The 144179-nt window shown below is 37.7% G+C and overlaps 4 protein-coding genes and 1 pseudogene across 4 annotated transcripts; 1 reads left to right on the plus strand and 4 right to left on the minus strand.

Moving 5' to 3' along the window:
- Positions 1–9717: 9717 nt before the first annotated feature.
- Positions 9718–11925, minus strand: LOC142857031 (disintegrin and metalloproteinase domain-containing protein 26A-like). The gene has a single exon (XM_075984649.1). The coding sequence runs from the start codon at positions 11890–11892 to the stop codon at positions 9718–9720; it is 2175 nt and encodes a 724-aa protein (XP_075840764.1). The 5' UTR covers positions 11893–11925.
- Positions 11926–36848: 24923 nt separating this feature from the next.
- On the minus strand, positions 36849–39056 carry LOC142857032 (disintegrin and metalloproteinase domain-containing protein 26A-like). The gene has a single exon (XM_075984650.1). It carries the CDS (start codon positions 39021–39023, stop codon positions 36849–36851), a length of 2175 nt encoding a protein of 724 aa, XP_075840765.1. The 5' UTR covers positions 39024–39056.
- A 58-nt stretch (positions 39057–39114) lies between these two features.
- Positions 39115–65378, minus strand: LOC142857034 (disintegrin and metalloproteinase domain-containing protein 26A-like). Its single transcript, XM_075984651.1, is given in 5 exon segments — positions 39115–39192; positions 60858–61731; positions 61733–62805; positions 62807–62961; positions 65357–65378. Coding segments are annotated over 5 exon segments (2202 nt in total).
- Positions 65379–69254: 3876 nt separating this feature from the next.
- LOC142856905 (S phase cyclin A-associated protein in the endoplasmic reticulum pseudogene) lies at positions 69255–70151 on the plus strand (annotated as a pseudogene).
- Positions 70152–120561: 50410 nt separating this feature from the next.
- On the minus strand, positions 120562–122640 carry LOC142857035 (disintegrin and metalloproteinase domain-containing protein 25-like). Its single transcript, XM_075984652.1, has one exon. It carries the CDS (start codon positions 122638–122640, stop codon positions 120562–120564), a length of 2079 nt encoding a protein of 692 aa, XP_075840767.1.
- Positions 122641–144179: the final 21539 nt, after the last annotated feature.

The raw sequence follows: 144179 nt of genomic DNA on the forward strand, positions 1-144179 counted from the left end.
TCAGGGCTCTTTCACTCCAAGGTTCATTCAAGCAGGTCCTAGGAGTTCTATATCTGTTTGTTGTCCCCTTGCATGGCCCCAGACAGCAAGTGACTAGGAACCATTTTTGAGATTTCTTTCATAGGCATACACTTTCTTTTGTTGAGAACTGCGTTTCATTCTCAGTCTCCCCATTTTAATTTTATTTATTCATTTTTTAAATTTCAATACATCCTGACCATGATTTCCCCTTCCTCCACTCCTCCTCTCAGTTCCTGCCTTCCTGACCCAGTTTTTGGTTCTTCATTTCTTGAGTTTGCTATATATTCTGGATATTAATGCTCTATCAGTTATATAGCTGGAAAATATTCTCTCCCTATCTGTAGGCTTTCTCTTCTTCAAGTTAATTGTTCTCTAAGCTGTGCAAAAAAAGTTTCTTAGTTTTATGAAGTCCCACTTGTTAATGATTGTCTTTATTTCTTGGGTGAATGGAGAACTATTCATGAGTTTCGTTTGTACAGCTAGATCATTTAGGTTCTGCCTATTTATTTTTCTCAGAAGCTTCAGTCTTCTGTAATTGCATCACACAAAATATAACTAGGACAAGCTCTCCTATGCTTTGGATACATTTATAGTTATATTTTGTGTGATGCAATTACATTACTCTAATTTTATTTTTCTGCATGTGGATTCTACTTTTTCCAGCACCATTTGTGGAAGATTTATTTTTCCAGCTTATGTTTTGGCATCTTTGTTAAATATTAAATGGCTGAAGTTACCTGTGCTCTTGTTCGTGTCTTGGGCTTTGTCTCACTGTTCTCCATGTCTGTTTTTATGCCAGTACCGTATTGTTTTTATTGCTATGTCTCTGTAATATACTTTAAGGTCTGAATTGCAATCCTTCCAGCATTACTCTTTTGCTCAGGATTGTTAGGGTTATCCAGGTCTCTTGTGGTTCCATATGAGGTTTAGTAGAACTTTCTCTACTTCTCTGAAGCATGATATGGGGATTTTGATTGAGATTCCACCAAATCTGTAAATAGCTTTTGGTAAAATGGTTATTATTGCAGTATTAACTTTACTAACGCCTGAACATGGAATGTATTTCCATATCCCATTTTCCTTCAGCACCCGCCTTCGGAAGTTTATAGTTTTCATTGTGGAGGCCTTTTTCTTCCTTGACTAGGTATCAATGGCCCAGCATTGACGAAATTCTTACCTTCCAGGGTAGGAATGTGAGGATTAGAATGAAGTCAAAGGATCAGAGATATGAGAAATAAGAGGTAGAAAGAGAAAGCAGCATCGAGAGGGAAATTCAGTGAGTACTGAATTCCCAATCCGCGCTCATTTATTCTCCTCATGATCATATAATTCACTCCAAAAGGGAGGGGAGAGACAATGGACTTCATTAACATGATATAATGAATAGATTGAATTCTCCGACATTTGGACCAGGTAGAGTGTGTCTGTATCGAAAATATTAATTAACCACACCCTAGGTCAGAATCTCTTGTTTGTAGACACACCTGTTGTCATCAACTTTGGGAGAGCAATAATAATCAAAATCTCTACCTCCAGTCAATGTGAAACAGGCTCATATCTGTGGGCCCTCACGATTCCTCCTTTTTTATTCTATTTAACAAAGCCTGTGCTTCTGCTACAGGACAGATGACTGTGCCTACCTTGGGGGGTCTTTCCCCATTTTCCATCATTGGTACATACACATTCTGTCATGTACATCCTGTCTGATGTTGCCTGGGAAGAAAAAGATCTTACCCATCTCTGACTATCAACCTCTGCTAAGAAAGGGTTAAGTGAGCATGCATCTTTAGGTGCTATGCATCTTTGAGTCAATTTTCTTTCAAGAGAGTTTACCACCAACTAGATAATCATCTGCAAGCAGATGATGCTTTGTAATATATATATACTCCTAAGGCTACAATATCTTCTATATTGTAATAAAGGAGTGGAGGATGACCAGAAGTGGGATTACCCTTTTAAATTGGTCTAACAGTTTTCAGCTACAACCAAAATCCAAATTTGTCTTATTACACATATCAAATCTAAGGACTTATCATGTCAATTTTTTTCTCAGACAAGCTGTAATTGTTTTCTAATCAGTAACATCTTCATAGTGAACTAAATCAATTAAAAATATTAACAGCTCAATACCATAATTCTAACATAGAAATTAACAATAAACACAATTTGTCAAGTGACAATTCTTTTAAATCCATTCTAATCAAAAGATTTCCGTGATGGGTGAGCTAAGATTCTTTTTTCTCACCTATTGTCCTGAGGCAGCAAGTGGCTATGCTGCCAGTGTGGGGTAGAGCGCATAATATTTACAAACTCTAAAATATTTCTGCCTTTGTTTCTGCTCCACCCCAGCTTCTCTGGCTATCAAAATACATCCAAGCAAGTGTACAAACAGTGGAATCCCATTTCCTAGTCCCATGTTTGCAATTATATACAATTTTACTTCCATATTTTATCCCTTACCTTTCTTCCTTTATTAATTTCTTATTGTATATTTTTGAGCACTCAATTGTCACCTCTGCACCTGCAGTGCAATATTCATTTCATGCAGTTCCTCACGTTATCCCTCTGTACCACTGACCCAGAGTCCATGCATTATCTGGCCTGCATCCTAAGCCTCACAGTGCAGGGCTATCTGCTGAAGAACAGCCTCTATGAAATTTCTACACTCCAGGGTAGGAGAAGGAGGATTAGACTTATTAAGCTAAAGGAACAGAGACATGAGAGAAATAAGAGGCAGAAAAACAAAAGAGCATCAGGAGGGAATTTAGTGAATACTGAGTTCTGAATCTGTCTCTGTTTATTTCCACATGCTTTTGTACTTCACTGCAAAAGGGGAGGGTGGATGCAACACACTTCAGTAACATGATACAAGGAGCAGACTTGAATTCTCTGACCTTTGGTTGAGGTAGAGCGTATCCACCTCTATAGTGAAAATACTAATTAACCACACCCTAGGTTAAAAAACATACCTGTTTTTAACAACTTTAAAAGAACTAAAATAAGCTTGACCTCTCTGACCTTCAGTCAAGGTGGAATAGGCGAATATCTACAGGCCCTCATAATTAGGTTTATTCCTAGATGTTATATTTTCTTTAAGGCTAATGTGAAAGAAAGTGTCTGTTCCAGGAGCCATGGAGCATAGTCTCAGATCAGCATCTGACTACCTGTCCAGTGGGTTTCCTTGAGCAAGGAATCTGTGGAAACAGACTCTCACTTGGTAAGGAGGACTAGTCCATACAACAGTGTAGGAATTTTCAAAACTGATGCAACTTGCTGGCTCTCTTCTGTCTCATTGTGTTGGTGATTCTTTGGGCAGTTTTTAGTGTTGCTTTGTTAGTCACACAAGCAACAGCTGTAATTTCCCCTGGAAATTCGGTTCCTTTTCAAATACTTTCCCCTAAAATTCAGCAGCAGAGGGTTAAGGCTTCTCAAATCTTTTATTTGGAATTACTAACTTCAACATCCAATCCAGGTAATTTTTCTGACCCAAAGGAGGTAGTTAGGTACCTGTGAGAAAGCAACACTTGGAGCACTAACCACATCTCACAGTTCTATAGGGGAGAGTAGGGCATGCATGCACAGAAGAGGGAAAAGGCTTAGGGAATACACATAGTGCCAACTGTTGAGCGTTGAGTTCCTTAGACACCAAGCATAGAATCATTGGTAGGATCTGGTATGTTCCAATAGGAAAAAAATATAATGCAAAATATAGGATGGATAGCTCCATCTTTACCGTACATAAGAGCTTATATTGGTGGAAGAAGGAATAGCTATGATTTAGTGAAATGGGAAAAGAGTGCTTCACCAAAATCTGTTTTTTTTTTCCAGAGAGTTTCAAACAAGGGACCATCTTGAAGGAAAAGAGAACTGTATAAAAACATATCTTGCCGACATGAAAGAATTTTCTTGGTTTGAGTATTGTTATCCTTAAAGCACTGAGCCCGTGTGTTTTCCTTCTTTTTTTTTTTTTTGGAACTGCAAGTAGCTGCCAGCTGACAAATCCCCAGGAAAGCAGAATATCCGACTTGATATCGAGTTAAGCCAGTGAAAACTCTATGTCTAGAAAATGGTTATGTAAGGTGAGGGAAGGAGTATTTGGGGAAGCATAAAGGGCTGCAATGTAGACTTTCAGAATAATCATGATGTATTTCTTAAATTAGGATGTATTTCTTAAAGTGAAAGATAGAAGGCAGTTCCTTGCCCAAAGGCCAGTTGTGCCAAGAAGAAAACAAACTCAAAGTGGAGTGTCCTCAGTGCTCAACACTTCTTGGGAATAAATCGGTGCTGACAGTAGCAGTCATGTCTCACATCAACAAAATCCTAAGTTATTTAAAGCCATGTTCTACAGCTCTTTGAAGTGTCCTATCTATGCAAAATACAGTCTTTATGTACCCAAAGAACCTAAGTAGTATGACTAAAAGCATAACAAATATAAATGATTATTGACCTATAATACTTAATACCTGTATAACTTAATAATTAAGACTTCATATCAGATTATTAAACAATCTGTAAACAACTGTGCAGTAAAGGAGGACAATGACCTCAAAATGTAAACAATATATAAGTATCTTGATCAGAGGTAGAAATGTATAATTAATACGATAAACATATCCTAAAATCATATCAATATACAAAATGTCTTAAACAGAGGTAGAAACAAGCATGTAGGGGACTGGAGAGATGGCTCAGCAGTTAAGAGCACTGCCTGCTCTTCCAGAGGTCCTGAGTTCAATTCCCAGCAACCACATGGTGGCTCACAACCACTATAATGAGATCTGGTGCCCTTATAGGCAGGATACTGTATAAATAAATAAACAAATCTAAAAAAAGAAACATGCATGTATATAATTTGACAAAAAACTTTGCATAGGTGTGCAAATACTGTAGACAGAAACAGGAGCATATTCAATATAACAATTATAATTTGAACTTGTGTCAATATACAAAAATCTATACCTGTGTAAATTATCCATAAATAATAGCTCGCATATATTCACTTTATTGTTCACTATTATTATTAGTGTGAGTAAGTTCACACTAATCTATCTATTATTCCATTCAGTTTTCCCCCTTTTTGACTTTTTTAAAAATGAGATCTCTGGGCCTATATAGTTTCCACACACTAACATGGTCTGAAATGTTTGGGGTTCATGTTTGCCATCCACTTTTGGTCCAGATACTTACGTGCCCACACGGGGATAGCAGGAAAATAGCTGAGACCGTGCACATGGCTCAGTGTCCCTCCCCACCCCCAGGCAAGTAGCAGGATTGGATCTGCTAGGCATGCATAGGTAGAAAACTATGACAGATTCCCACTACTGTTTATAAAGATACTTCCAGGTTACACAGTGTGGTGCATGATAGATTTAGCTATTACACAGATAAAAAGGATTTATGTGCTGCATGCTCCTTGTCAGAATTAAAGTGGTGAGCATGGCTTCTACTTGGTGGTCCCAGAATTGGTGGTAATGGTACCTCTACCATATTGAAAGGTGGAGAGAGGCAGAGCCAGTATCCAGGGCTGCTGCAACCACAGTGCTTACCTTTTTAAAGTGCTTCTGGTCAGACAATAATTACAGATACACAATGAAGACAGATTCAGACACATATAGACCTCTAAATGGGTCACAGTGTCGGATAAATGTACATAGGCTTGGGAGAGAGAAGAAAAAGAGTATAGAGAGTTATAAAAAGAAGTAAATCATTTTTTTAAAAAAGCAAAGTCTTTAAAGAAACAGACTACAGTCATTGATTAAAAAGGGTAGAGTCTCTTTCCACAGGTTCTTTGCCTTGAAGAAACCCATTGTACAGGCAGTCAAATGCTGATCCAAGACTAGGCTGCCCAACACCCAAAAGTTTGTGATCTCTTTCTCTGTAAGTTTGACTTTAGTTCATAGGAATGCTGTTGATTTGTACAAAGTGACTCTCTGTCCTACCACAGGGTTGTATTTGTTTATATTCCTAGAAGTATTAAGGTAGAGTTGTTGGTATTTCTAATTATAGTTTATGACATCAGCAAATACTGCTTGATTTCATATTTCCTCTTTTGTATCCCCTTTAGTTTTCTTCTCTTGCCTTATTGCCCCAGTTTGTACTTTTGTCTATCTTTTTACTCTAAGGCAATGTCAATCATTAAAGCTAAGACTCATTTCTGGTAGACACAAGATAAGTTGATTTGCTTCCTGATCTCTCCAGGAATCCTGTGCTGTATGTGTTAACTGTGGTTATTGTGCTGTTTATTTTGGATGTTAATTGTGTTCTCAATGATACTTTGTGTTATATTTATATCCATAGTCCCAATGCTATGATCATTCCCTTCTTTTGTCCAAAATATTATTGCCTATATTTTCTTTAAGTTTGGTTTGAAAACTATACCTTTCTTTGTTTGTGTCATGGAAAAATTTTCTTTCTCTTTCAATCACAGAATATCACTTCCTAGATATATTATTTAAGATTGTCAGTCATAATATTTTAGGAATTTGAATGCATTGTTCTTAGCACTTCTGATTTTCAGAGTTTCTATTTAGAAATCACCTGTTATTGTTGGATTTTTCTTCATATATGACTTGTTTTTCTTCTCTTGCAGCTTTCACTACACTTTATTCTTTATAATGTCAGTATTTTAACTAGATATGTCATGGGGATTTTCTTTTCTGCTCTTTTCTATGTTATGTTCAGTATACTTCCTGTAACTGGGTGTGCATTTTCTGACTTGGGGGAAGTTCCCTTCTAAGATTTTCTTAAAGCTCTGGACCACGACATTGACTAGGATTCTACTCCCTCATCTATTACTGCACTTCAAAGGTTTGGTGTTGTTTTTACGGTCTCTCATATTTAAAGGCTTTGCGTGGCATTTCTCATTTCTTGTGTGTTCCTTTCTTGTATTATGAAATTATGTTTCTTGCTTATTTGGCCTACATCCTCTGCTTTATTCTCAAACTCTGATTATCTCTCCTCTACTTGATTCATTCTCACATTTCTTTGAGTTTTGTTGTTGAGTTATAGGGTTTTTCAAGGATACCTTCTTTTCTGCGAATGTCCTCTTTAATGTTTCTATTTCTCAATTGAATTCTCTTCTCAAGTCCTGAATTGTCTTCTTTGTATCTGTTAATCTTATGGTTGTGTTTTCTTGGGCATCACTTAAGGGTTTAGTCTCCTTGTGTTCTTTCTCTGTAATTTGATTGAGCTGTTTATTCTTGTCTTTTTAAAAAAAATTCCTCATGTTTTTTAAATGAATTTTATGACTTTTCATTTATATTCTTTATCACAGAGTTTATCTAGCCATTTCACATTTACAAAGACTTCTTCAGGGCCTCTAGGATTTGGAGAGACAACAGTGACTTGATCTTGAATGCTGTTGATTCTGTGCCAGTATCATCTGGGCATGTGGACTTCTTTTGTTAGTGTTGAGTTTGTTGTGGCATACTGGTTGAATCTAGATATTGGAAATGGCTTGTAAGGAATGAAATGAGGTAGACAGTGGGTAATGGGCTAGTTTCCAGGATGTGCTTTCTCTTCCAAGCTTTGAGTTTGAGATTATTTCTGGCTTCGGGGCAAGTTTAAAAATGTCATGGGAGAGTCGTAAAGATTGTAGGATAGGCAGGGAGGTTCCAGGCCAAACTCTAGAGGTTCTTTGCATTTACTGTGGAACCTGGGCAAATCTGATGTGTTGCCGAAAAGGCTCTGATGGGAAATTAGGTGAACTAGCCTCGGCTACAGTTTGGAAGAGGAGTCTCGGTAACTTTTGTGGTATTGAGAATTGGCTCAGATGGGACCAAAGGTTGATTGCGGTAGAGGAGGAGGTCTTTTAAGAAGCCTCAACCTTAAACATAGGGCAGGCTTGTTTGGTCAGATTATGTTGGGCACACAACACGAGATGTTGTACTCGGCAGAAATCTAGACGCCATCTATTGCAAAAGCAGAGGTGTCCAGACTGGGTTTGGCAACTGCTAATGGCACCAGGGCTAGATAAAGCATACTGAAGACAAATACAAATAGCACAGTCTGAAAGAGTAATTAGGCTAGACTCTTGCTATGGAGTCGTGTTTTGGAGGCAGCCTAGAAAGGTACCTATGGGTAGATGCACATAGGATGGTATTTGGAGAAGCCTAGAGCATGGTTATAGTGCAGGAGGAGTAGTTAGATTAGTCTGCAAACCAGAAACTGGTTTGAGGGCATGCTTTTCTCTGCATGTCATTTTAGAAAAACATTTAACAAGGAATTTTAATTTTATCTCCAAAGAACACAAGATTTGCTTCAATTTATTCAACTGAACACAAATTTGTCAATATCTTCATGACTTTATTTTGTAATGAAGGTGATTAATTGTTAAGCATCAGGATTTACTATTTTTGGGTTATAGATTTAAAAGAAATAATAGCCAAGTTTAAATTATCTTTCCATATTAGAAAAGGGAAATGACAAGAGTCAGATCTCAACATAGGAATAAAGTGTGGTACCTTTCCATCATTAGAAATACTCATCCTTGTGTTGACCAGCACTCTAACTGGATTGTGTGGCTCTCTACACAAGGACTAATGATCAAATGGAAGTAGATGTGATAGTCATTCATAGTTTTGAATGCTTTCCTTGGCAGTAATTGGCTCAGAGACCAGAATTCTAGGTGTGTGTTTCATAGTTGTGCTGACTCTCTAAAGCTGACAATGGCTTGGAGCTGGCTAGATTTATACTAATCTGACACAAAGTATAGTCATCTGAGCAGGAAACCTTGACCGAGAAAATGCCCCCCATAAGATCAAGCTGTAGACAGGTCTGCAGAATATTTTCTCATTTACTGATGAATGGAAATGTCCCTGCCCTTTTTTGGGTGGTGCCAATTCTGGGCTGTTGGTACTTGTTTGTATAAGAAAGCAGGCATCCAAAGCCACAAAGAAACCCTATCTCGAAAAACCAAAAAAAAAAAAAAAAAGCAGGCAGTACAAGACCGGAGGACTAAGCCAGTAAACAACACCCCTCCATGGCTTCTGCCTCAATTCCTGCCTCCAGGTTCCTGCCCCTTTAGAGTTCCTGTCCTGACCTCTTCAGATGATGGATAATGATAAGGAAATAAGAGTCAAATGAATCCTTTTTAAACCTGACTTGCTTTGGTAATGGTGTTTCATAATAGCAATAGTAACCTTAACTAGAACAGGACTGTTGGTGAGTTTTCAAACCCATGTTAACAATCATCTGCCGAATGAGGGCTAATGATACCATCCAGGTGAGAGCTGAGACACCAGCAACCATGCTGAGAACCTCAAACCACTTTCTCAACTTTCAGAACTCACTCTGGTTTTCCTAAGGGTAGATTCTAGCAGATAGGAATTGCCATGAAAAAACTGTATTTGGAGATTAGTTCTCTCTAAATGACAGAGCAGAATGAAAAGGGGAAGGGGTTTAGACCTGACAGAAAGCAAATGCAAAGAAATATATACAGAGGACCTTGGTTGAACCTATAATAATCACCAACAGATATTAATTCTATTAAAAATAAGGCAAATATTGATTATAATAAAGAAAAGTATAAGTGTGGTAGATTCTCCTTTTATTTGATGGTGAATTCTTTTGATATTCAAACAAGGAGGTCTCCAGGATTTCTGGTCTGGGAATTTTTACACACACAGTGATATTTCTATGTTCAGAAGTCAACAAACTAATACATGGTAGATTTTCGATAGAGTAAATATTTTGTTATTATTTCATTTGCTTGGTATTTTTGCTTTTGTCATCATTGCCAGGTTCAGTATTTGAGTATAACATTTCCTTGAAGTTATGGCGATATTTCTTTGTTATAATTAGGAAAATCAATGAAAATAAAACCAAAAAGAAAATCATTAAACCTAGTATGAGCATACCTATGTTGGACTTACGTTTCCTTGGAGGTGGTCCACTGTCTATACTACCTCCAAAGCCACTTAGTTGACAGTGTGGTGGTTCCCAGTTGACGTCACAATGGCAGTGATGTTTATTGTTACAGACTCCTTTCATATTGCATCGGGATGCTGAACAGTTACTTAACAAATAAGACTTATGGATGCACTTCCTGTTAACACATATAAGATCTTTACCACAACCTGTGCCATCTGTCACTGCTCCACTGTCTGCTAATGTCATTCCAAAATGATAGTCTATACTCCAGCAGTTGAAGTTATTGAAGTGAGTCCAATGCACTGTTTCATGGATTCTCCTACGTGGAATCTGTCTTACATTTTCACACTGAATTCGTCCACAGAGTACATCAGCATTATCGCATCTTCTGTAGTTAGAGCTATCGTTACCACAGTTACCAAAACGGTCACCCTGTTTGTTCATTTTCACGTAGCAATTCTTATTTGCACTCCTGGCTGTTTTGCCAAACAGCCTCTGACAGTGTTCTTCACGTTTAGGACATTTCATTTTATAGCAATAACCATCACCTTTGCAAGGACTCCCATCTTTCTTGTATACGTCTTCTGGACACTCAGCGGAATTCCCATTGCACCACTCTGGAAGGTCACATTCATTTTTCGATCTTCTACACACTGTTCCTGGTGGTTTGAACTTGCAGTCTTTGCAGCAAAGCCCTTGAGCACATTCAGCATTTGGTTTGAACACACAGTCTTCACTACAGCATGGATCATGTAGACAGGATGCCAAGGACCCACAGTCACACTGCTCTCCTTCCTCAACCACATTATTCCCACACAAGGTGAGGTTGATGGTCACGACTATATCTGGATCATTATTCAAACAATTTCTCCTGGTAATCGTGGAATACATCTGATTATAACTGCAGTTGCTGAACCTAGGGGAATTAGATTTTGCTGGGGCCATTATACATTTTGATAACCCACATGTACAGTATTTCTCATCATGATTCATACCCAAATTATGACCCATCTCATGTGCTATAATAAATGACAGGTCTGATAATCTATCAGTCCAGAAACTGTTAACTGCACAATTAGTTCTTGTGCAAACTGTACCTACATAAGCTCGCCCTAAAGTTCCACCATAACCTTGCCTGGGTAAAAGATGTGCAAGATCATGCCTAATACGATTGTGAAAGTGTCTATTCTTCCAATTGCAGAAATCACTTAGGACTTGGCCTATACCTCGTGTTACATTGACTTCGTTTATTTGGGTCCAAACTTGCAGTGTAGTTATAATCACACTAATATCTATTTGAAGATAATAAGCATTTAGTCCGTTGACGATTTCAAACGTTTCTAGCATGCAGGTTGTGACATTATTTGCTCTATAAACATATTGTTGATTATCTATCACCACAAAATATTCAAGATACTTGTGATGGGTCCACCAATTCTCATATTGGCTTTGCATAAGTATGGAGTCTTTGCTTTCTTGAATCTTCATTTGTAGCGCTATGTCTTCATCCGTTAACCCGCATCTCATAGAATGTAATTCTGAGTCCTCCCTGTCTATTTTGTATATGAGATGTTCAAATGTGGAAGTCAGATTCTTTGGCATGATTTCATATGCTGTGCCATTTATCTCTAGTATGCCTTGCAAACTCCCTAAACAGGTGTTAATAATGACGGTGGAATCTGGGTCTCCATCTACATGGCCGTGGTAGTAGCAGTCAGTCCGCACAAAAGGCTGCTCTCCACGGAGATCACCTTGGTCAGTGTAAGTGAGCAGTAAGAAGTTTCTGGATATAAAGTATTTCGTGCGTTTCATGGTGATAACGTGTCTCTCTCCTCCAAAGCGCAGGCCATATGACAGCCACCCTAGAGAACTCTTATGTCTCCCAGTATCAGTGACCCTCACGGGTATCACTACTTCAGGAGGTCTACTGTACTTAGCATGTACAGTTGGTGACCATGCAGGAAGAAATTGCAGCATCCACAGGCAGAACTGAAGGACCATAATCTTATCATGGACTAGGACTTCATCCACAGTCACTATGTTCTATTGGAGAACAAAGGAGGAACAGGAGAAAACCCTGCTCTCCTAGTCCTCAGTTGGTCTGGTTGTGTGCAGCATTGGCCCTTTGTGGTATGTCTTCTGGCAGAGTTGATCCATCAGACCAGCAGGACTAAAAGAAACAGAAAAGAAGGGCAGCCACAGCTGTATGTAAATCAGGATAAAGTCAATAGAGAACAATGGAGTAGAGAACTTGCTAAAATCAATTAGTCTTTGTTCTAAGGTCTTTCAACATTTGCTTGGATTTTTTTCTTTAATTGTGGTAGAATACACTTTGCCCTTGTACAAATATGTTTCTAATACTCTCCTAGCGCTTAGTAATATACTCACAATTTTGAATAACTTGCTCTCATTTTCACATTGTTTCTGAATGTTCTAATTTTTAACCTTTCCTCAACAACAACTGTGGATTTCCTTAGCTGAACAAATAAGATTGTCTTTGCTTTCATATATATATATATATATATATATATATATATATATATATATATATATATATATACATGCCTTCTTTCAACACTGTCCTGCTCATTAAGTACATTTGTAAGCTCCTTTCCTTCCGTGCTTTGTCATTCCTGTGGGTGGCAGACACTTCTCTCAGGTTAAAGTTACTCTCATTTGTATTTTCCATTTTTAAAAATATTTTTTACACATGAGTGTGTACAAAAGTGTGAATAAGAATCCCGTGTGCATGCCAAAAATGTTTGTACAGCACAGTTCATCCTGGCTAGTGAGACCTCAGAAAATATTTATCTTCTTTGTGCAGTTCATTCTAATGTTTAGTATTTTTTTTATTGGCTCATTATTTGCTTGCTTGTATTTATTTAACCATGTGTGTATATATGAATATGTGTTGTGTGTTTGTGTGTGCATGTGTGTCTGTGCTTATAGAAGCTGAGAACTGGCCCTGGATATTATTCCTAGGGCCTTATCCATCTTGACTTTTGACACAGTGTTGATCACAGATATGGTACTCATTACAGAGGGAAGAATGACTGGCCAGAGAGCCTTAGCAGCTTGCATGTTTCTGCCTCCTCATTGTTGGCACTGCAAGCAGAGATCACTGACCTGCCTTTTTATATAGGCTTCAGGGCTTCATTCTCATGCCTATATGCTCTTGGGTCATTGATTTTGCCAAATATGCAATCTCTCTTCTCAAGGACCATCATCTTTAGTATATGGTTATTTTGAAAATTTAGTTAAGAAACAATATGTATGAACATAGAGTGCTAAGAGCCTATGTAAGTAAAAGCATCCATAAAAGACATTTAAGGACAGTATCATGAAACCATGATTAAAACACTGACATGTTGGTCACTACCCAAAAATGCTTTGATTTTTATTTGATAATTATTATAGAAAATGTATTTCTCGTGTAGAGAAAAGAGTTATATATTAAAAATGCACAATTGTTGTGGTTGTACCAAGAAAAATACATCAGAATTAATGACTAAAACTATAATTGTAGGCAGGTCAAGAAACAAAACTTATAGAAAAAGTGAGCAAGCTGAATCTTGCATTTATTAAATTACTGTTTTAAATATTCTAATATCCAGAACTCTAAAAAATGATACAATTTTTCCTTCAAAATTTGGTACAGCAATAACAATCTAGATTTTATGTTATCTTCTTTTTCTTCCCTGAGCCTCAAATCGTCACTAGCTAAGCAATTTATTACCATAGCTCTATAATTTAAGATGTATTAATCACACTAAAAACTCTAGAATCTTTATAATGAAGTAGAAGAAAGTTGAAAATATCTAAAGGACATTCCATATCCAATTATGAATAGTTGCCTAGAAATTATGGGAGGTATGCATTCACCTCTTAAATATTTGTGCTTCTGTCCCTTGAAAAATCTTCTGAAGTCTCACCATCCAGTGAAGTGATGCCCGTGTTCCTTCCCGGTTATGGTCTTTTTCACAAAACATTTAAAAAACCCATCTTAGGAACAAAGGTTTTTGTTTGAGAATGAACAAGGGAACATACATCCATTATTTGTTAGAGTAAGTTCTAGATTCACGAACCTAGCAACAGCAGTCTCTCATTTAACAGAACCTGGCAACTGATGAGATTCTTCCCAACAGTTCCTCATCCACTTCAACCAAGGTTATTTGGATTTTCTCTTCCACATCAGTTTCACTTCCTTAACATCATTTGTTATGGTCCAGTATCTCCAGGGTGAGTAAACTCCCTTTCCTAACTTACAGGTTTTCCCACACTCTGTAAAATCAGCTGAACACTCCTATTTTTGTTCATATTGTGATCATGTTTCCATTTATTTACTCTAACAAGGAATATTCAAAGCACAACAAATTCTAGAAAATAATTCCACTCCTTTGAAAAACGCTCCTAGGAAAAGAGTGTCTGCTATAAGTTGTTCTATGGTCAATGAGTATTTAAGATACATAAACCACCTCACATGTGGATTTATTATCTATTTTATACAACAGTTATTAAACTAACACCTGAAATTAATTTAGGAGGAATGAAGAACAGTGTACAGTAAATTTCTATAGCAGTGAACCAGCTGTTAATTGATAAAACATCAATCTGAGAGCCATGCACTTCATATTAAATGAGGGAAAATGGGGAACATGTTTATTTGCTAATTAAGGTTAATATTTGGTGGACAATTTTTCTGATGTGTTCTTGTATTTGAGTTACACTATCTACACTGTGCACCTCTTTGGATTTTTACATCTTTTTAATCTAGACATCCTAATAACTTGTTTCTCAGCAGCACAAATTTGATCTGCTGTTTTCTGCTCTTGGATATATTTCTATGATATTCATAATTAGTAATACAAACTAACTGCATTAAATAACATAAATGTATTGCCTGGCATATTTGGAGTACAGAAACTCGATAACATGATGTCTTCATAACCACCCTTCCTTGCTGCTAAGGAATGATAACTTCAGCAGGCTTCTTCCTTCTGGTGGTTCTCTGAGGAGAGAATCATTGTGCTCTTTGTTACCTTCCATGGTATATGTGCCAATTTGACTTCAGTTAATGCACTGTGAGTTATAGCATAAAATATGGTTACAATGTTAAAATAACTTTTACAGCAAAAGTTGTACATGATAAAATGTCATTTTTATCATTATTGATTCAGCAACTGTTGCACGTTTAGGCTGTATCTAATTGCTGGCTACTATGAATAGAGTAACAGAAACTTGTATGAGCAGGTATCTCTGTAGGAAGATGTAGAGCCCTTTGGCTATCTGTCCAGGAGTGGCATAGAGAGATATTGTACTAATTGATCCTCAGATGATGAGAAACATCAGCTTATTTAGTGCTTAGACTGTTTTCTTAGATTGCTCCTGCTGGGAAAACATGCCGTGACCAAGGCAACTTGATGAGAAAAGGTTTATTTCTGCTTACAGACTTAAATCACAGTCCATCACGGAGGGAAGTCGGGAAAAGAACTGCCATGGGGTAAGAAGCTGGAGGCAGGAATTGAAGCAGCAACCATGGAAGAGTGCTATTTAGAGGCTTGCATCTCATTGCTGGTTCACCCTAAGTTCTTTCTTACAGCATGAAGGACCACCACCTGTCAGGTCGGAGTGCCCAGGTGAATTGTGCCTCTCTACATCAATTGTCAATCATCCCCATGATTTAAAAATTATCTGCACAACAAAGGAAGGCATCATTTAAGCAAGAGACATCGACAGATAGGCCAAAACTCTTTTCCCATTGTATAGCTGGCAAATCAATAAAAACACTGAGCATCCAGAAAATGAATCTGCCAAGTAAAAATGGGGTAGAGGACTAAAAACAGAATTCTCAAAAGATGAAACAAAACTGGTTGTGAAACTTAAGCCCTATGACGACCCCATGCAAATGAGGTCTACTTTGACAATTTGTCTTACTAATATCAGTATGGCCAAGTTCAATAAAGCAGCAGCAGAACGTGCTAGGGAGGGTTATGGGTAAATTGTAGCTCTTATTCACTACTGGTTGGGGCACAAACTGATGCATTATGGAAATCAGTATGAAGGGTTCTCAAACCCAAGAATGATGAACTGTAAGATCCAGCTATATCATGTTTATCAAATGTCAGCATCTACCCAAAGCACAAGGCAAGGCATCTTTCTACAGAGATATCTGATCATCCATGTCTGTTTATGATCTATTCATAATAGCCAGAAAGTATGAAAAACCTACATGTCCTCCCAGTGACGAGTAGATGATGAAAATATGATATATTTCTGTATATAATACTTTTCAGCTACTAAGAAATTGAAAATTTGAAATTTTCAAATAAATATTTGGATCTAGAGACAATAATCCTTATTGAAGTAACACAGATTCAGCAAAACAAACATTGTATGTTTCTTCTTACTTGTAGATGGTAGTATTAAGCTTCACAGTGTTAGTTTTATTTAGACTATTCACATAGGTCAGATAGTAAGGGCTCAGTCAGGAGGATGAGGGGATCTTCCAAGGATTGGGGAATAGAACATATTCTTATAAAAGGATAAAGATGAATTCTCAAGGGACAGAATAATTAGGGTGAGTGATGGGAGGCCAGGGTATGGGAGGAATATGGGAAGGGATAACTAATAATAAAGGCCTTTGAAAAATTCACCTAGAAACCAGCTATAGACATGTCCTAAATTTGTACAAACAGAAATGGAATTTAAGTGGAGTTTCCATATAATTAGGAATGGAATGGCTGAAATACACATCTTATTTTTCCAAATTACACTCCCAGCACCAAGAAAGGCTTATGTCTTTGTGAATTATTGTCTATAAACCTCTCCCTCATCCTGTATTATAGGCTATTGTTTGTTATTGTCAGATATTAAAATGCCTATACTAGCTTGATTCTTAGATCCACTGGGTTGGAGTAGTTTTTTTTTCCATCCTTTTACCCTAAGGTGATTTCTATCCTCGATGTGAAGGTGTGTTTCTTGGAAGTAATAGAAGGAAGAATCTTGTTTTCACATCTATTGTTTCAGTGTGTGTCATTTTACTGGGGGAATTGGGACCTTTGCCAGTGAGACCTGTCTAAGGAGCACCGCTTGTTGATTCCTATTATTTTGCGGTTGTCGTGTATGTGTGTATTTCTCTCTTCTGACTTAACGAACTGGGGCTATTTATTTCCTATTGGATGTGGTTTACCTCTTTAAGAAGGAGTTTTCTCTCCAGTTCGGTTTATACATAGATATTGTTTAAATTTGTTTGGTTTTATCATAGAATCCTTTATTTTCTCCATCTACTGTGATTGGAAGTTTTTGTGGGAATAGCAATCTGGACTAGTGTCTGTAATCCCTTAGAGTTTGTAGAAGAGATTTTAAGTCAAAGAGAAATTGTAGTACTAGACTGGGTAGGTACAATGTGTAAAGCCTAATTCTCCATAATAGGAAAGCCCAGAAGATATGCCCTCCACTACTCCTATAAGATAAAAATGTGAAAAGGGGAAACATGCACATTTGAAGAGTCTTGTGGTCAATCCTCACCCCCATGCCAGACCTTAGGATTTGAGACTCTGCACAGGTGAATGAATTGAATGCAATGGGTTTACTTGGGCCCCAGGTAGCAGGGAGAAGGCAGAAGCACTGAGTTGCCAAAGGCAAGGTGATAGTAGTTATTTTAATTGGTAGTATTGACACAGCAACACTCATAATAACTTAACCATAATGGTCATCACAGGCAAAGTAAATTTTATGGTGGCATGATTTGTATGGACCTTTGGTACTGGCTAATCAAGCATGGTGTTCCTAGGCCTGAGATAGATAGGAAGGCTGCTGAATTTTTGTTTGAACTATATAAGCAGAAAAATTTTAAACAAATAGAGAAAGTGTACATTGGATCGTAGCAAAAGGGAATCTTGGCTCAGGAACACATCTCTACCCTTGAGCCAGTTTGTAGACTCAGAACCTCTTGAATAAAGGACTGGCCAGATTCTCCCAAGGAAGGACCTGGAAAAGATACCTAAAAGTTTTACTGTTAGCCTTTCTCTAGTCCTTCCCTAGAGGAAGCTATGACCTTTCACAAAGGTTACTGTAAACTATTGACATGCACAAAACTCAAGTTGCAAAGGATAAAAGACTTCAACATAAAGTCACCCACACTGAACCTCATAGAGAAGCAAGTGGGAAGTACACATGAATGCATTGGCACAGGAGACCACTTCCTTAATATAACCCCAGTAGCACAGACACTGAGAGAAACAATTAATAAATGGAACCTCCTGAAACTGAAAACCTTTTGTAAAGCAAAGGAAATAGTCAACAAGACAAAACAACAACATACAGAATGGGAAAAGTTCTTTACCAAACCTACATTGCACAGAGGGCTGATCTCCAAAATATACAAAGAACTCAAGAAATTGAGCTAATAATCCAATTTAAAAAATGGGTACAGATTTAAACAGAGAACTCTCACAGAAGAATCTAAAATGACTGAAAGACACTTAAGGAAATGCTCAACACCCTTAGCCATCAGAGAAAGGCAAATCAAAACAACTCTGAGATTCCATCTTACACCTATAAGACTGGCCATAATCAAAAACACTGATGACAACTTATCCTGTTGAGGATGTGGGGTAAAGGGAACACTCTTCAATTGCTAGTGAGAGTTTAAACTGGTATAGCCATTTTGGAAATCAGTATGGCAATTTCTCAGAAAATTACGAAACAACCTTCCTCAAGACCCAGCAATACCACTTTTGGATATATACCCAATGGATGCTCAATTTTACCATAAGAACATGTGCTCATCTATGTTCATATCAACATTATTTGTCATAGCCAGAACCTGGAAACAACCTAAATGCCCTTCAACTGAAGAATGGATAAAGAAGCCGGGCGGTGGTGGCGCACGCCTTTAATCCCAGCACTCGGGAGGCAGAGGCAGGCGGATCTCTGTGAGTTCGAGACCAGCCTGGTCTACAAGAGTTAGTTTCAGGACAGGCTCCAAAACCACAGAGAAACCCTGTCTCGAAAAACCACAAAAAAAAAAAAGAATGGATAAAGATGTTGTACAATGGAGTACTACACAGTGGAAAAAATAATGACATCTTGAAATTTGCAGGCAAATGGCTAGAATTAGAAAACATCACATTGTGTGGTAACTCAAACCCAGAAAGACAATTAAAATATGTGCTCACTCATAAGTTGCTTATAGACATAAAACAAAGAAAACCAGCCTACAAATCACAATCCTAGAGAACCTCGATAACAATGAATATCCTAAGAGAGACACACATGGATCTAATCTACATGGGAAGTAGAAAAAGACAAGATCTCTTGAGTAAATAGTGAGTGTGAGGACCATGGGAGAGGGTAGAAGGGGAGGGAGTAGAAAGGGAGGAGAGTGGAAAAAAAGATATAGCTCAATAAAAACAAAACACAAAAGTAAAAAATAAAACAAAAACCAAAAAAGTATGCCTTTCTTTACTTGAAATTATTCCCCAAGATTTCTACTGCAGTCATTAACAAAAACATCTTAATTCAACTGTACTAATCTTTCTGTCTAAATTCTTGCTACAGGTGGTGGTTGCATCATTAATCAGCTCCAGCAGCCATGTCTGTGAAAAGTCAATCACTATTACTGTAAGTACCAGCAACACTGTCCAGTGAGGGGCTAGAAATCCCCTGAGAGTTTTTATAAACTCCTAGATTATGAGTGATATGGTGCCTATGAGGTCAATATGCAGAACTATGCTTAATAACAACATGAGGTTCTCAGCACACATAGTTCTCAGGGCTCTTTCACTCCAAGGTTCATTCAAGCAGGTCCTAGGAGTTCTAAATCTGTTTGTTGTCCCCTTGCATGGCCCCAGACAGCAAGTGACTAGGAACCATTTTTGAGATTTCTTTCATAGGCATACACTTTCTTTTGTTGAGAACTGCGTTTCAGTCTCAGTCTCCCCATTTTAATTTTATTTATTCATTTTTTAAATTTCAATACATCCTGACCATGATTTCCCCTTCCTCCACTCCTCCTCTCAGTTCCTGCCTTCCTGACCCAGTTTTTGGTTCTTCATTTCTTGAGTTTGCTATATATTCTGGATATTAATGCTCTATCAGATATATAGCTGGAAAATATTCTCTCCCTATCTGTAGGCTTTCTCTTCTTCAAGTTAATTGTTCTCTAAGCTGTGCAAAAAAAGTTTCTTAGTTTTATGAAGTCCCACTTGTTAATGATTGGCCTTATTTCTTGGGTGAATGGAGAACTATTCATGAGGTTCGTTTGTACAGCTAGATCATTTAGGTTCTGCCTATTCTTTTTTCTCAGAAGCTTCAGTCTTCTGTAATTGCATCACACAAAATATAACTAGGACAAGCTCTCCTAGGCTTTGGATACATTTATAGTTATATTTTGTGTGATGCAATTACATTACTCTAATTTTATTTTTCTACATGTGGATTCTACTTTTTCCAGCACCATTTGTGGAAGATTTATTTTTCCAGCTTATGTTTTGGCATCTTTGTCAAATATTAAATGGCTGAAGTTACCTGTGCTCATGTTCGTGTCTTGGAATTTGTCTCACTGTTCTCCATGTCTGTTTTTATGCCAATACCGTATTGTTTTTATTGCTATGTCTCTGTAATATACTTTAAGGTCTGAATTGCAATCCTTCCAGCATTACTCTTTTGCTCAGGATTGTTAGGGTTATCCACGTCTCTTGTGGTTCCATATGAGGTTTAGTAGAACTTTCTCTACTTCTCTGAAGCATGATATGGGGATTTTGATTGAGATTCCACCAAATCTGTAAATAGCTTTTGGTAAAATGGTTATTATTGCAGTATTAACTTTACTAACGCCTGAACATGGAATGTATTTCCATATCCCATTTTCCTTCAGCACCCGCCTTCAGAAGTTTATAGTTTTCATTGTGGAGGCCTTTTTCTTCCTTGACTAGGTGTCAATGACCCAGCATTGACGAAATTCTTACCTTCCAGGGTAGGAATGTGAGGATTAGAATGAAGTCAAAGGATCAGAGATATGAGAAAGAAGAGGTAGAAAGAGAAAGCAGCATCGAGAGGGAAATTCAGTGAGTACTGAATTCCCAATCTGCGCTCATTTATTCTCCTCATGCTCATATAATTCACTCCAAAGGGGAGGGGAGAGACAATGGACTTCAGTAACATGATATAATGAATAGATTGAATTCTCCAACATTTGGACCAGGTAGAGTGTGTCTGTATCGAAAACATTAATTAACCACACCCTAGGTCAGAATCTCTTGTTTGTAGACACACCTGTTGTCATCAACTTTGGGAGAGCAATAATAATCAAAATCTCTACCTCCAGTCAATGTGAAACAGGCTCATATCTGTGGGCCCTCACGATTCCTCCTTTTTTATTCTATTTAACAAAGCCTGTGCTTCTGCTACAGGACAGATGACTGTGCCTACCTTGGGGGGTCTTTCCCCATTTTCCATCATTGGTACATACACATTCTGTCATGTACATCCTGTCTGATATTGCCTGGGAAGAAAAAGATCTTACCCATCTCTGACTATCAACCTCTGCTAAGAAAGGGTTAAGTGAGCATGCATCTTTAGGTGCTATGCATCTTTGAGTCAATTTTCTTTCAAGAGTGTTTACCACCAACTAGATAATCATCTGCAAGCAGATGATGCTTTGTAATATATATATACTCCTAAGGCTACAATATCTTCTATATTGTAATAAAGGAGTGGAGGATGACCAGAAGTGGGATTACCCTTTTAAATTGGTCTAACAGTTTTCAGCTACAACCAAAATCCAAATTTGTCTTATTACACATATCAAATCTAAGGACTTATCATGTCAATTTTTTTCTCAGACAAGCTGTAATTGTTTTCTAATCAGTAACATCTTCATAGTGAACTAAATCAATTAAAAATATTAACAGCTCAATACCATAATTCTAACATAGAAATTAACAATAAACACAATTTGTCAAGTGACAATTCTTTTAAATCCATTCTAATCAAAAGATTTCCGTGATGGGTGAGCTAAGATTCTTTTTTCTCACCTATTGTCCTGAGGCAGCAAGTGGCTATGCTGCCAGTGTGGGGTAGAGCGCATAATATTTACAAACTCTAAAATATTTCTGCCTTTGTTTCTGCTCCACCCCAGCTTCTCTGGCTATCAAAATACATCCAAGCAAGTGTACAAACAGTGGAATCCCATTTCCTAGTCCCATGTTTGCAATTATATACAATTTTACTCCCATATTTTATCCCTTACCTTTCTTCCTTTATTAATTTCTTATTGTATATTTTTGAGCACTCAATTGTCACCTCTGCACCTGCAGTGCAATATTCATTTCATGCAGTTCCTCACGTTATCCCTCTGTACCACTGACCCAGAGTCCATGCATTATCTGGCCTGCATCCTAAGCCTCACAGTGCAGGGCTATCTGCTGAAGAACAGCCTCTATGAAATTTCTACACTCCAGGGTAGGAGTAGGAGGATTAGACTTATTAAGCTAAAGGAACAGAGACATGAGAGAAATAAGAGGCAGAAAAACAAAAGAGCATCAGGAGGGAATTTAGTGAATACTGAGTTCTAAATCTGTCTCTGTTTATTTCCACATGCTTTTGTACTTCACTGCAAAAGGGGAGGGTGGATGCAACACACTTCAGTAGCATGATACAAGGAGCAGACTTGAATTCTCTGACCTTTGGTTGAGGTAGAGCGTATCCACCTCTATAGTGAAAATACTAATTAACCACACCCTAGGTTAAAAAACATACCTGTTTTTAACAACTTTAAAAGAACTAAAATAAGCTTGACCTCTCTGACCTTCAGTCAAGGTGGAATAGGCGAATATCTACAGGCCCTCATAATTAGGTTTATTCCTAGATGTTATATTTTCTTTAAGGCTAATGTGAAAGAAAGTGTCTGTTCCAGGAGCCATGGAGCATAGTCTCAGATCAGCATCTGACTACCTGTCCAGTGGGTTTCCTTGAGCAAGGAATCTGTGGAAACAGACTCTCACTTGGTAAGGAGGACTAGTCCATACAACAGTGTAGGAATTTTCAAAACTGATGCAACTTGCTGGCTCTCTTCTGTCTCATTGTGTTGGTGATTCTTTGGGCAGTTTTTAGTGTTGCTTTGTTAGTCACACAAGCAACAGCTGTAATTTCCCCTGGAAATTCGGTTCCTTTTCAAATACTTTCCCCTAAAATTCAGCAGCAGAGGGTTAAGGCTTCTCAAATCTTTTATTTGGAATTACTAACTTCAACATCCAATCCAGGTAATTTTTCTGACCCAAAGGAGGTAGTTAGGTACCTGTGAGAAAGCAACACTTGGAGCACTAACCACATCTCACAGTTCTATAGGGGAGAGTAGGGCATGCATGCACAGAAGAGGGAAAAGGCTTAGGGAATACACATAGTGCCAACTGTTGAGCGTTGAGTTCCTTGGACACCAAGCATAGAATCATTGGTAGGATCTGGTATGTTCCAATAGGAAAAAAATATAATGCAAAATATAGGATGGATAGCTCCATCTTTACCGTACATAAGAGCTTATATTGGTGGAAGAAGGAATAGCTATGATTTAGTGAAATGGGAAAAGAGTGCTTCACCAAAATCTGTTTTTTTTTTCCAGAGAGTTTCAAACAAGGAACCCTCTTGAAGGAAAAGAGAACTGTATAAAAACATATCTTGCCGACATGAAAGAATTTTCTTGGTTTGAGTATTGTTATCCTTAAAGCACTGAGCCCGTGTGTTTTCCTTCTTTTTTTTTTTTTTTTGGAACTGCAAGTAGCTGCCAGCTGACAAATCCCCAGGAAAGCAGAATATCCGACTTGATATCGAGTTAAGCCAGTGAAAACTCTATGTCTAGAAAATGGTTATGTAAGGTGAGGGAAGGAGTATTTGGGGAAGCATAAAGGGCTGCAATGTAGACTTTCAGAATAATCATGATGTATTTCTTAAATTAGGATGTATTTCTTAAAGTGAAAGATAGAAGGCAGTTCCTTGCCCAAAGGCCAGTTGTGCCAAGAAGAAAACAAACTCAAAGTGGAGTGTCCTCAGTGCTCAACACTTCTTGGGAATAAATCGGTGCTGACAGTAGCAGTCATGTCTCACATCAACAAAATCCTAAGTTATTTAAAGCCATGTTCTACAGCTCTTTGAAGTGTCCTATCTATGCAAAATACAGTCTTTATGTACCCAAAGAACCTAAGTAGTATGACTAAAAGCATAACAAATATAATGATTATTGACCTATAATACTTAATACCTGTATAACTTAATAATTAAGACTTCATATCAGATTATTAAACAATCTGTAAACAACTGTGCAGTAAAGGAGGACAATGACCTCAAAATGTAAACAATATATAAGTATCTTGATCAGAGGTAGAAATGTATAATTCAATATGATAAACATATCCTAAAATCATATCAATATACAAAATGTCTTAAACAGAGGTAGAAACAAGCATGTAGGGGACTGGAGAGATGGCTCAGCAGTTAAGAGCACTGCCTGCTCTTCCAGAGGTCCTGAGTTCAATTCCCAGCAACCACATGGTGGCTCACAACCACTATAATGAGATCTGGTGCCCTTATAGGCAGGATACTGTATAAATAAATAAACAAATCTAAAAAAAGAAACATGCATGTATATAATTTGACAAAAAACTTTGCATAGGTGTGCAAATACTGTAGACAGAAACAGGAGCATATTCAATATAACAATTATAATTTGAACTTGTGTCAATATACAAAAATCTATACCTGTGTAAATTATCCATAAATAATAGCTCGCATATATTCACTTTATTGTTCACTATTATTATTAGTGTGAGTAAGTTCACACTAATCTATCTATTATTCCATTCAGTTTTCCCCCTTTTTGACTTTTTTAAAAATGAGATCTCTGGGCCTATATAGTTTCCACACACTAACATGGTCTGAAATGTTTGGGGTTCATGTTTGCCATCCACTTTTGGTCCAGATACTTACGTGCCCACACGGGGATAGCAGGAAAATAGCTGAGACCGTGCACATGGCTCAGTGTCCCTCCCCACCCCCAGGCAAGTAGCAGGATTGGATCTGCTAGGCATGCATAGGTAGAAAACTATGACAGATTCCCACTACTGTTTATAAAGATACTTCCAGGTTACACAGTGTGGTGCATGATAGATTTAGCTATTACACAGATAAAAAGGATTTATGTGCTGCATGCTCCTTGTCAGAATTAAAGTGGTGAGTATGGCTTCTACTTGGTGGTCCCAGAATTGGTGGTAATGGTACCTCTACCATATTGAAAGGTGGAGAGAGGCAGAGCCAGTATCCAGGGCTGCTGCAACCACAGTGCTTACCTTTTTAAAGTGCTTCTGGTCAGACAATAATTACAGATACACAATGAAGACAGATTCAGACACATATAGACCTCTAAATGGGTCACAGTGTCGGATAAATGTACATAGGCTTGGGAGAGAGAAGAAAAAGAGTATAGAGAGTTATAAAAAGAAGTAAATCATTTTTTTAAAAAAGCAAAGTCTTTAAAGAAACAGACTACAGTCATTGATTAAAAAGGGTAGAGTCTCTTTCCACAGGTTCTTTGCCTTGAAGAAACCCATTGTACAGGCAGTCAAATGCTGATCCAAGACTAGGCTGCCCAACACCCAAAAGTTTGTGATCTCTTTCTCTGTAAGTTTGACTTTAGTTCATAGGAATGCTGTTGATTTGTACAAAGTGACTCTCTGTCCTACCACAGGGTTGTATTTGTTTATATTCCTAGAAGTATTAAGGTAGAGTTGTTGGTATTTCTAATTATAGTTTATGACATCAGCAAATACTGCTTGATTTCATATTTCCTCTTTTGTATCCCCTTTAGTTTTCTTCTCTTGCCTTATTGCCCCAGTTTGTACTTTTGTCTATCTTTTTACTCTAAGGCAATGTCAATCATTAAAGCTAAGACTCATTTCTGGTAGACACAAGATAAGTTGATTTGCTTCCTGATCTCTCCAGGAATCCTGTGCTGTATGTGTTAACTGTGGTTATTGTGCTGTTTATTTTGGATGTTAATTGTGTTCTCAATGATACTTTGTGTTATATTTATATCCATAGTCCCAATGCTATGATCATTCCCTTCTTTTTTTTTTAATTTAAGTTTATTTTCTTTTATTGAGCTACACATTTTCCTCTAAACCCCTCCTTGCCTCTCCCCTCCCCTTCAACCCTCTCCCAAGGTCCCCATGCTCCAAATTTACTCAGGAGATCTTGTCCTTTTCTACTTCCCATGTAGATTATATGCATGTAGATTATATACTCTTAGGGTCTTTATTGTTGTCTAGGTTCTCTGGGATTGTGATTTGTAGGCTGGTTTTTTTTATGTTTAAAAACACTTATGAGTGTGTACATGTGATAATTGTCTTTCTGGGTCTGGGTTACCTCACTCAATATGATGTTTTCTAACTCCATCCATTTGCCTTCAAATTTCAATATGTCATTGTCTTTTCTTTTTTTTTAAATTTATTTATTTATTAAAGATTTCTGTCTCTTCCCCGCCACCGCCTCCCATTTCCCTCCCCCTCCCCCAATTAAGTCTCCCCCCAGCCCGAAAAGCAATCAGGGTTCCCTGACCTGTGGGAAGTCCAAGGAACCCCCACCTCCATCCAGGTCTAGTAAGTTGAGCATCCAACCTGCCTAGGCTCCCACAAAGCCAGTGCGTGCAGTAGGATCAGAAACCCATTGCCATTGTTCTTGAGTTCTCAGTAGTCCTCATTGTCCGCTATGTTCAGAGAGTCCGGTTTTATCCCAGGCTTTTCCAGACCCAGGCCAGCTGGCCTTGGTGAGTTCCCAATAGAACATCCCCATTGTCTGAATGTGTGGGTGCACCCCTCGCGGTCCTGAGTTCCATGCTCGTGCTCTCTCTCTTTCTGCTCCTGATTTGGACCTTGAGATTTCAGTCCTGTGCTCCAATTTGGGTCTCTGTCTCTGTCTCCTTTCATCGCTTGCTGAAGGTTAATATTCAGGAGGATGCCTGTATGTTTTTCTTTGGGTTCTCCTTATTTAGCTTCTCTAGGATCACTAATTATAAGCTCAATGTCCTTGGTTTATGGCTAGAAACCAAATATGAGTGAGTACATCCCATGTTCCTCTTTTTGGGTCTGGCTTACCTCACTCAGGATAGTGTTTTCTATTTCCATCCATTTGTATGCAAAATTCATGAAGTCCTTGTTTTTTATTGCTGAGTAGTACTCTAATATGTATAAATTCCATACTTTCTTCATCCATTCTTCCATTGAAGGGCATCTAGGTTGTTTCCAGGTTCTGGCTATCACAAACAATGCTGCTATGAACATTGTAGAGCATATACTTTTGTTGTATGATAAGGCCTCTCTTGGGTATATTCCCAAGAGTGGTATTGCTGGGTCCAGGGGTAAGTTGATCCCGAATTTCCTGAGAAACCGCCATACTGCCTTCCAAAGTGGTTGCACAAGTTTGCATTCCCACCAGCAATGGATGAGTGTACCCCTTTCTCCACAACCTCTCCAACAAAGGCTATCATTGGTATTTTTGATTTTAGCCATTCTGACAGGTGTAAGATGGTATCTTAAAGTTGTCTTGATTTGCATTTCCCTGATCGCTAAGGAAGTTGAGCATGACCTTAAGTGTCTTTTGGCCATTTGAAGTTCTTCTGTTGAGAATTCTCTGTTCAGCTCAATGCCCCATTTTATAATTGGGTTGATTAGCCTTTTACGGTCTAGTTTCTTGAGTTCTTTATATATTTTGGAGATCAGACCTTTGTCAGTTGCGGGGTTGGTGAAGATCTTCTCCCAGTTGGTGGGTTGCCTTTGTGTCTTAGTGACAGTGTCCTTTGCTTTACAGAAGCTTCTCAATCTCAGGAGGTCCCATTTATTCAATGAGGTCCTTAATGTCTGTGCTGCTGGGGTTATACGTAAGAAGTGGTCTCCTGTGCCCATGTGTTGTAGAGTACTTCCCACTTTCTCTTCTATCAGGTTCACTGTGTTCAAACTGATATTGAGGTCTTTAATCCATTTGGACTTGAGTTTTGTGCATGGTGATAGATATGGATCTATTTTCATTCTTCTACAGGTTGACATCCAGTTTTGCCAGCACAATTTGTTGAAGATGCTCTCTTTTTTCCATTGTATACTTTTAGCTCCTTTATCGAAAATCAGGTGTTCATAGGTTTGTGGGTTAATGTCAGGGTCTTCTATTCGATTCCATTGGTCGACTTCTCTGTTTTTATGCCAATACCAAGCTGTTTTCAATACTGTAGCTCTGTAGTAGAGTTTGAAGTCAGGGATGGTAATGCCTCCAGACGATCCTTTGTTGTATAAGATTGTTTTGGCTATCCTGGGTTTTTTGTTTTTCCATATAAAGTTGATTATTGTCTTCTCCAGATCTGTGAAGAATTTTGATGGGATTTTGATGGGGATTGCATTGAATCTATAGATTGCTTTTGGTAGAATTGCCATTTTTACTATGTTGATCCTCCCAATCCAGGAGCAAGGAAGATCTTTCCATTTTCTGGTGTCCTCTTCAATTTCTTTCTTCAAAGACTTAAAGTTCTTGTCAAATAGATCTTTCACATCCTTGGTCAGAGTTACCCCAAGATATTTTATGCTATTTGTGGCTATCGTGAAAGGTGATGCTTCTCTAATTTCCCTCTCTGTTTCCTTATCCTTAGTGTATAGGAAGGCCACTGATTTTTTGGAGTTGATCTTGTATCCTGCCACATTACTAAAGGTGTTTATCAGCTGTAGGAGTTCTTTGGTAGAGTTTTTGGGGTCGCTTATGTATACTATCATATCATCTGCAAATAACGAGAGCTTAACTTCTTCTTTTCCGATACGAATCCCCTTGATCCCTTTATGTTGTCTTATTGCTATTGCTAGAACTTCAAGCACTATATTGAAGAGGTATGGAGAGAGTGGACAGCCTTGTCGTGTTCCTGATTTTAGTGGGATGGCTTTGAGTTTTTCTCCATTTAATTTAATGTTAGCTGACGGCTTGCTGTAAATAGCTTTTATTATATTTAGGTATGACCCTTGTATCCCTAATCTCTCCAAGACTTTTATCATAAAGGGGTGTTGAATTTTGTCAAATGCTTTTTCGGCATCTAATGAAATGATCATATGGTTTTTTTCTTTCAGTTTATTTATATGCTGGATTACATTGATAGATTTGCGTATGTTGAACCAGCCCTGCATCTCTGGGATGAAGCCTACTTGATCATAATGGATAATTTTTCTAATGTGTTCTTGGATTCGGTTTGCCAGTATTTTATTGAGAATTTTTGCATCGATATTCATGAGTGAGATCGGCCTGTAATTTTCTTTCTTGGTTGGGTCTTTGTGTGGTTTTTGTATCAGGGTAACTGTAGCTTCATAAAAGGAATTTGGCAATGACTCTTCTGTTTCTATATTGTGAAATACATTAAGGAGTATAGGTATTAGCTCTTCTTGGAAGTTCTGGTAGAATTCTGCATTGAAACCATCTGGTCCTGGGCTTTTTTTGGAAGGTAGATTTTTGATAACGGTTTCTAGCTCTTCGCGACTAACAGGTCTATTTTTTTTTTTTTTTTTTTATTTATTTCTTTTTTTTTTATTTATTTATTTATTAAGGATTTCTGCCTCCTCCCCGCAACCGCCTCCCATTTCCCTCCCCCTCCCCCGATCAAGTCACCCTCCCTAATCTGCTCGAAGAGCAATCAGGGTTCCCTGACCTGTGGGAAGCCCAAGGACTGCCCACCTCTATCCAGGTCTCCTAAGGTGAGCATCCAAACTGCCTAGGCTCCCCCAAAGCCAGTACGTGCAGTAGGATCAAAAACCCTCTGCGATTGTTCTTGAGTTCTCAGTATTCCTCATTGTCCTCTATATTCAGCCAGTCCGGATTTATCCCATGCTTTTTCAGACCCAGGCCAGCTGGCCTTGGTGAGTTCCCGATAGAACATCCCCATTGTCTCAGTGTGTGGGTGCACCCCTCGCGGTCCTGAGTTCCTTGCTCGTGCTCCGTCTCCTTCTGCTCCTGATTTGGACCTTGAGATTTCTGTCCCGTGCTCCTCTGTCTCTGTCTCCTTTCATCGCCTGATGAAGGTTAATATTTATGAGGATGCCTATGTGTTTGTCTTTGGGTTCACCTTCTTATTTCGCTTCTCTAGGAACATGCATTATAAGCCCAATGTCCTTTAGTTATGGCTAGAAACCAAATATGAGTGAGTACATCCCATGTTCCTCTTTTTGGGTCTGGCTTACCTCACTCAGGATAGTGTTTTCTATTTCCATCCATTTGTATGCAAAATTCAAGAAGTCCTTGTTTTTTACTGCTGAGTAATACTCTAATATGTATATATTCCATACTTTCTTCATCCATTCTTCCGTTGAAGGGCATCTAGGTTGTTTCCAGGTTCTGGCTATTACAAACAATGCTGCCATGAACATAGTTGAGCATATACTTTTGTTGTATGATAGGGCCTCTCTTGGGTATATTCCCAAGAGTGGTATTGCTGGATCCAGGTCTATTTAGATCGTTCACCTGGTCTTGGTTTAGCTTTGGTATGTGGTACTTATCTAAAAAAATGTCCATTTCTTTTGCATTTTCTAGTTTTGTGGCATACAGGCTTTTGTAGTAAGATCTAATGAGTCTCTGAATTTCCTCTGTGTCTGTGGTTATGTTCTCCTTTTCATTTCTGATCTTATTTATTTGCGTGTTCTCTCTCTGTCGTTTAATTAGTTTGGATAGGGGTTTGTCGATCTTGTTGATTTTCTCCAAAAACCAACTTTTTGTTTTATTGATTCTTTGGACTCTTTTCTGCGTTTCTATTTTGTTGATTTCCGCCCTCAGTTTGATTATTTCCAGTCTTCTACTCCTCCTGGGCGCATCTGCTTCTTTTTTTTTCTAAAGCTTTCAGGTGTGCTGTTAAGTCTCCAATGTATGCTTTCCCTGTTTTCTTTAAGTGGGCACTTAGTGCTATGAACTTTCCTCTTAGCACTGCTTTCATAGTGTCCCATAGGTTTGAGTATGTTGTCCCTTTATTTTCATTAAATTCAAGGAAGACTTTAATTTCTTTCTTGATTTCTTCTTTGATCCAGGTGTGGTTCAGTAGTTGACTGTTCAGTTTCCATGAGTTTGTCGGCTTTCTGGAGGTAGGATTGTTGTTGAATTCTAACTTTAATCCGTGGTGGTCTGATAAGACACAGGTGGTTAGTAATATTTTTTTGTATCTGTGGAGGTTTCCTTTGTTTCCGAGTATGTGGTCAATTTTCGAGAAGGTTCCATGGGCTGCAGAGAAGAAGGTATATTCTTTCCTATTTGGGTGGAATGTTCTATAGATGTCTGTTAAGTCCATTTGCTTCATTACCTCCAGTAGTTCTCTTACTTCTCTATTAGGTTTCTGTCTGATTGACCTGTCCATTGCTGAGAGAGGTGTATTGATGTCTCCTACTACTAGTGTGTGTGGTTTGATGTCTGCCTTGAGTTTTAGTAATATTTCTTTTACATACGTGGGTGCTTTTATATTAGGGGCGTAAATATTCAGGATTGAGACTTCATCCTGACAAATTGTTCCTGTTATGAGTATAAAGTGTCCATCTCGATCTCTTCGGATTGATTTTAGTTTGAAGTCAGTTTTGTTAGAAATTAATATGGCCACACCTGCTTTTTTCTTAGGACCATTTGCTTGAAAGATCTTTTCCCAGCCCTTTACTCTGAGTAGATGCCTGTCTTTGTGGTTGAGATGTGTTTCTTGCAAACAGCAGAATGTTGGATCCTGTTTTCGTATCCAATCTCTTAGCCTGTGCCTTTTTATAGGTGAATTGAGACCATTGATATTAAGTGATATTAATGACCAGTGGTTGTTTACGCCAGATATTCTTATTGTTTTTGGAAGAAGAATTTGTGTGTCTCCCTTCTTTGAGTTGTGCTAGTGAAGGGTCGCTAGATGCCTGAGTTATTGTAAGCAGTGTTGGCAATGTTGGATTCCTTGGGTTGCGATTTTCCTTCTATTACTTTCTGTAGGGCTGGATTCGTGGCTACGTATTGTTTAAATTTGTTTTTATCCTGGAATGTCTTGATTTCTCCATTTATAGTGAACGAAAGCTTGGCTGGGTATAGTAGTCTGGGCTTGCATCCATGCTCTCTTAGCTTCTGCAGTACTTCTATCCAGGACCTTCTGGCTTTCATTGTTTCCATAGAGAAATCAGGTGTAAGTCTCATCGGTTTACCTTTATAAGTTACTTGGCCTTTTTCCTTTGCAGCTCTTAGTATTCTTTCTTTAACCTGTATATTTTGTGTTTTGATTATTATATGGCGAGGGGATGTTTTCCTTTGATCCAGTCTGTTTGGTGTTCTATATGCTTCTTGAATATTCAAAGGAATATCTTTCTTTATGTTGGGAAAGTTTTCTTCCATAATTTTGTTCAAAATATTTTCTGGGCCTTTGAGCTGTGACTCTTCTCCTTCTTCTATTCCTATTATTCTTAGATTTGGTCTTTTTATTGTGTCCCATATTTCCTCAATGTTTTGTGATGAGAATTTGTTGGCTTTGCAGTTTTCTTTGATTAGAGCGTTTATTTTCTCTATGTTGTCCTCAGAATCTGAGATTCTTTCTTCTATTTCTTGTATTCTATTGATTATGCTTGTTTCTGTAGGCTCTGCTCATTGACCTAGATTTTCCATATCCAGCTGGTCCTCAGTTTGTGTTTTCTTCCTTGCTTCCATTTCAGTTTTCAATTCTTGAACTGTTTCCATTACCTGTTTGATCGTTCTTTCTTGGTTTCCCAGGGTATTATGTACGTATTTACTCATTTCTTCAAATTTTTGGTTATACTTCTCATCCATTTCTATAAGGGCATTTTTCACATGTTGTTTAAGGGACTCTACAGCTTTCATAAAGTCAATTTTTTCCACTTCTTCTGTGTTATGGTGTTGGAGACCTTCTGTTGTAAGATCGTTGGGTTCTGGTGTTTTCATGTTGTTTTTCAGATTATTGGGTGAATTCTTACCTTGGCGCCTGCCCATCTCCTCCTATCAATGCTATCTAAGGGGTCTTTTAAAACTGGTTCAGGTTCCCCTGCTGGCCAGGGGCTCCTCTTACAAAATGCCCTTGCTCTGTTTCCTGCTTCCTGCCGGGGGGCCAAGATCCCTCTCACCCCTCAGAAGGGTCTTCAGGAATAGGACCCGGCTCCTCCTTTGCCAGGGACCTCCCCACCCGAAGGCCTACCTCTTTGGTTTAATTGTAGTGGGGCGATCTGTTCTTGGTGTTGCGCGCGGTCCCTGCAGCCTGCTTCTCCTGCTGGGACGGTTCCCGCCGCCAGCAGCCTGTGTCCTCTGCTGCTGCTCTGGTCCCAGTGGGTCGCCGCCGGCTGCGCTGGGCGTCCTCTGGCCGCGTTGTGTTCCGCCGCCCGGTGTTCCGGCCGCGTTGCGTTCCGCCGCCCGGTGTTCCGGCCGCGTTGCGTTCCGCCGCCCGGTGTTCCGGCCGCGTTGCGTTCCGCCGCCCGGTGTTCCGGCCGCGTTGCGATCCGCCGCCCGGTGTTCCGGCCGCGTTGCGTTCCGCCGCCCGGTGTTCCGGCCGCGTTCTGATCATTCCCTTCTTTTGTCCAAAATATTATTGCCTATATTTTCCTTAAGTTTGGTTTGAAAACTAAACCTTTTTGTTTGTGTCATGGAAAAGTTTTCTTTCTCTTTCAGTCACAGAATATCACTTCCTAGATATATTATTCAAGATTGTCAGTCATAATATATTAGGAATTTGAATGCATTGTTCTTAGCACTTCTGATTTTCAGAGTTTCTATTTAGAAATCACCTGTTATTGTTGGATTTTTCTTCATATATGACTTGTTTTTCTTCTCTTGCAGCTTTCACTACACTTTATTCTTTATAATGTCAGTATTTTAACTAGATATGTCATGGGGATTTTCTTTTCTGCTCTTTTCTATGTTATGTTCAGTATACTTCCTGTAACTGGGTGTGCATTTTCTGACTTGGGGGAAGTTCCCTTCTAAGATTTTCTTAAAGCTCTGGACCACGACATTGACTAGGATTCTACTCCCTCATCTATTACTGCACTTCAAAGGTTTGGTGTTGTTTTTACGGTCTCTCATATTTAAAGGCTTTGCGTGGCATTTCTCATTTCTTGTGTGTTCCTTTCTTGTATTATGAAATTATGTTTCTTGCTTATTTGGCCTACATCCTCTGCTTTATTCTCAAACTCTGATTATCTCTCCTCTACTTGATTCATTCTCACATTTCTTTGAGTTTTGTTGTTGAGTTATAGGGTTTTTCAAGGATACCTTCTTTTCTGCGAATGTCCTCTTTAATGTTTCTATTTCTCAATTGAATTCTCTTCTCAAGTCCTGAATTGTCTTCTTTGTATCTGTTAATCTTATGGTTGTGTTTTCTTGGGCATCACTTAAGGGTTTAGTCTCCTTGTGTTCTTTCTCTGTAATTTGATTGAGCTGTTTATTCTTGTCTTTTTAAAAAAAATTCCTCATGTTTTTTAAATGAATTTTATGACTTTTCATTTATATTCTTTATCACAGAGTTTATCTAGCCATTTCACATTTACAAAGACTTCTTCAGGGCCTCTAGGATTTGGAGAGACAACAGTGACTTGATCTTGAATGCTGTTGATTCTGTGCCAGTATCATCTGGGCATGTGGACTTCTTTTGTTAGTGTTGAGTTTGTTGTGGCATACTGGTTGAATCTAGATATTGGAAATGGCTTGTAAGGAATGAAATGAGGTAGACAGTGGGTAATGGGCTAGTTTCCAGGATGTGCTTTCTCTTCCAAGCTTTGAGTTTGAGATTATTTCTGGCTTTGGGGCAAGTTTAAAAATGTCATGGGAGAGTCGTAAAGATTGTAGGATAGGCAGGGAGGTTCCAGGCCAAACTCTAGAGGTTCTTTGCATTTACTGTGGAACCTGGGCAAATCTGATGTGTTGCCAAAAAGGCTCTGATGGGAAATTAGGTGAACTAGCCTCATCTACAGTTTGGAAGAGGAGTCTCGGTAACTTGTGTGGTATTGAGAATTGGCTCAGATGGGACCAAAGGTTGATTGCGGTAGAGGAGGAGGTCTTTTAAGAAGCCTCAACCTTAAACATAGGGCAGGCTTGTTTGGTCAGATTATGTTGGGCACACAACACGAGATGTTGTACTCGGCAGAAATCTAGACGCCATCTATTGCATAAGCAGAGGTGTCCAGACTGGGTTTGGCAACTGCTAATGGCACCAGGGCTAGATAAAGCATACTGAAGACAAATACAAATAGCACAGTCTGAAAGAGTAATTAGGCTAGACTCTTGCTATGGAGTCGTGTTTTGGAGGCAGCCTAGAAAGGTACCTATGGGTAGATGCACATAGGATGGTATTTGGAGAAGCCTAGAGCATGGTTATAGTGCAGGAGGAGTAGTTAGATTAGTCTGCAAACCAGAAACTGGTTTGAGGGCATGCTTTTCTCTGCATGTCATTTTAGAAAAACATTTAACAAGGAATTTTAATTTTATCTCCAAAGAACACAAGATTTGCTTCAATTTATTCAACTGAACACAAATTTGTCAATATCTTCATGACTTTATTTTGTAATGAAGGTGATTAATTGTTAAGCATCAGGATTTACTATTTTTGGGTTATAGATTTAAAAGAAATAATAGCCAAGTTTAAATTATCTTTCCATATTAGAAAAGGGAAATGACAAGAGTCAGATCTCAACATAGGAATAAAGTGTGGTACCTTTCCATCATTAGAAATACTCATCCTTGTGTTGACCAGCACTCTAACTGGATTGTGTGGCTCTCTACACAAGGACTAATGATCAAATGGAAGTAGATGTGATAGTCATTCATAGTTTTGAATGCTTTCCTTGGCAGTAATTGGCTCAGAGACCAGAATTCTAGGTGTGTGTTTCATAGTTGTGCTGACTCTCTAAAGCTGACAATGGCTTGGAGCTGGCTAGATTTATACTAATCTGACACAAAGTATAGTCATCTGAGCAGGAAACCTTGACCGAGAAAATGCCCCCCATAAGATCAAGCTGTAGACAGGTCTGCAGAATATTTTCTCATTTACTGATGAATGGAAATGTCCCTGCCCTTTTTTGGGTGGTGCCAATTCTGGGCTGTTGGTACTTGTTTGTATAAGAAAGCAGGCATCCAAAGCCACAAAGAAACCCTATCTCGAAAAACCAAAAAAAAAAAAAAAAAGCAGGCAGTACAAGACCGGAGGACTAAGCCAGTAAACAACACCCCTCCATGGCTTCTGCCTCAATTCCTGCCTCCAGGTTCCTGCCCCTTTAGAGTTCCTGTCCTGACCTCTTCAGATGATGGATAATGATAAGGAAATAAGAGTCAAATGAATCCTTTTTAAACCTGACTTGCTTTGGTAATGGTGTTTCATAATAGCAATAGTAACCTTAACTAGAACAGGACTGTTGGTGAGTTTTCAAACCCATGTTAACAATCATCTGCCGAATGAGGGCTAATGATACCATCCAGGTGAGAGCTGAGACACCAGCAACCATGCTGAGAACCTCAAACCACTTTCTCAACTTTCAGAACTCACTCTGGTTTTCCTAAGGGTAGATTCTAGCAGATAGGAATTGCCATGAAAAAACTGTATTTGGAGATTAGTTCTCTCTAAATGACAGAGCAGAATGAAAAGGGGAAGGGGTTTAGACCTGACAGAAAGCAAATGCAAAGAAATATATACAGAGGACCTTGGTTGAACCTATAATAATCACCAACAGATATTAATTCTATTAAAAATAAGGCAAATATTGATTATAATAAAGAAAAGTATAAGTGTGGTAGATTCTCCTTTTATTTGATGGTGAATTCTTTTGATATTCAAACAAGGAGGTCTCCAGGATTTCTGGTCTGGGAATTTTTACACACACAGTGATATTTCTATGTTCAGAAGTCAACAAACTAATACATGGTAGATTTTCGATAGAGTAAATATTTTGTTATTATTTCATTTGCTTGGTATTTTTGCTTTTGTCATCATTGCCAGGTTCAGTATTTGAGTATAACATTTCCTTGAAGTTATGGCGATATTTCTTTGTTATAATTAGGAAAATCAATGAAAATAAAACCAAAAAGAAAATCATTAAACCTAGTATGAGCATACCTATGTTGGACTTACGTTTCCTTGGAGGTGGTCCACTGTCTATACTACCTCCAAAGCCACTTAGTTGACAGTGTGGTGGTTCCCAGTTGACGTCACAATGGCAGTGATGTTTATTGTTACAGACTCCTTTCATATTGCATCGGGATGCTGAACAGTTACTTAACAAATAAGACTTATGGATGCACTTCCTGTTAACACATATAAGATCTTTACCACAACCTGTGCCATCTGTCACTGCTCCACTGTCTGCTAATGTCATTCCAAAATGATAGTCTATACTCCAGCAGTTGAAGTTATTGAAGTGAGTCCAATGCACTGTTTCATGGATTCTCCTACGTGGAATCTGTCTTACATTTTCACACTGAATTCGTCCACAGAGTACATCAGCATTATCGCATCTTCTGTAGTTAGAGCTATCGTTACCACAGTTACCAAAACGGTCACCCTGTTTGTTCATTTTCACGTAGCAATTCTTATTTGCACTCCTGGCTGTTTTGCCAAACAGCCTCTGACAGTGTTCTTCACGTTTAGGACATTTCATTTTATAGCAATAACCATCACCTTTGCAAGGACTCCCATCTTTCTTGTATACGTCTTCTGGACACTCAGCGGAATTCCCATTGCACCACTCTGGAAGGTCACATTCATTTTTCGATCTTCTACACACTGTTCCTGGTGGTTTGAACTTGCAGTCTTTGCAGCAAAGCCCTTGAGCACATTCAGCATTGGGTTTGAACACACAGTCTTCACTACAGCATGGATCATGTAGACAGGCTGCCAAGGACCCACAGTCACACTGCTCTCCTTCCTCAACCACATTATTCCCACACAAGGTGAGGTTGATGGTCACGACTATATCTGGATCATTATTCAAACAATTTCTCCTGGTAATCGTGGAATACATCTGATTATAACTGCAGTTGCTGAACCTAGGGGAATTAGATTTTGCTGGGGCCATTATACAATTTGATAACCCACATGTACAGTATTTCTCATCATGATTCATACCCAAATTATGACCCATCTCATGTGCTATAATAAATGACAGGTCTGATAATCTATCAGTCCAAAAACTGTTAACTGCACAATTAATTCTTGTGCAAACTGTACCTACATAAGCTAGCCCTAAAGTTCCACCATAACCTTGCCTGGGTAAAAGATGTGCAAGATCATGCCTAATACGATTGTGAAAGTGTCTATTCTTCCAATTGCAGAAATCACTTAGGACTTGGCCTATACCTTGTGTTACATTGACTTCGTTTATTTGGGTCCAAACTTGCAGTGTAGTTATAATCACACTAATATCTATTTGAAGATAATAAGCATTTAGTCCGTTGACGATTTCAAACGTTTCTAGCATGCAGGTTGTGACATTATTTGCTCTATAAACATATCGTTGATTATCTATCACCACAAAATATTCAAGATACTTGTGATGGGTCCACCAATTCTCATATTGGCTTTGCATAAGTATGGAGTCTTTGCTTTCTTGAATCTTCATTTGTAGCGCTATGTCTTCATCCGTTAACCCGCATCTCATAGAATGTAATTCTGAGTCCTCCCTGTCTATTTTGTATATGAGATGTTCAAATGTGGAAGTCAGATTCTTTGGCATGATTTCATATGCTGTGCCATTTATCTCTAGTATGCCTTGCAAACTCCCTAAACAGGTGTTAATAATGACGGTAGAATCTGGGTCTCCATCTACATGGCCGTGGTAGTAGCAGTCAGTCCGCACAAAAGGCTGCTCTCCACGGAGATCACCTTGGTCAGTGTAAGTGAGCAGTAAGAAGTTTCTGGATATAAAGTATTTCGTGCGTTTCATGGTGATAACGTGTCTCTCTCCTCCAAAGCGCAGGCCATAGGACAGCCACCCTAGAGAACTCTTATGTCTCCCAGTATCAGTGACCCTCACGGGTATCACTACTTCAGGAGGTCTACTGTACTTAGCATGTACAGTTGGTGACCATGCAGGAAGAAATTGCAGCATCCACAGGCAGAACTGAAGGACCATAATCTTATCATGGACTAGGACTTCATCCACAGTCACTATGTTCTATTGGAGAACAAAGGAGGAACAGGAGAAAACCCTGCTCTCCTAGTCCTCAGTTGGTCTGGTTGTGTGCAGCATTGGCCCTTTGTGGTATGTCTTCTGGCAGAGTTGATCCAACAGACCAGCAGGACTAAAAGAAACAGAAAAGAAGGGCAGCCACAGCTGTATGTAAATCAGGATAAAGTCAATAGAGAACAATGGAGTAGAGAACTTGCTAAAATCAATTAGTCTTTGTTCTAAGGTCTTTCAACATTTGCTTGGATTTTTTTTCTTTAATTGTGGTAGAATACACTTTGCCCTTGTACAAATATGTTTCTAATACTCTCCTAGCGCTTAGTAATATACTCACAATTTTGAATAACTTGCTCTCATTTTCACATTGTTTCTGAATGTTCTAATTTTTAACCTTTCCTCAACAACAACTGTGGATTTCCTTAGCTGAACAAATAAGATTGTCTTTGCTTTCATATATATATATATATATATATATATATATATATATATATATATATACATGCCTTCTTTCAACACTGTCCTGCTCATTAAGTACATTTGTAAGCTCCTTTCCTTCCGTGCTTTGTCATTCCTGTGGGTGGCAGACACTTCTCTCAGGTTAAAGTTACTCTCATTTGTATTTTCCATTTTTAAAAATATTTTTTACACATGAGTGTGTACAAAAGTGTGAATAAGAATCCCGTGTGCATGCCAATATATGTTTGTACAGCACAGTTCATCCTGGCTAGTGAGACCTCAGAAAATATTTATCTTCTTTGTGCAGTTCATTCTAATGTTTAGTATTTTTTTTATTGGCTCATTATTTGGTTGCTTGTATTTATTTAAGCATGTGTGTATATATGAATATGTGTTGTGTGTTTGTGTGTGCATGTGTGTCTGTGCTTATAGAAGCTGAGAACTGGCCCTGGATATTATTCCTAGGGCCTTATCCATCTTGACTTTTGATACAGAGTTGATCACAGATATGGTACTCATTACAGAGGGAAGAATGACTGGCCAGAGAGCCTTAGCAGCTTGCATGTTTCTGCCTCCTCATTGTTGGCACTGCAAGCAGAGATCACTGACCTGCCTTTTTATATAGGCTTCAGGGCTTCATTCTCATGCCTATATGCTCTTGGGTCATTGATTTTGCCAAATGTGCAATCTCTCTTCTCAAGGACCATCATCTTTAGTATATGGTTATTTTGAAAATTTAGTTAAGAAATAATATGTATGAACATAGAGTGCTAAGAGCCTATGTAAGTAAAAGCATCCATAAAAGACATTTAAGGACAGTATCATGAAACCATGATTAAAACACTGACATGTTGGTCACTACCCAAAAATGCTTTGATTTTTATTTGATAATTATTATAGAAAATGTATTTCTCGTGTAGAGAAAAGAGTTATATATTAAAAATGCACAATTGTTGTGGTTGTACCAAGAAAAATACATCAGAATTAATGACTAAAACTATAATTGTAGGCAGGTCAAGAAACAAAACTTATAGAAAAAGTGAGCAAGCTGAATCTTGCATTTATTAAATTACTGTTTTAAATATTCTAATATCCAGAACTCTAAAAAATGATACAATTTTTCCTTCAAAATTTGGTACAGCAATAACAATCTAGATTTTATGTTATCTTCTTTTTCTTCCCTGAGCCTCAAATCGTCACTAGCTAAGCAATTTATTACCATAGCTCTATAATTTAAGATGTATTAATCACACTAAAAACTCTAGAATCTTTATAATGAAGTAGAAGAAAGTTGAAAATATCTAAAGGACATTCCATATCCAATTATGAATAGTTGCCTAGAAATTATGGGAGGTATGCATTCACCTCTTAAATATTTGTGCTTCTGTCCCTTGAAAAATCTTCTGAAGTCTCACCATCCAGTGAAGTGATGCCCGTGTTCCTTCCCGGTTATGGTCTTTTTCACAAAACATTTAAAAAACCCATCTTAGGAACAAAGGTTTTTGTTTGAGAATGAACAAGGGAACATACATCCATTATTTGTTAGAGTAAGTTCTAGATTCATGAACCTAGCAACAGCAGTCTCTCATTTAACAGAACCTGGCAACTGATGAGATTCTTCCCAACAGTTCCTCATCCACTTCAACCAAGGTTATTTGGATTTTCTCTTCCACATCAGTTTCACTTCCTTAACATCATTTGTTATGGTCCAGTATCTCCAGGGTGAGTAAACTCCCTTTCCTAACTTACAGGTTTTCCCACACTCTGTAAAATCAGCTGAACACTCCTATTTTTGTTCATATTGTGATCATGTTTCCATTTATTTACTCTAACAAGGAATACTCAAAGCACAACAAATTCTAGAAAATAATTCCACTCCTTTGAAAAACGCTCCTAGGAAAAGAGTGTCTGCTATAAGTTGTTCTATGGTCAATGAGTATTTAAGATACATAAACCACCTCACATGTGGATTTATTATCTATTTTATACAACAGTTATTAAACTAACACCTGAAATTAATTTAGGAGGAATGAAGAACAGTGTACAGTAAATTTCTATAGCAGTGAACCAGCTGTTAATTGATAAAACATCAATCTGAGAGCCATGCACTTCATATTAAATGAGGGAAAATGGGGAACATGTTTATTTGCTAATTAAGGTTAATATTTGGTGGACAATTTTTCTGATGTGTTCTTGTATTTGAGTTACACTATCTACACTGTGCACCTCTTTGGATTTTTACATCTTTTTAATCTAGACATCCTAATAACTTGTTTCTCAGCAGCACAAATTTGATCTGCTGTTTTCTGCTCTTGGATATTTTTCTATGATATTCATAATTAGTAATACAAAGTGACTGCATTAAATAACATAAATGTATTGCCTGGCATATTTGGAGTACAGAAACTCGATAACATATTGTCTTCATAACCACCCTTCCTTGCTGCTAAGGAATGATTAACTTCAGCAGGCTTTTTCCTTCTGGTGGTTCTCTGAGCCGAGAATCACTGTGTTATTTGTTACCTACCATTGTATTTGTGCAAATTTTACTTCAATTAACGCACTGTGAATTATAGTGTAAAATGTGGTTACCATTCAAAAATATCTATTTTTAGAGCAAAAGTTGTGCATGTCAGTTCCATCATTATTGATTGAGCAGTTGTTGCTGTACGTAGTTGCTGTGTCTAATTGCTGGCTACTATGAATAGAGTAGCAAAAGACATGGGTTAGCAAGTATCTCTGCAGGATAAAGTAGAGTCCTTTGGGTATCTTCCCAAGAGTGGTATAGAGAGATATTGCTATTAATTGATTCTCAGATGTTTAGAAACATTGGCTTCTTTAGTGATGTATACTCTGTCTTTCTTAGATTGCCCTGCTGGGAAAACACACCTTGATCAATGCAATTTCATGATAGAAGGCTTATTTCTGCTTATAGACTTAAGTCCCAGACCATCACAGAGGGAAGTCGGGAAAAGAACTGCCATGGGGTAAAAATCTGGAGGCAGGAACTGAAGCAGGAACCATGGAAAGCGTTGTTTAGAGGCTTGCACCTCATGGCTTGTTCATCCTAAATTCTTACAGCATGCAGGACCACCACCTGTCAGGTAGGACTGTCCAAGTGAGCTGTGTCTTTCCCCATCAATCTTTAATCATCCCCATGAAGCAAAAATCATCTGTACAACAAAGAAAGCCATCATTTTTAAGCAAAAGAGGCATCAACAGAAAAGGCAAAAACTCTTTTTCAATTGTATATCTGTCAAAAAAAAATACTGACTATCCAGAAAACTCATCTCCCAAGTAAAAATGGGATACAGGACTAAAAAGAGAATTCTCAAAAGATGAAACAAAACTGGTTGTGAAATCTAAGCCACATAGCCAACAGGGAAATGCAAATGAGGTCTACTTAGACAATTCGGCTTACTAATATCAGTATGGTCAAGTTTAATAAAGCAGCAACATGTGCTACGGAGGGTTATGGGTAAATTATAGCTCTTATTCACTACTAGTTGGAGCACAAACTGATAGATGCACTATGGAAATCAGTATGAAGGTTTCTCAAACCCAAGAATGATTAACTATAAGATCCAGATCTACCAAATGTCAACATCTACCCGAAAGCACAAGGCATCTTTCTACAGAATTACATGATTTTTCCATATCCATTGACATTCTATTTATAATAGCCAGAAAGTATAAAAAGTCAAGATGTCCTCTGACTGAGGAATAGATGATGAAAACGTGGTATATTTCTGTGTGTAATATTGTTCAACTCCAAAAAATGAAAGTTTGAAATTTTCAAGTAGTTCTAGGTAGAGACAACCATCCTGACTGAAGAGTCACCAAAGCAAACATTGTTTCTTCTTCCTTGTGGTTGGTGTCTTTTAAACTTTAGCAGTGTTTGTTTTATTTGGACTATCCATGTAAGTTAGGTGGTTAGTAATGGCTTAGTAAGGAGGAGGAAGGGATCTTCCATGAAGCAAGGAATGGAACACATTGTTATGAAAGGATGAAGATGAATTCTGAATGGATGGAATAATTGGAGTGAGTATGGGAGAATCTTGGAAGGGATAACTAATAATAAAGGCCTTTTAAAAACGTATGCAGAAACTAACTATAGACATGTCCTAAATTTGTACATACACAAATGGAATTTAAGTAGAGTTACTATATAAATCGGAATTTAGTGCCTGAAATAAACATTATATTTTTCTAAATTACACTCCCAGCATCAAGGAAGGATTACACCCTTTTGAACTAATGTCTAAAAGCCTCTCCTCCCTCCTCCCCGTATTATCAGCTATTGGGTTTGAAGTCTGTTTTGTCAGATATTAAAATGCCTACACTAGCTTGATTCTTAGATCCACTGGGTTGGAGTAATGTTTTTTTTCTCATCCTTTTACCCTAAGGTGATTTCTATCCTTGATGTGAAGGTGTGTTTCTTGGAGGTAGTAGAAGGAAGAATCGTGTTCACATCTATTGTTTCAGTCTGTGTGTTTTTCCTGGAGAGTCGAAAGCCTTGATCCTGAGACGTGTCTAAAGAGTAGCGCTTGTTGATTTGTGTTATTTTGCTGTTGTCATGTATGTGTGCATTTCTTTCTTCTGATTTGATGGTCTGGGGTTATTTATTTCCTGGGTCTTCTTGGGTGTGGTTTACCTCTTTAAGTGGGAGGTTTTCTTCTAATTCCTTCTGTAGGGCTTGGTTTATACATAAATGTTGCTTAAACTTGGTTTTGCTTTGAATCTTTTATTTTCTCCATCTACTGTGTTTGAAAGTCTTTCTGGGAATAGCAGTCTGGACTAATGTCTGTAATTTCTTAAAGTCTATAGAAGGGATTTTTAAGTCAAAGAGAAATTGCAGTACTATAGTCTCCACAACAGGCCTGTGTCAATGAAAGACTGATATAATTAATCCAATAAGGAGTCTTGAAAATACAGTTTACTGAAATAAAACAGTACTTGAAGGAAACAAATAAGCAAGCAAGCAAACAAACAACAAACAAAAACAAAACAAAACAAAACTGTAACTGAGAAGGTCATAGGCCATAGGGAAACATCTACTTCTGGTTTTTTGCTAATTGTAAGTGTAAACAAGCTACATGTTTATCTTTCTACACGCAAATTCGTGCTGTTCATTATCTTCTTCAATAAATTCCCTTTGCAGTGGGTGGCAGTTAACACAGGCTCACAACTGGTCAAAGTGAGAATAAGGAACATTTTTAGTGTTTATACACAATGAGACATATCTATCCTCTCCTCCCAGTCTTAGGGAACATAAAGAATATCCTAATAAAGTGAATGTGAAAAATAAGAACCTAAGAATGGGAGTGAACACTCTTTTGTAGACTACTTGGCATGTAATCATCCCACACTATGTCTGTAGTTTGTAAGCAACACTTACAAATAGTTCAGGCCATCATCATTTGATTGTGGATGGTGTGTGTGTGGGGGGGGGTGGTTTCAGTAATCCATGCTCTTTCCTAAGGAGATACTGTCAACGGATGTTGGTAGAGGAGGAGTCCTTTTCTTCATTAGCGTAGACATCAGTAAGTTTCCTGTCATTTAGCAACTAACACTCAACTCTTGCTCATGTATTCAACATGAATGAAACTCAGAGGGCCACAGAAACACAGAAACACATGAATGCAAGATGGGTATTCATGCCTTAGAAGAACTGAGTCTGTGCGAGAGGATAAAGGAGAGGGTATTTAGAGAGGAAATATGATCAAATTACTTTGTATATATGAATTAAATTATCTTCGCATACCTAATCTACAAACCTAGTCTCGTGTGGGATGTAGAGAACTAATTTTCTCCCCAAAGTAGAGGTCCACTTTGATTGACGGAACGCTCATCCTCAGCTCTCATGCAGTGCTCAGCTAGTGCTACAGAGGAAAGAATGCAGGGTACTTCATTTTATTTCTTTATTTGAAATATTTGTTATTTCATAATTGCTTTGCTCATTGGTTCTCCGTTGCCTTTTAAATCTTATTTTTAAAGTTTAATTGAAGTTTGTTTTTATTTTCAAAGAAAACATGATTAGCTAAAGTGTATTCTATCTGACATAAAATTTCATAATATATCATGCCATCATTTTATGTATGTTTACATGTGTATGTATGTATTAAATTATGTCTTTGTGCATTTATTCATTTATACTTTCAGAGAGCCACGCATATAGCTCTCCCTGATTCCTGTGGGGAGCTCAAAGACATTCAGGGGTCAGTTCTCTTCTTCTGCTATGTGAGCTCGAGAGATTAAATTCAGTTCATTAGGCATGTGTGAAAATGGCCTACTAGATTTCTAGCCAGCCCCATGAATCCATTTTACAAGTAAAGTTGATAAAGGCCTGATTTGGAAGGCCTATTATTTTCTGTTGACAGATTTAATGAAATCCTTCTTAAGCTTATATCATGTCCACATAACTTTAAAAGGCCTTGATAAAACTCTGACACCATCCTAAGTCATCAGCTGAGACATAGGAAAGCCTGCGTCATCCAGTTCACTTCCAGAATGAGATAAACACATCCCTGAGATAACCAAGAGTGCCAAACTAGATTGAGTAGCTTTGTCCACTGGGATGACAGATAAAAGGGGATAGTCAACCATGGCTCTGGAATTTGTCTTATAGATCTAGAACATAAGAACCTAGAAGTCCCTTAGGCAAGGGTATTGTAAGCCCCTGTCTCTGGCCTCCATCTTTGGAGGCCCTGTCCTTGTGCCCGCCAAGCTTTGACCCCTCCCTGGAGGAGGGTCAAGACAGCCCACCAAAATCTTGACCACTCCCCAGTCTATATAAACTGCTCCCCTGCTAAGTCTCTTTGTAGTCTTTTTCTTCTCCCCTCAGTGGTTGTGTTTGTGGCTTCCTGGTTCACCCTCAGGGCCACCTGATAGTACAGAAATCCCATTAAACCTGGATTTTTTTTTTAATTTGGCTTGTTGTGATTTGGCTTTTTGGGATTTCTGCATCGTCAGAGAACTTGCATTAGGAAAATTCCTAATATTTTAGAGGTCCCACCGGGTAGTGTGGCCATTCTGCGTGGACATAGGCAACATGTTGAAAACCCCCTAGTCCACAATCTGAGCTCTCCATGCCATGCTAAAACAGGATCCCAGGCTCTCTCTTTATATATATAATATGTATATATATATATATATATATATATATATATATATATATATATATAATTTTCAAACTTAACATCATGTTAGTTAGATTTTCTAGATATATAGAGATACATTTTAGATGGCTAGGCAATCTTCAAATACTTCAAAGACCTCCAGAATATAGATGGCATTTTAAATGTTTTAAGAATTTACATATTTTTCAACAGTGAGTCATGTCTGCTTCTGGTGGCTCCAATCTATTACAAGATGACAATGGGCATCGAAGAGGCTCTTTATGGAGTTTGCTAACCATTTGAACAAGAAACTTCTCTTGCTTTCTCTTGCCTAGTTTGCTTGAGAGTATTCTGTATAAACTAGACATTCAGGACCCATGGGAAAATGACTGCTGAACTTGCCAAAAGAAAGTGGGATAATCCTTTAAGTTTCCTGGTTCATGAGCCTGTTAGGCATTGTACAGGACACAACGAAAGTGACTGACAAACTGCCAATATAGATGAGACTGTCTTTCAAATATCTTGCTTCAAGAAAAGTTTGCTAAATAATATTGTCCTAAAGGTTGAAGAAGCATGCCCCAATGTTAGAAAAGAACTTTGGGTGACTTTCCAGGCAGTAAGATATCTCTGTCAATTCTAGAGTTTTGGAAGTTGTTTGCAATGCAGTTCCTGTTTATTTAGGTAGTATTATATCCTTCTGGGGTTTTTCATGGAGTTGAAGATAGATAGTTCTAGTTTTCCTTAGTTATAATAAAATATAATATAATAAAAGATAAATAAGATACAAACTTTAGATTCACAAAGAAAAGATAAATGGTAGAATATTTTTTCAATTTTTATCTAATACAAATAGACTAAATGTTATTAACATAATTTGATAACTGTTTTGTTATAAGTAATTTTACTGTGTTAGAGTGAAAAGCTTCTTTTTAATTAGACAGAAAAGTATACATGAAGTGGGATGCCCTTCTGTATATGTGTTGCTTTTATTGGTTGATGAAGCAGGCTGTTTCAGCCAATGACTTAGCAGAGTAAAGCTAGGCAGAAAGTGCAAGCAAAGATACACACACACACACACACACACACACACACACAGAGAGAGAGAGAGAGAGAGAGAGAGAGAGAGAGAGAGAGAGAGAGTGAGGAGTTGAGGAAACACCATATAGCTGTCAAAGGAATAACATGCTACACTGGTAAGTAAGACACAGCCTTGTGGCAATACACAGATTAATAGAAATGTGTTAATTTAACATTAGAACTAACAAGTAAGAACCCTCAGACACTGGCCAAACAATTATAGCTGATAATAAGCCTCAGAGTGGTTATTTCACAAATGGTTACAGGAGCTAGTGAGAAAAGCCTTCTGTTTTCATGGATCACTGTTAACACTATCTCCACTACCCTTTGTGATGAGTGACCCTTTAGGCAGTTACAAAACATGATGGCAAAACTCAATTTGGAAAGGAAAGGGTATATTTCACCTTGTAGTTTATAGCCCATTTTTCAGGAAATCTGGGTAGGAACTCAAGGCAGGTACTTGGAGCCAGGACCTGATGAAGAAGTTTTGGAGGAATGCTCCTGAGTTCAACCTAAATCACAGCTAATCCATGCCATTGAGTCAAACATTTACCTCTGAATATGTATACCCTGATAGAATCACAATACTACTCCTACAGGGCTAGGATCAATATATCATATGAATGCTTTACAAGCATATGTACAACAATATAGCAAATGTGCTTATAGGGCCATCTTTCTTTATTGATAAAATTTCACCAGGACCTAATGATCTGTTTCATACATGATTCAACTACATAGAATGCTTTTCATTCTAGATCTGAGAGCCAAGTATAACCTTATCAATGAGTATTGATAATATGAAAAACAATGAGTATTCAGTAAGTTTATAATGATGCTTAAATTTCTTTGTACATGAGACATTACATCCTCAGAGTTGCCTAATTGTGAGGTGATGATGTCAGAGAATAAAAAGTAATGAGTTTAAGAAAATTTACTGAATTGGAAGTGAAAAATAATATGCTCATCAGAAGAAAACTAACAATGACAACAATGTAGAAAATAAAAAAAATTTCTACAGATGTTGTAATCAGATTACTGGCCAGGAAAAAAGGATTTCCATCTAGAAAAGACTCCTGAGTTAAGCTCCTGAACCACAGTTCATGAATAGAACCCACTTTCTAAAGCTATCCCTTAATCCCCATATTCATCATCACACGCACGTGCTATGAGTCACTTACACAGGTGACTCAGGCCAATCCACTTCCACAAAGAACAGCAAACACAAGATGCTTTATAGTGAAAGAAAAAAAAGAAGATATGGGAGATAAAAAACAAATCCAAAAGACAAATAAATTGGAAATTATAGCAGAGAAAATCTAGTGCAGAACTCATCAGGCCAAAACATAATCTGTGACGTAGAAGATGCGCAGCTCACAACACAGAGGAGACAGGGAGAATGAAAAGGAAGAAGATTGCCTTATGAGTTTTCTGTGATGTCATCAAGAGACCTGTCCATTATTTGGGACTAAGGAAGACTGGAGAACTATCATTGCATGAAGGATTTATTCAAACAAATAATAAGAAAACTTCTTGCATACTAAAACAAAAACAAAAACCCAAACTGATGTAAGCTGTGAAAAATCACCGATAATATTGAAACAAGGCAGCCTCCTCACACATAGTATTCAAGGTTGCAACATTCACAGAAAGAAGGAATGCTGAATGAAGAGAAAAATGGGGCCAAGGACCAAAGTGCTTGGAAGCAGATTTCTCATCAGGAATAAAAGAAAAGGAATGCCAGATGAAACAGTCGGTGTGCTAGTGAGTAGTCAATTACCAACCAAGATTATTGTAACCAGGAAAGTCATGTTTATTATACAGAAGTTACGGGGTGAGGAAGGAATTTCCAGACATAATAGAAGTAAGGGAATTCAATGCAAACAGATCTCCCTTCCAAGAAATGCTGACAGGATTGTTTGCTCTGAAACAAGAGAGCGGTAGTGTGTGATATGAGATTACCTGTAAGTGTAACGGAGGTGCCAGTAAGTGTCCTAGGAAGTTCACCATGCTGTGTAGTAATTGAGGAGGGGCATGATCATCTGCATTTCTAGTGGGAGTCCTAGAAATAAACTTTGTAGAATAATAGTGATTGCAAAATTTTGTTACAGGATATGAGTTATGGAGAGTAGTAAACTCGTAAAGAAATTCTAAACTCATGGGAAGAATGGAGGCAAGAGTAAAGTGATTTTTTTTTTGTTTTTTTGTTTTGTTTTGTTTTGTTTCTTTGAGACAGGGTTTCTCTGTGGTTTTGGAGCCTGTCCTGGAACTAGCTCTTGTAGACCAGGCTGGTCTCAAACTCACAGAGATCTGCCTGCCTCTGCCTCCCGAGTGCTGGGATTAAAGGCGTGCGCCACCAACGCCCGGCTTCGAGTAAAGTGATTTTTAACCCTAAAGTTTGGTATCAGAACTGAGTTTCATCAGGTAAAAATAAGCTATTAAAACCATGATATGCTCTTTTTTAAAAAAAAAAAAAATTTCTGCTCCTACAGTAAAAAAAATTTGGTCTTATTTTTACATATCTTTTTGCATTGTTTGTGTGACTGTGTGTACATGTGTGTATGTTTATGTATATTTGTGTGTGTGTGTGTGTGTCTGTGTCTGCCTGTGTTCTTTTTTTTATTTTATTTATTTATTTATTAAAGATTTCTGTCTCTTCCCCGCCACCGCCTCCCATTTCCCTCCCCCTCCCCCAATTAAGTCTCCCCCCAGCCCGAAAAGCAATCAGGGTTCCCTGTCCTGTGGGAAGTCCAAGGAACCCCCACCTCCATCCAGGTCTAGTAAGTTGAGCATCCAACCTGCCTAGGCTCCCACAAAGCCAGTGCGTGCAGTAGGATCAGAAACCCATTGCCATTGTTCTTGAGTTCTCAGTAGTCCTCATTGTCCACTATGTTCAGAGAGTCCGGTTTTATCCCATCTGCCTGTGTTCTTATATGTGTCAGGGTTTGTGCTACAGGACACCCATGGAAATTAAGGGACAACTGAGACTCAGGTGTATCTTTCCACATTGTAAGTTTGAAGGATAAAACCTAAATTCTCAGCCTTGACAGCAAATCCTCTATACCTTTATTTTGCAGAATACACAGAAACTTTTGATAGAAAATTCCATGAGCATTGAAAAAGATAAAGTATATAAAAATAGAATACACATTTCATATATAATTAAATGCATTGTATTAGTTGGGGTTTTTATTGCTATGACAGAGTATCATGACCAATGGCAACTTGGGGAGGAAAGGGTTTATTTCTTCTTACAGTTTAGAGTCTATCATCCAGGGAAGTCAGAGAAGGCACTGAGGTCAGAAACCTGCAAACAGGAACTGAAGAAGAAACATGGAACAGTGCTATTCATTGGCTTGCTCTTAGTGGTTTGCTTGGCCCGCTGTTGACAGCGATCAGGACCACCTGCCCCCATTGGCTAGACTCTGTCGTACCATTCCTTAACCAAGGAAATAAACTACACATATTTCTACTGGCCAATCTTGTGAAGGCATTATTTCATCTGAGAGTCCCTGTTCCCAAATGACTCTAGCTGGTGTCAAGCTGACATAAAATTAGCCAGCATAGTTGATCAGCTTTCAACTTGACAAATACATACATTGCCATGCAGGTGTTTTTAGTTTCTTTCTTGTTTGGATGACGGCATGTTAGAATTAGTATCACAATATAAAACATTCTGCTTTTAAAAGTCTCACAGTCTGCAAGTTTCAGTCACTTTGAACATATTTCCAGTTCTTTAACTTACGCAAAATCTCTTTCAAAGTTCAAAGTGTTTCTCTAATTCCAGTTTCTTAACTGTGGGCATCTGTAAAATAATAAAAATAATTACTTCTTATTTCAAACTGGAATAGTAAGAAAATATTAATAATTTGATTAAAGCAAAACCAAGGTCCAACAATGGAAAGAGTTTCTGAGACCCACTCACAATGTTCTTGGGTCCAAAGGTCCTTGGCAGCTAGCCATCCATAGCACATGCAGCTTCTTTGACATTCTCAGACAGTGCCACTTCATGACTGCTGCTGCCCTTGCTGGCCATCCCTTGGCACTGGCATTTCCAAAATGTTGGGGTCTCCTGCTGCAAATGGCCTATACTTATTCCAGTATCCTTTCATGGGCTCTCTTCAGGGACTCTGACCTCATTATATGATTCCATTTCTTGAGGATCCCTTCAGTCCTGCAGCTTCTACCACAACCGAGACTACACGTCTCCTCTGCCCACAGCCTCTCAACATGCCCATTCTCAGCTGCTCTCTTTCACTCCTTCAAAACAGGATTCACCAGCTGACTCTTAATGTACCAAGGTTGGCTGCCAGCATGAACTGCAGCCTTAGCCTCTCTGGATCACAGACTTTTGTATGCTAACTGTAAGGAAATGTACAGGAAATTTTACCTCAATTATGCTGATCTCATTTTTTTTTCTGGAAAAAAACAATGATTTGCTTAATTTTTCCATAGGGAAATACAATTTATTTGTATATGTCTATTCTTCTCTCACATATCACAATCTAGCCTTTTTCTTCTTCCATTTTGAAAACAGTTATTTTTAATTTTGTGAGAGTATAAGAAAACTACATAATTTCCCCTTCCCTTTCCTTCTTCCCAAACCTCTTTTATTATCTTCTTTGATCTCTTTCCAGCTCCTGGACTCATTTTTCAATGTTATTACATGCATACATGTGTGTATACATACATACATATATATATATATATATATATATATTGCTTATATAAATAAGTGTTTTGTGATATATTCCTAAATATGACATGCACAGATGACAATAATATTATTATGTATGATTTCAGGGATTGCCATTTGCTGTTGATTACAAATTGGTCTGCTTTTCTCTGGAAAAGGCCATTTTCTCCATTCTTACCATTTATTATTTGCCTAAAGTCTTCTGTATAAGGATGAGGCCTCTTGGGTTTTCTCTCCATCTGTTTTGGCATGCCTATTGATGTTGTCCTTGTTCTATTCATGTTTGGTCAGTCACAGTGATAAGACTTTATACGTGTCGCTTATGAGATTACTAGGAGGCACACTTCCACCACGAATCTCCCCAATTCTCTGGCCCTTACATTCATTCAGCCCTCTCTCTAACAATGTTTTCTTTAACCTGAGCCTTAGGTATATGAATAGTTTTATCAATATATCCATTGAGACTGGGTTTCATAACTCTCCATTTTAATTGATGATGGTTTTCTGTAATACCATCTGTGGCAAAGGTATATCTTTTGTGGGTATAAGCAAAGATATTTGGAGTGTGGTTAGGAATTATACTGACTTACTAAAGTGGTGGTTGTAAGTTTTCCTTTAAGATCCATGACTTCACTATCCCTGGATAGTTTTCAAGATTTCCAGAACCAGACATGATTTTCCTCTCATTGAGAAGTTGTTAAGCACAATCAGAGACTTTGTTTACAGCCAAGATATGAATGCCACTATGGCATCCTCAGGATTCTCATGGCATGCTAGTTCTTTTTGTGATTCCTAAGACTCACAGCTAGACAGTACTCGTGGGTCTCTCGCTCCTTTGAAACTTTCTTGGTACCTTCGTGTCCCCATGAAAAGCATTCCTTGGAGAAGAGGTTTTCCAGTCAGTTCCTGTCCAGGAGCCTCTGAGCCCTGCGTTTCAACACTTGAAAGAAACAAATCAGGCTAAAGTAGATGATGGTCCCACTTCCCCATACACCAATACTGTAATAGAGGGACTCACTGGCAGATGGATGACAGCAAATGACTAGTTTCAGGGGCCGAGAGCTGGCTTAACAGCAGGGAACTTCCTCTTATGGAAGGTAGAATATGAAGAGTTGGCTAAAAAGGAGGCGCCTAATTCGGCTGAAAGAATAGGGAAAATTATAGCTATTGTATGTATGACTGATAAAGTAAAACTAAAAACCATCCAAAGAATGACCAATATAGTGTGAGAGAAAAAAGCCTGCAAGTTCCTACACTGTCTGATGGGTCATTGCTAAGTGAGAGTCTGTTTCTAGTGGTGTTTTGCCTTGAGGTTACATTCTCTTTTTCAAGTGAATGATTATAATGAATACAAGTAAAAAAAAACCAATATGTTTTCCATATCCCTTACATGATTAAACATTTTACATATTGCAGGTGATAAACAAATTATCCCCAGAATCCCATCTACACTCATGTCCAAGCAACTTGCTATAGATTAACAAAGTGTAAACAAGCAAGGTATTTTTCTCAGCCAGTTCTTTTTCTGGCAGGATACATTTTACAATTAAGGTAGTGTGGTTGGTATTTTTAATGTATAGTTTATGACATCTGCAAACCCTGTTTCATTTCTTCTTTCCTCTTCTGTATCTCTTTAATTTGCTTCTCTTGCTTCATTGCCCCAGCAGGCGCTTCAGGCATAATGTTGAAAAGGAATGGGGAGAGGAGGAATCTGTTTTATTTCTGACTTCAGAGGGATTGATTTATTTTTTTCTCCATTTAGGTTGATGTTCACTGCAGGGTTTTCATACACAGACTTTAGTGTGTTGAGCTGTGTTCCCTTTATCCTACATTCTCTAAGACTTTCATCATGAAATCATATTAGGTTTAGTCAAAGGCATTTTCTGTGTCTATTGAAGATGATCATATAATTTTGTGTAAAATCAAATCATGGCTTTATTACATTTATTCAACTGTATATGTTGATCCTTGCATGCATTTCAGGAATAAAGATAACTTGTTCCTCTAGCATGGTATTTGTGATGTATGTCTGTATTCTGTTTGCAAGTATTTTATTGAGCATCTTGAGTCTATATCTATCATAGCTATTGGCTTGTAGGTTTGTTCTTATTGTACCATGCTTTGGTTTTATGCTATTATTGGTTTCTCTTTTACTATGTCCTTGAATGTTTGAGAATGATGGGATATAAACTTTTTCTGAATGTCTGTTAGAATTCTGTTGTGAATTCAACTGGCATTGTACCATTTTTTTTTAAAAGCTGGAAGGCCTTTTATTACTATTTCAATCCTACAAATTTTATGAATCTCTTTAGATTGTTAATTTATATTGATAACCTTTTCCCTTCCTTTCTTTTTCTTTCAGGTTTTGCAGCTTAATAGAGTACTATCTTTTTTAATTTTCTTTATTTATTTTTTGTGCCTTTCACATCATGCATCTCTATTAATTTCCCTGCCCCCTTTGTGAAGTATCCCCAAAATAAAATAAAATAAAAAAGTGAAGAAAAAGGAGAAAAAAAAGAAAAATCAGTAACCAAGAGGAGTTCTACTGAGAACCCAACATTGATAGTATAACATAAAGCAGAGGCCTTGAATTAGATCAGTGACTTTTTGCAATGAATACTTATAAGTGAAAATATGTGGATAAAAAGGCTTACTGTGTGGCTCACTGTGTCACTGCAGCTTCCATGAGGAGTACTGGCTTTTAAAGTAATCCCTTATAGTGACCTGATTTTCTTTGATGTATGCTGTCATGTTTTCCTCCTCGTCACTGGCTCCATTGATTTGGGTCTGCTCTTAACTTTTTTTGGATGAGTTGGGTGAAGGGTCTGCAACTTTGCTTCTCAAAGAAAACCAGCTCTTAGATTCTTTGATAGTTTTATATTGTTTTCTTTGTTTAAATTTCATTGATTTCTGCTCCGATTTTTATAACTTTTTACCATTGGCTAAGTTTTCTATTTTTTTAAATAACTTTTTTTGCATTATATCATTAGGTCATGTCCTAGAGGTCTGATTTCTTTTTCAATGTAGGTACTTGGAACTATAATTGCATTCTATGTATTCCAATTCCAGAAGTTTGGTTGTATTGTGTTTTGAGGTTCATATACTTTCAGGAACACTTTTTTCCCCCTTGATTTCTTCTTGGACCTACCCATCATTCAACAATGAGTTGTTTAATCTCTATGCATTAGCATATACTCTAGAAATTTGTTTTCTCTGAATTTTAAATTTTATTTTATTACCATCAGATATGACACAATGTATTATCTGATCTCTTTGAATTTCTAATTATTTGCTTTGTGCTCCCCAAATGTGTTCTATTTTAGAAAAGCTTCAGCAACCTGAATCTGCACAAATGAGGGTATCAAACTGCAAGGTTTCAGTGAGGGAGAACCATGGATAAGAAAATGAACAGTCAGGTGGTAGTGGCTCACACCTTTAATTCCAACACTTGGAAGGAGGCAGGTGGATCTCTGTAAATTCAAGGCCAGCCTGCTCTACCGAGTGAGTTCCAGGACAGGCTCCAAAGCTACACCAAGAAACCGTGTTTCAAAAAAAAAAATGAACAGGACAGAATGCTGGGGTCAGGACTACATATGCTGATCTCTCAGGCCAGTGCATTTATTCAGCAGCACTATTTGTAGTACACGGACAGAGTCAGCAGGAAACTCTCACAGAATGGGACAGAGTCAGCAGGAAGATTATCAAGCAATGTAGTGTAAAGGGAACACAGGCTATGTCAAGTGTGTCACAGAGCAAGCACACAGAATATTGATACTGATTATCACAGACATTCAGGGGAAAAGTCCAGTTTCCAGGAACTGAAAACTTGGCACCCTCAAGTTTTATCCAGCCCAGCTGGATAAAGACTAAGAACTAGTTCCTGTTATCCTTCATAACGACCTGTGAAACATCCTTTGATTAGCCTGGCCCCCAATGCTTTCATGTGCTGATAAAAAGAATGTATATATTCTGTTGTGTTTGGGTGCAATATTCTGTAGCTAATATCAAGCCCATTATGATTCATGATGCTAATTATTTTTGTTTTTCTTTGTACAATTCTTGTTTAGGTCACATATGTACTGGAGAAAGGAGTATTGAAATCATCTTCTATTAATGGATTGATGTTAATCTGTCCCTTAAGCCCAGTTGCAAATTCTTTTATGATACAGAGTGTAGCAGAATATGGTGCATGTATGCTAAAGACACTAAGGTCTTCTTGATTAACTTGGTAAGAATGGAGTATTCCTCTTTATCTCTCCTGGATAGATTTACTTTATCAGATATTGTGAAAGTTAAGCCTGTTTGTTTCCTGGTCTCATTTGATTGAAATACTTTTGTCCACCATTTTACTTTGAGGCAGTGTCTATCCTTAAAACTATGATTCATTTCTAGTAGACACCAGATAAGTAGATGTGTTTCCTGATCTATCCAGTCAGCCTGTGCTGTATGTGTTAACTGTGGTTATTGGGTCGTTGCTTTTGGATGTTGTTAATTATGTTCTCAGTGACACTTTGTGTTATATTTATATTCATAGTCTCAGTGCTATGCTCATTCTCTTCATTTGCCCAAAATATTGTTCCCTATATTTCCTTTAGGTTTGGTTTGATGAGTATATATTTCTTAGTCTGTTTGTGTCATGGAAAAAAATTTCTTCCTCTGTCAATCACAAAAATCACTTTCTGGATAAACTATTCAAGATTGGCAGTCAGAATATTTTAGAAATTGTAATGCATTATTCTTGGAAATTGTAGTTTTCAAGATTTCTATTTAGAAATCAACTGTTACTCTGTTGGATTTTTCTTTATATATGACATGTTTTTTTTTTCTCTTGCGGCTTTCAATACTTTTCCTTTATTCTTTATTATGTCAGTGTTTTAACTAGATATGCCATAGGGTTTTTCTTTCCTGATCTTGTCTATTTTGTGTTAAGTGAGCTTCTGTGTCTGTGTGTGTCTTTCCTCAATTTGTAGAAGTTCACTTCTATGATTTTCTTGAATCTCTGGACTATGACATTGACATAGAACTCACCCCCCTCATCTATGCATGTAATTTAAAGGTTTGGTGTTTTTCATGGTCTCTCACATTTGAAGGCTTTGCATGGCTATTCTCATTTCTTGTGTGTTCCTTTCTTGCATTAAAAAATTATGTTTCTTGATTATTTGGTCTACATCCTCTGCTTTATCTTCAAACCCTGATCATCTGCCCTCTGCTTGATTCATTCTCTAAGTAAGGCTGTTCTTTGAGTTTTGTTGTTGAGCTATTGGGTTTTTCAAGGATTCCTTCATTTATGCTAATGTCTTCTTTAATGTTTCTATTTCTCAATTGAATTCTGTTCTCAAGTCCTGAATTGTCTCCTTCAGGTCTGTTAATCTTGTTTGTGTTTTATTGGGCATTACTTAGGGGTTTAACATCCTTATATTCTTTCTCTGTAATTTGATTGAGCTGTTTACTTATGTCTTTTCTCAACGTTTGAGTTCTTTAATGAGGTTTATGCTTTTTCTTTTATATTATTACAAAGTTCATCTGGCCAATTCAAATTTACAAACACTTCTTCAGGACCTGAAGGATTTGAAGAAAAGATAGTGACTTGATCTTTAATGCTGTTGATATTGTGCCAATATGATCTGGGCATTTGGACTTCTTTTGTTAGTTTTGAGATTCTTCTGGATATAGTAGTTGGAACTAGATTTTGTAAATGGCTTGTAAGGAATGAAATGAGGTGGACAGTGGGTAATGGATGTGCTTTCTCTTCCAAGCCTTGAGTTTGAGGGTATTTCTGGCTTCAGAGCAAGTTTCAGTCTGGCATGGGAGACTCACAAGGATTGGAGGATAAGCAGGGAGGACACAGGCCCAACTCTAGAGATTCTTCACAGTTGCTGTGGAACCTAAACAAACCTTGCGTGTTGCAGAAAAAGTGTAGATGGGAGGGTAGGTGAAATCTCTAGGCTACAGTCTGGAAGAGGAGTCTAGGTACCTTGTGTGGTATTAAGAGTTTGCTCAGATGCAACAGGAGCCTTGACCTGAAATGTAGTGAGGGCTTGTTTGGTTAGATTAGGTTGGAGCATCCAATATGAGATGAGGACTCACCAAAAGTTTAGAGGCCATCTATTGCATAGGTAGTGGTATCCAGATTGGGTTTGGCTGTTGGAGGAGGGCCTGCTTGTTTTTCCTGGCCACCTGGCTAGCTTAGCCACAAAATAACCACACATAAACTGTATTAATTAAATCACTGCTTAGCTCTAGTTTCTTATTGGTTAATTCTTACATCTTAATTTAACCCATTTCTATTAATCTGTTTATTGCCACATGGCAGTGACTTTTTGGGTAAAATTCCCAGAGTCTATCTCCGGTGAATCTATGGCATCTCTTTTCACTCTGCTTTCTTCCTCCCAGAATTCAGTTCTGTCTTCTCTGCCTACCTAAGTTCTGCCCTATCAGGCCAAGGTAGTTTCTTTATTCACTAATCAATACAAGCAACATACGGAGGGGACTCCCACATCATTTGGCAACTGGTGATGGGGCCAGAAATAGATAAAACAGATTGCAGACAATGTGGATGACATGATCCAGAATTGTCTTTAGGCTAGACCCTTGGTAAAGAACCATATAATGGAGGAAGCAGGGAATGGACCTATTTGGGGAAGCCTAAGCATAACTGCAGTGCATGATGGGTGGTTAGTTTAGGTTGGAGACCAGAAGCTAGTTTGAGCACAGACTTCTCTCTGCATCTAAAATTTGTTCTTTTAAACATTTAATGGGAATTTTGATTTTATTTCCAAAGAATACTAGATTTGCTTCTATTTATTTAACTTGACACAAATTTGTCAATATCTTCGTGATTTAATTTTGTAATGAAGGTGATTAATTGTTGAGCATCAGGATTTACCATTTCTCATTATAGACTTAAAGGAAATAATAGCCAAGAAAAAATTATCTCCTTATTAGTAAAGGGAAGTGACGAGATTCAGATTTCAGCATAGGAATAAAGCGTGGCATCTTTCCATAATTAGAAACACTCATCCTTGAGTTGATCAAGCATCCTAACTGGATTGTGTGGCTCTCTACACTGGGACTAAAGATCAAAGGGAAGTAGATGTGCATAGTCAATCATAGCTTTGAAGGCTGTTCCCCAACTTTGGGAGGATAATCTGAAAGGAGATAATTGGGACAGTCATGTCTGGAGAGTGTAGATGGCTTAGAGACCAGAGATCAGAATTCCGAGTGTGATGTTTCATAGTTGTGCTGACTGGTTACATCTGACAAAGGTTTTTTGCTGGCTTGATTTATGCTAACCTGATACAGGGTTCAGGCACCTGAGCAGAGGAACCTTGACTGAGAAAATGCCCCCATAAGATTAGGCGGTAGACAGCTCTGCAAAACATTTTCTTATTTACTGACTGATAGAGAGGTCCCTGCCCCCCCTTTTTGGTGATTCCACTTCTGGCTGTTGATCCTTGGTTGTAAAGGAAAGAACACAGAGCAAGGCAGGAGGACTAAGTGAGTAAACAGCCCCTCTCCATGGCCTCTGCCTTAATCCCTGCTTCCAGGTTCCTGCCCCTTTAGAGTTCCTGTCTTGATCTCCTCAGATGATGGATAGTGATAAGGAAATAAGAGCCAAATGAATTCTTTCCAACCTGACTTGCTGCGGTAATGGTGTTTCATAATAGCAATAGTAACCCTAACTAGGACAGATATTTTGCTGAGTTTTCAAATCCATGTTAAAATTATCTGTGGAGTGACGTCACCATCCAGGTGAGAGCGGAGACTTGCAGCAACAATGCCAGGAACCACAAAACCATTCTCTCAAGTTTCAAATCTCACTGCGGCTTCCCAAGCGTCAGATTCTAGCATACAGGAATTGCCATGAGGAAATGGTATTTGGAAATTCCTTGTCTCTATGTGACAGAGCAAAATGAAAAGAAGAAGGGGTTTAGAGCTGAGAAAAAAAAAAACAAATGCAAAGAGACACAGACATGAGACCATTGGTTAGACCCATGCTAATGGCCAACAGACATCAATTCCATTAAAAATAAGGCAACAAACTGATTAAAATAAAGAAAAGGATGAGTTGTGGTAGGCCCTTCTTTTATTTGGTAATGAATGGTTTTGAAAATAAAGCACAGAGGTCTCCAGAATTTCTGGTCTGGGATTTCTTACACACACAGTAATATTTCTATGTTCAGAAGTCAACAAACTAATACATGATGGATTTATGATAGAGTAAATACTTTCTTATTATTTCTTTCCTTTTTTCTTTTAACTTTTGTCAACTTTCTGAGGTAAACCATCAGGTAAAGCTTCAATGAGGGGTTGAGGTTCTGGCTCTAGTATTTCTCCTAGTTTGTGCTGTGATTTTTTTTTTGTAATTAGGAAAATCAAGGAAACTAACAAAACCAAAAACAGAATTAAAAAACCTAGTATGAGCTTACCCACCTTGGACTTCTTAGGATATATTCTTGGAGGTGGTCCACTGTCTATACTACCTCCAAAGCCACTTAGTTGACAGTCTGGTGGCTTCCAGTCGACATCACAATGGCAGTGATGTTTATTGTTACAGACTCCTTTCATATTGCATCGGGATGCTGAACAGTTACTTAACAAATAAGATTTATGGATGCACTTCCTGTTAACACATATAAGATCTTTACCACAACCTGTGCCATCTGTCACTGCTCCACTGTCTGCTAATGTCATTCCAAAATGATAGTCTATACTCCAGCAGTTGAAGTTATTGAAGTGAGTCCAATGCACTGTTTCATGGATTCTCCTACGTGGAATCTGTCTTACATTTTCACACTGAATTCGTCCACAGAGTACATCAGCATTATCGCATCTTCTGTAGTTAGAGCTATCGTTACCACAGTTACCAAAACGGTCACCCTGTTTGTTCATTTTCACGTAGCAATTCTTATTTGCACTCCTGGCTGTTTTGCCAAACAGCCTCTGACAGTGTTCTTCACGTTTAGGACATTTCATTTTATAGCAATAACCATCACCTTTGCAAGGGCTCCCATCTTTCTTGTATACGTCTTCTGGACACTCAGCGGAATTCCCATTGCACCACTCTGGAAGGTCACATTCATTTTTTGGTCTTCTACACACTGTTCCTGGTGGTTTGAACTTGCAGTCTTTGCAGCAAAGCCCTTGAGCACATTCAGCATTTGGTTTGAACACACAGTCTTCACTACAGCATGGATCATGTAGACAGGCTGCCAAGGACCCACAGTCACACTGCTCTCCTTCCTCAACCACATTATTCCCACACAAGGTGAGGTTGATGGTCACGACTATATCTGGATCATTATAAACAATTTCTCCTGGTAATCGTGGAATACATCTGCTGATAACTGCAGTTGCTGAACTTAGGGGAATTAGATTTTGCTGGGGCCATTATACAATTTGATAACCCACATGTACAGTATTTCTCGTCATGATCCATACCCAAATTATGACCCATCTCATGTGCTATGATGAATGCCATGTCTGTTGTTGTGTCAAACATGAAACTGTTAACTGCACAATTATATGATGTGCAAACCGTACCTACATAAGCTAGCCCTAAAGTTCCACCATAATTTTGCCTGGCAAAAAGATGTGCAATATCATTTGTAAAGTGATTGTCAACATTCTTTTTTTTCCAGTCACAGAAATTAGTTAGGACATCATCTATGGATCTTGTTACACTGATTTTGTTTGTTTGGGCCCAAACTTCCAGTGTTGTTAAAACCACATGAATATCTATCTGAAGATAATATCCATTTATTCCGCTGACAATTTGCAACATTTCTCGCGTACAGGTTGTGACATTATTTGCTCTATAAACATATTGTTGATTATCTATTACCACATAATATTCAAAATACTTGTGATGGGTCCACCAATTCTCATATTGGCTTTGCATAAGTATGGAGTCTTTGCTTTCTTGAATCTTCATTTGTCGAGCTATTTCCTCTTCTGTTAACCCGCATCTTCTAGAAAATAATTCTGAGTCCTCCCTGTCTATTTTGTATATGAGATGTTCAAATGTGGAAGTCAGGTTCTTTGGCATGATTTCATAAGCTGTGCCATTTATCTCTAGTAAGCCTTGCAAACTCCCTAAACAGGTGTTAATAATGACGGTGGAATCTGGGTCTCCATCTACATGGCCGTGGTAGTAGCAGTCACTTCTCACAAAAGGTTGTTCTACAAGGAGGTTACCTTTGTCACTGTAGGTGACCAGTAGGAAGTTTCTGGACATAAGATATTTCGTGTGTTTCATGGTGATAATATGTCTCCTTCCACCAAAGCGCAGGCTATAGGATAGCCAATCTGGGGAAATATCATGTCTAGTAGTGCCAGTAACCCTCAAGGGTATCACTACTTCTGGAGTAGCATGTGCAAGTTGGGAACCATGTGGAAAGTAAGAGCAAAATCCACAGGCAGTGCTGAAGGACCATGATCCTCTCATGGACCACGGCCTCACCCACAGACAGCGGATGTCTTTGCCCTTTTAGTTTGCACTTTGTCTGGGTGCATGCACTTGTCGTTAATAGTAGGTCTTTGGCAGAGTTGATAAATCAGAGCATCAGGGCTAAAGAAAACAGTTAAACAATGAGCATGCATAAGTAACTCATAATGAAGTCAGTTTAGAAAATAAGATAGCAAAAACTGGGCTCAAATCAATTAATTTTCCAGAGTGTGTCAGCAGTAATCATAGATTTTCTGTTTAATTGTGGTAAAGTATGCTTGTTACTGTGCAAATATGTTTCTAATACACTCCCAGCTATTAATAACTTGTCCTTTTCCCCACATTATTTCTGAATGTTTTATTTTTCAACATTTTCTCAAAAGCAATGAGTTTATAAGCTGAAAATTAACATTATCTTTGCTGTCTTTGATATTATTAGTTCAATGATATCAATTTAAAGTCAGACCCAAAGAGAGGAGCATGGGATGTACTCACTCATATTTGGTTTCTAGCCATAAACAAAAGACATTGAGCCTATAATTAGTGATCCTAGAGAAGCTAAATAATGAGAACCCAAAGAAAAACATATAGGCATCCTGAATATTAACCTTCATCAGGCGATGAAAGGAGACAGAGACAGAGACCCACATTGGAGCACAGGACAGAAATCTCAAGGTCCAAATCAGGAGCAGAAGGAGACGAAGCACGAGCAAGGAACTCAGGACCGCAAAGGGTGCACCCACACACTGAGACAATGGGGATGTTCTTTCTATTGGGAACTCACCAAGGCCAGCTGGCCCGGGTCTGAAAAAGCCTGGGATAAAACCCGACTCGCTGAACATAGCAGACAATGAGGACTACTGAGAACTCAAGAACAATGGCAATGGGTTTCTGATCCTACTGCACGTACTGGCTTCGTGGGAGCCCAGGCAGTTTGGATGCTCACCTTACTAGACCTGGATGGAAGTGGGGGTTCCTTGGACTTCCCACAGGGCAGGGAACCCTGATTGCTCTTTGGGCTGACGAGGGAGGGAGACTTGATTGGGGGAGAGGTAGGGAAATGGGAGGCGGTGGCCGGGAAGAGACAGAAATCTTTAATAAATAAATAAATTTATAAAAAAATAAATTATATAACACAACAGTTTCCTGCTTATTGAGTACAGTTATGGTCTTTTCCATATTGCCTTGGCATGGCCATGGGTGTCAGAAGCTTCTCTCTCTCTGAAAAAATTTCCCATGTGTATTCTTTATTTTCTTTCTTTGTTATTATCATTAGTGCATGTGAGTGTGTACACTAGTGTTAATATGAAGCTTAAATTCCTGTTAATATATATGTGAAGTCCATAGCTCATCCTAAAGTGGGTCCTCAGAAACCATACACCTTTTAATGCATGTATTTTCTACATTTTAATATTTTATCCATTTAGTATATGTTTGTATTGATATGAGTGTATGAGTGCATGTGTGTGTGTGTGTGTTTATGTAGAGGCCTAGAATTAACTATCCTTGAATATCTTTTCTAAGTCACTATCCACCTTGGCTTTTTACACAAAGTTCTTCTCTAACATAGCCCTCACTGAAGAGGGGAAGTTGGCTCTTCAACAGTGCTTTTAGTAACCTGCATGTCTCTTCCTCTCCATTGCTGGCATTGCAAGTATCAAACCAGGCTTTTTGTATTGGTGCCGAGGATAATGCTCACATTTCTATGCTTGGAAGCATTCACTTTACCAACCAACCCATCTACCCTATCCTGTATCCTCATCTTAGCGTACAATCTAGTGAAAAAAAGTAATCAAGTAAGGAACAAACTGTGTTACCAAATACAAGGCCAATAGCCTACATACGAAAAACAGTTTATAAAAACATGTAAGGACAATGTAAGGAAATTATGATTAGAATCCTGACATGAGAACTCATTACCTGTCAGTGTTTTAATTTAGATTTAATAATTCTTATAATATGTAGGTTGATGGTATGTGGAAAGGAATTGTTTAATACTAATACAGTAATATTGAGATTGCCCCAAGAAATATGTCACAATTAATGACTAAAATTACAGTAATGCACAGAAGGTTGAGAAAAACACATTAAGGAATAATTGAGCAAGCATAGTCTTGCCTTAATTCAATTACTATTAGCGATAATTCTAGCATGCAGAACTATGGAGAAAAGATACCATTTTCATCCAAAATACGGTCCATCTATTACAACAGCGATTTCAAGTTGAGTATTAGATATCATCTTTTACCTTTTTTCTCCCCATAACTTCATCAATAGCTAATCATTTACCATACAAGCTCTCCATAATTTAGAATGTATTTATTACACTAAAAATTCTAGAGTAATGATGAGAAAATTGAAGATATTGGAAATAATGAAGGGCAATGCCATCCCCAGATCAGAACAATTGGCAAGTAATTAAGGGATGTGTATGCCCACCTCATATTTTTTTCTTCCAACTTTTACAATTAATCTCCTTACTTACCACCAGATGCTGTGATGCCCATGGTCCCTTCTAGTTATATCTTTGCTCATGAAGCCCACCACTATAGCAGAGTTTTTTTTTCTGTTCTTTTTCTTTTGTTTGAGAATGCATAGAGGAATATGAATTTTCCCCTTTCTTTGTCTCTTATGGAGAAAGTTTTAGGTTCCTCATTTGACAGAATCTACAACTCATGATGTTCTTCCCAACTGAGCCTCTACCACTTTAACCTGTTATTTGTTTTCCTCTTCTATGCGAGTAATTCTGATTTTCTTCCCCTTATATGTTAGGTTCTACTATCTCCAGAGGGAATGTACCTCATCTCCTTACTTAGTACATTTTTTCATACACTGTAAGATCAACTAAACTTGGTGTTTTTATTTATATTGTAAATGTTGTTCTTATTTATTTACGCCGTATAAAAGCTAATACAGAATATTCAAATACTTTCAATCCTAGAAAGTAATTCCATTACTTTTAGAAACTACTCTAAGGCACCAGATACTAAGGAGGTTGTGGGTAACAGGTAACACTCAATAATTGCTGCTTGGAGCACAAATGACAGAGCCACTTTGGAAATCAGTCTGAAGTTTTCTCTAAAAGCTGAGGATTTTCGTCCACAAGATCCAGTTCTACCACCCCACAACACCTACTTAAATCAGTTGGTATATTTCTACAGATATACCTGCTCATCTATGCTCACAGAAGTTCTACTCATAATAGTCAAAAAAAAAGAAACAGCCCAGATTATATATTATCCAGCTATTAAGAAAATGAAATTATGCAATTTGCAGTTAAGTGATTGGAGCTAGAGACAATCATCTTGTTTGAAGCATCCCAAACCCAGTAAAATAATAAAATTGCATATTGTCTCTTCCTTACGGATGAAACTTTTTATGCCTTAACAGTGTTTGATTCATTTGGACTATACATAAGTTAGATAGCTAGTAAAGAACTGGAGGGGAGTACGAGGGGTGCTTCCAAGGAGGGGGAAGAAAACATAATGTTATAATTGAATATGGAGGAAATCATAGTAGAAGGAAGAAACAGCAAGAAGGATACAAGGAGGGATATGAGGAAGGATATGGGGAGGGGCAACTAACACGAATGGCCTTTTGAAAATCTACATGGAAATCCACTACAAAAGCTTCCTAAAAATTGTATAAAGTTTATATACAGTTAGCATATAATGAAGGACACAATGCCCAAAATAGTAATTTTGTTCCAATTACACTTCCAGCGCCAGCAATGAATTTTATCATTTTGAATTTTTGCTGTCTAGTATGGATCCATAGAAAACTCAAATATTATAGACTATTTCCAGTGCTATTGTTAGCTTTCATAACCTAACAGTAAGAACTATTGCTGGAGATAAAGCATGCTCACGTAACAAGAAAAGGAGAAATGTTCAACTAGAATCTTTCTTTCTTTCTTTTGACTCTTGTTCATAGTGCTGGAAGTCACCAATCTTACCAACTATGTACCTTGTAAACTCGAATAGCAAACTCCTGGTATAATATATCTTCTGATACAAGAGAGTCACAAATATTGTAGGTGTAAACCACCCAAGTTTTTATTGCTTTTAAGGCTCACTTCATGAGAAGTCCTCATATGGTAACTCTACATAAGCTTTACAAATCTCTGACACCATAAATGTGGTCAAAATCCATGACTAGATTGGTCATGAGGACACAGGGAAATTCTATAACAAATATTATGTTTAAAGAACAGAGCAATAAAATACTTCTAATGATACTCTGCTGTGCTTGTAGATCACTACATGACTGAATCCTCATCAGAGAAGCTTCTTCCTGTAATTAACAGAGAGACCATGGTTGAACCTCATGCAGACAGTACAAGACTTTGAGCACATAGCTCTAGATGGGATGTCTTTATCATTCCCCTATCCTCAATGTTCAGGGAACTGTATGGAAGAGAGGGCAGAGAGACTGTAAGAACTAGAGGTGGTGAATGCCTCCAAGGACTCATCAGTTTATAGACACAGCTGGGCTGGTGCACACAGGAGCTTACAGAGATGGAGATAGCATACCAAAATTCTGTGCAACTTCAAATAAACCAGATCTCAGCAGGGGTAATGGAAAATGAGTACAAAGTTTCACTCCTACCCAGAAAACTATTTGTAATTAATAGCTTCTGGGAGAGAGAAAATATTCTCTTTCAATAGAATGACACTGTGCACATCAGTTACCATCCACAAAAGAGCAAATGCTCAGGAATAGCTGGACAATACCAAATATACTGCAGAGTTTTCTTTGGTTTGGTTTTGTGTGTGTGTGAGGGGGGGAGTTTAATGATGACTGATATTTTATGACAAAAATCAGATTTTAATTATGTGTCAGGGAATCTGGAAGTAGTTTTTGTAAGGGGAACTAAATGACCAAAATATATTGTATGAGTAATTATAAAAGAGAAAGCAAGAACCCTCACCAAGAGTAGGGGCTGTGGATGAAGTGTTTGCAACATCAACACATCACTAAAAGCTACACCTGAATTCAATGTCCAGAGCCGAGACAAGAAGCTGGAAATGGTAGAAGTGACTTTAATACTAGTTTTCTGAAGCGAGGGGAATCAAACAGATTCTGTGGGTTTCTTGCCAGCAACTCTAGCAGAAGTGGTGTGCATAAAGTTCTCTGAGATCTAGTAATATTTCTTTTACATAAGTAGGTGCTTTTATATTGGGGGCGTAGATATTCAGGATTGAGACGTCATCCTGATGAATTGTTCCTGATATGAGTATAAAGTGACCATCTCGGTCTCTTCTGATTGATTTTAGTTTGAAGTCAGTTTTGTTAGAAATTAGTATGGCCACACCTGCTTTTTTCTTAGGGCCATTTGCTTGAAACACCTTTTCCCAACCCTTTACTCTGAGTACTTTGTAAATTAGATTGACTACTCAGAAAATAATTCCAGTAGTAGACCTATATGGCCCCATTTTAAAAGGTGAGTTCCAGGACAGCCAACATTACATAGAGAAACCCTGTCTTGAAAAACCCAAGAAAAAGCTTTTATATAATAAAGTATCAGTAAAATTTCTATAAAATAGGAGAAATATTTTGTGAGTTCTTCATTTGACAGAGGGTTACTGTTCAAGTGATGCAAATAGTTCAAGAAACTAAACACCAACAGAAGAAACCCTTCAATCAAAAATTATCCCTTAGAGTCTGGGTAAGAATGCAGATCAGAATCCCCAGTATAGAAACTTCATGTAAGATAATAAAGAAGACAATGCATGCAAATGTTTTCATTGCAAGAAGCAGGATCTGTAAATAAACTTTCCAAGCCAGTGGAGAAATATGTGCAAAAAGAGTAAACTAAGAATCCACACTCATCTAGAAGAACTCTATTGAACAGTAAGTATAGTCATTGGAGACAAAAAAGAAATAAGTTAAAACATTATTCCAAAGTCTATGGTAGGTAATGGAAGCCATCCTAAAAGAAAGTATAGGGTTGTAACTGCATGTATTATGAAAGCAGACAGGCTATAGTTAGAGAAGCCCTAGTCCCTGGAGACACATCCCATGCCCTACCCTTACCCAGTAAAACCCCAGAGATTTGGGAGCAGCCTTCCCAGATGCCCAATCATCCACCATGGCAGCTGAGACCCTCAGAACCTTGGCCCCACCTATGCTTGGAGGAGCCCCAGAGCCATAATAGCTTCCACCTAAGCCACAGGCCTCACATGCACCCACTTGAGGAAGAGATAGGCAGCCAGCAGTGTAAGAACACATTCAACAACATAAAGAGCAATATGATACAACCAGAAATAAGTGGTTCTACATCAGTAAGACTTGAACAATGCAGATGAAGCAGAAGAGAAGGACCTTAAAAATAATTTTATAACGATGATAGAGGCCCTTAAAGAGGAAGTGAAAAATTGAACATGGGTCTGATTGACAGACTGCATGGCTGCTTCCTCTCAGTGCAAGGCCCAGTGGATGAGAATCCCAAGATGGCCACATTTCTGCAGCATGCTACAGGATTCTTACGTGGGATGTGTACCCTATGCTTTGCTGTGACTGGAAGGTCCTGCAGCATAGTTAACAATAATCACCCGGACCCCACAGGGCTGACAGCTGCTCTTCAGGCCACAGACTTGGCTGGAGTTCTACACATGCTCTACTGTATCCTCTTCCACGGCACCATCTCAGACCCCAGCTCTACCAGTCCCAAGGAGAGCTACACCCAGAACACCATCCAAGTAGCCATTCAGAGTTTGCGTTTCTTCAACAGTTTCGCAGTTTTTGATTTGCCTGCTTTTCAGTCTATTGTAGGGGCGGAGGGCTTGTCCCTTGCATTCCGTCACATGGCTAGCTCCTTGCTGGGCCACTGCAACCAAGTCTCCTGTGAAAGCCTCCTTCATGAGGTCATCGTCTGTGTGGGCTACTTCACTGTCAACCACCCAGATAACCAGGTAATTGTACAGTCCGGCCGCCACCCAGCGGTGCTACAGAAACTCCGCCAGCTGCCCTTCCAGTATTTCAGTGACCCAAGGCTCATCAAAGTGCTGTTCCCTTCGCTTATCGCTGCGAGCTACAGCAACCTTCAGAACAAGATCATCCGGGACCAAGAAATGAGCTGCGTTTTACTGGCCATATTCATCCAGGACTTTGCACAGACTCCAAGTCACGTGGATAACCAGTCTTCTTACCCCAAAGGAAAATTCGGGAACCTCGGGGACTACCTGGAGCTCGCTAACAGATTTCCTCAGCAGGCCTGGGAAGAAGCCCGGCAATTTTTCTTGAAAAAAGAGAAAAAAATAAAAAATTTTTAGCTAATTCTAAAAGAAAAAGTGGGGGAAAAGACAAAAAATTGGAAGAAAGAAACAAATCCCTTAATGAAGGCAAAGAAAGCTAAGAAAAAACAAACAGGTGAAATAAATGGCTCAAGACTTGAGAACTAAAATAGAGGTAATAAAGGAAACATGAACCAAAGGAATTCTGGAAATGGAAAATCTGGGTAAACAAACAGGAACTACAAGCATAACCAACAGAGTACAATAGATGAAAAAGATAATCTCAGACACTGGAGATAGAGGAAATAAATTCACTGGTCAAAGAAAATTATAAATCTAACAAACTCTTAACACAAAATATCCAGGAAATTGGGGCCACCATGAAAAGACTACACATAAGATTAATAGGCATGGAAGAATGAGAAGAACTCTAGCTCAAAGACACAGAAAATATAATCAACAAAATCAAAGAAGAAAACTTTCCCAGCCTAAAGAAGGACATACCTATGAAAATACAAGAAGCTTACAGAACACCAAATAGACTGGACCAAATTAGATATGAGAAAGCTTACAGATATGAGATAAATAATAATAAAACACTTGAAATATATTTTATTTATACAAGATTTTGTTCAGTTCAGATCTCAGCTCTACCTAAAAACACAACAAAATCCCTAATTGAACATAATGGATACTCATTCCATTGATCACTGTAAATACTTGATTATGGTCAGCTGTAATGCTTCCCATGTAAACCAATTCTACATTACCTAATACTACAAAATACTCAATAATCCTTTTATGAACCCACCAGTTCTTATAACTGTTTTGTCTCACTTTGAACGTATGAATGAAAGGCTCTTGGGTATGATGTCATGATGTCATAAATAGAGCCCTTTATGTCTAGAATGCCTTGAAAAGCTCCCAAGCAGATAATTAGAACAACCATTGATTCTGGGTTTCCATCACATAGACATGGTAAAAGCAGTCATTCTGTGCTAAGGTTGTTCTTTGAGGACATAACTTTGGTCAGTGGAGGGAAACAGTGATATGTGTATGGGTAGCAAGTCAATTTGGGGCTTCATGGTTGACAATGAGTCTCTGGCCTCTAAAGTACAGAGTATAAGACAGACTGCCTGTAAAGTTCTGTCTCTATTCATGTTAATGATCCTCAAGAATATATAACCACTTCTGGGAAGAGGGTGTTTCATTGACCATGTCCAGCTTTTCTCTTTAAAAAAAATTATTTTTAGAGACAGGGTTTCTCTATGCTGCTTTGGAGCCATGCCTGGAACTAACTCTTGTAGACCAGACTGACCTCAAACTCACAAAAAATCTGCCTGCTTCTGCCTCCGGAGTACTGGCATTAAAGGCCTGAGCCACTACCACCCAGTTTCTTTGATCATATCCTGCTTTTAACCAGAAAGGAAAAGCAGACTCTACAGACAAAACTGCAGGCAAGTTATCCTCATAGGCACCAGAATCTCACCCAGAATGACCACATCCTGTGAGAGAACAAATAAGAAGCAGAAGTCCCAGGAGTCTATGTCCTCAAATTATTCATTTTTCATGCTTTCTTGGCATTTATTATTCCAAAGTTTATCTATCAGAGCATCATGATTAGAAGAAATAGGGAAAAGAAAGGCAGATGTACAGTAAAACCATGAACAAATCAGGTAGGAAAAAATTGTACAGTATGGGCTAAAATGGATTAGATTTTAGTGCAAGGTATAAGAACAGTGTGCTTACATTTTCTGTTAAGTTTGGCAAAAGTATTCTTGTTCATACAGAGGTTTCTTTCTCATACACTCCCAATTTTTTTAATTATTTTACCTTTCCATGTTGTTTCTAAATGTTATTATCATTTTACAGTTTTCCCATAACAACAGGTAGAACTCTCATCTAAAATTGGTGTTGTTTATTTTTTTGTTGTTTTTAGTTTTATTATTGAATTTCAGTCATGGTGATTTGTAGCAGGATTTCTTGGACTGCCAGCCTCCACATTATGACACAGAGACGTAGTATTCATTATGAAGCCTTAGCTTATGTTTGTTTCTAACTAGTTCTTATGATTTAAATTAACCCATTTCTATTAAGCTACATGTTGCCACATAGCTTGTGGATTTTCCCTCTCCTCTTGCATGTTGTATGGATTGTGTGCATGTTCATAGTACATGGACTTCTCTCTGTGTATGTAGACCAGAGTTAATTTTAAACTGCTGGTACTTTGGAGGCATATACATTGATTCTATATTTTACTTTTTACACTTTTGTATTTTTTGGTTTTGAGTGTTTGTGTGTTTCTTTTTTTAAAAAATTTATTTATATATTAAAGATTTCTATCTCTTCCCCGCCACCGCCTCCCATTTCCCTCCCCCTCCTCCAATTAAGTCCCCCCACCCCCAGCCTGAAGAGCAATCAGGGTTCCCTGCCCTGTGGGAAGTCCAAGGAACCCTCACCTCCATCCAGGTCTAGTAAGGTGAGCACCCAAACTGCCTAGGCTCCCACAAAGCCAGTGCGTGCAGTAGGATCAAAAACCCATTGCCATTGTTCTTGAGTTCTCAGTAGTCCCCATTGTCCGCTATGTTCAGCGAGTCGGGTTTTATCCCAGGCTTTTTCAGACCCAGGCAAGCTGGCCTTAGTGAGTTCCCAATAGAAAGAACATCCCCATTGTCTCAGTGTGTGGGTGCACCCCTTGCGGTCCTGAGTTCCTTTAGATATGTGTGTGTCTATGTGTGGATATGTTTCTATGGTGTGCAGGGTGGGTGTTTGTGTGAGTGAGAAAGAGAAGAAGAAGAGGGAGCACAAATTTACAACTATCTTTAGGGAGCATTTCAAAGTCACTGTCCACCCTGCGTTTTGCCACAGAGACCGACATCGACTTAGAGCTCAGTAAAGAGTGTCAGCGGGATGGAGAGTCAGTCCCAGCAATTCTCTTGTCTCTGCTGCTATTCCAAGCCCATGCTGCTAATGCCTGACTATGAAGAATATGCTGGTGTTCAAACTCAGGTCTTCATGGTTATGATGCATATTCTTTAGCAACTCAGTTATCTCTTCCATCCAGCATGGTCATTTTTATAGGAACAAGAGGATCCTATTGCTGAGGAAAACTAAGAGACAATGAGAACTGCTACACAGTGCCAGAAGGCCATAGACGATAATCCTCCTGTGAAATAGGTTTTGAAGACAGTCTTGAACTTAAAGCTTGATGTGCTAGGCCACTGTCCGTTATAGTTCTGATTCACATTTCATAATTATCAGAGTCAAGAGATTTACATTGTACCAAAAAATTATGCATTTTTAGTGTACCACTGTTAAAATTATGCAAATATGAGCCTCAGGATCTCCTATGAAAAAGACATTACATACCTGGAAAGAATACTTGTGCAAGTTTTACTTTGGATTCATTAAATTACTGTATACAATGATTCTCGAGCCCAGAGGGCTTGAGAAAATAGAATACTGTTATTGAAAATCTGGTGCAGTAAAAATCTTAACAGAATCTTCCAGGAAGCTCCCAAATGCCATCTTTTACCCACTGCTTTCTCCCCTATATTTTCCTCACATTCATCAATAACTAGAAACTTACCATCCAGGCTCTCTGTCATTTAAAGAATAATAAATCACATTAAAAACACCACATAGTATTATAAACCTTGCACAGGCAATATACCAACTTCCAAGTAAGCTGTGCTTCTTTTCCTGAGGTCTATAATTTCAGCATTCAAAGGCTAGAGGCAAGAGGACCAGTACTCAAAACTACATAGCAATCGCAGGACCAGCCTGACCTACACGAGCCCTGGTTTAAAAATAAACACCTTTGGGTTCTCCTTATTTAGCTTCTCTAGGATCACTAATTATAGGCTCAATGTCCTTTATTTATGGCTAGAAACCAAATATGAGTGAGTACATCCCATGTTCCTCTTTTTGGGTCTGGCTTACCTCACTCAGGATAGTGTTTTCTATTTCCATCCATTTGCATGCAAAATTCAAGAAGTCCTTGTTTTTTACTGCTGAGTAGTACTCTAATATGTATATATTCCATACTTTCTTTATCCATTCTTCCATTGAAGGGCATCTAGGTTGTTTCCAGGTTCTGGCTATTACAAACATTGCTGCTATGAACATAGTTGAGCATATACTTTTGTTGTATGATAGGGCATCTCTTGGGTATATTCCCAAGAGTGGTATTGCTGGGTCCAGGGGCAGCACCTGACAGAAATCTCAAGGTCCAAATCAGGAACAGAAGGAGAGAGAGCAGGAGCAAGGAACTCAGGACCGCGAGGGGTGCACCCACACACTGAGACAATGGGGATGTTCTATTGGGAACTCACCAAGGCCAGCTGGCCTGTGTCTGAAAAAGCCTGGGATAAAACCCGACTCGCTGAACATAGTGGACAATGAGGACTACTGAGAACTCAAGAACAATGGCAATGGGTTTTTGATCCTACTGCACGTACTGGCTTTGGGGGAGCCTAGGCAGTTTAGATGCTCACCTTACTAGACCTGGATGGAGGTGGGTGGTCCTTGGACTTCCCACAGGGCAGGGAACCCTGATTGCTCTTTGGGCTGACAAGGGAGGGGGGGACTTAATTGGAGGAGGGGGAGGGAAATGGGAGGCGGTGGCATGGAAGAGACAGAAATCTTTAATAAATAAATAAATAAAAAATAAATAAATTAAAAAAATAAAATAAAATGCAGAAAAAAACAAACATCTTCCGTCTAAATGTTGGAAATACTCTCACAAACTTCAACACTTCCATGAAAATTCAAAACAATTTAGTGAAACTCAGATGACCTAGCAGTTTCCTTGATACATATATTCAATATCAAGCATTATATATAATGGAAAAAATAATTGTTAAATGAGCATGCATTTTAACATCCATATAAAATAATATTGCAGTTGTTCGTATGAGTAGAGCTGTCTACCTCAATGCCAGCTGTCATGACAAACTACAAGGACAGAGACAAACACTCTACTGAGACAACAAAGAGAGAAAAGTAGAAAATTTTAAAAGGTAATGCCATCCTCCAAATTTTAAACAACTGGTAAAGAATTATGGTGTGTGTGTGTGTGTGTGTGTGTGTGTGTGTGTGTGTGTGTGTGTGTGTGTGTGTATTCACTGGTAATCCTCTGACCTTCTGTCCTTTAAAATGGAACTCCTGAAAGACTTACCATGATGCAGTGATGCCCAGAGCTCTAGTTCTGGCTCTGTTATAGAATCATTTGTAACACTCGTCTTCTAAGACCACACATGATAATGAGAACTCAGGGCTCTCCTTTGTATCTAATGGACGAAGTTCTAGAACCCTGTGCCTAGCAACAGAAGCCTCCCAGTCCAAAGAACCTGGAAAATGATGAGGTTCTTCCCAACTTTCCTCAGCCATCTCAACCAAACTTACTAGGAATTCCTCCATGTGAGTAAGTCTATTCTCTCACCTTCATTTAATATGTTCCAGTATCTCTAGTGTAGACAACCCCATTTCATTACATTTATTTTATTTTATTATGTATAAATAGTAAAATCAGCTGAACTATGTACTTTTTTTCATATTGCAAACTTTTTTCACAATTATGGAAGACTCTTAAATAATAACTCAAATCCACAGGAATTTTTATACCTCTTTTATAATATAGCCTAAGAAATTGAGTGTTTGTCATTTCTTGCCTTTCAATTGTTATCAATATATCAGATACTGCATCTGCTCATGAAGATGCTTTAATCTATGCCATTAATTGTCATAAAAATAAGGCTTAAGGAGATCTTAGCAGAGGAGACATGAATAAAATAGCAGAGTAGGGATAAGTCTTGTTGGTAGTTAACTAATTGATTATTGGGAAAAGATCAACCTGTCACAAGTATTTCTAATGGGATGGCTTGGATAAGTGGTAGAAACAAATCTATTTACTAAATAAAGTTGTCTTGGCCCCTTGATGTTTCTATCTTCAGGACACTCCTTCAGCCTTTCATAGTTGCCAGGCTTTGCACCACAGTCCTTTTTGTCAGCTGCTATGCTCTGTTTGTTTTTTTTTTTTTTCCGAGACAGGGTTTCTCTGTGGCTTTGGAGCCTGTCCTGGAACTAGCTCTTGTAGACCAGGCTGGTCTCAAACTCACAGAGATCCACCTGCCTCTGCCTCCCGAGTGCTGGGATTAAAGGCGTGTGCCACCATCACCCGGCTCTGTTTTTAAGTTTTACACCATTTATAAGAGCCAACTAATAAGTGGAAATCCCAGTTCAACAGTCAAGGTCATATATGTTGAAAATGTCAGGTATTTGGTATACTTGAAAAGTTTTAAATATATATATATATATATAAAATTTCAGGATACATAAGTATACTAAGCAGATATTGTGAGATCAATATATATTTTTAGGTTGCTTCAAGATCCTACTTTCACCAATAGATTGACTATGCAAAGAGAAAGCCAATGGCCAAACATTTACATATTTGAACAACCATATTGAGTGATTTTACAATAACTTCTTTTCTATTTTATGAAAAACTAGAAGAGTTGAAAATTTTGTGTACCAAAGAAATAATAAAAATTCTTATGTGAATAATCATGACAATTGCCCTGAATTGTCATCAAACTTTATAAATGAATAAATCAGTTTACCATAAACACCCACAAGGATGTGGCAGTATAAAAATGACAAATTCCAGTGTATAAAAGAAAATTAATAAATTTATTTGATTTTAAATTTTAAAAAGAAATGTGTAATTAAAAATAGGTAACATATTAACTTATTTCTAATTGCTAATGTATTTTTTGTATAGTTACTTATATTAGTATAACATTAGTAGAGGAATAATAATCTCAGTGTAGTTACTTATACTTAATAATATTAGTATAACATTAGTAAAGGAATAATAATCTCATTTGATCACGTTTAATTAGTGTATCATTCACAATAATTGGTTTCATTATTTTATTTTCATATATCTGTTCCATCATAGTTTGTTGCCATTCGTTGTTCACCCAATATCTTTATTTTTTTGGTTTTTTTAATTGATTTTTATTGAGCTCTATATTTTTCTCTGCTTCCCTCCCTGCCTCTCCCCTCCCTTTTCAACCCTCCCCCAAAGTCCCCATGCTCCCAATTTACTTAGGAGATCTTGTCTTTTTCTACTTCCCATGTAGATTAGATCTATGTAAGTCTCTCTTAATGTCCTCATTGTTGTCTAAGTTTTCTGGGATTGTGATTCGTAGGCTGGTTTTCTTTTCTTTATGTTTAAAAACAATATATTTATTAAAATGTCCTTTGTAAAGATCCAGTTTTGCCAATGACAAGCTTGATTAGGAATATTTTGCTAACTTTTTTACTATAATATGTATAATTTATTAAATATTACATGACTTATAAAGAGTTTATTTTACAAATAATTTTATTATTAAATATAATATTATAAATATAATAATTTATAATCCAATAACTAGGCCACTAACCTAATGACTGCTAATTGTCTTCCTCCCTGTGTAAAGCTTAACTAAAACACACCCTCTACTGTCAGATATCCCACACTCCAGCAGATCTCAGGCCATGTATAGCCACACTCAGAAGCCTTGGCAGAGGTCTCTAGAGTCAGTTCCCACTCCCGGCCTGCTTGCCTATCTGTCATAACACCTACCATGCAGATATGGGGCTGCTTGGTTTCAGAAGCCTGGATGCAAACCAGAACTTGTAGTAAGCAATCCTAGATCTCATTCTCACTGACCCTACTGTCAGCCACCCCTCTCACCTCTGGGCCCTAGGTCAATTGGATGCATTCCCTCGAACCTACTAAAATACTCCCAGATAGAGTCCGATAGGCTAGGCACCATCTGCTCATCACACAAAACCATCTTCATCAATCTGGGACAGTTTGGAATGTAAACCTAAAGACTAAATCTGAAATTCAGGAAGGAACTTTCAGAGCCAACCCACCTCCAGACTCTTAGACATTTCTTCCTTCTTCTTGCTGCTAGAATCAAGAATAGCATGGACATCAACCCAGAATCCCAGTTCCAGATATGCAATGTAATCTTCTTCCTACACGTCTGGTCCTCTACCAAACATTTTACTTCTTATCCTAAATTGAGACAACTAAGAAATCTGAACCCAGTAACCCAGAGTGTCTTCCAACTGAAAATCAAGTACCATTTAGATGATACACAATTTGACATGTTGGGGTAATATTAAATAATTATCTGAACACCCACCCAACAAAGGCAAGTTTGGATATTCACATGAATAAAGATCACAAATGTCCTAACTCTTGATGCCTACACCCCAAACCCAAACCCAAACATCATTTAAGATAACATACATCTTCCAGAAGCCAGCAACTAATTTAATATTCCTTTAGAAAAGTGATGTAGCCAAAGCTCAGAACAAAGACTTCAAAATAACAAATGTAAGTGTGTTCATGGAGTTCAAGGATATGACCGTGAAAGGGAAACAGTTGGTTGAAATAATGGAAAACAATTCAAGGTTTGAAAGTTGATTTTAATAAAGAAATAGAGTCTCTGAAGAAAAGCTAAACTGAAATGAAAAATTCAGGAAGTTAATCAAAAAGCTCAGAGGAAAGCCTCCACAACAAATTGGATGAAGAGGAAGAAAGAACATGAGATGTTAAAAAAAAAAAAACTTGAATAAATCGATTACCAACTTAAATCTACAAAACTCAGGCACACAACATCCAGGATGTAGGGGGCACTATGAAAAGAACAAGCCTTCAAATAAGTTTAGAGGAGAGAGAAGAAACCAAAGTAAAAGCACGTAAATATTTTAAATGAAATAATAGATGAAAAATGTATTTCCCATTTGTAAAAAAAGAGATGTATCAAGGTGCATGACTCATACAAAACACCAAGTAGCAGAACCAAAAAATAAACTCTCTGTGGCTTATAATAATCAAACCATTAAATGTATAGATAAAGAAAAGGATATTAAAAGTTCCAAAATAAGAAACCTAAGTCCCAAAGGCAGATCCATTAGAATAATACCCAACATTATAATGGAGATGCTAAATGCCAGAAGGAAGCCTGGACTGATATTCTACAAGCTCTGAATGACCATATATGCCATATAAGAATATTACCAGGAAATATAACTAAGAAGATCACTATCAATAATAATTCAAACAGATAGAAAAGATTTCATAATAAAAAAAATGTAAGGAATTTATTCCCACTGAGACAACTTTACAGGGAGTACTGAAAGTATTATTTTGGTCTGAAAAAAAGGCTTTTTACACCCACAAGGACCCTAGGCACAAATAATTTCCAAAGAGTTAAGCAAAGTAAATATAAATATGACCCAAAATAAAATAACAAAAATTAATAAATATTTAAAAATACTAACATCAATAGTAATATTCTCATTTCTCCATAAAAGCACACAGAATAACAAAATAAATTCATATTTCTGCTGCCTCCAAGAAAGACACCTTACCATCAAGAAAAGAAAGAAAGAAAGAAAGAAAGAAAGAAAGAAAGAAAGAAAGAAAGAAAGAAGAAAAAAATAAAAGAATTCTCGGTTTAGAGCTGAACCCCATTTTTAATTGGATTATTTTGCGGTTTTTTGAAATCCAGCTTCTTGAGTTCTTTATATATTTTGGATATTAGTCCTCTGTTGGATGTGGAGTTAATAAAAATCTTTTTCCATTTTGTAGGCTGCCGTTTTGTCCAATTGATGGACTCCTTTGCCTTAACAGAAGTTTTTCAGTTTCATGACGTTATTAGTTGTTATCTTAGCACCTATACTACCAGTGTCTTTTTCAGATAGTTGTCTGCAGTGCCAATATGTTTGAAATTATTCTCTACTTTCTCTTCTGCCACGTTCAGTGTGTTGAGGTCTTTGATCTACTTGGACTTGAGTTTTGTGCAGGATGATAAGGATGGATCTATTTGCATTCTTTTACATGCAGACAACCAGTGTGGCAAATACCATTTCTTGGAGACATTTTCTTTTATTCCAGTCTATTATTAAAAATTTTGTATTTTATCAAAAATAATTTGTACTACGAGTGTGAATTTATGCACAACAAGGAATTTTAAACTTTACATATCTGTTGAATACAGGGCTTGAAATCTTAGAGCAATAAGGCAAAACAGAGTGAAGGAATAGAAACAGGAAAAGAAGTCAAAGTATTCTTAATGATCGATGGTACATCTTCATATCCAAAACATCCTAAAGACTACCTCAGGAAATTTCTAAGCTGATAAAAGATTGACCAATGTGGAAGGATTCAAAACACTAAAATTGGTAACCTTCCTATATACAAATGACAAAAATACAGAAAAAGACATCAGGAAACCTATGCCTTTTATAGCAGTGTCAGAAACGACTTTGAGCAAACTTGGCAGTGACTAAATTCTATAATAAAAACGTTAAGAGGTTGAAGATGGAAATTGAGACATAAGAAGTTGAAAAGACTGCTCATGGTTAACACTGTTCAAATTAATATTCACAAATTCAACACCATGCTAAACACAGACTACAGATTTGATGCAAACTTCAATAAATTTTAATACAATGGTTCACAGAAATTGAAAACTAATCTTAAACTCCATATGGAAACACATGCACACAATAAAACTCAAGATTGCTAAAACAGTCCTCAAAGATGGAAGGACTCCTGGAAATATAACCCTTCCTGATATTAAGCTACACTACAGAAACACAGTAATAAAAAACAAGAGAGTAATAAAAATACTCTCGTGGCATTTCATGCAGGCAGGCAAACAAAGAATAAAATTTAAGCCTTAATGTAAGTTCATACACTTAAAAATCACCCAGGTTTTGTCATTAAGACAAACGTTAACACTGAAGAAAAGACAGCACCTTCAACAAAGGTGCTAGTCAAAGTGAATATACATATTTAGAAGCATGGCATGAGTTCTGTATCTCTCACTCTGCACGATTCTTATTCATCCAGAAAACACCAATTAGAATTACTTTGTGATTGCATCCTATGCTTGACAGTACATCCAAGATTAAGACAGGAACGAATGAAAACAGCACTAATGGTGCTGCTGAGGATGTGGACAAACGACAGCATTTGTTCACTGTTGGTGGGATTGTGGTGGAGTACAGCTACTATAGAAATCAGGGTGAAGGACCCTCAAAAGCTAAATTAGTTCTACGACAAGACCCACCTATATCACTCCTAGGCAAATACCCAAAAGGTAGCTCACTATAGAGATACTTGCTCATCTATATTATTCCTGTTGTCACAATAATAAGAGCCAAAAATTAGTTGATGAAAGGATATGAAAATGTGATACATTTACATAATGGAATATTATTCCACTGTTATGAAAAATGAAATTTTAAAATTTACAGGAAAATTAGTTGAGCTAGAAACAACTCAGTTGAGTAAAGTACCCTTGGTCTAGGATGACAAACATTGTATGTTTTCTTTCAGCTGTAGATGTTAGCATTTAGATTTAGATATATATGTTTAATTTAGACTATCCATGGAGCTTAAGCAGATGATAAGGGACTAATAGAGAGGCAGGAATTTTCTGAGAAGTGAGTGATAGAACACAGTCTTATAAAGGGATAAAGAAGAAACTATATCAGGAAATTAAATGGGGTAGGAAGAGAGGGCTAAGTTAGAAAGGGAATATGGATGGAGACAAGTAACAATAAAAGCCATTTGAAAAGGGCACATTATAACACACACACACTAAAGGAGATTAAATGGAATTACCATATATTGGGAGGAGGACAATATCTTACATAACCATTATATGGAGAGAGAAAATGAATGAACTACTCAGAGAAAAAATAAATTGCTTTTAAAGAGAGAACAAAACAGCTACAAAGCAAACCACAACACTTGACAAATGGTTTCAGGATGACTTTTCTATACCAATAGTTGCTTCAAATGACAAAGGTAAAGTTCTCTGTCAAAACATAGAGTCTAAAATTGCAACTTTAAAAGTATAAAGACATCTGCGTCTTTACATTCATATGTATATGCTGACTTCAAGAGAGCCTTTTTGGTTGTGAACATACAGACTGAAGACAATTAAAAAAAAATCTCATGTCAATACAAACCAAAGAAAACATATATTTGTATCAGAGAGAAAAGATTTTATTTAAATGATTATTAGAGGTACAAAATGATAATGATATAATCATAAAAGATTCAAGAGGGTATGATAATTTATTGTGTAAAATTCCAGTATTAGAACATCTAAAAAAGATACTGCAAGTCTCAGCCACCTTGAGACTTGGTGGCTGGGGTTGTGATGTCAGTGTACACAGTGTAGACAAGTACTCCACACTAATTGTTCTCTGAATTCTGCCCAGTGTGACTTTCTGTAGCGGTTCCCATCTGCTACAAATAGGAGCCTCTTTGTTGAAGGGTGACAGCTTCTTATCTAAGGATATAAGGGCCTGGGATGCTTAGGATAATTTTTTTCTAGCTCAACTAATTTAACTGAAAATTTAAAATTTTATTTTTCCATAACAGTGGAATAATATCTCATTGTGTAAATGTGTCATATTTTGATAATTCTTTCATCAACTGATGGATATTTGGGCTGCTTCAAATTTTTGGCTTTTATTATTTTTTATTGAGACTATTATAAGTATAATTATCACTAGTAGAAAGTAAATCTTAGAACAACATTAAAATATAATAACCATGGTTAAAATGAATTCTGTCTATCTGTGATTTCTAAGTCAGTCATTTGAAAAAGTGAAAAGTAAGTGATACTTTAGTAAACCGTGGATTAATTTCCCCTCCCTGGTCTTGCCTTGGACTTGTCATGGTTCCAACTGAGGATTTGCATCCTTCTGCCCCCTCAGCTTGAGACGATTATTCTGTTTAAGCTTCTTCACCCAAAGATTCACAGTCTAATGCATTAATCACATACAACACACACACACATTCAAATTACTTTCTTTTCATAAAATAAATTTATTCATTTATTTATTTTGCATCCAAGCCACAGTTTCTCCTCCTTTCCTTCCTCCCAATCCCTCCCCTAATCCTTTCTGTTACTGCCCCCAATCCACTGCTCTGTTTAGGAAAGGACAGGTCTTTCATGAGTACCATCAAAATATGGCTTATAAAGTTTCAGTAAGACTAAGCACCTTCCTATGTATTAAGGCTGGGCAAAGCGACCCAGTATGGGCTGTAGGATCATAACAGACTCTAAGAGTCAGAGACAGCTCCTATTTAAACTGTTGGGAGTCTCACCAGAAGATCAAGCTCCACACTGTAACATATCTGCAGATTGCCTAGGTCAGTTCCATGTAGGCTTCCTAGTTGGTGGTTCAATCCTTGTGAACCTAGGTTAGTTGATCTGTGAATTTTCTTTTAGTGTCCTTGACCCATCTGGCTCTTATGAGCCTTTCTCCCCATCTTCTGCAGGATTCCCTAACCTCTGCCTAATGTTTTGCTGTGGGTCTCTGCATCGGTTTCCATCAGTTGCTGGATGGCATTTCTCTGATGACAGTTGGGCTAGGCATTAATCTGATCTCAGGAGATGTCTAGTTAAGGCTCCTTATCCATTATTACTAGGAGTCTTAGCTGGGGTCATTGTAGTAGATTCCTGGGAGTTTCCCTTGTGCCAGGTTTTTACCTGACCCCGAAATGCCCCCCCCCACTCAGTACTCTCTCCCTTCATTACTATCTAATAAGCTACTGGCAACTGATGTGACTCTTGAAAGATTGAGCAAGGTCATGGGTTTTGTTTTTAAAAAAGACAGGAAGTTACAAAGGTAGAGAGGTGAGGAGTATCTGAGAAACTCAGTAGGAAGAATTTGAATATGATTAGAATAGATTATAAGAAATTCACATTATAGTAATTAAATATGGTCCTTTAAAAACTGAAAAAGATGGAGAGATTGAAGAACTCTTACATAATATTGGTGAGAATATAATTCATAAAGTTACTACCAAAGTCATATAAATTCTAAAAGGAGGGATCAAAGCAGAATATTAGTACATTTCTCTTCCTTTTTTTCACAATCTTAGGTTAGGACCCTTGCACTGCAATAATAACAACAAAACAGACAAGCAAACAAAAGGTCTTTAAAGTAGAATTATCACAGGACTTAGCAATGCCAATGTAATTATTTCTCTGAAGTAAATGAAATCAATGTGTGGAAGATGTGTCTGCAATCCCAAGTTTCTTGTAGCAATTAGTCATGGTGGTCATCGATCAACGAAGAGGTAAAGAAAATATGTTGCATATACCCAGAGGAACACAATCAGTGATGACCAAAAATGGAATCTTCTCATCTGCCAGTCCACGGATGAGCCCCGGGGGATGCCAGCCATGTGAAATCAGCTGAGCAGAGCTGAATATAGCATGGCCTTAGCTGTTTATGGAATGTGAACCAGTTTTTCTGGAAAAAATTGAGACATAAACTAGTGTTACCAAAAACTGTAGAGAAAGAGGGAAAGTTTACTTAGCAATGATGATGTTACATTTAGGAAGAAATAACATGTTCTCTTACTTCACTGTATTCTGCAGTGACCACAGGTAATTGCACTGATTTTATATTTCAGAGATAGAAGAATGGAGATTTGAATGTTTTCATCACAAATAAATGATACATATTTGAAGTGGTAAAGATGCTAATTACCCTGATTTGATCACATTTCAAGATATGTGCATAAAAATTCGCATTTTACTTCTGGAATATGTGCAATGATATGTCAAGAAAAAACCTGAAACAGCTAATGTAAATTAGGGAGCAATGATAAGGAATTAAAGGTTCCCTAAATATCTGATGCACATTAATAGCTCTTTGGGTGACTTAGAGGATTGGAGTTTTTCTATCTCTGGGCAGAAGGTCTCACTATAAATGAAAACCCATCCTCAGCCTGCATGCAGCCTCGGCTAGTGTACCAGAAGAGACAATAAGGGGCAATTCAATGCATTTCAACATGATTTTTCTATATTTGAGATATAATTATTTCATATTCCTTTTGATCATTGCTTCTAAGTTGCCTTTAAAATGCAACTTTTAAAGTCTAATTGGGATGCGGATTTTCATTTTAAAGGAAACACTAATTGCTAATATTGGTTCTATCCAACATAAAACTCTAAAGTCTTCGTAATATTGTTTTATTAAGTATTAGTTTATGCATTTAGTTCCGTGTACATGCATGCGTGTTGTAGTTGCTTAGAAACATGCATAGTTAGGTGAGTGTGGTCAAAGGCAACTTCCAGGGATTGATTTTTTTTCTGTAATGTGGGTTCTCAAAACTGAACTGAACTCATCAACTTCTGTTTAAGGGCCCCATAAGCTCAGCCATCTTGCTGTCTCCATGAACTAATTTTACTTGCAAAGTTCAAAAGATACTGGGAGGCAAGCGTTATTTTGTGGTTATAGATTTTAACAAAATTCTACTCCAACGTATATTATGTTCACATGATTGTAAAGGGCTGTGATAAAAATCTGACTTCATCATAGTTATAAATTTGATATGGTGTGCCCTCTAGCATTCAGAATTTGCTTCCATAATGAGGGACACATCACGAAATAATACAAGGCTAGAATGTGTCACCCTGTCCATTGGGAGTAGATTCAAAAGGAATATAGCTAAGCAGGATTTTGGAGTTTGTCTTATCCGGTAAACAAGTCTAAACAGCTCCAGAAGTCCTTGAAACTGATCAGATTCACTAGGCTCTTCCTTTCCAAGAATAAACAATAGAGCTACAGACTGTGAGACAAGACCAGCTGTTGGGAATAAGCAGAAACCAGCTGAACTGCATTCAAGAGGTGTAGGAGAACCGAGTGGCCAAGTTGCTTGGAAAGGGCACTCTCCAACTTGCTGAGCCGTTTGTATGTTGTGCAGTATGCTCTATGTTTCCAGCTTTTTGAGCTGACGTGAATGCTGTGGTGGGCTTTGGTGATGCAGCGTATTTGTGCTGTTCTTACTCTTATCTGTAACCTCTCACCTATATTCCCATAAGTAAACCAAAAAACTCTTTGGTTTGCCAAATTGGACGTTAGTATGTCATGTACTTCCTATCTGGGATAAGGAGAAATTTGTGTAACATCTCTTCAGGAAAAAGTTTTCTTATGCCATATCGTCCCATTTGGAGTTGAGTCTTGTGAAGAATGAGAGGTAAGAATCTAGTTTCATTATAATTTGACTAGCACCATTTGTTGAAGATGCTATCTTTTCTCCAATGTATATTGTGGGGCTCTGAAAAATCATGTGGCTGTAGGGGTGTCAGTTATATCTAGTTCCTTGTCTGTTATTCATTTGTCAACTGTGATAGTTCAATCATATCTGGTCTACCAAGATGCGCCTACTGGTACAATAGAGACATGAATCTTATTGGAGCAATGAAAAATTTTGTGGTTGGATTTAATATCTGCTCTACACAAGAGAACTCCTACCTGGTACTGTTAACTGACTGAACCCCAAACCCATGTTCTTAGGGCCAAGGGAAAAACTTAATACTGTTACTTTGCTAAACAGCCATAATAATAATCTGCCCTCTATGTTTTTGCTTTTATTTTCATGCCACAGAATCGTGCTTCTTTCAGCTCTCATGAGAGAAGCTTAAAAAGATAACCAAACTCATAACTGGTCAGAGTTTATAGAATAAGAGATTTTGTAGTACTAAGTAGTATGACAGCTATACCATATTCAGTACTTGGAATTATCATAGACAATGAGTTGAAACAATGAGTTAGTCAGAAGTAATGGCTGTCTGCAATGAGTCAGTATTTGCCAGATTTGTGAATGACATTGCACACATAAACTCACAGTGGCTGACTACATGTGCAAGACACCCACAAGGTCAATCTCACCAAAGTTAAAGTATGTATAATAGAGTGCCTCATGGTGTTCCACAAGGAGTCGAGGCACTATTGTAATTGATGGCTGCTTGAAGAGGGGTAAGGATTCTGGTAGATTTTTTATGCTCTGGTAGATGGTCCTACCCTAATGCACATAGAGATAACACTAGGTGGTTCCAGAGGGCTTAAAAACAGAGCACATGAAGTTGGGACTCATGGTGGGAGGTAGATGATTGAAGGGAAGTGATGAACGCTGGATTTGATTAAAATACTCAATAAAATAGAAAACAGGTATTAATAGAAATCTAAAACACATCTTTTGGGTGAAGAAATGTTAACTTGCATTTATTAATATATAATAATGATCAGCAGTTCTTCCTTTCTGTATCTAATGATCAATTATCATTTGATTTTATTTTAGTTACCATATTTCTCCCGTCCCTTTCTTCCCTTAAAACCTTCCCTTAAACCCCCCTTTGCTCTCCTTCCAATACTTGGCTTCTCTTTTCATCAATTGTTATTTGCAGTGCATATATATATATATATATATATATTTGAATGTTCCCAAATATAACCCGTTGAGTCCATATAATGTTACATGTATGGATGTTTTCAGGGCTGACTGTTTGACACTGGACAAACTATTGGTATATGCTCTCCTGTTGTTTATAGCGCTTTGGGTAGGGTTGAGACCTTGTGGTCTTTTCCCCATCTAGTTTGGTGTATTCATTTGTGTCCTCCTTGCTCATTTTACATTTGGGCAGTCATACTGATGAGACATTATGAGTGTAGTTCAGGTGTTATTAGGAAACACAGTCTTACTACCAAAGTCCCTGATCATGTGGCTCTTAAAATCTTTCCATCTCCTTTATACAATGTTTTCTCAGCCTCAGCTGGACAGTCCTCTGGGACCGGGTCCCACAACTCTTCGTACTGATATGTTATGATATGATGGGTTATGGTTTTCTACAGTCGTGTGATCACAACCATACCCTACTATGTTGGACCTTCTAAACGGTGCTAAGAAACAAACTCAGGCTTTTATGCTTGTGCAGAAAGGACTTTACAAACTAAACTCCATTAGCCCTCGATGCACATCTTTAATGTGACATGAAATGTCTTAGTAGGAGGGAAAAGTGATCGAGTAAGAAATGAGGATTAGCACCATATGGAGTGCCAAGAGCCCCCTGAAGAAGAGAGTCAGTAAAAGAGACATTTGAAGACAATATCCTTCAACTGTGATAAAATTCTGGCTTGATGAATAATTGCCCATGTTTAATTTGGTGCAGGTTGAAATTATTATTGTGTTGTCATGAAAAGGTATCATTCTTCATGAATGTTCACTTCCGTGATTCTACCAACATGAGTATTTTGGGAATTATTGCTAAGACTTTGTTTTAAAGAATGCTTCAGGAAACCAATGTGAAAGGAAGTTTGAGGCAGATCATGTAGCCTTACTCTCATGATTCCAGAGTTAACAACTCCTGTATATATAGAACATTCTCTGCATAGATATTATGGTTGTTGGGTTGGTGTTTTGGGGGGATACCTGACAGTGGGAGTTGGGGTGTCTCTGACTCTTTTGCCTGACCCTTTTTCTCCTACTAGGGTTGCCTTGCCCATCCTTGAAATGAGGGTGTTTGCCTGGTCTTATTGCATCTTGGTGTGCCTGTTCAGTTGATATTCTTGGGAGGTCTGCTTTTTTTCTGGGGGGAGTTGAGGGAAGTGAATCTGGGATAGAGGGGAGGGGAGATGTGGCTGGAAGGAGCAGAAGCTGTGGTTGGGATGTATTATATGAGAGAAGAATAAATATATATATTTTTTTAATTTGTAGAGTGGTAACAGATACTTCCAGGTGAACCCCGGATTCACTATTTCCCATCACAATCAGCTAACACCCAGACTTACTCTCATTTAGCCAGCATTGAAACATATTCATACCTGTTTTAAGACACCTAACACATCAGAACTAATAAAAAGCATGGCTATCCTCCATATCTATGTTGATTTTTTTTTTTTTTGGGTTTTTCGAGACAGGGTTTCTCTGTGGCTTTGGAACCTGTCCTGGAACTAGTTCTGTAGACCAGGCTGGTCTCGAACTCACAGAGATCCGCCTGCCTCTGCCTCCCGAGTGCTGGGATTAAAGGCATGCGCCACCATCGCCCGGCCATATCTATGTTGAAATAGGAGCAGCGGGGCTGTGTCCTTTCACCCAGCCGTCCGCATGGCTAGCTTTATACCTGAAATAATTACATGGAAACTGTATTCTTTTAAACACTGCCTAGCCCATTAGTTCCAGCCTCTTATTAGCTAGCTCTTACATATCAATCTAACCCATTTCTAATATCTGTGTAGCTCCACGAGCTGGCTTACCAGGAAAGATCTTAACCTGTGTCTGTCCAGAGTGGGAGAATCATGGCGACTCACTGACTCAGCTTCTTTCTCCCAGCGTTCTGTTCTGTTTACTCCGCCTACCTAATTTTATGTCCTATTAAAGGGCCAAGGCAGTCTCTTTATTTAACCAATGAAATTAACACAAGCCAGAAGACTCTCCCCCATCATATCTAAACAAATATTCAAGAATATGTGCATATAGCAATCATTTGGGCTTCTCTCCTTCAGAAAAAGACCAATGGAAAAGATGATATCCATGGTCCCTATCAGCTATGTCCTTCCCCATGACTCGTTTAGAACTCCCATATTCTGAGCAAAGATTTTTAGCTAAATCCACAGAAGATGAATAGAACATAAATCCTTTCCTTTTGGTTTTCATATAGTTAATTATAAATTGTGTTGTCATTGTTGTTATTTTCTGAGACATGGTTTCTCTGTGTAGTCTTGACTGTCCTAGAACTCATTATGTAGACCAGGCTGGCCTCAAACCACATAGATCCGCTCGCCATCTCTTCCTCCTGAGTGCTGGGATTAGAGCCGTGTGCCACCACTACCCAGACTAATTCTATATTCTTTTGCCTAGAAGCAAGAGCCTCCAGGTCTGCAGAAAGTGGCAACTGACTGAACTTCTTTCCAACCATGCCTCTACCATCTCAGGCAAACTTATTTTGCTTTCTTCCTCAATGTATTTCTGACTTCTTTACTCTCATTTGCTATTCTGCAGTAACTCTACTATGAATAAAACTCATTTCTTTATTTCCATTTCTTTTGTTTCTCATGCACAGTAAAAGCAGACAAACTGTACTTTTGTTCACGTGGAAATCCTTGCTCAACTCCTTTCATCACGTTTGAATTATATCCCACAATACTGAAATTATCTGACACTCCAGAAAATAGTTACATCTCTTTTTAAAATAGCTTAAGGAATCAAGCACCGTATATCATTCCTTATATCTTTTGAGGGTTAGTGACTATTCCTAAGACATTGTATACCTGCACGTGGCTTCTGTGTCTTATTTCATAAATGTGTGATGAAAAAGGAAAGGCCAAAGACAGAATTCAGGTGATGCGAGATAATAAAACAGCAGTGTATGAATCAATATCATTGATAAATAACTAGTTGATAGGTGAAGATATTGCAATCTAAGACTAGGACATTCAACAAGTTGTATGGGATAAACAGTGCAAACAAGTGTATCTGATTTGTAAAACTAGTAATACTTGAAAAGTTGGTACTTGCCATTACCTCAGGTGTTCCTCACTCTTCTCTTTGATCTTACGCAGATTTTGGTATTCTCGTTTTCACACTGTTTTCCAGTTTTTATTTCCATTGCTTATTAAGTGTGCCTAATTTCACCCCAGGATGTGGATCGCCATATGTTCTTGCTATCATTTCCACTTAAGGTAACACAAGCTGAATTCCTTAAAAAAATTATTGTTTGACTAACTAAGGGTCCAGAACCCCAGCATCATGGTGTTACCAGGGTCATATTTCCCCTGATAGGGATAAAGAGTGACTTATATTGAGATGTTTTTCTTCAGCTTCTGTCCCTGCTCAGAATGCCTAAGCATAATACTTTTTGATTGAAATCTGCTATTGACTGTGTTCAAATTTGACTACATTTACATGAACTATGATTTATATCACAAAATATGGTTTTAAGTCAAAAATGTCAAAGCATCAAAGCCATAAATGTTAAAACTGTCACTTCTTCAGGGTGCTCTAAAAGTATTATAGACATGTATGTACCTAACACAAGAACATACATATATATGAAACCTATATTGACTTATCAGTGTGGGAGAAGTAGCAGTAAAATATTAGGCTACTGAAATGACCCACTTTCAACCATAGATTGTAAATGGAGATGAAATGACGCTAAGAAAATATCCATATAATTGAATGGTACTAGAGTGCAAGCTTTTAAGAATACATTATATATATTTTACAAATGACCACAAAATTTTTGAAACTAACCCATATAAAGTAATGCATTTTTATGGAGATTAAAACGATTCCTGGTTTCTTCATAGGAAGGAGAAAAAAAAAAACAAGATCTCCTGAGTAACTAGGGAGCATGGGAGTCATGGGGGAGAGGAGAGGAGAAGAGGGAAGAAAGGGAGGGAAGCGAAGAAAAATGTAGCTCAATAAAAACAATTAAAAAAACTGTCCCTGGTTTGATCATCACACAGTGTAAAAGGCGGTTTCCGTTTAATTACACTGTACTCCAGAAAAAAGTGCAACTATGCTTCAAAAGTAGCAAACACCAATATGAAAAAGATCATAAGGAAAGATAGAGACTGGAGAATATCATTTCCATCAATGACATAACATTTTGTCTTAATCTTGTACTGATATTATTCAGATAATCATAACTGCTCTGAGTTTATAATACCTATGCCATTCTCAAAAGACAGCATTTCACATCACTCTTCCCCATCTTTGAATGCCATTGTTGGCTTTCAGTAAAACTCAGTGTTTCTCTTCCCTGTGCTTTTATTTTGATTTTCTTATGGTGCTCAGGATGTCATCTAGGACCTCATGTATACTGAAAAATGCTGTACCACTGAGCCACAACTGAGGCTCATATTTTTTATGGAAACAGGATGAAGATAGACTGTCTCACCAGTGGACCAGGTGCTTATTTAAGAGGCAGGCTCTTAGAATCGAACTAACTACTGCCAGAGAAGAAACAGGACAAATAATGCTGTAACTGTATCTGTCAGAATGGGCAAAGACAAAGAAAACAACCTGACAACCGAAACTTAGATGTGAGTTGGGAATAAATGGAGCTCTCAAGTGTTTCTCATAGGCTCGGAAGCTGGTCCTGTTAGTGTGGAAGACAGACCACTTGCTCAGTAATTTAAATACATAGTTAACACAACACACACACACACACACACACCTTGTTCAGTTCCTTCTTAGCAGTTCCTTACAGAACTGTGCATATGAAGTTGTGATTATATTACCTGCAACAATGAAAAGGTTGACAAAAACACATCTATAGAGCCACTGAGAAGGTACCAAAATGTCATTAGAAAAGACCAAGTTCTAAGATAATTTTCGTCACTCTAGCCTAGAATTCACTACTCCATCACAGGCTGGTCTTGAACTTCTGGAAAATAATTTTGCATTGTCTCTCTTCGTCTCTTACCAAACACAATTAGAAATATCATAAAGATAAATAAATAGAAGAGAAATGTCTGATTGCGTGTACAGGAAATGCCAAGAGAGGCGGGACAAGGATGATTTCTGGGTGACTTTGTCTGACCATCTGAGCACCCTGCATGAACATAGGACACATAAGGAAACTAATCTGCACGTTTGTTTTTGGAGATGAGAGCTGAGTGAAGTTTTGAGGGTCATTTCTTTATCACGTACTCAGTCACTTAGCTGATACATGAGCACCTATTTTGTGCTAGACAGCATGCTTCCAACTGAGGATACAGTGACAAAATAGCAGGAAGCATCCAGTACCGATAGAACACATCTAGGAGACAGAAAGAAACAGGCTTAGCGGAAATCAGGGTGGTATATGTAGAGATGTTGTATAGATGACCCACGTCAAGCTTTACAACCTCATTTTCAGCCCTATTTTCCCTGAACAACAGTTTTTACTGTTCCCATATCACACAACCTATTTCACATGTCTCTTTCCACATATATACTAGAAACTATTGATTTTAATTTTTATTTATGAGTAGTGTGCACAGGCATATGCATATGGGTATATGTGCATATGTGTGTATATTGGTGTTTGTGTGTGTGTAGAACTGGTTTTATCCCACTTGGCCTGTTTGGGGTTATAGGTATCTAACTTGGGTCATCAGGTTTTATATCAAGTGTGTTGACAAGTGAGTTATCTCACCAGTCCGTCAGTAGGTCGCAGTTTAGTAGCCTTCTTGGTCTTTATTATTTCTATATTAGCATACACAGATATGGGTCTCATCATGGAGTCATCACACATATTGTGTCTTCTTTCATTCACATTCACTGCTGTCCTTCCTCCCATTCATTCTCTCCACCTGCTGTCTTCTCATAATGGATTCCCTTTCTCACTCTATTTCCCACCTCCCTTACAACCTCTTCCTCTCTTCTCATGAGATCCTTCGTTAATAACACACGTCTGTTCAGTTTTTACTACTTCAACTCAGGGTAACTTCTGTACTTCTCTTACACTCTTTTATCACACACACTTTTCTTTGAGTGGTTAGAATTTATCCTCTCTATCTTTTACAAGACATGACTGTAGAATGTAGAAAAGAAGACCCTAGATGCCCTATGTGGGCCAGTTGGGTCCTTCATTTACCTGCACCATGCTTTTGTGCTTTTTTTTTAAACTTTTATTGATTCTTTGTGAGTTTTACATCATGCATTCCGATTCCACTTATTTGCTTGTTTCCATCTGCAGCCTCCCCTCACAACCGAAAGCAAATTTAAAAGAAAAATCAAAAACCAAACAAAACCAAAACCAAAATCAAAATCAAATCAAAACAAACAAAACAAAAGTAAAAGAATCTTATTGTAGAAACTTCAGTGTGGCCCATTGATTCACACAGTTTACCCTTTAGTCTGTTCATCTTTACTTGCAAGTGTTCGTTGCCTTGTGTCATTGGTCTGGCTCAAGGCATTTGGTTTCTACGACACCACCAATGATATACTCTTCCTGGGGTAATTATAGGATATCCTGTTGATATGGAGAACCTGCTGTTTTGGATCTGTAGATTCATCCTCTTTATATACTCCAACAGTTCATAGATGGGGTGGATATGGGGGGGCAACTCATAGCCCTGGTTCCGGGTCTAGGTGGTAGCTGGATTGGTCGGCCTTCCAGCTTCCCTCATGGTCACTGTCTCCAGACAAGCTCTCCAGCACTCTCTTGGCTTTCTCACCCAATTAAGAGTCAGTTCTCCTGGTCTCAGGTCCTTAGATCTGGATCACTCGTGTTCATATCACCAGGGTCAGATGCACTGTTTTGCCCAGGCAAGGTTCAAGGCTCTCTCTCTCCTGATTGCTGTCGGAGACATATAGGGAGGTGTCAGCTCTTCTGCTCTTAATCTCTCTGAGATGGCTCAATGGTGCCCCCAATCTGTATCTGATCTACATACTAGAGGGTCAGATCTAGTATACTGCCCAGGTGGGATGCAAGGCCTGCTCTCCTGTGTGCTGCACCTGATGAGGGGCAGGGCAAGTTCTCTCACTCTTGTGACCCAGGGGCCAACTCACTTATTACAGGTAGTAAGGGGCTGAGGCATCTTTCCCTCATCTCTGTTATGGTTTATGGAATGGCAGACAATGGTGGGCAGGGTCTGCCTTGTGGCTCTCAGGCACTCAGAGATGGCTCTGGTGTGCTGGCCAGGTGAGGTATACTTCTGTGATGAGGCCTGGAGCCATCTTTCCTGAGTATTCTCCCCTGACAGGACAGGGCCAGCTTCCCTGATAAAGTATTCACTAAGGGGCAGTGCCAGCTATCCCAGGGCCAGTAAATGGTGGTGCTGGCTCTGTACAGCATGACTTCAATGAACCCTTGTGTTAACATGGTCCATGGACATCACCACAGCCACACCTGCAGTAGCTTCAAAGACCCAAACATGGCCTTGGGTAGCGGTTAAGGCCCAAACAACACCATGGCCCAGTGATTGCACCACTTTTTATACCTCTTTTGTCCTTTATTATTTGATCTATGAAACTGGAATAGTCATAAAAACAGTAACTGTTCTAGGCAGCTATTGGTATTAGATAAGGTCATATGTGGGTAATGTCCTTAGGCAGAAATATGGTATTTACTAATCATCTTCTAACATATTTGCCTTACAGACAAGATTGTAAGAATGCAACATATTCTTACAATTCTTATAGTATGTAAGCTATTGCGTTATTATAGGGCTTCTTCCCTTCACCAGCATGGAAGCTAACCCAGAGGTGTAGATCCAGACTGATTTGTCTTGTTTATTAAATTTCTAGCAGTCAATGGACCCGTGGATGACTTTGTGGGTTGTAAGATTAGGCTCAGTGGAATAAGGAGTCCCATTAATACAATATCTTTAATGGGTATCTACTTTTGCTTTGCAGCAAAAAGAACTTCAAAATGATATGGTTGCAAATGCAAACTCACGAAAGACATTTAGGAAATGGAAAATGTGTTCCTTCTTCATCTGTATTATAAGGCAAATGCAGAAAGAAATGGGTGTTTTCAAACTCAAAAGCACCTCTGATTATGTCCTGATGGAGGCTTTGAGTAACATCTGAGGTAAATGGGAGCAAGTGTTTTGTAAACAACACTTCCAGTAGCATCAAAGTTTGAAAATGACATTCATTCAATTTCTACTTCACTTATGACAGATTTGTAGAAATTCCCAGTAAAGCAATGATAAATTTATAAAGAAAAAAATTGAAAAGAAGTTTATGAGAGTCATTCTATTCATGATATAAATGTAGCTTTGCAAATGACTGTTGGTTGTAGTCTGTGAGTCATTTATAGGTGTATTTTTCCTACATGACTTTTGGTCATGAGCCTTAGCCATTAAAGCTTGAGCCACCTTGTAGTTTTTATAAACACTAATTTTTTTTCACTGTGTACTATCTAAGAGTTTCTGTCTGGAAGCTGGAAGCAATACTATGCACATGAAAAAGGAAAAAGAAAAAAAGAAAAAGAAAAATGATAGAGTATAAAAATGCATAGCAGTATACAAATTAAATGCTTTAATATAAGAATTAAAAACATGAAACAGGAAGCATACCCATTCATATAGCAATATTATTTAAATTTCTTGTGGAAACATGAGCATTTTAGAATGATACTCAGATCAGTATATCTATCTTTGCAGACTGACTTTGTTAAAACTGCCAAATAAATTATATGCATATTTGAGATATATTGTGTGGAATTTTCTTATAAAAACACTAGTGTAATGATTACTCAATTAAACAAATTAATGTTCCCATCAATGAAGCAGTTACGCTTTTCCCACTTTAGTAACAACAAATGATTTCATTGTCTCAGCACTTTCTAAGTCAGCATACAATACCCAGCTTACCTGTTAGTATGTGACAGCTTTAGAGATTTCTCATCCTGCACCTGACCACCTGTACCCTTTGATCATGATCTTCATTTCCTCCACATTCTACAGTTTCCATCCCATCACTCATTCCTTTATGTTTGATGATATTTTATTTTACATTTTATGGTTACCATGCAATATTTGACTTTTCGTGGTCGATATTACTAAGACTAATCACTTTTAATGTCTTCAACAAAAAAACCATGAACTGAAATACTGACTTGAAGATCACACAGTGCATGTATTGAATGACATCCCATGATACCTTTCAAACACACACAATTTGGGTTAATTTAAATTAATGTAGATATGTACCAAAAGTTTTTATCCTGAGACCTACTTTAATTACACTGGCAAGAGTTAAAGAGAACGGGGGAGGGGGAGGGAAATGGGAGGGAGTTGAAGGGAGGAGGCAGAAATCCTTAATAAATAAATAAATAAAAAGAGTTAAAGAGAATATTTTGATAGTAGCAAGAGAAAAATCAAAAGCAATTCCTCATCTATCCAATAAAATCCGGAATATTTTGTGTGGATATCTCAAATGATCTGCAGTACAAGAGGAGTGCTAATTTATTAAAAGTGTCATATAAAATAATGTTTAAGGTGAATATACACAACTCCCCTCCTGACCAAGTATCCACAAATCAAAATGCTTCTCTGTGTATCTCTTTAGATGTCATATACCAAAACTCAGTGAAAATTCTTGAGATAAAAAATATAATTATAGAGACAAAAATGTTAGATTTCTCAGCCAAAGACTGGATCTTGGAGATAAATGAATGCTTGACGAATAAATAAACTCAAGAAAACAGATTACCATAAACAAAACAATAAATTAAAAAGAAAAAAATAATACCATTGAGAGGTATGGTATTCATTCTGAATTGGTGGGTTGAAATTTTTTCTTTCTTCATACAGTCCCTAGAGCTAGTGCTATGGATTATTATCATCACTAATAAACACTATAGCATTCTCTTGTGACTCTGATAGTAAATATTTTACAACATGGAATATACCATACTGTTCTTACTTTTTATCTTTCATCATTTTCAAGCCATTAGTGCCCATGTAAAGATTTTTCCATTACTCTGTCCTCCATTTAAGTAATTCTATCAGCTGCTGTGCCCAGTTAACTGTCCAGTCCATGTACTGATTTCTATAGTACAGTTATTTTGACTTCTAAAAGTCCATTTGATAAATTTAAATGCTTTTGAGGGTAGACTGCATTTCTTTTTTACATTTTTGTGCATTTCCCTTATTTTAAAAGATTCTAATTCTAAACATTTTCCCATATGTGCTTACTACCTTTATCAACTGCTTTTATTTCTTCTTCCTTTTTATATTAGTTATCATGTTTTTTGGAGATTATACTATAATTTCATCATTTCCTCTGCTCTTTCTCCCCCGGAAACCCTCCCATATTCCTCATTTCTCTGTTTCAAGTTCATGACCTCTTTGTTTTTTTAGCTTAAAAATTCTCAAAAATAATTTCTCATGAGAACAGGTGAAAACATTTTGATATATACCAGTAATTGTGTTTACAAGAACTACAGAATCTTGGGGGACTAGCAAGGAGGATATCTCCCCCTATTTCATCATTAGAAAGCTGGGGTGTAGAACTGGTTTCAAGCCAGTCCCTGAGCCAGTTCAAGGCAAGTGAGGTTCCATAAACCTCGGGTGGTCTTTCTTTCTTTCCCTTGCTCCAGACCTACCAGTTTTCACCTGGAAATCACTGTGATTCTGCACCTTCACCTTTGAAAGATTATACAAAGATTGACATGTGTCACTCAGAGGCTTTGGCCTTACACTACACTCCAATTCAAAGCCTGGGCTTGAGAGAGTCATCGAATATAGGCTTGAAGCAAAGTCTTCTCCTATGTCTTCATTCTCTTATGCCAATTACAAAACAAGACTTTGGAAAACTGCTTTAGAAATTTTAGTCTGACTCACCGGATTTCCACAAAACCTTAAATTGAGCATAAATAATGAAATAAATTAAAGTGGTAGAATGGGACTGCCCACTGGTAGTTCTGCATTGAGCACATGAGGTGGAAAAGCTCTCTACACATGAAAAGATCACCCTGTAAGCTGAGGAAACTGAAAAGAGAGGTTGTGAGGCCCCTTTGGAAAGTAAAGGTTAGTAGAACTCTGGTTGATCAGTACAGATATGGTTTTGTGAACACAATTATCTCATATAGAGGGTTTATAATATCAATGATATAAATCCTTGATTTTCTCAATTTCTACACTGGAAATTGACCAAGAAATGGGCATTTGATATTTACACAGTTTTATGTTCAGGGCATTTGACTGACTTCTAGACCTTTAACACCAATAAGATGGAAACATCTGTGGTTTCTTAGTTACAAAGAAAGAAGATAAGGCTAATACTTACTGTACAAAATGAGGCATTTTTTTATTCTACCAAATTGGTGAATCTCCCATCCAGGTGGGGTATTACCACAATACGAGGGCCATTAAAAAAAACTCACATTCATTCTGGGCTTTGAAACTCTCTAATGCTGTATCAGAATACAAAATTAAGTAATCCTAGAACTTCCAAGCAAGCCCACTCAAATGAAAATATTCCTCAGAAAACCCAGTTTCTGAAGATGGATGTGTCAAATCTGTCAATATAGAAGTGAATTTTTACAATAAGAGCAAAAGAAAGACTTTTCTCAATTAAAAAGACATCAGAATCATATTATAAAGATTGATAGATGTAGATTAATGACTTATATGAGACAAGATTTGAAATAGAGATATTAAGAAATTTTTTGTAAGTTTCAAATGAAGAACTGATCAGATGAATTTAACAATGAAACTGAAATAAAAAATTTTAACAGGTGCTGTGACAAAATGAATGGATGGTAAAGAGTGAGTTCTGTCTAAACAAAACGCCTAAGTTCAGAATCTACAGTTCATGGAGAGAATTCTGCTCTCAAAGTTGGCCTCTAACCTCTATCTTAGCTTGCAAATACTCATGTTCATAGGCATAAACATGTCATAGGCGCATAAGAACTCTCCATTCTCTGCCTGTCTGTCCCTCTCTGTGTCTCTCTCCTTTCTGGCTGTCATTGATTTGAGTCCAAGAAGGACTGGAGAACTATCAGTGCATAAGAATCTATTCAAAGAAATAATAGGAAAATTTAATAAATGGAAAATAAATTACTTAATACAAGATTGCTAAAGATCAGTCAAAAGCTATTGAAATAAAATCATTTGTGTCATAAGCTCATTGTCCTTTATTTATGGCTAGAAACCAAATATGAGTGAGTACATCCCATGTTCCTCTTTTTGGGTCTGGCTTACCTCACTCAGGATAGTGTTTTCTATTTCCATCCATTTGTATGCAAAATTCAAGAAGTCCTTGTTTTTTACTGCATGTTCCTAGAGAAGCTAAGTAAGAAGGTGAACCCAAAGACAAACACATAGGCATCCTCATGAATATTAACCTTCATCAGGCGATGAAAGGAGACAGAGTCAGAGGAGCACGGGACAGAAATCTCAAGGTCCAAATCAGGAGCAGAAGGAGACGGAGCATGAGCAAGGAACTCAGGACCGCGAGGGGTACACCCACACACTGAGACAATGGGGATGTTCTATCGGGAACTCACCAAGGCCAGCTGGCCTGGGTCTGAAAAAGCATGGGATAAATCCGGACTAGCTGAACATAGAGGACAATGAGGAATACTGAGAACTCAGGAACAATCGCAGTGGGTTTTTGATCCTACTGCACGTACTGGCTTTGGGGGAGCCTAGGCAATTTGGATGCTCACCTTAGGAGACCTGGATAGAGGTGGGCGGTCCTTGGGCTTCCCACAGGTCAGGGAACCCTGATTGCTCTTCGAGCAGATGAGGGAGGGTGACTTGATCGGGGGAGGGGGAGGGAAATGGGAGGCGGTTGCGGGGAGGAGGCAGAAATCCTTAATAAATAAATAAATTAAAAAAAATCATTTGTGTCATATAATAAATCAAAATTTCAATGTTCAAAGAGAAAGGAGGACTTTCAGAAGCAACTATTGTATGTATTGTATTGCTATGGGGAGAAGGATCATTTTTGCAATATTAACCTTAATAATCCATGAGCATGGGAGGTCTTTCAATCTTCTAGTGTCTCCTTCAACATTTATCTTCAATGTTTGTAAGTTTCCATCAGCGAGGTATTTTACTACCATGGTTAGATTTACCCACAGTTTATTATTTGTTTCTATTTTGAGCCTATTGTCAATGGCATTGTTTGCTTGATGTTTTTCCTCAGTCAGTCATTATTTATTTGTTGTAACTTTGATGAATGTTTTTATAAATTCTAAGATTTTTGTATTTGAGAATTTATGGTCTGATATGTTTAGAATTAAATCATCTTCAATTATGAATGTTTCAGCTTCTAGTTTCCTATTTGTATCCCTTCAGTTTTGATATTACATCTCCTTTAAGTCAGAATGGCTAAGATCAAGACTATAATAAGTTAAAGCTAGTGATGTGAGGATGTGGGAAAGGGTAAAGCTGTTACACTGTTTCTGGAGTATATGCTGGCAGAGAAATTACTGTAGTCAATACAGGACATTCAGGGCATTCCTTTTTTGATAAAATCTCACTTTTTTTTGTTGGACTGAAGTTTACTACATAGACGAGGATCTACATATTCCTCTGCATTCTGTGAGCTGAGATTGAGATGTGTGCTACCAACACCTGACTTACTTTTAGGGGTTTTAAAGAAACCAAAAATCTAAATAATATAGTAATATAATAATATAAATAATAATTAATATAAAAATTATATTATTTATATTTTTGCTTCTATATTTTAATATATAAACATAAATATAATTAAGAAATGATCTACTTAAAAATAAGATGTGATTGACTTAAACTTTGTCTGGATGTTTGCTCAAAGCATCCTGCATCATAGCAGTAAAATATTTGTGTGTTCACATTCATGGCTCATTCACAAGAATAAAAAAAAAGAAAATGGAATGAGTCTTGATGTTCATCAACTAATGAGGGAATATTGAAGATGCAGTACACATTACATACACAAAGGAATTTTATTCAGCTATAAAATGGAATTATTAATATTGCAAAAATTTCACTGGACAGCATTACACAGAGTGATGCCAACCTAGACACAGAAGTAAGATGCTACCAGTTTTCTCTCATGTGTGGATCCTATTTTTGAATCTGTAGATTTGATGATTTAATTTCAAGTGTATAGAGGCCAAGAAGCTTCAAGAATGGCTGGAAATGAGATAAAAATAGAAGCCTTAAGGAGGATAAAAAAGCATGGGAGACAGCCAGGCATGCTGGCACACACCTTTAATCCCATCATTCTTGGTGCAGAAACAGGAAGATCTCTGTGAGTTCAAGGCAAGCCTGGTCTACAGAGTGAGATCAGGACAGGCAGGGCTATGTGGCGAAACTCTATTTTGAAAATCAAATAAACATACAAACAAACAAATAACCAAACCAACCAAACAAATAAACAACCAACAAAATCCAACAGGGAGTAATGTGTTTAGAGCTTTGAGGGTGGATTAGCATGGGAAAATGTATGAGAGGAAAGAAAAGTATAACCCAAACCAGAGATACTTGAAAAGTCATATGGAAACATACAACTATGTAAATACATTTAAAGAACATAATTAAAATAAAGTTTTTACAAAGGTACCCTGCATGAGTGCATATTGTGGCTTCTTAAATCTGTGGGTTATTTCAAAAACATCTCAAACTCAGTAATAGGATACCACCCTATGGTATTTTGAATGCAATTGGTCACCATACTCTCAAAAGGAGTGGAACCATTAGGAGGTGTGACTTTGTTGGAGTGGGTATCCCTTGGAGGGAGTGTGCCACTGAGGGGGCAGGCTTTGAGGTTCCCTATACTCAGAATTCCACCCAGTGTCTCAGTCGACTTCCTGCTGACTGCAAGATGTAGGACTCTCAGCTAATACTCCAGTACCACATTCGCCTGCATGCTGCCATTTTCCCCTTTATGTTGATGCTAGATTGAACCTCTGAAACTGTAAGTGAGGCACCCCAATTAAATGTTTACTTTATAAGAGTTGCCATGGCTATGCTGTCTCTTCACAGCAATAGAAACCCCAACTAAGGGGTTTATCATGGAGTTGATTAACACAGACGCAAAGGGGGTCCCCAAATCTATGCAGGCTACTGTGATTGTTCTCAGATGAACACAAGAACTAGATTATATGATATACCATTGTTGGGACCCACACATACTCTACTTACAAGACATAACAATCACGGTGAAACTGAGCTGGCAAGTTTTCATAGTACCAGAATATTCCATGAAGGATAATGCAGATGAAAAGTTACCAGTGTGGGCCCTTGATGCTGTATATTTCCAGTCTCCCAGGTAAACTGTCTTAACTGCCACAAAGGAAACATGATAATTATGAAGTAAGAAACTGTTCTTTGATTGGACTTGAAACCTATTGACAGGAGGAAAGCTTCATAAAGAGGTCATGGCTCAGGAAGCTGCAGACTCTAGATGGAAAGATGTTTTTGCTGTTTTGCTAAATTAACAGGCTGCCAATTTGCTTGCTCAAATTTATTGTTATGCCTCTCTGTTTATCCCTAGTGGGTGCTGATTAAAACAGAGACTCATAACTGGTCAGTGTTGAGAGAAATTGACAGTTGAATGCTCATAGTGAAACAGTAAAACTGTACCACCGCTTCTGAGGCTCTGGGTACATATGGAGTCCTGTATGACTAAGAATTTGGATTTGACTGAGCAGAGGATCTCTCCTGAACCCAATCCATCATATGTAGCATCATCTAGCACTCTCAAGGAAAGAGTGGAGGGCAACCCAACTTACTTCAGGATGGCTTTCTTTATTTGAACTATGAATTCATTTAGCAGCTCTTGTCTGCCTTGAAATTTTGTTGACAAATTTTAACAGGGACTTTCTTTTATTTAAAAACTAATCTACTTATATTTATCTTATCCAGCACAGAATTGTAAATATCTTCATAAACCCATTTTATAGAAGACAAAATTTACTAGAAGTGGAGTATCAGAATCTATTATTTTCTGGTACAGATTATAAGGAATTACTATCCAAGCCTAAATTACCTTTCTATAATGGCAAATGGCGGTGATGTTACTTTTAATTTAGTGTAGTACGAAAGTATGCCACCTTTCGTTAATGAGAAATATTCACCCCTGAGATGTCCAAGGCTGCTAACTGGAATGTGCAGCTCTCTGCGCTGGGACTAGACATCAAAAAGAAGCAGGTCTGGATGGTTGTTTAGGGTCTTGAAGGCTGTTCCAGGGCTGTGGGAGGATAATCTCCAAGGACAGACTTTGGTGCAGGAACCTTTGGAATTCAGTGAAGGGCTCAAAGATCTGAGATCAGAATTCAGTTCATGATGTTTCATAGTTGTGCTGCATCTTTTGAAATCTATGTTAAAATCACCTACAGAGAGAGAGAGAGAGAGAGAGAGAGAGAGAGAGAGAGAGAGCGAGCTACTGACTGACACCCCATTCTCTGAGACTGTAGCAACCATGATAGCGACCTCAAACCAGTTTCTCAAAAGGGCGCTCCAGAGCTGAGAGAAACAAAATTAAAATAAACACATACAGATGCCAATGGGTAGGAACTATGCTTATTGAAGACGGACATCAATTCTGTTAAAATAAGACAAAAAATTACTGAAGTTAATGAAAAATATGAATATAGGAGATCTTCCTTTTATTTTGTGGGGAATGCTTTTGATATTCAAATAAAGGAGTCCTCCAGAAATTCTAGGTCTTCTGATCCATGTGATGACATTTCTACATCCAGAAGTCTATACAATAATATATACAAGGATTCCTGGAGGATGAAGTTTGTTTCTTTAAGATTTCTGCCACTTTTTCTTTCATGTGAAGCTTGATCTTTGTCCCCTTTTTCTTCAGGTGAATATTTAGCCTTGACAGATTGTTGTCCGGGTGAAATTTCAGCTTTGGGTTCTGGTTCAGCTTCTGCTTCTGTCTTAGATGATGGTTTCTTCCCCATAATTAGGCACATTTAAAAAAATAACAAAACCGTAAAAAAATTAAATAACTTAGCATGTAGTTACAGTGGGTGGGATTTATCTGGGGTAGTTTCCTAGGGGGAATTGTAGGTGCTTGCACAGGAAGGAGAACACTGTCATCCCTCCCTCCAGTGAGAGTTTGTAGTTTGGTGGGCTCCATTTATGATCATAATAACCATGATCTTTAGCATCACAGATACCATGCACATTGCATTGTCGTGGGAAACAATCAATTATTAAAACAGACTTACTGATACACTTTCCTACCAACATATACAACTTCTGGTCCATGATCTGCGTCATCTTTCACTTTAGCAGTACACTAGGCTAGTCCCGCCCCCCCCCCCAAAATTGCACAGATCAGCAATTGAAACCATTGAAGCAACACCATAATACCACGAAAACCCCACACCTGATATTTCACATAGTGATGAAATCCTGAAACTCTCCCTATATAATTAGAAACAAACTAAGCATCTTATCCATCCTTAGTTATCCTAGACACAATGCTGACCATTCTCAACAGTGTATTTAGACAAATAAAGAGAATCAGATCAAAATGTGCATACAATCAGAAAAAAATTAAAGAAAATCCAAATCAGAAAGGAAGAACTGAAACGTTCTTTCTTTAAATGTCATGACCATATACATAGCTCATAAAGAGACCACAAAAAGGGTAACAACCAGCACAGCACTAATTAACTATAGCAATTACATGTAACTTCTGATCTAATATATTTTGTGCATGCAAAATACTTCTCTGAAAATAAATAAGCTGAAGTTATATCAATGAATAAACTGCAAGTTCTGAGATGAAAATATCACTGTGAAAATATGATGTGGGATTCCCCGCTGTATTCTCTGAATATCATTGGTTAATAAAGGACTGATTTGGGCCTGTGCAGGGCATAGAGGTAGGTAGGGAAAACTAAGCTGAATGCTGGGAAAAAGAAGGTAGAGTAGAGAGAAACCATGTAGCCCCTCCGGGAGACAGATGTCAGAGACTTGCTGGTAGGCCATGACCTCGTGTTAAAGCACAGATTAATGGAAATGGGTTAAATTAAGATATAAAAGCTAGCCAATAAGAAGTTAGAGTTAATATGCTAACAAATAATTTAATTAATACAGTTTCTGTGTGATTATTTTGGTTCTGGGTGGCTGGAACGAACAAGTAACCTCCTTACAGAAAAATAACACTTTTTTTTATTGAAGAGCAAATATTTGATCTGGCAGAAAAAAGAGCATCTATAAAGAGAAACAGATTAAAGAGCACAATAGCAAGACAAAGATACAAGAGACATATGACAAATTCTGATGTGGTAGCTTCATTTTTTCCCTTTAAAATGTGTGTGTGTGTGTGTGTGTGTGTGTGTGTGTGTGTGTGTGTGTGTGTGTGTGTAAGCAATGGTTTAACTGTAAACATTTCTTAAGGACAGACTTTAAATTTTTAGTTTATTTTTGCATTAATGTCTTGGTGACTTTTGACTTTTGGCATGTATTTAGTGTTAACACTAGCTGACCTGCCAGGATATGGGAATCTCAAAAGGGCCCATACCTAGATGAAGAGCTACAAAAATTAATGACTGCTGTAAGGGGAAGACTCAGTTTTCTCCAGGCACAATCCTCCTGATAGGCTATCCATTCTATAGATCCAGTCTTAACACATAAACATATTAATGAAATCAAAAGTACTCAGCAGGTTTTACATAAATATGCATTTATGCACATAAATATCCATTTGTGCACAAAACTATGTATATACGCAACGACAGCCAGAAAAGGTCATGAAAGGAGTGTTGGGGAAACATTAGAGGAAGTGAAGCATAAGAGGGAGAGCTGAAGTGTTGTGTATAAAGTATGCATGTAGGAAATCCCCAGATAAATAAATGAAGTGAATATCTTCTTTATAAACCAAACTGTGGTTTATTACTAGCATTTAACTAACCATTTACTTTGTAACTCCAATATTAAGTTTGTTAAAATTTGATGTGTTGTTTGTTCTTGCTCTTTTAGTTCTCATGTTTTCAGTTTGCCTGGAGTGCTCTGTGGTCGTTCCCTAGTCATTAGTCTCCTAGTTAAGGACTTCTGTAATAGGAACAGTCCAGTGTATCTACTCTCATTTTATACTCTATAGTGATGTGTAGTTCTCAAAACTCCATTTGGAGGACAGTGAGATGTCTCGGGTGGTAGGTCACTTGCAACCAAGCCTGACAACCTTGGGTCTTTGGACCCAAGAAACAGAAGCAGAAAACTAAATCTCCTAGATTATCCTGTGAAGTCTCTCTGTGTGTATGTATTCTCCACATAAACATGTACATGCAGTTAGACTTATGAAATATTAACAACCTCATACACATGCGCTCAGACTGATGAAATAAATGTATTATGAATCCATTTTCTTATTTTAAATTTGTTGAGCATGTTCTGCATTTTGTCTTAATAATTTTCTGTATTCCTCCTACATAAAACACATTGGACACAGCATTCTGCTGGGTGCCTGTATTTGGTTATCTTGACTGTAGTCACAGTTTTTATTTCTTTCCTTTTTCATTTATTTATTTATTTTGCTTTTGAGATTATAATTTTGTCATTTCCCCCCTCCCCCTTTGCAAACCTTCTCATATATTCTTCTCTATTTTTTCATGTTCATGACACTTTGTAAACAATAGTTTTAACATATATCTACATATTCATGTATGTACACATACATGCATATAAAGTACACGAGTATAACCCGCTCAGTCTACTAAAAAGCTTCAGTTAACAGAATCTATAGAATATATAAATAGTATCGAAATACTTTACTGCATATAGCATTACTACAAACCTTGAAGGACATCCATAAGCAAACTTTACTTTCAACAAGGATGAATTGGGCCTTCCAAAGTGCTTGGAAGTAGACTTTATGCCAGAAATCCTAAGGACATGAAAATATTGGGTGAAATAGTCAATGTGCTAATGAGAAAATAACTTATCAACTATGTATATTTTACTGATCAAAGCTATGCATATTATAAAGAAAAAACCATGGATAAAGGCATTTGTAGACAATTTATTTAGAAGGAAATTAAGTGTAAACAGACCTTCTGTCCAAAATGCCAACAGGAATTATGTGCACTGAAAAAAATAATGATAGTGTAATTATCGTCATATATTGTCCTTTTCGTTTCCTAGTAAAGGAAGTAGTAGAGGGTTTTTCTTCTCCTACCATGTGAGAGCAATCTGAATTCCCCAGTACGGTTAATCTTACCATCAGTAATTAGACCTGGAATAAACTGTTAAAGATGATGAAGTGTGTGGAATATAATTTATGACAAAAGAAGAAACATCAAGTACAGGGAAAGAAAGAGAATAAGAGCACTTTAATAATTTTGATTTCTATTTTTGGCCATCAAATTTAACTTATTAGATCAAGATAACCTATTACAACTATCAAGTTATCTCTGTAAACTCTTTGTAAGCTTCAAAGCAACAGTTTTTAATAGAATCAAACACCTACATCAATAAGAAGCAACATTATAAATAAATGTTGTAGTGTTGCATCTCAAGTATAAACAAAACACTTAAACGGTAGAAGGAAAAATAATGAACTGGGGGTAATATATGAAATTCTGTGTAAAGAAAACTACCAAAGATCAATGAAACAAATGGGATTTTGAAATGAGAAATATCAGTGACATACCTTTACCTGCTCCAATTGAAAAAATAAATGAGAGAAGTCGTGAAGAATTATATCAGGGATAAGGACAATTTGACTGATATGACAGAACTGCAAAGGCTCATTAGAGGTTATACAGGATTATACCCCAGCAAACTGCAAAGTCTAGAGGAATTAGGTATGACTTTACACATATATAATGTATCACGGTCTAATCAAGGAGAAACAGGAAGATGAACAAGGCAATAATGATCTTCAATAGTGCTGCAGAAAGTAGGTGTTTCCATTAGAGAAAAGCCCAGGATATGAGTCTTCACATTGATTTTAAATTTCAACAAGTAATGCTATGTTTAAGTAAATTACGTCAAAAAAATAAATGCAAAGGAATTTTTCCATATCATTCCGGAAAGCCAGGATTGTTTTGGCAACTAAACCAGATAAATGCTCAACAATGAAAAGCAAACTACAGACTAGTGTCCCTGGCCAACTTAGTATAAAAAATACCAACAAAATAGCAGCTACCAAGATTCACCAGCAAATTAAAAACATCACTCACCAGGATCTGATAGCATTTATACCAGATACACAAGAATAGTTTTGCATATTTTGTGAATCAATAATCATGCTACATCACATTAATCAACTGAAGTCAAATGACATGATTGTACCAGTAGCTGAAGAAAATGGAGGCTTAGAAAATTCAACATCCCTTCAGGAAGCCATCTATTAGCAGATGAAAAATATAAATAACAGACTGTAGTTGGGGCAATGGGGTTTCATAGATCCCTAAGCATTGCAGGCTATAGCAGTGCTGTAGGTTATCCTTCAGAATTTGACAGTAAGTCTCTACAGCTGAAGACAAAGTGGATTTTTTTTCACCTTGAAGAAAATAAACTTTTTTAGAAAAATGGATAGAACTGGAAAATAAGCTACTGAATAAGGTAGCCTAGGCCCTGAAAGACAGTAACAACCTCTATTCATAAAGGACTGTATTCTGGACATATATCCAAAAGACCAAGACTGAGATACTTGGATATTCATGCTCACTGTGACTCTATTCACAACAGGTTGGAAATGAAATAATTTTAACTGTTCACCTGTTGGTGAATGGGTGATGAAAATATGACATATCTACAAAGTGGAGGGGTTTTTTGCCTTAAAGAAAAATAAAATTTTGAGGGCAGAACTAGACAATATCATAACAAATGAGGTAGCTACGACCCCTAAAGACAGCAGATGATACATGTTGCCACTATATGTAAAGCCTAGCTTCTTATTGTGAAGTTTGTGAGTTTATTTTGGACTACATATAGACTTTAGAAGTCAGAAAGAAGCCATGAGCAAGCAGACAAAAGTCAGTCTTTGCTGGGGGAGTGTTAGACAATCATATAAATAATATGAAAATACTATTGGGTACCGGACATGCAATTAAATCAAAGATGGGCCCAAATAACGAGAGAAGTGAGGAATGTGAACTAAAGTTAAGAATATATGACAACTCCATCTATAAGCTAATTAAAAATAACTACTTGAACACAGGTAGCCAACACATATGAGTAATGATGCCCTGGAAGAATAGATCATCAAAAAGAACATGCTAGGCTTGCTTGTGAATTGTCCGTCTTCGAAACCATAGAGTCTCCCACCCTCCAAACACAGCTGGCTACTAAAAGGGCATTGCCCCATGACTTTCATAATTAGGAGTTAATCCCTATTGCTAATCATAGTGTGTACTGTGATTAAAGGACACAGAGTGACCAAGCTGGATCTGAGCTGAAAGCCTCCTCCTTGGTGGCAAGCTTTTCTAGAAACCCAAGATGCTGTGTGGCCTGAAACTCTCTGGGTAAAGCTGGTTAGGCTTGAACTCACGAGATCAGCTTGCCTCTGCCTCCCTATTGCTGGATTGAATGGCATGTGTTCTGAAGGCTTTTTTGCAGGTGTTAAGGAGATCCTGCCCATGAGGAGCATTATGTTCCCTGGTGGTAAGTGTCCGTATGAGGCATAGTTTTGTGACAGAACAAGCTCCATATGACTTCAGAGTCCACTTCCACAAAGGAAAAACTCACGCTTGAGGTAATCAGAGGTAGCCAACTAGATTGTGTAATTCCCTCTACTAAGTCTAGAAGCCAAAGAACACTGTAGATAGTGAAGTGGAGATTCGTTGTTTTTTAATTTCTCAGGTGAAATTCACACATTGAGTACTAATTGATAAGTCAAAATTTGACTAGTTATGTGCTGTCTTTCATATAAAGTCAAGTACAGGATAATAACATCAAAATGACTATAAAAAACAGGAAAGAAATAAAATAACCCTTCTTATAAGAGATGCATCATTTCAATGCTATCACCAAAGCCACCTACTAGACAGTGTGGTGGCCTTCATTTGACATTGCAATGACAGCAGTGCTTAGTATTGCAAACTCCTCGCACATTGCATAGGCCTAGTGAACAATTATTTACCCAAACACACTTCCGGTCATTGTATATGTATTCTAGACCACAAGTTGTGCCATCTCTCACTTCTCCAATATCAGCTAAGGTTATTCCAAAGTGGTAGTCGGCAGGCCAGCAGGTGATATCATTGAATTGAATCTGATGCATGGCATCAAGTTCTCTCAAAAGTGGAAGCCTTAAGCTGGGCGGTGGTGGCACACGCCTTTAATCCCAGCACTCTGGAGGCAGAGGCAGGCCGATCTCTGGGAGTTCGAGGCAAACCTGGTCTACAAGAGCTAGTTCCAGGACAGGCACCAAAGCTACAGAGAATCCCTGTCTCGAAAAAACCAAAAAAAAAAAAAAAAAGTGGAAGCCTTTTCACGTTCACACACTGTATTTTTCCACAGCTTACACCAGAGGCATTGCATCTTACGTATTACCACTGTTACTAAAGTGGTCTCCCTTGGTGTTCATTTCCAAGTAGCACTTCTCATCTGTACTCTTGGCTTTAGGGCCAAAACTATCCTGACACTGTCCCTCATGGGTGTTACACCAACTTCCATAGCAAATACCACCCTTACAAGGGCCACCATCATACACATTCACGCCTTCGGGACATTCAGCTGAAGTTCCATCATGCCTCTCTGGAAGGGCACATTCCCTTCTCTGCACCCATTGGCATAAACCTGTAGTCTCTGCACATAGTCCAAGAGCACAAACATCATGGGATTTCAGAACACAGTCCTTTGGACAGCATGGGTCCCTTTAACATCTTTTAGTGGATCCACGGTGACACTGTGCTCTTTCTTCAATCATGTTCTTCCCACATAGACTCAGTGTCACAATGATGTCTTCATCTGGCGAATCACTTGGTCCTGCCTCAAGGAGATAGTGGGACAGACTTAGTTGATTTCTCAGGGGAGGCCTTAACCTCTCTGAGGAATGAATGGGGCATGGTGGGGGAAACTAGGGAGCAGAAGAAGAGGAGGGAAGGGGAACTGGGATTGATATGTAATAAAAAAACAAAAATGAAAAGAGAACACTTTTTTGACAAAATAAATACATTGCTTTATTGTTTTACATTTTTCTTTTTCTTGTACGTGTATGGCTGTTTTGCCTGCATATATACCTGTTCACCACACTCATGCAGCTCCTGGGGAGACCAACAGGTGGATCCTCTGAACTGCATTGTAGATGGCTGTGAGCCATCAGGTGGGTGCTGGGGACAATCAAGGCCTTCTGAAGAGCAGCCGTGCTCCTTTTTTTTAAAAAATTTATTTTTAAGAGAACACTTTTTAAAAAAAAATTAAAACAACAGACCTAAAACAACAGGGCTAAAATGGATGAGAATTTGATCCAAATTGTGTCAACAATGAGAATGGATTTTTAGATTAATTTTGGTAAGGTATACTTGTTCCTGAAGAAACATGTTTCTCCTAAACCTTCAGCATTCAGATGTATCTCGTTTTATCCGAACATTTCTATGTAGACTTTTTTACAGCTTTCCTAAACAGCAGGTAGAACTCTCAACTAAAAGTTGACACTGACTGTTTTTCAAAGGTGTTATTATTGAACTTCAGCCTTGGTGATTTAAGTTGTAAAATAAAAATAAATTCCTGCTTAGTACAGGTTGAATGTCATTTCACTCCCTGACTTATTGCCATCTGTGATGGGAAATTGTTTAAAAAGAATTGTTTTGTATTCATCTGGATTTTGATTTTCATTTGTCATTGTAGTGTAATTTTTATGCCAAACTTTCAGTTTGTTTTTTCTTCTGGAAATAAAAATTCAAAGGAAAAGATCAGTAGAAATCCTAACCAATTGAATATGCTGGGGGAAATCAGGATATCAGGGCTCAAAGACATGTAGAGGGATAGATTCATTCAGTCAAGGAAAACAATAAATTCAATAACAAAATACCCATATGAATGAAATTTTCAAGAACTCAGAACACTACGGAAATGCCAAACTTATGAATGATTGGCATAGAAAAGAAAGAGGTACTCCATACAAACTTTATAGAATAAATTTTCAGTGTAAGCAAAATGAAAAATATCCTGAGTCTTCAGAAAGGGAGCCAATCCAAGTACAAGATTCAGATGGAGCATCAAACACACAGGCCCCAGGAAAGAAATACCTAACTTCATTTTACAGTTAAGACAGAACAAAGTGTGGGGAACTGCAGGTGCAACACCAAATCGCAAAAAAGTGTAGGCTGGTAAGTTCTAAGTGATATGGCCTCATCTGTTAGCCAGAAGGGCATGGAAAGGTGTAATTCAAATTGTGACCTGCCAACCGCTAACTCAGATAACCAATACCAAGCCAAACTTTCTGCCATAATTGATAAATAAAAGCTAGGATAAAGGAGTTGTGTTTTCCTTCTATGCCAGCTCTTTAGAGGATTCCATGAGGGTTACTGTATATGGTGATACAAGAGGTGTATTAATAAAGATGGATTAAATTAAGATTTAAGAGTTAGCCAGGGCTGGAGAGATGGCTCAGAGGTTAAGAGCATTGCCTGCTCTTCCAAAGGTCCTGAGTTCAATTCCCAGCAACCACATGGTGGCTCATAACCATCTGAAATGAGTTCTGGTGCCCTCTCCTGGCCTGCAGGCATACACACAGACAGAAAATTGTATACATAATAAGTAAATAAATGTTTTTTAAAAAAGAGTTAGCCAATAAGAAGTTAGACCTAATAGTCCAAACAGTGACTTAATTAATACAAGAAACAGGAAAAGCTATCCTGAAATTTGTATGGAATCAGAAAAGACACAACGTACCCAAAACAACATTGAACAACAATAAGAGCAATGTTGTTATAAAAAGATTATAACTAAAGATCTTAGATATAGTACAGATGGAGAATTCCAGGAGATGTTTCTTTATATGTTCCTTAAACTCCTTAAATTCTTTGAGGAAGTTTATTATTATTTTCTTAATTCCTGTGTCTTAGAGTTCATTGAGGGAATTTTCTTTTCTTTACTATTTTATTGCTTTAAAAAAAATATCAATTCAAATTCCCACACCTCCCTTCCTCCCACTCCCTCCACACAACCTTCCTCTCACCCCCTGCAATCTTAAGAGAGAGAAATGCACCCTGCCATCTGGAAAGTTCAAGGCCCTCCCCACTACATCCAGGTTGAGCAAGGTATACGTCCAAAGAGAATAGGATCCCCAAAAGCCAGTACATTCAGTAGCGACAAATCCCAGTGCCATTGTCATTGAGGGAATTTTCATTGGAAAGCATTTCTACTGGACTATGAGGTGTTGAAGAGAAGGAACTAGCTGGATCTTCCATATTGTTGGCATTCCTTCAATGTGATCTAGGCAACTGGACCTCATTTGTTAGTTCCATGTTTGTTAAAGATAGAGCATGGGAAAGAAAAGGGAAGAGAAGGTGGCAGGTTTTGTCTCAACATTGGAAATGGCTTGATGGAATGGAATCTGCTGGACATAAGGAACTGAAATGGTATAGAAGATGTACTTCCTGCTCCAATACAGGAGTGTGCAGGTAGATAGATCTAAGTGAAAAAGATTCACTATGACGTGGGACAATCCTCTGGTTTAAGAGATAAAGAGGCAGAATAGTGGCTTAAGCCTAGAGCCCCTCTGCAGTGAAGGCAGAGAAGATCAGCCTAGGATGATACACTGGTTGTGGGACCCTGACTCTATCTGGGAGGTCGCTGAAAGGGCATTGCTGAAGAGATAGGGGTGCCCACCAGACTAGACCATGGAAGAAGAATGGAAAGTCTAGATATGAGGTGGGGTTATGGAGGTATCACAAAGGATCCTTAAATAAATACAGGTCAACTTATTAGATTTTTAAGTGAAAAGAAGCAAGCATGAGACTTGAATTAGTTAGTATATAATACTAACTTCTATATGCTAAAGGATATTGGATTTATTACACTTATTTGTGCATTTTTGTAATATTATTCATATTACTATCAAAGAGGAAATGTATAAAATTATTGTTTGATAAAGATTTTTAGGTTAGCATTCACAACAAAGAGTAGCTTAATGATATCTTTAACCACGTGTGCCACCATAGTTAGTTCTCATGCTTTATTCTCTCTCATTTCTTTATTCTGGTGAAAATGGTCTTTATTAATGACTCACTTTTGCCAATGACAGGCTTCACCAAGGATATTGTGTTAACTTTTTAGCTACATTATGTATGACCTATTAAACTTTACGTGGCACATAATGAGTTCATTCTCTATTAATTCTTTTGCTTCCAAAATTATAACAAATGACAAGGCCACTAACCCAATGAGATAAACATCTTCCTTCCTGCCTTAGAAGCAGCCCATGTAATGAACATATTTTTAACTAGAACATATTCTTCGGGAATCCTTGAGCTTCCTTTATGCAAAGCAATACATGTAGCCTTTGTGTTTCTATAAGTCATTCATACCTCTGCAAATGAATAAAAGCCTGCAGTTTAATGATGTATTTCTTCCAGAAATTATGCACTCGACAATGGGAATCTGTATCAATTCCCCAGCAAGTTTTTGTAATAAAGTTTAAAATTAAAAGAAAAGACTAGGTTCATTAAGAATATTGATTAAAGCAGATAGTATAGAGCACATTAACAGTCATAATCAATACCGTTGAGTCTTTCAGCGGAGCGTTAGTTGTTAAATTGCAAAATTTTCTAAGCCTCCCTTGGAATATACTGAGAGAGTGAGTTTCAGGGCAGAAGAGAACTGTGGGAGGTTCCAAGACAGTAGAAGATGGGAAACAGAAGACTCAGTTGTTCTTCTAGCAGAATCCCTGCTAAGAAAGGAATGCAGAAGGGTAGCAAAGTGGGTTTATTCCCTGTTGGATCTCCACATGAGGCCATTTGTTGAATTGTACCTCACTTAAAGACCAGTAAGGCCCAGAGGAAAAAATTCAACAAGGCTATGCCTAAATTCCTGATTCACTAAGATGCATGTGTGTTCAAGTCACTAAATTAGGGATAATTATTTTACATAATGATCAATAATCACTATAAAAATTAGGAAGTAACTGGGTGGTGGTGGTGCATGCCTTTAATCCCAGCACTCAGGAGGCAAGCAGATCTAATCAATTGTCTTTTTAAAAAATTGCCCTGAAGACATATCTCAGCATGTAAATTATCTGCTGCTCAAAGTTGAGGATCTAATTTTGGATACTCAGAACCTACACAAAGCCAGGCAAAGTGCCTTGCATCTGTATTCTCCCAGTGCTCCAGGGGTGAGCTGGGAAGCAGAGACAGGGGTTCCTCAGATGCTCCAGGACTAGCCAACCCTACCTGATACAGCAGTTAGCAAAGGCACCCTGTCTTATAAAAGGTCCGAGGTCTGACCTCTCATATCTACATGTTATTCACCAGCCATATAGTAATAATAACACACACACAACATCGCATCACATAAATATACTAAATACAAGAATATAAAAAAGATACCTATTAAAAATGTTTGTGCTGAGACACATTATAGTTATAATTTCAAAAGTCACAGACACTGAATTTTGAGACAAATATGAGAAAAGCAGCTTTCATATACCCTGGAAACTTCATAATGCTATTACTGAGATTTTAAGTAGAAATATGAGTGATTTTACACAAAGTGAGAATAAAATAATATGATAGTCAAGAAAGCTATACCAGGCAAAGGAATCTTGTAATGAGGAAAGACATATGAACATTTTTCTAGACAATATAATACAACATAACTCTTAAGTGGTATTGTACAAGTTAATGATATTACTATATGTTTAAAGGCAAAAATTAAGCAAAAATTTAACCACAAAGGTAAATAAAATATATAAATATTAAAAGTTACCAATGTAACTTTATTAGTGCAGAATATATAAAGTGTATGGCTATGTTGTGTTGTCTTAAAGACGATTTAAATAAGTTATATGTATGGATAATTAAAAAAACATACTGTATAAGCTTTCTTATAATTACCAAACTTTATAACAGGTACATCAAAAATAAAAAGAACAAAAGAAGCCACCCATCACCCATGGCAGTTTGTAAATGTAAAACGTCTGCACCTGCAGTTTCATCCCAAAACCTCAGGTAAGAAATTCTAGAACTGTTCTCAAACCCTCTACTGTTAGCTACCCCACACTCTAATAGACCCAGGGCCATGTATAGTCACACTCAGAAGCCTACTTTGAGTTCTGGAGAGTCAGTTCCCTCTCCTTTCCTGCTCACCTATCAGCCACCACACTTACCAGGCTAATGATATGGGACTACTTGGTTTTAGACCCCTAAATTCAAACTAGAACTTCTAGGAGCCAATTATAGATTCAGTTCTCACTGACCCTACTCACCACTGGGCCCTAGGTCCATGTGGAGGGATTCCCCAAACTCTACTAAATGACTTCTGGAGAGAGTCCTATTTCTTAGTCACAATCAGTTCACTACACAAAATCTTACGAATTGTATCAATCTGGTGCAGTTTGGAGTGCAAAGTCTAAACTTAAAATCCATAAAGGAATTCCCAGTGCTAACCTACCCACCTCCAGGCTCCTAGACAATTCTTCCTTCTTACTGCTGCTGGTCTCCAGGATGGCATGAACACCAATCCAGAATCCCAGTTACAGATTTGCAAAGCTAGTCCTCTTCCTATATGTCTTTTCTTCTACCAACCATTCTACCTCCTGTCCTAAATTGGGACAAATAAGATTCTGAACTCAGTAACTCAGAGTGGCCCCAGACTGAAAATCAGGTGCTACTTGATTAACACACAATTTTCCACATTGGGGTAACAATAAATAAATTCCTAAACACCTACCCAACAAAGACAAGACTGGGTATTCACAAAAAGACTCTATATACACTGAGCCCATCCCCAAAACAAAACCACAAAGTCCAAGAAGCTATATCTCCTTCAAAAGCCAGCATCCTTCCTTAATTCTCATTTGAAAAAGTGGCATAGCTGTCAAGTGTTATGTGGATGCATTTGTCCACTTGGCCGCCATTCTGTAACATGAGGGTCTGTTTTGTTGGGATTTCTGTCCTGCCCAGTACCCACAGCCAGTAAGTCCCAAAGAAAATCAAACAGAGGTCTCCATAAGTCATAAACTGATTGTCCCATTAGCTCAGGCTTCATATTAGCTCTTATAACTTATAGTAACCCATTATCCTTATCTTTGTTAGCCACATGGCTTGGTACCTTTTTCAGTGGGGTAGGTCACATCCTGCTTCTTCTATAATCTGGGCAGGACTGTGGAAAGAGATTCCTTCTTCCCAGAATGCTCCTGTCCTCATTGACCCACTGTACTTCCTGTCTGGTTTTTCTGCCTATACTTTTTGCCTGGCTACTGGTCAATTAGCATTTATTTAAAATATAATTGACAGAATGTAGACAATTTTCCCATACCACTAATAACAATATGCAAGACTAATAAAGAAGAACAGATGAGAGAATCAGAAGTGAACTCTCATGGCATATAATAATTGAAAAACTAAATGTATAGGACTAAAAATGATAATAAAAGCTACAAGGGAAAAGATCAAGTCACAAAAAAAGTAGACCTGTTAGAGCAACACCCAACTTTAAAAGGAAAATCTCTGAAGGTCAGAAGGGCCTGACTTAATATTCTACAAGCTCTGAATGACCATAAAGAGGCAAGATCAGACTGTTACACATATTAAATATTAAAACTATCTCTCATAATCAAAAAAGATAGAAAAATGCTTCATAAAAAACAAATTAAGGAATTTATGTCCACCAAAACAACTCTACAGGGGATCTTAGCAGAAATATTTCAATTTAATGGGAAGGCTACCAACACCAGCAATAAATGATCACAGAACAGTTATGCAAAATAACTTCAAAAATATGACCAAAGCAATAAAATAACAAGAATTAAGAAACATTTCTCAAAACTAACTCTCAATGTTAATGGTCTCTATTTTCCAGTAGAAAAGACTTAGAATAATAGTTTGGATTAGAATTAGAATACATCTTTTATTTGCCTCTAAGAATCACACCTCACCATTGGAGGGCCCCCACCTGAGAATAGAGGGAGAGGAAAACAATTACAATTAAATGTAACTTATAAATAAAAAGGTGTGGATATATTAAATTCTGACAAAATAGACTTTAAAACAAAGTAATCAGAAGTGTGTGTGTGTGTGTGTATGTATATGTATATATACATATACACACATATAAATGCATGTGTATAATTGGACCAATATATTTAATCTTAAAACACTGCATTTAAAGTCTCAGTATTTTTGACAGAGAGCTTTCTCTTAGCTTTGCACATTTTTGTTCTCTTTTTAAAACACATTTCTGTTCTGTGAAAAATTTATATATTCTTCACCCTGAGCTCCTCCTAAATCCTCTAATACAACATATGCAAAACATCATATTTTTTCAAAACAAAACAAAAGGAAGACCACTGAGTTCAATTTGTGTATGTTGATGACTCGTGAGCTCGGGGCCAGTCCTGGGGTATGATTTATTTTACCAGAGTCACTTCATTAAAGAAATTTGACTTTCTATCTCCCCCAGCTATTAATTGACACTGTCTTCTTTGCAAGGAGTGGATGTCATTTCCACCTCCCTTCTTCCATGCTTGGACTTTGTCTAACTAGAGTTTGTGCAGGTCTTGAAGCTGCTGTCACATTTTCTGTGTATTTATTCTGTGTTCTCCAGAAAGCTCTGTTTCCTTGGTATCATCTCCCACCTCTGGCTCCTACAATCTTTCTACTATCTCTCTGTCACAGATATCTAAACCTTGAGTGTAAAGGTATTAAAGAGACATCCCATTTAGGTCTGATCATTCCAAAGTTTATTTCCTCCATGTTGACTTGTGGTTTTCCATGTTAATTGCTGTCTATTGCAAGCACAAACTTCTCTGATGAAAGCTAAATACATTAATCTAGAGGTTATACGAGTATGTCATTAGGAGCTATTTTGTCATTATATTTATTTAGCAGAGCAATAGTAGTAGGCTTTCCTCTTGGTCCGGTGACCTAACTATCCTCACATTCATGGCTCTTTAACAGAGTCTGATAAAAATCTCATCTCATAGAGTGGGCCTTAAAGTAAAAAGCTTAGTTACTATCACAACATCCCTGCCACTATTGCACCAGTGAGCATGTACTGCTGGGCATCATTGTGCCTCACAGGATTTATAAGTGGATGAAACTAATGATAACTCTTATTTTTCAGTACCATGTATAGCACTGGAAATACTAGCTACTAGGGGTGAAGCTTTTGGTTGAATTACAAGCTGTGTTTCTCCATAATCTATGGCTTAATTATGTTGTTTCTTCAACAATAGGGTATTACTTTCAAGCTCTGGAGGGTAACCAAATACATCGGCAATAGACTGTGATGTTTAAAAGGTATATGGAAACCCATTATCCAGCAACTCAAAAATATGAAACTATTTCTAGCCGGGCGGTGGTGGCGCACGCCTTTAATCCCAGCACTTGGGAGGCAGAGGCAGGCCGATCTCTGGGAGTTCGAGGCCAGCCTGGTCTATAAGAGCTAGTTCCTGGACGGGCACCAAAGCTACAGAGAAACCCTGTCTTGAAAAACCAAAAAAAAAAAAAAAAAAAAAAGAAAGAAAGAAAGAAAAAGAAACTATTTTTAATTCTGGATTATAGAAGAGGTAAATGGTGGGAATGTCTGCTCACCAGAGAAAACATGGCCATTAGAAAGAAGTTAGACCCATGCTTAGGGAACATAGCATCAATTTCATAAAATATAAAATCAATGAAATTCTTAAAGTACTATAAAGCATGAGTTTTCTGGGAATTCCCTTTATTTGGTAGTGAATTCTGATGATCCAGAAGCAATGTTGTTCTCTGGGACCTCCTGTGGGGGGTTTCTGATATAAGCAGTAAAGGGTCTACTGCCAGTCCATAACAGATTAATGCGTGTGGGGGAGGGGGTGTTCCAAATTAATTGGGATTATTTTCTGAAGTTGGAAAAATTTGTTCTCCAGATGGAATTTGAGTGCCATGCTTTTCATTTTCTGTGGGACTTTGAATATTCAAGTTTTGTTTTTCCTTGTTTGGGATGCATCCTTGAGCTGTGTGATCCCAAGTGATGTTTGAGCGTTATCCTCTCCAGTTTCAAGCGAAGTTTAAATATTGGGCTCTTCCTTAATTCTATCATTTTTCTGTTCTGTCTCAAGTGAAGTTTTGACATTGTGCCTTTTATTGTTTCTCAAACAGGTGGAAATTAGAAACAAGCAAAAAATAACCCAAAAAGCAATCAACAAGCCTAAGGTATAATCATTAAACCTTGATTTTCTTCTCACGGGAGGTGGGCCACTGTCAACACTCCCTCCCCTGCCCTTTGCCTTGCAGTGTGGTGGGCTCCACTCGGGGTTGCAATGGCAGTGGTCTCTGTTGTTGCAGATCCCATTCAAACTGCAGGTCTTTGGTGAACAATGACTTATCAACGCAGACATATGGACACATTTTCTGTTCATGCACATATGGTTAGGGGCACAGCCTGTGCCATCCTCCACATCACCAATGTCAGGTCTGGTCATCCCCAGATGGTAGTCTGTGCCCCAGCAAGTTACCCCGTTGTAGTGACTCGAATGCACCGTGTAATGACTTCTCAGATGAGGAATCCTCGTCACGTTTTCACATTGAATTCGCCCACAGAAGATATCTGAGATATTGCATTTTACATATTGTCCTCTATTAATGATCCCACAGTTGCCAAAACGGTCACCCCGGGTATTCATTTCCAAATAGCAACTTTTGTCGGCATTCTTGGCTTCCTTGCCAAAAATCTGCTGACACCGTATTGTACTGTTCATACATTTCTTCCCATAGCAGTGACCACCGTCACGGCAGGGCCTACCATTAGACACGTACACATCGTCAGGACATTTACTTGAATTTCCATAACACCACTCTGGAAGGTCACATTCATTGTGTTTTGCTCTACACACTGTGCCTGATGACATGAACTGACAATTTTTACAACAAAGCCCTCTAGCACAGTCAGCATGGGGTTTCAGGGCACAGTTATCTTGGCAACATGGATCTTTTAAACACAACTGGAGAGTTCCACAATCACACTCCTCTCCATTTTCAACCACACCATTTCCGCATTTCGTCAACGCCACGATATCCTGTTTATTTGGGGAATCCTGCAAACAGGCCTTTGTGTAACTTGTTTGAAAATATCTATCAAAGCTGCAGTTGCTAAATGTCACACCGTCACCTTTCGTTGGATACATTATGCAGGATTTTCTACCACATGTACATGTATGTTTACTTTCATCATGGAGCATGCCCAAATTGTGGCCCAACTCATGTGACACTGTCTGGGCAAAGCTAGTCGCTGACGGACCCCTGAAACTCTCAATGCCACAATTAAAACCAGAGTGACAAACACCGCCAACATAGGCCATGCCGGTTGCTATGCCATATGGGTAATTTACAAAAAGATGCCCAACGTCATGGCGAACACGATGATCAAAGTTCTGTTTCTTCCAGGTGCAAAATCTTCTTAGAAGAGGTGCCAATTTTGTTTCCACATCTATAAGATTTTCTTTATTCCATATCTCAAGGGCCATTAAAACAATCACAACTTCCAGTGGAGAAAAATGGGCATTTATTACATTTAGAACAGTGATTACATCCTCATGCACTTGTGAAACGTTTCTGTCCCGATAAACAAATCGACGATTGTCTACCACTATTGTAAATTCCACTGTAAGTCCGCTGGTCCACCAGCCAGGACTGCTGCTCTGCCTCAATGTGAAAGCATCACCTTGAACTTTTAGTTGCTGTGTAATTTCTTCTTCTGTTAAGCCACATCCCATGGGAAATGATTCTGTCTCTCTGCTGTCCATCTCATAAAGCAGATGTTCAAATGTAGAAGAAAAGTTCTTGGGCTTTATTTCATAAGCTCTGCCATTTATTTGCAGTGATCCTAGAAGGCCCCCAAAGCAGGTGGTAACAGCCACCATGGATTCTGGATCCTCATCAATATAGCCATGATAGTAGCAGTCATTCTGCACAAAAGGCTGGTCTTCAAGAAGAGCACCTTGGTCAGTGTAGGTGAACACAGAAAGATGTTTGGATACTAAGTTCATCTTGGACTTCATGGAGATAATGTGTCTCTGACCCTCAATATACAGGCTATAAGACAGCCATTTTGGAGGCCTAGTGTCTCGGCTAGTATCAGTGACCCTCATGGGTATCACCACTTCTGGTGGACCGCTGTATTGTTCAAAATGCCAAGACAGTGTCCATAAAGATAGGAAGAGCCATGTCCAAAACCAAACCCACAGGAAAGTGATCTTCACATATACCGGTGTCTCAAGCAAAGTTGTCATGAGAGCAATGGAGTGTTGGAAAGAGGCTCTGCTTTTTGAGTTTACCTTTTACTGTGGTTGTGTTCAGCACGGATTTGTAATGATCTGTCCCCTTGCAGAGTCAATCCATTAGAAGAGCAGCATTAAAGGAAAGAGGAACAAGAAGGGAAAAATATGTGTGAGTAAACCATGACTACATCACGATAGGAGAAAAAAAGTAAGACATGGCCAAATATAGGTCAGCATTTGGACAAGGTGTGACTTAATGCAGTGCTTTGGCTTTGCCCTTCAATATTTTAAAACATGATTTATTTTAAAAGTTGCTTGCTTATGTGTGTGTTTGTGATCATGTCTGTCTGTGTGTACTCCGATGCATGAGGGTACCAGTGGATACCAAGGAGGGCATAGACTACTCTGGAAAGAGAGTAAATATTATTATAAGCTGCTTACTGTAGGTACTAAAAACCCAACTTCAATTCTCTGAAAGAACAGCAAGTTCTCTAAACCAGTGAGCCATTTCTCCCACCCCCTACTTTATAGTTGTGGTAAAGCACAGTCAGATTGCTGTGGGTGTATAGAATAATGATTGTCAGAGGCTGAGAGAATTTCTTAACTGAGATAAAGGACTCAAAGCTTCTATTAATTTTTTTTAAAAAAAATATATATATATACACATACACATTTGTGGACATTTTCATAAAAATAGCTTCAAAGAATACCAATGGGAATCTGAAAGAGACTCAGAATATTCATGCCAACATAGAATAAGTATCAATACTTTTACATTTTAAAAAATGAATTATTTAATTATATTTAAAAATTATTTTTAAGGATACAGAATCATTGATTATTCATGGACATTAATATGTATCTCTTGGAATAAACCACTAATTTTCCTTTCTCCTAACACCTTCAAATTGCAAACTCATTGTCAAAGTATCAGTTGTCTTTCTAAATAATATTTGTCTACTATGACATGTACCATTGCTTGCTAGAACAAACACTAGTAAAACGGAAGCAGAATCTTGGATCCTGGGATGCTGAATTGAAACTCAAGCATGCTCATATTTCATTATTTCTTAAGAAAAAAATATTTCTAAAGTTGCTGGCCACATAGAGTGAAATGTCTATGGGGGTAACAGTAAAGTTGGGGGGATACTGAAGAACCTCCAGACATAAAAAGTCAATCACTACCCCAAAGCTCATTTGATTAATTTAAACATACCGTAACTATTCTTTCTCTATTTTCTTTTTTAATTCCCAAGATTGTGCCTGTCATCCCCATTGTTAAGCTATAGACTAACTATGACTGACTACATTTTTCAACTCAGTAGACAGGAGGTTCTTGTCATACACAGTTCAACCTGAAGAACCAAGTCCCTAAGAAGAATTTTTCTCAAATTCTCCTATGTCTGTAAACAATTTTCCTTTAACTTTTTTACTTTTCTTCAATAATACCCAGGCTTCTCAAATAAACATTGTTTTTGCTTTTTACAAGTTGGTATTATTAACTTTAGCAATGGTAGTTTAAATTGTAAAACACAGACATTTTTCTATGGTATTTCTTTATACTACTTGTGTAGTGGTATCTACAGAGGTATATGTATATATATGGTATGTTATATAGTATAGGAATGTGTTTACACATGTACTGTGAGTGTGTTGGGTATTTCTTCACATGTATGTTGAGGATATGTGAGGGTGTGTAGGTGTACTTGTACACCTGATTTGGTGCAAGTGCCAGTATGCATGACATATGTCTAGGTAACAGAAGTGAACATAAGGTTTTGCTTCTCAGGCTCCACCCACTTTAGTTTTGAGACAAAGTTTTCTCTTGAACCTGGACCAACCTAGTAAATGCAAATGCCAACAAATAAGTCCAGTGGATGGCCTGACTCTACTGTTAAATTGGGAGCATAACCCCAGCCCCTGGCCTAGGAGTTGCATTGGTCTGGACTCCAAATCCCAGCATGCCAGATCCTGACCCCTCCCTACGGGAGGGTCAGGACCTCTCCCACAGGGTATTTAAGTGGGCTCCCAGAGATGCAACATGTGGTTCCTGTTCCGGGTTTGCATGTGCTCCCGCTTTCCTGTCTCCCTGCCATGCGCTCAGCCATCCTAGAATGCTGTATTTAATAAAACGATGGGCATTTTAATTTGGTTTGATCTGCCCTAATTGAATTTCTTTGCACCGGTGGATACACTCATTTAAGGATTCTTTTCCTAACATCTACCTCTTCAGTTTTGGGATTAGTAGCACATGCCCTCTTGCGTACCTTTTAAGAGGTATATTAGGAACCAAACTCCTGTCCTTGTGTCTGAGCAGCAAGTGTTTTACCAACTGAGCGATCTCAGTAATGCGCCATAGATGTCTTTAAGGTGGCAAGTACGCCAGATTGCTTGGAGGAAGTAATAAAGTAGAAAAGCAGAAGTATAACCACACAGAGTGCCAAGAACATGGAAGGAAAGGTTCAGAAAGAGACATCTGAGGACATCATCACGGAACTGATTAAAATTCTGACACACTGTCCCTGTGCAACACTGTCTTGATATAGACTTGATAATTATTAAAGAGCGTAGACTGGTGCCATAACATAAAGAATTATTCATCACTACCATGGCACTGTTGAGATTGCACCAACCTCGGTTTGTCAGAATTTAATTCACAGATTTCATTACAGAAGTCTGTGACAGAAACATAAACTTGAAGCAATATTTGAACTAGACCATGTTACTTTACACTCCCAATTATCCCAGAGCCGTCAAACCCTGAGAAAATAGAATACAAAAGTTGGCACAGTGCCATAGTAATAGTCCTTAGGTTAAAATAGCATGTGCCATCTTTTATCCATTATCAACAGAGCTTTATCAGTGCGTAAATTATTAGCCAGTTACCACCCAGTCTCTCTCTCATTATGACTATATTTTAACAAGTTAAAATCTGTTTATATTCACCTGATACAAAAGAAGAAAGAATGAAATGGCAAAGTACATTGCCACTTTCTATGTATAGATAATTGGAAAAGAATTATGGGAAGTTTGAGCATAATCATATACTAATTATTTATGCTTTTCTTTAAAAACTTACCAACTGGTGAAGGGATGTTCATGATCCTTTCTCAGTGTGGCTTTCTTCATGACCCATTTGTCATATCCATCTTCTGAGCAGAGACTTTTATTTGAGACCCCACATGACAAATGGAATGTAAGTTCTCTCTTTTGTTTGTCATGGAGCAAATTCTAGATTTATTTATATTGTGCCTAGCAACAAGAATGTCCCAGCCTACAGAACGTGACAACCAACTGAGCTGCTTCCCAACTCTGCCTACATTTCCTCAACCAAATTTATTCTCAAAATCAGTGAATCTGAATGACTCATCCTTGTTTGCTATGCTCCAATAACTATAATCTAAATAAATTTCATTTCCTCACCTGTCTTCCTCCTTTCCTTAAATATGGTAAAAAAAAGAAGCTTATGTTCTATATTTTTGTTCATATTACAGACTTTGTTCATGTTTATTTCCTCAATATTGAAGTATGTTATAGAACACTGAAAGTATTTCAAGTCCCGGAAAAATTATTCTACTCTCATTACTAAATAGTCTGAAAAACTGACTGTCCTCTGTTCCTTGTTACCCTTCTCAGGTCAGTGAACAACACTGCACTTCTGCATGTGCAGAAGCCTTTTCTTTTTCGTGGAACCATCATACAAAAGAAGAAGTAAAGTAAGAAGAATGTAGGGCAATGAGTAAAACAATAGTATAGGGATGACTTAAAACTGCCGGTTACAGACTGATGATAACCGAAAAGACAGCAATCTAAGATGAGTGCACTTAAAATCCTGTGTGCTACAAATGATAGAGGCAGGTGTAGTCACTTTTTCTGAAGAGTTTTAATAGCTATGTGTCATTTCTGCCAGTGCTTCATTCCCCGGCCGTCTTATAAGCAGAGCTACTCTGTTTCGCACATTGTTAACAGCTTCCATCACAATTAGCTGTTAATAGGACCTAATTTGATCACACAGTTCTATTTTCCTGATTAAGTTTTTGATAATTTCCTTTATAAGTAACACAAACTTAAACAACAGATATTCATTGTCTGGTAGCCTGGGAGGCCATAACCCCAATAATATGTGTCCTCTGAGCCATACATTCTCTGATGTTGCTAAGGGATGATTGATTTCATGATTTTGCTTCAGCTTCTGGTAATTCCTTATATTTTGGAAGCATATAGTTAATCTTCACAAGGAATTCTGTGTGTTCAATTTTATGTCATTTACATGAACCCATATTTACATCATTTGCTATGGCTAGGAGAAAACCCATTCTGAGTCAAAGTTATATATGATAAAAATGATGTTATTAAAGAATTTTTATTAGAAATAGATATATGCAGCTATACAAAAATAACATGCAAACTAAATATTTACAAATTAATAAGAAAGAAATGGTAATGAATAAAATTAGGGTACATTAATGCACCATATCCAGCAATATATTAACTAGCCGGATAGAAATTCAATAGGCAAATAACTATAGGTTTTTAGAGCAACAGTATAAAGCAAACATATGATAACTGATAACCTATTATGTAGGAAAATATACAGACATAACAGTAACACCAAAAAAAAGAAGCTAATATTTTGAGAAGCTGGTGGTGGTGGTGGTAATATGAGAAGTTATTGGAAAAGGAAAGGGGAGAATTATATAAATATATTTTGAATTTGTTTTAAAAAGGACTCAAGGTTTGGTCCCTTTTTAAAGGGTTGGGAAGTGGAGGTAATTTGATGAGGAATTGGGGATGTACAAAGAATCAAAACACATCAAATGAAATTCTCAAATAAATAACAAAAATACCTAATTTTAGAAAGGTTTCCAAATGATATAGACGACACTAAAAGCTGGGAAGAACTGCAACCTTATGGATATAAAGGATTAGTACTATGAAACATCAATACTACCAAAAATAATCCATAGATTCAAGGCCATTTTCATCAAAATTCCAGTAGCATTGATGCCATAAATAGAAAATACAGTCTTGAAATTCATATGTACACACAAAGAGCTTGTGTAACCAAAAGCAATCCTGAAAAATAAGAATAGCACTGGAGCTGGCACCAGAATCTATTTCAAGTTCCACCTCAGAGCTATTGTAACAAAACTATCAGGGTATTGAGACATAAACAGACATGTAGAGCAATGAAATAGAAGAGAAGACCCATATATAAACCCATACATGTCTAGATATGTGATTTTGAGCAAAGGTGCAAAAAAAAATATGCATTTCGGAAAAAGACTGCCTGTTTTATAAATGGTGCTGGGAAAAACTGAATATCCCCATGTAGAATGCAGTTAGATTCTTTTTTTTAAAATTTATTTATTTATTAAAGATTTCTGTCTCTTCCCCGCCACCGCCTCCCATTTCCCTCCCCCTCCCCAAATTAAGTCCCCCCCCTCAGCCCGAAAAGCAATCAGGGTTCCCTGTGCAGTTAGATTCTTATCTCATTCTGTACAAGAATTAACTCCAAATATTTAGTGTAAGTCATGCCATTCTGAAGCTGCCAGAGGAAAATGTAGGAAGAACAATTTAAAATATGGATATAGGCAAGACTTTCTGAATAAAACTGTGATCACTCGGGAAGTATTGTCAGTGTTTGACCAATGGGACATCACTATACTTGAAACTTTCTTCGTAGCAAATGCAGCTCATAATGAGTGAAGAGACAGATTTCAGAATAAAAGACTATTTCTGGTAGTTATTAATTTGTCAAAGAATTAAAATTCAGTATATTGAAATAATTAAAAAGTAAAACTATTGATCGAACATCTCAATCAAATCATGTATTAATAAAATGAATCTAATTGAAACAGAAACAGCCAATATAGACATGAAAATAAAAAGACACAGCCTTCCTAAGGATGGGTACTGCTCAGTTATTTAAAGAATCATGGACTGTTGTGAAAGGTAAATTGTTTATCTGCATTCCTTAGATGATACCATTAAAATAAAAGTTTGTCAAAAAAATATTAAAATGACTAGTGGTCATTGACTTTTGTTCTAAATATTTTAAACTAAAAGTCATTGTAAGGACAAAAAATATATTTACTGCTGGGCAGTGGTGGTGCACGCCTTTAATCCCAGCACTAGGGAGGCAGAGGCAGGCACATCTCTGGGAGTTCAAGGCCAGCCTGGTCTACAAGAGCTAGTTACGGGACAGGCACCAATGCTACAGAGAAACCCTGTCTCTAAAAACCAAATATATATATTTACTACTAAAAGGAACATTGTCGTATCTTTCCTGAACTACTGTTTAAGAAAAAAAAGTCCTCGTTGTTATCTCTAATGATAGAGTTTCATGTTGATGATAGTTATGTGATTTTTGTCTTCAATAGTCTCAATTTTTAAAATATAGATAGATGGCTTTTCCTCATTTATTTTGCTATAATTGGTATTTATTTTAAAAGATACAGCTTAAGAGTTAGATGAAGTGATAAAAAAAATAGGTCCAGAAGGGTCTTGAGCCCCTGACCCTGTGGAGTTGAAAGTGAACTATCTGGCATGTGGATATGTTTGTTTATTAAAATTTCCCTAAAGCTTGTCACCTAGAATTTCCTTTTTATTCTTTGACAGTTGCATTCTTGTACATAATTTTAGTCATTTTCATTGCCTGTTTTCCTCCCTCCTCCCACATAAACATTTTCCCCCCATAAGTTCTCCATACCGTATCTGTGTGTGTGTGTGTGTGTGTGTGTGTGTGTGTGTGTGTGTGTGTAAGACTCACTGAGTTCAATAGTTATTGATTACATGCGCCTAGGTGGGAGGTTATTTACTGGAACTCAAGCAACTTTTTGTTAGTTACATACTGAAGAAAATGACATGCTCTCCCCCAGCAACTATTAACGGACAATAGTCCCCTAAAGTCCTTCTTCTGTACATGTGATGTTGAGGGGCCCAATCATATCAGATACTGCATATATTCCCACCTGTGGGGACCTAATGAACACAACAGTTATGCCCTGTCCAGAAGAGAGCTTTACATTGCACACCTTGCACATCCCCATAGCTTTTGGCTCTTACATTCTTTCCTCTGCCTCTACCGTGAGGTTCCTGGAGTCCTCAAAACTCTTTATGTCCTATTTAAGGCTCAGCACTCCACCGTCATTTGTTTTCAGCACTTTGGCCAGTTGTGAGTTTCACATTGACCAGTGCTTGAAGTAGTAAGAAGCTCCTCTGTGAAGGCTAAGCACACCAGTCTACAGACATCAACATGGATGTCTAGAAGGCCTTTGACAAAATGTTCATCTTGCAAAACGACAGCAGTAGTTTTCCCTCTAGGGACAAAACTTCCTCAAGGGACAAAACTTCCTCAGGCACAGATTATCATCCAGGTTACATTCTTGCCAGGCACCTTAAGGCAGGTTGAAAGGTAGTCAGTAGGAAGAATAGATTCAAAATATATGTAATGAGCATATTCTATAAATTTGAAGTCTTATTATAGTCATCAAATCTGTGCACTTACTTTATTTTATCACAGCTATGTTGTAGATAACAAAATCCCAGTAGTTTTCAGAGATTAGGCTTTAGATAGATCTCCTGGTAGCCAGACAGATAGGGAGAGGGGGCATGGCTAGGTAATGAAGATAGTAAACTTCCAAGATGTCCAGCTTCATCTTTACTGTCCTGACCTGAAACAATAGCCTTGTAGCAAAAATAAATAAATGAATGAATGAATGAATGGATAAATAAATAAAGTCTTGTAGGCTTTTTTCTTTCCCACCAAAAGCCTCCCTGATGATGGATAAATTCAAGGCACAATCAGGACATGCTACACTGCAGTTGTGGGACCAACAGCCATTCTATCTTTCTTCAAAGCGACCAACACTAAATTAGGAAAGGAAAACTCTTCAGAGACTTTAAAAACCCTAGACCTTGAGTAGAGACTGGATTTTTCAGCTTTCTGAGCCCTGCACCCATCCCCTGCTTTGCCAATGGTCAGTTTTTCTGTGAGTTTGCTCCTTATGCCTGTTTCTGCATCACCAATTAGCACTTGTTAATTGTGTTTGCTCCTTATTGTGGCCTTTGAGCTTTCCCTGCTGCTACCTGACCTGCACCAGACTCTTCCTGCCTTTTAATTCTTTAACTGGCAATGAAAATAAACCCTGACCAAGCCCCTGAACTACAACATTTTCTTTCTTTCTTTCTTTCTTTCTTTCTTTCTTTCTTTCTTTCTTTCTTTCTTTCTTTCTCTTTCTTTCCTTCCTTCCTTCCTTCCTTCCTTCCTTCTTTCTTTTTTTCTTTCCTTTCTTTTTCCTTCCTTTATCCCACCCCCCCCACCATTTTACTGAGGATTTTATTGAAGTTTAGAGATAATCAAATTTCCCAATCTTATTTAAGTGTCAGAATTCAAATATGAACTCAACTGCTTTATTTTGCTAGTTTATCTCCGTGCTATTTGCCAACCCATAATAACTTTTATGAGTCTAGGCAAACGAGCTGACAATAAATAAACTTAGTATATTCAGGTTAACCACCAACCCTGGGAACAAATGAATACACTACGGAAGATAATCCAGATAGTCTCATTGTTATTATATAACTTTGGCATTTATCTACTGTGGTTTGGAGGACACATTGATTGATACAAGAAATTATAAGAAATACACTATAGAGACCACTACCAGAAAACATAACTACCAGATCTTCTCTATTTCCTATACTTTTCCATCCTTTTATTCTGGGCTGGAGAGAAGACCCAGATTAAAAGCATTGATTACACTAAGAGGCCCTGAGTTCAATTCCCAGCAACCATGTGGTGGTTCACCGCCGTCTATAATTATCTGGCGACCTCTTCTGGTGTACAGGCAAACATGCAACATTTTCTTATAACTGTGAAATAACAGTGAGACCGTGTTTCTTAATCTCACCAACACTTGAAGAAGTTAAAGAAATCACCGTGTAAAAGAATCACAAGGAAAAACAAATTGTGTCTTTAGAAAGGGCAAAGTATTGGATTTTAGTCTTCATTCATAAAGATTTTGTTTAGTTTAATTCTATACACATTTAAGAATAACTTGGAAATCATTAGAGAATGTTATTTGTAAATGTTATGTCCAAATCCACATATGTAAAAGTAAAGAACCTTTATTTTAAGCAAGTTTGCAAACTCAGTCTCTCTCTGCATGTCCAATGTATTAGAATAAACAGAGAGTCCTGAGCTCAGTTAGAATTGGGTTTTTATAGTAGTAAAGGTGGGGGTGAGGGGTTTCTGAGGTTCAGGGCCCCTGATTGGCTGACGTTTGTCCAGGGGTGTCCTGATGAGAGTGTGCTCTCAGGTGGTCCTATTCACAGCAGTTGGAATGCCAGGCATTTCTTTTGGATGGTCTGTTTTTGGGTGGTGCTTGAGTAATCTCAGTTTGTGGTTCTTCCTACAGTCAGGTATTGCTTCAGCATAAACTACTGAGATGTAGGCCTCCATTTAAATTTATTGATGGCTGAGGCCTACTCTGGCTGGTGATAATGGTTAGAAGTAAAGAACTTCCTTTGGGTGACCTGCCCAAACTTAACTTATCATGGCTGGCCCCCCACAGTAAACAGTGGTAAAATTGTTGGTGTATGTACATCGTACATACTAAGGAGAGAAAACCAGTTAAAATATGAAAATTAAGTCAATAATTTTTGTAGCAAAATTATTACATTTGCTCAATTAGTTATCATTTAGACCAGCTTTTGATTTACCTATTTACCCTTTAGCATTCAAAGTTGGTCACTAAAGCAATTTTAACTTGACCTTGGGAAGACAGATTTAATGCTACAACTGTTAAAGATGCAAATATTCCCCGAATTATCACCTGCTGGGAATTCACTTTGCTTTCTCTCTGCAGGAACAGACTCACAATAATGTGAATATTTAATCCTAATTATATTTGATGCTTAAGAAATCAACTTGTACACTGCAATTTCATAGAGAGTGAGTAAATCTCACAGGACCAGGCCATGTGCTGAAATAACACACATAACACCCTCTAAAAGGATTCTAGAAATTAGCATTTAAAAGAACAAGTCATTCTGAAGCCAGCAGATGAATAGCTAAGGAAGCTGTTATTTTTCACATAGTTACACAGCATGACTTTCACATCCTATCTGAAGAAAGTTCATGCTGAGTTTTCATGTCATCTGCTAACTAAACAAGAACTACTCGGTTTAGCCAAACAAACTCCAGTTGTTACCAAAAAGTTTTGAGAAGTGAAATCCACACTATATGCATAAATAATAATTTCTTTCCCACATGTAAAAAATGTGTATAAGAAAACCAGTCACTCTATCTGTCTTTCTTTCTTTCTTTCTTTCTTTCTTTCTTTCTTTCTGTCTCAGTACATAGCCCAGGAACTCTTTTTTTTTTAATTTTTAGCATTTATGTATTTATTTTTTACTACACAGTTTTATTTTTACACTCACATGCATACACACATGCATGCACACTGAGCCATGATCACCCATCTTTAGGAATGAAAGTACCCCCTCCTTGGCTGCCTCTTACGTCAGGTAGCCCTGGGTGGGCTGATAGTTTGGATCTGGTTTCTTCCTGTTCCTCCTTGTTGAGCTCCTCCTTGTCTTCATGTTAAAGCAGGGACTCTGCATTGCCTTAGCTGACTTATCAAATTTTGAATCTTTTCTTTTTCATCCATCAATAATTTTGTCTCATTTAAACTTTATACAGTCATAATGTTTATTGACCATTGTCATATACCAAGTACAATGATAAATCTCATAATAAGATAAAACCCACTTGGTAGTACCTTCCAAACCGCTTCCTAGGTATAAACCCAGCAGCACAGACATTAAGGGCAACATTGAATAAATGGGACCTAATGAAACTGAGAAGCTTCTGTAAAGCAAAGGACACTGTCACTAAGACACAAAGGCAACCTACTGACTGGGAGAGGATCTTCACCAACCCCGCAACAGACAAAGGTCTGATCTCCAAAATATATAAAGAACTCAAGAAACTAGACTTTAAAATGCTAATTAACCCAATTAAAAAATGGGGCACTGATCTGAACAGAGAATTCTCAACAGAAGAAGTTCAAATGGCCAAAAGACACTTAAGGTCATGCTCAACCTCCTTAGTGATCAGGGAAATGCAAATCAAAACAACTTTGAGATATCATCTTACACCTGGCTAAAATCAAAAACACCGATGATAGCCTTTGCTGGAGAGGTTGTGGAGGAAGGGGTACCCTCATCCATTGCTGGTGGGAATGCAAACTTGTGCAACCAGCCTTTGGAATGTTATTATAAGTATGTATCACTGCAAGCAGCTCACAAAAATTTTCTTTGAATAGAATCCTACTATGTTTTGGACTTGGCAGGACCTGAGGTTTTAATAATCAGCCGGCAATTGTAGCCAAAATCTTGACTTCTTCAATCAGCACATGTGTGTGCCACGGGGGGGTAAGTGTAGAATCACTAGTCTAGAGCAGAGGGATCCTGCTGTTGAGACTCTTCATCCTTCCCTTATGATTCATTCAAGATGTCTTTATCTTAATACTTAGGTTTCTTCATGGAGTCTGTGTGAGTCTTTCAACAGGATTCTCTATTGCCAAACTTGTATGCACGTGGCATTTGTGCCGTGGTCCTTTATCTGTTGTCTGTTTCTTTCATAATCCTCACTCTTCCCCCAAGCTCAGATGAATATGTCTGGCTGGACCCAACAAATTACTATGAACAGACTTAGGGGTCACCACCTGTGTCTCAAGACACGTCTGGCCATCCATCTTCAACAAGCCAGTTAAAGGAGCTATATTCATAGTGCAAAATAGAAAAAAAGTAAATTCAAATTGACCACATTGAGAAGAGGGACAAAGAGATCAATCTTCTAGGTTCTGAAGTGATATCAAAATTCAAATAGAGAGACAAAGTATATGTGCATCTAATGAGAACCAGTCAAGATGTAGTTCAATCCAACAATGAATACTCATCATTATATGGGTATCAATCCCATCCTGTAAGGTGGTTTAGCAAGTTGTTGCTCATGTGTACAATCTCTTTGAAGGAGACAAGCATTCTCTCTGGCTGGTACTTTTTCTTTTTTTCCAGAATGAGAGCCCTGTGGAAATTTTCACTTTCGGGGGGGATCATTGTTTCAGGGGTCTGATAGTCCAATTGAGAGACACAAAAAAGAGAGTCTCTGTAGAATACTTTCATTTCTGGCAGGCCAGTTATACTGTCATAAGCTCACCCATGATTCCCTGTCCATGAAAGTCTAAATTCCTATGTAACTGTGAGGTTAAATAAATATTTCTTCTTGTAAATGCTTTCTGTCTGTTGCTTTGTCTTAGCAATGGAAAAGTCATTAATACAACTTCGATCAAGAGCATCTTGTTTTTAAAATTCTGGACTTGGCAAGATGCTAGAAAAAAATAGGATTTTTCTTCTATCATTTTTTTTTATTAACATCCCATTGCAGAGCTGTAAATTTGTATTCCCACTCCTCCACTTTAACCTCCTGCATGACGGACTTAGAGGCTTGTCCCAACCAGTACAGCTTTAAAAATATTTCAAAGTTTACTGAAAGTGCAACTAATCCTGCATTCAGGTAAAGCTACTCCATGTGTTTGTCATTTAGTAATCTAGCAAGTTTAGTAGTGTTAGCAAACAAGGCATTTCGAGTGCAGCTGCTGTAGGATTCAATTTATCCAGAAAAAAAAAATATTGTAAAACAAAACAAAGCTCCAAACAAACAAAGCAAAACAATACACAGAATAACAAGAACACTTTAAAAACTAGGTACATAATCCCACAGAATGCCTTCTTGGGTATTGGGATCTTCTCCTCTGTTACCCTTTCTTAAGTCACCAGCAAAGACAAGATGGAGGGCCGTTGTCCTACCTGACTTCTGGAAGAGTTGGGAAAAAACAGCTGGCATTAGTCTTAAGATTCATTAATTCCTCATTAAAAATGTACTATTTTGCCCTTTTATGGTGATTACAAAACATATTATTCCATACTGATCACATGCCTTTTAGTTGCAGGCCACAGACCACTGAGTGCTGAGGACAGGACTGCAGACTCCGGCTCCATGGGGGCTCAGCTAATAATGAGATCCTTGATACACAGAGTCTACCTCATGATCGAATCTGCTATCATCGTTTTACAGAGAAACTTAGCTGTTGAAAAAAAATGGACAGCATTCTACTAACTGCCCTTCGGAACATTGAAATAAGTTGTTTTTTGGTTGTTATTTATTTATTTTGCCCCAGATTTGAAACTAGTCATATCATTTTAAACAGCCATTCTGATAACTGTTCTTTAATTTGCTGGGGTTTGATATTTTATTGGCACTTAATAACTGTTTCCATATATTAGGTTTATCACTGCCTTCCAGAGCTGTGATTACATTTCAATTAGATTCGTGCAAAATGCTGAATTGCAAATTCTTTTCAAACAGAATGAAATAGCCCGATCGCCCTCGCTCTACCCACTCAGACAGTTTGATTCATTTGACTTAATATACACATAAAACAAATTGGTCTAGTAAATTTGCATATAAAACAACGCCAGCCTTAAAAGGCTCTAATGTAAACAATTAATTTCCTGTTTTTATCTTGCAAAAACACTGGTTTCCTACAGAACAAAACCCAGCCCTGTAATGTTTGTATTTCATCATTATGGCAGTGAAGAAAATATTCAGGACACCAAAAGCCTTGGGCTGCTTTGGCCTCTAGTCCTTAAGCCCGCTCATTTTTTTTTCAATGTTTACTTGTATTCATTAGTATCAAGGTCACCAGAAGAGGTGTTTTTGTTAGTTAGTTTGTTTGTTTTCTGAGATTAACTCATTGTTCAATTCGCACCAAACTTCGGCACTGATGAGATGACTCAGGGGGTGCCAAGATGCCAAGCCTGATGACCTGAGTTCAGTCCAGGGACTGATCCTCTGGAAACTGAAAACTGAACCGCACAGGTTGTTCCCTGACCTCCACATGGGCACTGCCACAGAATTAATAAATAGAACTTAAAAATGAAAATGAAAACATTTATCAGCAATGTTGTGGAGTCAGAGAAGCGTAGGTATCACATGCAGACTCACGTAAGTCTAATTTTCAAACACAGGAAATCACTAACTCCTTTGTGAAGCACATATCACAACTCAATCTTGTTTTGGACCTAGAAATATGTAAATCCTTAATGTGACAAGTTTGTATTTCATGCACAGAGATGCTTGTTTTTCTTTGACTAAAATGTGTCTACTATGTGATTCATTAAACAAAATTATCACACTAATTCTTCAGTGTGTCAATTTTGTTCTAGATGTCCCTGATGTGGTTTTCTTTTTGCTTTGACAAAACTTCAGATATTAATTTTTGATGTTTGAGGGGAATTTTTAAAATATCTTCCATAAAACAAATTGGGAAGGAATGGGTTTATTCATCTTATACTTCCATATTGCTGTTCACCACTGACGGAAGTCAGGACAGAAAGTAGATCAAACAGGATCCTGGAGGCAGGAGCTGGTGCAGAGGTCAGGAAGGGAAGCTGCTTACAGGTTTGCTTCCCCTGACTTGCTCACCCTGACTCTTAAAAAACCCAGGACCACTAGTCTAAGGATGGCACCATCTGAAATGCTCTGGGTTCTCCCACATTGATCACTAATTGAGAAAATACTTTCAGCTGAGGCTCTTTCTTCTCTGATGACTCCAGGTTCTATCAAGATGACCCACAAAACCAGCCAGTACAAACATGTTTGAATCAAAATACACATTGGCTTGTATTATGTTAGTGTCTATGCATGCAACAGTGGAGATATGTGTGTTTTCCTAGAATGATGAGGTAATGGTGAAAAGGTGGAAACTTCTAGAGTTCCTACAAGACTATGTTGATTTCTCTTGTCTACCACTAAGTGCTAAAATAATTTAAGTATGTCTTTTAGTACAAATGTGATACCTAAGTTCTTTCAATAGATGATTGACATGTCTTCAGAAGTGCTACTGAATTTTATATCATAGAATATTTCTATATAAAGGCTGTTATAAACTAAACTAAACTTAAACAAGTATGTTGATGTTTTGATCAAAATTCTCAGTGAGAAATTTAATTATGTGATTCATAAAGAAATCTTCCTCATAAGCTGTAGCTCGGAGTAGAGGATAGGCTTAGCTTGACCATGTCATCTGGCCATGACTGTGAACAAAGACCTTTGTTCAATCTCTAGCATTGTATATGAATATTTGCAATATTAGATAATAAACCTTAAAATTTTTGTTTTCCCTAAATTAATCTGAAAACTATAAAGCATAGGAGTTGTATTATCTTAATAGAATTTTAATTTTAAACATTACTATGAAAGTATCAAACAAAAAGTCATTATCATATTAATTCATTGGGCTGGGGAAACTTTCAGTTCATTATTTGTTATTGTTTTCTAGGGCTTCTTTCTAGCCTCAGGATAAATATGACCTTGGTTGAGTCATTGTTTTTATAGCTTGAAGCACAACAAGTAGAACAACAGAATTTCTGGAGCTGGTGACCACTAACTTTTGACAAATGCAATTGTTGACCTAGAGGTAAAGGTCAAGGCAAGCTAATCATTTGTTTTCTCATTTGTTTTTATCAAACCTTGTGGGACTGAAGATTTGCCACTCTCTAAAGATAATTAATGTCAAATTTCATCTCCCAAATGTGCTTTTATACGGCATGAATACCTAAACATGGTCTGTGAGAAAGACAGAATCAAGATTCTCCATAATGAGACTCTTTTGAGTCAAAAAGCACTGTCTTTGGGGAATGTCTCTGTGGCTTAATTTATTACTTAATATAATAATTAAATTATGTCAAGTATATACCCATGGATAACTAGTTATAGAATGATGAGAGAGTCTATTGTGGCCTAAAAGAAGCAACGTTAAATTCTTCTTATGTATTTTTCTCTGCTTGGGAATTTAAGCATAGAAGAAAGTCAGTATTTGTTCGCTTCTTAGGTGGCAGGATTTATGCACCTTTTCTTAAAAAAAAGAGAGAGAGGTGTTTAGAACTATGTGTAATCAGTGCAAGCATCCCAGTGATGATCCCTAGTAGCAGTGTGTGACATCAGATGAAAACCAATTAAGCTCCTTCCAAAGCAGATGTTTTTCCTTGCTAAATTAAACTAAAATCAAGCTAAAAACCCATGATGCTCCCCATTGATGCATCCCTTGCTAGATTAGCATGTGCTTTTGAGACACAACATTGAGAGCTTGCATATTTTTCAAAGATAACAACCGGCAATGAACTTCACATACTTTTTAATCCACTTGATTGCCCTTCCTTCAAGGTAAAACATTAAGAATATTTAATGTCAGAAAGTGGGATCAAAAATAAATTCTTCTTTTCCACAAACCCATTGGCCCATTTGAATTTTTATTTGCATAGATTAAATGGACATAATCACAAGTTTCACTGTGACATTTTCATCCATGTACATAACGGTTTTGGATTATATTCAAGCTCCATTTCTTTATTTATTTACTTGATTACAATATCTAAAAAGAAGATCAGATTGTCTTTTAATATTTCTCTAGCAGAGTAATGTGAAAATTGTCTTCCAGGGAAAAATGGATGGATAACAGTTCAAGGACTATATGTCATTAATTTTGCTGTTTTCTAAACATAAATATTTCAGGGTAATCTGGATACTTAAGGATAAGAAAGTTAGGCTACTTGTATATTAAGTCACAATGATACTAATAGCCAGCATTTTTTGAACTAGGGAAAAAAAGGAACAATTTTGTAGTGTCTTTGATGTTGCAGGAAATTGATTAAGTAGATAAAAACCATTCACATTTTGCTCATTACTTTTGAAAATGATACTGTTGATGCCATCTAAAAATTCCCACATTCTATGTCTTCAGCACCCTATAGTGATATTTCAGTTGTATTTTAATAAATAAAGTTTGCATGAAGTTCAAGGAGTAAAACAGTCACACTGATTAGCCTTACAGACCAGGCAGTGGTGACACACATCTTTAATCCAATAACCACACTAGTTTGCCATAGAAGCCAGGCAGTAGTGGTGCACACCTTTAATCCCAGCACTAGAGAAGACTAAGGAGACAGCCCTCACTCGCAGTCTCATTCTGAGATTCCTAGAAGGAGGACCACCATTTCAGACTGAGGTTGAAGTAAGAGCCAGTGGCTGACTGTTTTGCTTTTCTGACCTTCAGGTTGAACCCCAGTTTCTCTCTCTAAGTGTTTATTAATTGTGCTATAGTACCCATCAATGGATGAAAAATTCTGGCATGGAGATTTTGGGGCATCCTCTTCCCATTTGACCATATCTCTTAATTGATTTGACTGTAAACTGTAGTTAGTATGGGATATGAATATCTATAATATTGACATATGCAAGCACAGGCTAACTTGTGTACTGATATTAGATGATGGCATCTTTGCTGGTGCTCAGTCCTCATTGGAAACATCAGTATTTATTGACTATTTCAAGAGAAATAAGTTTCTCACAAAGCTATTTTGAAATTCCATTTTCCTTTGACCAAGTCCCATTTGACTCATCACTCTTTCATTCCCTGTAATTCCAGTATGCATTCAGTTACAGCATCATAACAAATACAGAACTTTGCATCCTTCCTGTGTGCTTTGTCCTGGTGTCATCTAATTGTCAAGCGTTGGGCAGCCACTCTAGACACTAAGAATTCTCAGCCTTCTACTCACAGTAGTAAGTGGGGGCTAGAGGTTCTTTGGGCCATGTTCACCTGCAGTAGCCTCTTTTTCTCTCTACCCTCATAACTGACTCTAATTCTCACTGCTACCTGGGAAAGACAGCAATCCGACTGAGAAGGTCCTACCTGTAAATTTGTAATTCATACTTCTACAAAGGAAGTTTACCCTCAGAAATAAGAAGTTACTGGTGGTACATTCCAGAAAGTGGCCGGACATTTACTAAAAAAACCGAACTTCTGTGACCCGTCCCCTTCCACCCCATGCAACCCCGTAAAAGGACAACCAGATAACAAAGACATGCTATGGGCTACACACCAACTACATGCATGGTGTGGAACGTTCCCTTTTTCTCTGAAACCTGCAAGAGGGGTCTCTTGGATTCTAACTTATGGGTATAAACTCTCCTTAGAAATCCCACCTACTGTGTTTCTTAGCATTACTAATTGTATTAATAATTTTTTCCCAAAAGGCTAAGCCATCTTAGTGCCTCCCCTTGGACTCTAGTTCTGGGATCTCACTACTAGAACTTCCCCAAGATTTCCAGGGATAAAATAATAAATCAGACAACAGACAAACTCCTGTTAGATAGCACTACTTCATAATCATTCTTATATCTTGACTCAAAAGGAGGAATTATCCAATAAAAATAGCAGGGGATATAAAAGGAATTCAACCAATTATTATCACTACAAGGATACTTATGTTTGATTGGTTCCCTATTAAGACTCAGCTGAGAAACTTCTGAAAAGAAACAATCTGACTATCTCTGTGAATAAGGTTAAAACTCTACTTAAACTTAGCCATTCAAAATTTGGATAAAGCATGTGGTTTTGACATTTGGAGAAAACCTGACAGTAAGTGCAGTATGGTTTGCTAATAATGATTTTTCCAAGAGTTCACAGAAAGCTTTTTGGGAATGTTATCTATTGTCTTCTCTGGAGTAGAACTCATCTGTTTTATGGGGCTTCCTAGTTGTTTTGAAGGGTTCTCTTTGTTTTGAAGATGCATGACTGTGTATTTGGGACCCCACTTCTCACATTTTTTTTTTTTCTGGAAGAAAACAACCCATCATTAACTTTTTAAAAACTATGTCTGTCATTGTTGTGTTTATTAACTAGACTCATAAAAAATGAATAGAGAAGAATTTTCTGAAAAATGCCTTCTAGGTGATGACTATTATGGGTTTTATATAATCTTAAACTAAGCCAGGCTGAAAATCATTTCAGTTTACAGAGACTTAAGTTCAGCCATGGAAAAGAAAGTTATTTCTTCATCTTTGTAATTTTTCATAAAAGAAAACCAGACTGTTTGGGCATATTTACTGGGAGTTTTTTTTTTTCTCTGTTACCTAAAAACAAAACAAAGCCCTTCATTTACATCTAAATCTTAAGGACTTTGCCATCCAGTGTTTCAAAATGATACCATGAAAGAATTCTATATATGAGGAAAATGTACTGATATTTTTATTAGCATAACTTCTGAATAACACTTATCTTCATAGCTAGCACAATTATTTTACCATTTTGATGGAAAAACTGAAGTAGCCAAGGGTGCTTTATAGTAACTTTTGTTTAACTAAGCATTAGCCAGTAAAACATTCACTGCAGCCTGGTTAAATATATACAGTAGACTCACTCATGCTCCAAACACATGAGAATATCTGAAAAGAAAATTTCAATACCAAATAACAACATTATCTTTTGATTTTGAGATTCTTAACCCACTCAATATTAGCAATGTCCTATTCATCATTCCAGCAAATATATTCACAGGTTCTTGAAAGTAGCATATGGGCATTTAGAGTATTCATTAACTAGTCTGTCATATATGAGCTCTATCAAACATCTGATAGTGGAGGAATCCACCGAGGAGGTAGTGTGGAGAGTAGGCAAAAGGGCATCAACTTCTGAACATTAGCACAGCATAAAGAGCTGTAGGATAGAAAAGCAATCATAAAAAATACGAGAAAAATATAATATAATATAATTGCCTGCAATGCAGATTACTGATAGAGAGATAGAAAGAAATAGAAAAAGAAAGAGATAGAGACAAAGAGTGAAAGAGCGAGTACAGTGAAGGAGAAGTCATCTACCTTATAGCTGTGATTTTATTTAATAAACTTATCCTGTGCAAATCACTCATCTAAACATTACAAATAAAGAGAAGTGTGAAAAAAATTACCCAGGATTCTTTCCATAGGAGGAAGCTTCTAGTAATCAAAGAGAGCAAGTATAACATTCAGAGATCATAATAATAATGAGTCAAGAAAATTAAAATAATAATCATGGAAGGGAATAGTGGGAAGAACTCAGCGGGGTTTTATTTTAGGTCAGGTGATATGCATGAGCTCACAAAAGATCACAGTGAGTTAAAACAAAGAAGAATGAGTCGCAGGCAATGTTGTAGGGGGTCAATTCCAGGCAGAGAAAATAGTAGTCAATGGCCCTGCTGAGGAAAGTTAAAAAATATTTTCGAGAGAAAAAGGCACCTAAACTTTTAATATAGAGACTACGGGAGGGTGACGCGAAGTAAAGTAAGGAAGGTAAAACAGTCCCAAAGTGTACTGGAACCTGTAGGGTAAAGCCAGGGTTTTGAATCCGTTGTAAGGGGAATAGACAATAAAAGACGTACTTCATTGTGATAGGCTCTTATTTGTGTTAACAGAATTTGGCTAATTGCATAAGGTTAACAAAGAAAGGTTCACATTAGGGAGACCAGGCAGTAGAGGAGACGCAGTGGAGGAGGGAGATGGAGTTGATGTGAGCTAGAAGGATGGAAGTAGAACGGTGAATCATGGGTAGATTTGGGGGAAACTTTCTAAGAGCAATGAACAGGCAATATGAACACACTCAAAACACTTGGCAGTTTCATTACTGGATATTAAGAATATTTAAAATTTTTAACTGCCACAAATGAATGTTTTAAAATGAATAGATTGTTAGGTTATTTAGATGCACCATAATGTTGAGAAGTTGTATAGATGACAAGATAAAAAAAAAAGAGCTGGGAGCAGAGAAATGGAATTGGATTGTAACAGTTTGAAGGTTGAGGGACTAGCCATGAGCCCTCCAAATCCTTAATTATTATTACATGTAAACACACACACAAATCCTGTTGAGTGCATTGAGTGTTGTTCATATATGTTTAGGAAACACTATTTGGAACTGAATAATCTATCAAGAGGTTCATCCTGAAGAAGACTGATTCGCCCTCTCTCAGTAGCCATTGCTTGCCTATAGCTCATTGTCTACCAGTGGGGACTTTTCCAATTTCCACCATCCACACTGGCACGTCAGCTGATGCTGTCCTTGTACATAGGTCTTGGTAGAAAGATCACATTGTTGAGATTCCATGCGTGCAGCTTCCTTGTCTTATACACAACATTATGTCACAACAGTCTTCCTAGTCCTCTGGCTCCTACAGTCATCCCTCCCTTTCTTCTCTAGTGTTCCCTGATGCTTAAATGTAGGGGTTGTATTGTGATTTAGATGTATCAGTTAGTGTTGAGCTCATGAAATCTGGTTTGTGCTGGCCTACACCAGGGCACAGGGACTGCCTTCGTGTGTTGTTAGTGTACCCGGTAACATTCCATTGAAAAAAAAAAAACAGACTTTCCCTTTCCCAACAATAATTGCAAATAGCTTCCAGGATAAGGGTAGGATTTTATGTCTACCTTCCCTTGCCAATGGTTTGAACCTGTGTTGGTTCTG

Source organism: Microtus pennsylvanicus, chromosome 9 (assembly GCF_037038515.1).
Source record: "Microtus pennsylvanicus isolate mMicPen1 chromosome 9, mMicPen1.hap1, whole genome shotgun sequence".
In the NCBI taxonomy this organism is placed as follows: domain Eukaryota; kingdom Metazoa; phylum Chordata; class Mammalia; order Rodentia; family Cricetidae; genus Microtus; species Microtus pennsylvanicus.

Excerpts from the sequence above, each read along its gene's own strand:
- LOC142857031 (XM_075984649.1), bottom strand. The coding sequence starts at position 11,892 with ATGGTCCTTCAGTTCTGCCTGTGGATGCTGCAATTTCTTCCTGCATGG.
- LOC142857032 (XM_075984650.1), bottom strand. The coding sequence starts at position 39,023 with ATGGTCCTTCAGTTCTGCCTGTGGATGCTGCAATTTCTTCCTGCATGG.
- LOC142857035 (XM_075984652.1), bottom strand. The coding sequence starts at position 122,640 with ATGAGGGTCACTGATACTAGCCGAGACACTAGGCCTCCAAAATGGCTG.